The sequence below is a fragment of the Rattus norvegicus genome, chromosome 5 (assembly GCF_036323735.1).
Source record: "Rattus norvegicus strain BN/NHsdMcwi chromosome 5, GRCr8, whole genome shotgun sequence".
Lineage (NCBI taxonomy): Eukaryota > Metazoa > Chordata > Mammalia > Rodentia > Muridae > Rattus > Rattus norvegicus.
The window spans coordinates 134,554,194-134,696,477 of NC_086023.1; the positions used below are offsets into that span (position 1 = coordinate 134,554,194).

At 50.0% G+C, this 142,284-nt stretch overlaps 4 protein-coding genes across 13 annotated transcripts; 3 read left to right on the forward strand and 1 right to left on the reverse strand.

The window, feature by feature from the left end:
• The first annotated feature begins 687 nt into the window (after nucleotides 1-687).
• Mknk1 (MAPK interacting serine/threonine kinase 1) lies at nucleotides 688-40,199 on the forward strand. Of its 10 annotated transcripts, XM_006238696.5 has the most exons (15): nucleotides 713-821; nucleotides 3,541-3,588; nucleotides 9,230-9,392; nucleotides 15,341-15,447; nucleotides 17,374-17,475; nucleotides 20,299-20,396; nucleotides 24,012-24,091; nucleotides 25,577-25,650; nucleotides 27,491-27,595; nucleotides 31,480-31,535; nucleotides 34,372-34,467; nucleotides 35,878-36,072; nucleotides 36,638-36,802; nucleotides 37,807-37,850; nucleotides 38,926-40,199. In XM_006238696.5, exons 4-15 carry the CDS (start codon nucleotides 15,432-15,434, stop codon nucleotides 39,152-39,154), a joined length of 1,260 nt encoding a protein of 419 aa, XP_006238758.1. In that variant the 5' UTR covers nucleotides 713-821; nucleotides 3,541-3,588; nucleotides 9,230-9,392; nucleotides 15,341-15,431; the 3' UTR covers nucleotides 39,155-40,199. The 10 variants fall into 10 exon arrangements, with proteins under 10 accessions (XP_006238759.1, XP_063144306.1, XP_006238758.1 ...); XM_006238697.4 differs by lacking the exon at nucleotides 3,541-3,588 and having other exon boundaries at nucleotides 688-821; XM_006238698.5 differs by lacking the exon at nucleotides 15,341-15,447.
• Nucleotides 40,200-46,020: 5,821 nt separating this feature from the next.
• Nucleotides 46,021-49,464, forward strand: Kncn (kinocilin). Its single transcript, NM_001402231.1, has 4 exons — nucleotides 46,021-46,492; nucleotides 47,436-47,504; nucleotides 48,321-48,395; nucleotides 49,216-49,464. Exons 1-4 carry the CDS (start codon nucleotides 46,342-46,344, stop codon nucleotides 49,293-49,295), a joined length of 375 nt encoding a protein of 124 aa, NP_001389160.1. The 5' UTR covers nucleotides 46,021-46,341; the 3' UTR covers nucleotides 49,296-49,464.
• A 9,691-nt stretch (nucleotides 49,465-59,155) lies between these two features.
• Nucleotides 59,156-59,689, forward strand: Tmem275 (transmembrane protein 275). The gene has a single exon (NM_001401264.1). The coding sequence runs from the start codon at nucleotides 59,156-59,158 to the stop codon at nucleotides 59,687-59,689; it is 534 nt and encodes a 177-aa protein (NP_001388193.1).
• Nucleotides 59,690-76,774: 17,085 nt separating this feature from the next.
• On the reverse strand, nucleotides 76,775-85,588 carry Dmbx1 (diencephalon/mesencephalon homeobox 1). Its single transcript, NM_001107961.3, is given in 4 exon segments — nucleotides 76,775-80,176; nucleotides 81,485-81,827; nucleotides 82,038-82,216; nucleotides 85,423-85,588. Coding segments are annotated over 4 exon segments (1,131 nt in total). The 5' UTR covers nucleotides 85,577-85,588; the 3' UTR covers nucleotides 76,775-79,721.
• Nucleotides 85,589-142,284: the final 56,696 nt, after the last annotated feature.

A 142,284-nucleotide genomic window follows, 5' to 3' on the forward strand; every position in this document is an offset into this window, starting at 1 on the left:
TTCCCGTCCCAGGCACCTGCAGCCTATGGAAGTGAGGCAGGGAGGCTGGTGGTTGAGGTATTACTCTAATTAGTACACACACACACACACACACACACACACACACACACACACACACACACAGCAGCAGCAGCAGCAGCCGAAGAAATAGATCTTTAAAAACATTTGTTTTAGCTGGTGTAGTGACGCACGCCTTTAATACTAGCATCAGAAAGCAAAGGCAGGTAGATCTCTTTAAGTTTGAGCCAGGTCTACATAGTGAGTTCCAGGCCAGCCAGAGCTACATAGTGAGAATGTTTAAAAAAAAAAAAAAAGTAAAAAAATTTTAATTACCGAAAGTAATGTTTTATTCAAACCCTCATGAACTTCTGTATACACAGACCTTTATAGAAATTTTATAGTCATGCCGGGTGGTGTGCGTCTGTAATCAGAGAACTCTGGAGACTGAGTCAGGAGAAAAACGAGTTTGAGGTCAGTCCGGAGTTAGGTCTTGTCTCAAAAAATAAACTTTAATTAACAGAGTTGCCCTCGGGTTTATAAAAAGCTCCGTTCTGGCTCGCAGAAGTAATTATTTGCACCGCAGTGTCTTCCACTTTCTGCCTGGAAACTAAACCAGCAACAACCTGAGGGCGATCTGATACGCCACGCCTGCGCAGAGTCCTCTCGCCCCGTGTGGCCCTCGGGGCGCAGGCGTGACTCCTCCCCCTCACGCCCCCTTCTGCCAGGGCCCTCCCCCTGAGTTTAGCTCCACCTCTTCCGCGTTCTCGACTGAGACCTGCAGGTGGGGGTGCGCGCGGCCGTTCCCGCGGTGGTCAACTAAGGTAAAAGTGAGCCAGCGAGGAGTCCCTCCGCGGGAAACGGGGCCGGGGTCTGGAGTGCGGCGGTGCAGTCAACCGGGAGGGGCAGTCAGGGCCTTCGGAGCAGCTCGAGGTCATGACCCGATTCTTCTACGGAGGAGCAGCCAAGGGGGACATCCTTTTAGAACTGTCCTCAGAGCTGCTTCCCAACCCAGACTACAGCGTATAAAATCCTATTTCGGGCTCTCAGCCTGTGCCTGTGGACGGGCTTGGGTTGTGACAGGTCGGGACCCGATGGGTACCCGCTGTCAGAGTTCAGCCTGTATGGGGTTTGAGCCTCAGACCATACAAGGATACGCTCAAGTCTGTGGCAGGGCTCAAGGCTCGGACAGTCCACTGGCATGAGCACGTTATGAAATATGTGTGCTTCGTTGTGTTAAGTTGACTGTTTCCACTTATTTTGCAAGACAGTGTTTAAATGCTTCTGCCACATTCTTTCAACAGAGAGGTAGGGGTGTGGGTAGGATGCAGACTCTTTCCTATAGCTGAAGGACTGTGGACCATCTGATGGTAGGAAAGAGCGTGGGAGTGCCTGATTTTGGGGGTCAGCCACGCTTTCCCCTCTCCTAGGACGCATCCTAGAACAACTCATTTTTCTCAGAGCTTTTAAATGGTTATAATAATGTCACTGTGAGGGTTAAGTATGATTATATGTAAAGTGCCCACCTGCAATGGTACTGATACATACTGTTGTGATTTCCAGGAAAGAGTATTTTGGTCTGGCATATTTCAGGGAGGCCTTGGGGGATGGGGGTGGTGATGTAACCTGAACCTTGGAGGAGCCTCTGGGATTTACCCGTGGAATTGACCTTGCAGTATGAGGAGGGAGCTAAAACTTGTTGACCACAGGCCATGTGCCAAGAACCAGCTGAGTAGTTGATGTATAGTGTTTCCCTGGATCCCATCAAAGAGCTTCAGCCCACTGTCCTTAGCTTCAGCCTTCTAAAGGGGCCTGGGCTGGGAATGCTGTAAAGAATAGACACAGGGTGAGGATTGTGTAGAGAAGTGAACTAGCTGGGAAGTTTGGAGCCCCTTCCAAGCATCTGTTCCCACCTCAGTGTTCCTCTTTTCATAGTCGAGGGTCTTTGGCTTGTGTAGGAGTGTCATTGCTCTAGTGCAGACTTGGCAGTCAGAAGGCCTGGCACCAGCCAGCCCAATCATGGAGAGAGAAGTTCAGAGAACAAGCTGGCAAAATGCAGTACATGCTCAGCTAGGAAGATCATGGTCTCCTGTTATGTGGTCTGTAATAATTCTGCAGCCTCTTCATGGGCACACACACCACGTCTTGTGACCTCTTTGGTGAAGCTTTTCATCCTCCTGCTGGATTGGATGCTCCCATTCCATTCCTGTAGCAGAGACGGAACTTCCTATAGACTTCTTAGCATCTGTCTTGGGGTACATCACTCTTAAGTACCCCCACTACAGTTGGTGTCGAGGAGCCAGGTCTATGCCATACCACCCCTTCATGGTACAGGGCTGGCACATAGTAGGTCTCTGTAATGCCTGTGGTCAAATGAGTCAGTGACTTTTTTTTTTACTCGCTTTGGTCTTTGCTTTACAAGCTGTCAAGATTAGAAGGAGACGTCATGGTTTCCTTCATGGCTAAGGAGGGCCCTGGTTTAGATGGATGTTGCCCTACTTACAGGCATCGGAGGCACAAAGGTACAGGAATTCCTCATGAGCCAAGATTCTTCATTGCTGTTATTGATTTCAGGCCCTGGCCTTGCTGTTGTTGAGTTTAGTTATGAGAGAAGTTGTGCAGTGTCCAGGGACCTGTATAGTCTGTGATATAGTTCAGGTACGGGAAACCTCACAGGTGGCTGAGTAATCAATTGTTCTGCCCTTGGCCTTGGTAAACAGTAGTCCCTTCCATGTGGGACCAGCAGCTACACAGTCACATTTCTCCTTGCCAACAGCCCCAGCATATTGAATAGAAAGTTATTTGTTGATCATTTATTTGTGTGTATGTGTGTATATGTGTGTGTCTGTGCGTGTATGTGTGTGTGTGTGTGTGTGTGTGTGTGTGTGTGTGTGTGTGTGTGTGTGTCTGATCTAGTTACACTACCTTTTTCTTATGGGTGGGAAAAGACTCAAGCAAGATTATACGAGGACTCAGTTAAGGGTAGAGAGTTCTAGAAGTGACAGGTTCAGGCACTTGTTTTTTCTAATTCTACTCTAGTGAATGAATTAATTTGAGACAGCATTTAACCACGTCTCTCTGACTGGTCTGGAATTCAGTATGGGCACAAGCTGGCCTTACACTCAGAGAGATCCGCCTACCTCTGCCTCCCACATGCTGGCACTAAACGTGTGTGCCGCCACCACATCTGACCTTATTTGTATTGTTTAATTGTACGTGTGTGCACATGAGTATAGCTCCCCAGGAAGATCATAAGAGGGTGTTGGATCCTCTGAGGCTGGAGTTTCAGGTCATTTAGAGCTATTCAATATGAATGTTGAGAACTGAACTCAGAGGGGATGGGGATTTAGCTCAGTGGTAGAGCGCTTGCCTAGGAAGCGCAAGGCCCTGGGTTCGGTCCCCAGCTCCGGAAAAAAAAAAAGAGAACTGAACTCAGGTCCTTTGCAAGAGTAGCACATACCCTTAACTACTAAGCCATCCTTCTGGTTCTCTACAAAATTAAAAATAAAAAAAAACTGAATGAATTGATTTTAATTCTTTCAGATGGACTCTCTCTGGGATACCCAGGCTGGCATCAGTTGCTAAGCACAAGTGAGTACCCTGCCTACGAGGGCTCCCAAGTAGCTCTACGTGGTTGATCAAGCTGACATTTATCAAACACATTATGGACTGGACTGTTGTTTTAAGTACCTTAAGCTGTTATGGCCTTGGAGACCAAGGCAGAGAGGAACCGTTTTCACTGCTTTCTGGTCTTCTAGTTCTGGACTTTCAGTATAGTTGTCATGGCAGTCACCCTCCCAGTGGGGGGACCAATTCTCAGGAGAGCTTGTTCCGGGAGCCCTCTTCCTCTGAGTGTCAGCATCTTCATGCTGAAGAGGTATTCCAAGAGGAGTCCAAGATGTGCCAGAAGGATGGGCAGAGGAGTGATTCAGCTCCACGTGAGAACTAGCAGATCTTAGCTCAGGAATATGGATTAATCTACAAAATCATTGGGCTGGTGCTTTAGCTCAGCGGTAGACCCCTGGCCTGGTGCTTCCCAGGCTCTGACTATGATCCCCAGGAATACAAAAGCTGTCTGCTTACTGTCAGCCGATAAAGTGCACAGCTTTAAGAAAATCTCAGTCCTAGAGCTTTCGATAAAGATTCCCACTGTAAGATAGAAAGATTCCATTCAGCCACACAGGAAGCTCTTGCTGTGAAAGAGCCTCTAGTGTTGAAAAGTACACACCAATGATAACAACATGTTTTTTGCTCTCCTGTAAGTAATTGTCTCCTCAAAGCCTTCTCCCTCGTGTATAGTTAGGAAGATGGATCAGTACATAAATAACTGAAGTCAGATTGACTTGGGTAAATGAAACCAAGTGGGAGTTAGGGAGGAGGAGAAATCAATTCCTGCATGACTAGATTCCTGAAGGTGGAGACGTTGGCTGGAATATGGAGGGGGTTCTTCCCTGGGAGAAAGGGCAGCCGGAGCCATGTCTGGAGGCAGAAATGCATGGAAGGGAACATACACACTGGTGAGCACAGGCACACTGGGGAGGAGATGTGGACTGTGAGGAGAGAAGAGGGCTAACATTCGTCACGTGTCTGCTTTGTGGCCTGCAGTGAGCCACACAGTTTACACGCTATAATTTACTTAATCCTCACAACCTCTGTAATAGAGGGATATTTATCCCCAATTTAAAGACTAGGAAACCAGACCTCGGAGAGATTACAGTAGCCTTGCTAAGGCTGGGTAGCTAGTAAGTGACAGCATGGTTCACACAGGAGAGTCGAGTTCAGAGACTCATAGTCTTTCCATTATGTCGCACTGCTCTGGATGCCATAAGGCTTCTGTTGACTGTGGCTGTGGACAGAGACTGACGGGAACAAAGCTTCCAGAGTAGGGACATGAATGAAGAGGCTTCAACTGTGAAGCAGGTCTAAGTCTGCTTGTGCAGGTTACGTGAACTGCTGTCACCATGTTGTCCGTCAGCGCGTCTCTGTCCCCCGCTCCTACGATCTCAGAAAGAGGTTACAGGGGCTGTGGGCACCCTTGGGTTTCAGGTACAGGTCCTGAGATACGATTGACAGCGTCGTAATGGTTCGTTATTTTTTCACCATCAGATTCAACAAGAACCTGTGATGGACAGAGCTGGAGTCAGGAGTCTGGCCTTCAGTCCAGGCATTACTCACCCCATTGTGTTTCTTGGCCTCCTTCCCCAGGACAGGACTCGCTTGAGAGCTTTTCCTGCCGACGCCATATGTTGCTTTGCTCTCCCTACCTAAAGATACAGCAGAGAGGATGAACCTGGGGTCAGAAGGAAGGGTTTAAACCCCAGACCCTCCCTCCTGCGGGGAAGCAATAGGTAGTGCACAGACTTGTAAGTTGGACTGTCTGGGTTCGAGTGCTGCCCCTGTCACTGGCTAACTTTGCCTAGTTTCAGGTTTCTTCATCTGGAAAATGGGGTACAGATATTCCCTAGCTCATAGGGCTGCTCTGAGAACTAAAATGACATTAAGCAGTTCAGTGGCCAGCAGGTGGTAGATGCTTAGCTTAGCGAACAAAAGCAGTATCAGTAACAATATCAGTCATTACATTAGTAGCCAGTTTGGTGCTGGTTTCATAGGAAGTGGGGTGTGTGTGTGTGTGTGTGTGTGTGTGTGTGTGTGTACATACATATTATATATAATATATGTACATATATAATTATATATAACATATACATATATGTATAATTTGTACATATCACACACACACACACACACACACACACACACCATTCTCTCCCCGTCTTACTCTGCCATTGCTGTTCTCTCTTTTCATTGTCCCATCAAGAAGCTCAGAAATGCTCGGTGATTCCATCATAGGACCACAAAGCATGACACCCAGAAGTACTGGGTGGGAAACAGTCAATTAAAACGCCAATGGCTTGATAGAGAATCTCACCTGACTCGGGTTTTCCACACCTGTCTCCACAGTAAACAGGACCGGAGCAGGTGTTCATTTCCTTTTCCACAGCCTTCAGCAAAAGTTACAAGCAAGGCCCCTCCAGTTCACTTGCCAAAAAGAGCAACAGTATGGTGTCTCTAGAAAGTGGTGTCTAATTTAGCTCCTCCCAGCTTAAAACCTCCTGGCCTTAACTTAAGCGAGTTCTTATTGTTCTGCTGCCCATGAATATGGAGAAGTTCCCTTTGATTATTAAGTGTGGATGAGATCAAGATTTTCTCATGAGAACCTTTTCTGTACTTAAAGCCAGAATCCAGTTAGGCCTCATCTTCGCTTCTCCAGGATACACTGCCTGGCTGCTTTCACCTCATCCCCAAAACCTATTTTCCATCGCTCAGATCCCATTGGTTATGCTGCTTTTCTCTCTCTAAGGTTTTCCCTCTTCCTGGCAGTGACCCAGACTCTGCTCAGTCTGCTAATCAGGCTAAAAAAGTTTAAGGGGAGGATGCTTCAGAAGTCTCATCGACTCATTAAGCAATAGCTCTGTGCTAGGTGGAGGAACCCAGAGCTGACTCAGGTTAGTCCACTCTACCCCAGCTCAGCCTAAGGGGAGACTGAGGAAGCATCACAGGTAATCTGGGTAAGAAATTAACACACATGGGAAGCTGGAAATCAGGGCAGTCGGGTAGATGTAACCTTTGACTGGACTACAGGTAAACACTCCTGGAAGAGAGGGTAAGCATACTGTAGGAGGGTGAGTTGCCCCAGCAGAGGCAATGACACCTGTTAGACATCTAGCAAAGACAGCACAGGCTCTGGCTTTTAGGATCAAGGCTAGAAATGCCATAAACCTTTGCCTTTTCTGTGTCCCCCAGATGTTCTTTATCTTGAAAGTCAAGTGATGGACCCCTTGGTGTTCTGAGTCTCAAAGTTATTGATAAACAGGGAAAGTGGCCCAAAGGAATTAGGAGTAACGGCAGTACAGTCAGGCTAACTGGATATAACTAAAACAGCCGACCCCCTCTCTGCTTTTGTCCTTTGCAGACACCATGTCCTCTTTCGAGGTAGTTTCCAGAGTGTCTGTCTAGGTTGCTTTCCAGAGCTATAGTTGACATGGGGAAGCTGTGTCACAAAGTATAATAATGGGAGATATGGGGGCCTCTTAAGTTCTAGGCATTGGTGTCACATTTTGACATGCATTCTGCTATCTCACAGCATATGTTATTGTCTCTGTTTTGTAGATTGTGTCAGTGAAGAGGGGTTAAGGAGTACACCCCGTGCTGCTAGTGGATGTCAGGGCCCAAGCCGAACCTAGAACCTAGTGTTTGAAAGCCCTTCTGCTTTCTACATCCACAGCTCTAGAGTGACTCCAAACGGCTGGGAATAAAGTCTGTCATGGAATTCTGAATCTTGCTTTTGTTTGTCTTTTACAGTAGACTAGTTGTTGGCAAATTATGTTTCACCAACTGTTTTTGTAGGTACCGCAAGCTAAGAGTGCTTTCTTGCAGTTTTAAGTGTTTGGAGACGGAGAATCAAAAGGAGATGAACATTTCATGAGACACAAAAAGGATGTGATTTCAAACTGTGGTGTCCGTGACTACGGTGTGGTTGATGTGTCATCATCATTCGTTTGCATATAATCTATGGCTGTACTTTTCTCTAAAAACAGAGCAGATGGAGCAACGACCATGCGGCACAAAGTGTGAAGTATTTACTATCCAGCCTTTTACAGGAAAATAATTACTAGCCTCTAGTAACACAAAAGGCAGCAAGTTAAAGTTCACAGATGTTCAAGGCTGACCCTGGGAGGGCAGTAGTGGGACTAGGAAAATGTATGAGCCAAACTTCCTTGGCCTCTAGAAATGGTTTGGCTGAGCCTGGGAGAGCCCCTTGGGACTAAAGGGCAGAGTAGGGCTGTCCAGTGTGCTGAAGTCTCGAGCAAGCAATGGACAGCAGGATACTTTGTGAATGAAGTGATTCATTCACACTCACTGGAGCCCTTCTGTGCCAGATGCTGCATTAAATGCTAAAATCTCTGAATGGAAATGTCTGCATCCTGTCTTTAAGGAGTTCATAAGCTGGCAGGAAAATCACGGTGTGGGTTTTGTGTTGTAATGGGATGGTGGAAGCTAGGTGAGGTCCTGCAGTGAGTAGGAAAAGAAGAGGGCACACCGTTCCTAGAGTTGGAGGTATCCTCTAGGGAGTCTGCTGTGGGCCTTGAAAGATAAATTGGAATTCCTTTGTCAGACTCTCCGGAACTGGAGTTACAGATGGTTGTCAGCTACCTCGTGGGTACTGGGACTTGAACTCATGTCCTCCACATGAGCAACACGCACTGCTAACCACTGAGCCATCTCTCCAGTCTGAGATTTCCTTTGCAAGGAGCTATAGACAAGGCTGAGAGAAGGGGCTGGCAACATGAGCATTTGGAACCTACATAGAGGGGGGAGAGATGACTTAATGGTTCTGACTAGATGACTGCAGGATGATGTAATCGGATAGAGAAGAAGAGAAATCAGGAGGAAGGAAGCCATGGTAGGGGCAGGGGACAACTCCAGCTTGGAAAATGTGATTTGAGGTAATGTTGAAATGCATCCAGTTTCCAGTTAGAAACTTAGAGACTTTGGCACGGAAGCTCAGAATTCACACTTAAGCACATTTTCAGTGCTTTTCCCTGGAGAAAAGAGGAAGTGCGAGTGTGTTTCTCAGAGCAAAAGTTGAGCAACTTTGACACATGATAACTCAAGCCGGGGGGAGGGGAGGTAAAACAGCACCACCGTTCCTACAGAAAATGAAGTCAGCACTTTGGGAACGAGCAATGATTGTTTTTGGCACAAAACTGACTCCATTCTTACCACCTGCTACTCTCAGGGTCTGCTTTACCTTGCTGGCACTGTCACCTCTTGCCTGCGAGACTTGGGCCTGGCCACCAGGAGCAAGCTCTTAAGCACCTCTCCCAAGCAAGCAGCTGGGAAGCGTCTGTGTGAGACTCTCAGAGCCAAGAGAAGGGTCCATCTCTGTCTTCATGGCACGATACATCTTTTACTGCCTAGAATCTACAGTGGGAATGAATCTGATATTTTTTCTATTCGGACCCTTGATAAACTTTCTAGTGCTTATCATCGGGATTTTCAGATACCCATCGGTCAGCTTTTAAAGCCCGCGAACATCTGTGACTCCTGTGTGTACGCCTGCTTCCAAGTGTCCCTGGCAGAGATGGGGCACTTGGGTTGATCAGCGTCTCCTCTGGTCCTCTTGGAGAAGCCAGCCATCTCATACTCTCTCTCCTTCCACTTCTTGAAGATTTCCATGCTGGAGGAGATGAAGCAGAAGCAGGCGGCAGACTGAAGGGCACTGACTGGACAGAGGCCAGTGATAACTCCCTGCGGCTGGAAGACACCAACCTTGGGATTCCTCTGAGATTTCACGTTCACAAGTATCACTGCTGAGTTGAAGAACCTTGCGGGTAAGACTGGATGTATAGTTCACCCCTCCCTTTTCTTTAAAGCCTCATCTTTATTCATTTTGTGTTCGTTGGGGATGAGGGTGCCATGTTGTATGTGGCAGTCACAGGACAACTTTCAAGCGTCGGTTCTCTGCTTCTGCTGTGTGGACCTCAGGGGTCAGACTCAAGTCTTCAGGCTCCGAGAAAGGCTCCTTTATCCGAGGAGCCATCATACCAGCCCCCACTTACTTTTTTACATTACTTTGACTTGAACGTTTCCCACATTTCCAGAGAAAGGCGTGAGTTCAAGGTCACCTAAGCAGTTGATGGCTTAGCCTTCTCAGGTCCCAGTAACTCCCTGCAGCAGTTACTTCTGGAACAAAATGGCAGAGAGACAGAAGGAAAATAGAGCAGTAAGTAAAACACGTAAGATAAAGCTGCCACACCATAACAAGATGAAACTAAGTCCAGAGGCATCCAAGTGAAAATTCTTGTGCCTGTTGAGTCTCGTTCTTCCCTAGGAAACTTTGGAAATTCTGTCTGTATTTCTATCCCAGGCATGGCTCATAGACTGAGGCTGTGGCATGTTCTGTCCTTTGCTCTGGCTGGAGGCCTCATCGTGCCAGACAGGTTATCAGTCAAGCCTCAGTGATGGATTTGGGGGCACACGAGGGTTGAGTAAGGCTGCATTAGCCTGACCCGTGCTTTTTCACAGTACCAGCTGCTGGGTGTACCTGTTGTCACCTGAAGCCTTCTGCTGGCACTGCCGTCTTCCCTGCTCCCCACCTCCCGGGCTCCCACCCCAAGTTCTCCCCTCCTCTGTTGGCACTGCTGTTCTTACAGCTGCCTTTGGCTAGAAGGCAAATCTTCATGTACCTACATTGAGGCCCCACCCTGTGGCTGGACCCGTGTTGGAGAAGAAGCAGATACCCCTCCTCTGTCTCCAGTTGTTTGGAAAGACAGTTTCAGCCTCTGTGGTTTCCTCCCTCATTCTATAACATGCCCTTCCTTCCTGTCCCTGCCACCCCTGCCCCTGGTGTAAGCCTTCAGTACTCTCTCTGGCCTGCCAAGCTGCCTGGCTAGCCTGCCTCTGAGTGGCTGCTGATTGCCCTGAATATCACGACTGGCTTGAAGGCCACAGTGTTCCTGGCTCCCTTCTCATTGCCCAGCACAGAGGTTCACAAGTGTGCCACACGGAAACCTTTCCTGGGGATCTGCAAGACCGAAGGGTTTCAAAGTAGTGCTCGAGTGTTATTTGTTGCTAGCGGTGACAGTGGGAGGTTAAGGCACTCGCACAGAGCTGTGGTCACCCTCATGCTGTTCCTCACTGCCACCTACGTAACTGATTACGCAGCAGAGGTGTTAATTTTCCGGAATCTCACCTGAGGACCATCTTCTAATATTCTGTATGGCAGATAGAAGATGCACTTGCAGGGCACTTCTGTGCAGCTTAATGATGATGCACCAAGGAATGTAGTTAATAGGACCGTTTGGATTGTAGGCCGAGTAAAAAGCAGCTGTTGTCGTTCCTCCACAGAGGAGCGATTGTGGTTATTAAGGGTGGAAAGAAGACTGGGAGCAGTGTTGGAGGCCTTGTGAGCTGTTAATGAGCTCAGATGGCTCACTTAGCCTGCTTTTCTCCGCGCTCCCTACCCAAGCCCCGCCCTTACTACTGCTTCATTTAGTATTCTGTAAACACACACTTCCTGTCCCTGCTTCTCTATCCTTCTGATGTTATTCCTTCCACCAGGTATTGCAATGTGGCCGTAAAGGCTCCTTGTGATCCCAGGATGGGAGCAGAGGGAGGAGATGAGTCTGAGGGTTTGCCTCTGGTGTCTGAGTATCACGGCCCTCCTGAAGGCCTGCAAAGTTCTCATCCCATGCCACTTTCACTGCTGCCAATTTGAACCACCTGGCCCAGCCCTTCTACACACGAAGGTCTGGAGGGAAAAAACCCTCCGGCTCTGTGGAATCTCACAGACAGTCCTCTGATGGAGCTCATATCACACATGCTCCTAACATTTATTGTCTGTTAATTTGACCAGCTTCTGCTCAAACATGCCTTTTCTTTTTCCCTTTACACCTGGTGATATTACCAGAAACCACCTCTGCCAACTCCCAGGTCAGACGGGAGAACTGACACTTCATTCTGGACCGACGTGAATAATGTGCTTAGACACGGGCTTGTCGTCAGCGTCTATAAAATGACAACACACAAAATGCTAAGGTATCTCAGGGCAACAAGAGATGCCTGGAAGGTTAAAGTTAATTCACGTAGTGGTAAGGATGTGGCTGTTGGGCCTTTGTGGTTATATAATGTGTAAGAGAGCCGCTCAGCCTTTTGGACATTGGAACACAGGCAAGAACGCCTGTATAAATAGTGAACTGAGTCTCATAATACACATCTCAGAGTTTCTGCTGCTGGGATAAAGCACCACGATCGACAGCGGGTTGGGGAGGCACCCAGACACCTTGAGGCAGGGGTGGGCGCAGAGGCCATGGAGGAGTGCTGCTTACTAGCTTGCTCCCCATAGCTGGTTCACCTGCTTCTTTATAGAACCCAGGACCACTAGCCCAGGAATGGCCCCACCCACAGTGGGCCGGTCCCTCCCCTATTAAACACAAATTAAGAAAATGCCCTATAGCCAAATCTTACGGAGGCATTTTCTCAACTGAGGTTCCCTCCTGTCATTCAGGTGACTCTAGTTTGTGTCAAGTTAACATAAAAGCAGCCAGCACAGTACATCAGAAAAGAAGTCCTGTACCAGGATTTATAAACAGTAGCACTGGTGCCTGGCTGTCACCAGCTGCCACCTTTGCCTTGCGACAATGGGAGGAAACTGAGGGGCATTAGTGTTCGGGAACAGTGCCATGATAGATGGGAAGCTTACATTCTTGAGCCAGACTCAGGCTTCATTCACTCAGTCCCTAGGTTATGGTGGGCGTGTTGCTTTTGCCCGTATGTATCAGTTTCTTCAGCTGTTAAATGTGAAGATTGCAGCAGTGAGTCCGTAGAGGGTGATACCTGTGAAGGGCTTCAGACATTGCCTGGCAAAGCAAACCTCACGAGAGTGTGCACTGTGGGTACAGTAGTGTGCACCATAGCTTCTGCTGCTACAGAGGCACGGATGACCCCAGTCTCTCCAGTTCCCTCTTCCCTTGTCTCACCTGGCTTACTCAACCCCCTCCTCAAGTGTGTGTCAAGCTTCCTGCAGTTCTCTCATTTCCCTTTTGTTTATGGTTTTGTTGTGGTTGGTGATGCAGATGGGACCCGGGTCCTGCACATGGTGACCAGCATTCATACTAAGCTACTCCCAGCCCCTCGGTTTCCTCCCATTGTCTGTTCTCCTCAGCTGACCCTGAGGATGCAGCTGAGTTTGTCTGTGATTACGCCCTTTGGCCTGCTCCCCACCATTCTCCTGTTTCTAAACAGCCCTTGAAGATGAAAGAAGTACACGGACAGACTAGGATCAGACGAGCCGCAGGGGTGGAGTGGGGAGGATGAGAGCTGTTTGCAGAGCTGAGCTAACCAGGTGACCTTCCAGCATCGTATGTGAGATGTGATGGCTGGTGGTCTGTATGCGGAATACGGAAGACGAACCAAGGAATAGACGCACATCTGAGGGACAGTGGGTGGACTCGTCAGGCTCTACTGAAAATGGTAGTTATTTAGAAAAGTAGACCTTGGTGTTCTCTGCTGGGGAGAGCAGTGTCTGGTACCTCTTACTATTGTGGGTTGTGCCCCCCTGCAGGATTCCTTGGGCTCTCCCAACTGCTGCATGAGTGTGGCTACCAGGTTGAGCCTTACAGGTTGAGCCTTACAGGTTGAGCCTTACAGGTTGAGCCTTACAGGTTGAGCCTTACAGGTTGAGCCTTACACATGTATCCTTGACACCTGCTGTACTTCCAGTGCAGTCTGTCTGCGTGGGTGTATACCTATGTGTGGTATACACATGTAAGTGCAGATATGCATTTGTGCACAGAGAGTAGAGGCAGAAGGTTGACACTGACTATCTTCTTCAATTACTCTCCAGCATTTTTTAGGCAGGGTCTCATTGTATTGCCTGGCCTTGACTCTTGATTTGTAAACCAGACTGACCTTGAACTCACAGAGATCTGCCTGCCTCTGCCTCTGCCTCTGCCTTCTGAGTGCTGGGATTAAGGCCTTTGCCTCCATATCCAGCTAAATGTTGAATTTTTATACAAAAAAAATCTAAACATAATTTGAAAACTGTTATCAACCTCTAAATTGCAAAGTATATTTGATAAAAGGTTCCTTTTTCCTTCCCCAGTGTTGAAAATCAAAACCAAGGCCTTGAGCATGGGGAGCTTTGGCACTGAACTCCTTGTACACTCACAACACACACATACACACACACACACACACACACACACACACACACACCACTGAACCCTGAGCTCCATTCACATCCCCTAGCCCATTTATTCTGTGTAAGTAAAATTTGATTCAGACAATAATAGGATAAAATGATAAATTTCAGTCACACATAACTTTGAAAATCCTGAAAAGAATGAAGAAAAAAGGGTTGGGGATTTAGCTCAGTGGTAGAGCGTTTGCCTAGCAAGTGCAAGGCCCTGGGTTCGGTCCCCAGCTCCGAAAAAAAAAAATAAATAAAAGAATGAAGAAAAAAATAAAAAAAACATCCTATCACATAGACCATGTCTACAAATTAAAACTGGTACGGACTAAAAGAACATATAAACTACCCAGCATGTCACTAGATGGTCCATTGGCACACTTTGAACTGTAATGTTAACAGGTTCATGTATTGTGTCCTGGGCCGCCCACTCTGTTGTATGTTCATTTGTGAATATACATGCCTATGCACACATAATGCAGTGTTGGAAGCACATTTGTATTAACTGTGTTGTTGGGATCTTGCAGCAACCTGGCAAGTAGACAGGTTAATGTGTTTTTAACTCTACTCTGAAGATGTAGGAGCTAAGGATTATAAGAGGCAGAGTTGCTTGACTGATAAAGGCTGTCTGATAAAACTGGCACCAAACATCTCCTTTGTCCTCTGACCCAGGCCCATGTGCCTTCCCTGTCCAGTGCGCCCCTCGTCCCATGTGCACCTCTAGCAGAATACACAGACGTGCTCCCCAGGCCCCGCTGAAGGGAGAGAGAAGACTCCGGCTACTGCCATGTGTCTGGAAAGTGAAAGCAGCTGCACTCTTCCTTTCCTTGTTACCTAGTCTAAAAGAGGACCGGGCTTCCAGAAAACAAGCTAAGGACCTTGTGTGTCTCAGACCTTTCTGGAGAGGGAGTGTGAGAGAGTTGGTGGAGTTCACAGCCCAGAGCAGCCTTTCCCCACATCACCTGCAAGATACGCGCACACCTACGTGTCTTTTAGAGTGTGCACTGAGCGTTTAAGGGGCTGGGTATGGTGCACCCTATGTACCATACACTATTTCCATCTCAGCGCAGTTTGCGAGGGGTGATACTCATCTATGCTGCACTGTGACTTATAGTGGAGATGGATACGCAGGGACAGTGTAGGAACACAGGGAACGATCAAGGCCAAAGGCAATCCTAGTGTCTTAGTGGAACTTCTCTCAGACACTTGGTAGCAACCCCTAGTTCTACACAGTAATACCCCATCTGCCTCATGCCTAACTGACTTCCAGAGTGAATGACTGCATGACCATGGCTCATCTGGAGTTACTGGAGAACTGCCTGGGGTAAGGACTTTTGAGCTGGCTTTGATGGCCAGAAAGAATTCCTACACCAGGGAATCCAGCAGGCGGAGGTGCAAGACGATGGTGGGGCTTCCCTGAGGATGCATTTGTCCAGTGGCTGGGACACAGTGAATTAAGGTCTCTGCGGTAGAACTAGAGTATGGTCTGCCTCATCCCAGCAACCTCTTCCACCCCATACCTCTTGCTATGAACATGGGGAAGTTAATGCTTCTATCGTTTCACCATTTCCCTACATTTTTCCTTTCTAGTTTCAAAAACAACTCTCCCTCAACAAGTTCTGTTTGCAAGGAAAACCTTACCCATTTGTCCCTTCTGGCGCACCTCCTTCCATTGAGATCCATGCAGAATAGACCAGGTACTCTGTCTTTGTGTGGGAAGCCATAAAATATAATATTGAGTATGTGGCTCTGCCCAGGGTTATGCTGCTTGCACGGGAGGCTCCACAGCCCTGCTGTGGTAAAGAGCACGTATAAACTGCCGCTAACAGGGTTTTCTGTCTAGAGCTGTAAGTACGTCTGAGAGGCCCCTGTGAGTCGCAATGCTGCCAGCTCTCCTGCTGTTCTCCACACTGCCTGCCTGTTGGCTGTTTGGTTTGTCCACAGGCTCCTAATTGGAGTGTGGCCAGGGGAGGGTGAAGGAGCAGAAACCACATCTGTTCGCTCCACTCTGGGTTTGCAGCACTGGTGAGGAATAGTTGGGACAAGGGCTGACACTAGACTGCATGCCACGGGGAAGACAGTCCAGTCATATCCCAACCCCGTCCTGTCCCCTCCCCCAGTCCTTCAAAGACAAATGGCCTTGCACTTTGTTTCGGAAGAATTTCTCCCAGTGCCCCGTAATGCATCTGGAGGGCATTTCTCCTTGTGATTTACCTCACGGGTGTGGGTACCTCAGTAGCAGGATTTAATCCTTTGAGAGTTGTAGGGCTGTGTCATCCCCGGGTAGAACTTGAGCTTGAAGCTGTTGGTGGGAGCGATATTTTCAGATGCTCTGTGGATTCTTTGTATCCGTGTATTTTTTTTTCTGCTCTGTTCTGGGGTGTAATTGAAAACCTGCTGTGATCAGATCACTACCATGGACGGAGGGATGCATCTAAGTGGGGCTGTCAGACGCTTGGCTGCTTAGCTGTGCTTTCTGGATTGTGGTGTTGAAAGTGCCATTCTGCATGCTTCCTGCTAACAACCGCCAAGAGCCTGCCTCTGTGGGCAGCATGCATGTGGGCAGTGGCACTAAGCAACCTTCTGCCGGACCCTTGGAGAAGGGAGTGGGCCTTCTCCTCCGTGAGCGAAGAACCTGATTCCATTTTAAAATTTCTCAGGACAAACCAAGCCTCAGAGCCTATGTTTATTGAAGTTTGGGGTGGAAGGCTCTCACATCCTCCACCCGTCAGAAGGATATAGAGGCTTAATCACCCTGGTGGGGATTTAGACCCAGAGACTTCAGAGAAATCTTATTATTTCTAACTGCAGGCAAAGAGTATTAAGGCTCCACTCTGGATCCAGGGCATGACATGTTCTCTAAGTAATTTATCTTTACCAGGGGAAGGCCCCTACTAGAGTGGCCTAGAAACAAACCTGAGATGGGCTCTCATTGTTCCCCCTCTTTTCTTCCCCATCTCAGCCTCCTGCTGCTTCCTTCTGTCCTGACCCTTCCTGCCCACAATGTCCTGTGTCTGTGTCTGCCAGCATGGGCGTCGGGTGCCTGCCAGGGAGAGATAATGATATCTTTACAGTCCGTGGCCTCATCCAGCCTCGTAAACTTGTCAGTGGCTGGCCTCCCTGCACCCCTTCAGAGAAGGACCAGGGAAGGGAGAAGATGGAGTGAGGGGATTGGGGCCTTCCACAGCCCCCAGTGCAGGTCATGGAAATATTGCTCAGCTTTCTGATTTCCAGGTTCTATTCCTGCTCCCTCCTTACCCAGTTCGCAGCCCCAGGGACCGTCTTTCTGATGATCACAGGTGGGCCCTGCTTGTTCTGTTTAGGGACTCTGGTTCGGCTGGTGGCAGACTTAAATCCATGTGCTAATGAGCTTGGCAAATGCAGGCTTCTGGTTGCCTCTCCTAATCTAGCTGCCTGTCTGAGTCCCTTCCCACAGTTAATGATCTCCTATAATGGTTTTGCCTTTAGTTTTGCCTCCTGGGTCAAAACAAATCAATATCCCTCACAGATATTTAAAAACCATCAGTATAAAACTCCTGGGTCTCTCTCTTTTGTCCTTCTGGGTAAACTTACTGCTTGATTGGTATAGCACAATTTCCCTTATGTCCCCTCTTGTCTCCCAGAGATGGGCAGCAGTGAGCCCCTTCCCATCGTGGATAGTGACAAGAGGAGAAAGAAGAAGCGTAAGACCCGGGCCACCGACTCTCTGCCAGGGAAGTTTGAAGGTTGGTCCCACATTCTAATGAGTCTGTGCCAGTGCTGTAGGAGGGGAGAGGCATCTCTGACGTCCAAGACACTTCCCTTGGAGCCAGGTCATCCATGTGATTAAAAAGACAGGAGTGAGTGAGAAGCGAAAGATGGGGAAAGGATGGGTGAACCTCTCAGGTGAGCACTGAGCTCCTTGGAATGGTCTGAGCATGAGTGGCCTCACTTGCTTGTGCTAGCTCCTCTTCAGACGTGGGCCTTCTTCCTGCGATTCCTGGAAGGCTGGAATCTTGCAGAGGCTGCAGCGTATGTGCTGTGTGTGCTTGACCTTACCCCCCTTGAGAATGCAATGCAGCCAGGGGGCATAAGGTTGCATCATCAGACATTTTGGATAACCAGGGGCAAGTCACTAGGCTAGGGGCTGCCAGGGTTATCTCTGGGCATTTGATGAGAAGATATGAATCACTGAGTGTTTCTACAAAGTGGTCAAAGGATCAGCAGGCATTCTAGGAATGGCAAATCCCCTTTACGTGGTTATGTCACTGTGAGATGTGAAGCAGCTTTCCCTGTAGGCAGCAGCTCTCCCCCGTGGGCTAGCCTCACACACATTCCAGCAAATTTTGTACACTATTCTGATGACAAGCCCTGAGTCAGGAATACGTTGTCCAACACCTAGCATCCTGGTGGGTGTAAGGGCCAGTACTGAAGTGTGGCTGGGAGAGAAGCATGCCATTTAAACCACCTCCAAGTAGTAACCAGCAGGGTGCCATCTGTTCACACAGAAAGCTGCAAGCCCAGACTGTAAGGGAACCAGAGAGAACTTAGTATAGAGGTTTATGGTTTGGTTTTGGTTCTTGTTGTTTTGTTTTGTTTGAGACAGGATCTCCCTGTATAGCCCTGGCTGTCCTAGAACTCACTCTGTAGACCAGGCTGGCCTGGAATTCATGGAGATCCACCTGCCTCTGCCTCCTGAGCGCTGCAATTAAAAGCATGCATCACTGCATCTGGCTTCTTTGCTCTTCCTAAAAGAAAGACTTTTTAAATATTTTCCACTTATGTGTATGTGTGTGTTCGTGTGGTCTGTGTGAGTGAATGCCATGTAGGGAGCTGGAGTTACAGGCGGTTGTGATCCATCTCCCATGGGTGCCGGAAACTGAACTCAGTTCTTCTGGAAGAACAGCCAGTGCTCTTAATTCTGAGCCATCTCTTTAATCATTGTTTATGCTTAACTCAAACTGTGTGTGTGTGTGTGTGTGTGTGTGTGTGTGTGTGTGTGTGTGTGTGTGTTATGTGGGTGGGTGTATGTGTGATGTGTGTGTAGTATGTATGGTATGTGTATATAATGTGTGTGTGTGTTTTGTGGTGTGTTGTAATGTGTGGTGTATGTGTAGTGTGTATGGTGTGTGTGTATGTGTGTGTGTGGTGTATGTCTGTGGTATGTGTGTCTGTGGTGTGTGTGGTGTGTTTGTATGTGTTTGTGGGGTATATGTAGTGTGTGTGGTATATATGTAGTATGTGTGGTGTGGTATGTATGTGGTGTAGTGTGTGTGGTATGTGGTGTATGTGTAGTATGTGTAGCGTGTGTGGTGTATGTATGTAGTGTGTGTGTTGTGTATATGTGTGGTATATGTGTGTATGTGGTGTAGTGTGTGTGTGTTGTGTGTAGTGTGTGTGTGTGTGTTTGTGTGTGTGTGTGTGTGTTGGCCATTGGAGGAGACAAAAGTCACTGGGGTTTTAGAGGCGTTCACAAAATCAGCATGTCTTTTGTGGAACACAGAGTTTCCTGTCAGAGGCAGCTGATGCAAGCACAGATACCTTGTGACTAAGAGTGATGAAATCTCTTGACGTTGATTAAGCCTTCAGCTCAGGCAGTTGGTTGAAAGCCTAGATTGCCTCAAGAGAAAGACTGAGGAGGGTGCAAAGGAGGACGTGGTCAGCTCAGCAAGGGTTGTGGTAGAGCCACAGCTTCCTTTGGAAAGGCTCCGAGAGCTCTGTTGTTGAGAGCTTGGGCAGGTCTCTGAGCACTCTTCCAGCCTGGGTCTGTTACCACTCTGCAGCGACCACTTTGACCTGCGGGCAAGCCATTGTTTGTATCCTGCTCGGTCTCTAATTTCCTGCGAGTGACTTTCAGAAACTTGTGAGACTCCTCCACTAACCTCCACATTTGTGTATATAAAATAGTTGTGAATTATCCCTTTCATATCCCCCATGCCTGGCAAATGGGTGCTCAGCAAATGAGGAATGAATGAATGCGGTTCATTCTTCTCTGAAGATCCCTGGATTGCCTAGTGGGTTTTTCTATTCCCTCCCTGGTTGCTCCTCTCCCTACTCCTTGCCCTTACTGTGCTGACCCGCTGTGATACTCACCAGGGCCTGGGTTACCCTGGCCTGCTCTGTGTGTGTGTGTGTGTGTGTGTGTGTGTGTGTGTGTGTGTGTGTGTGTGCGCGCGCGCGCGCGCATGTGCACGCTGTGCTAACTCTCACTGGTACTCACTCTGGGCTGCTGTGTCTTTCCTACTGGACTCAACCCCTAGAGGGGAGGGACTAGATTTTGTTCCTCCTTGTGTCCCTATGGTGGTACCTGGCACAGGAGATGCCCAGAATGTAGGTGCTGAAGGATAGAAGTGAATGTGTGAAACCCCAGCTCTGACCGCATCTCTAAAGTGAGGAGCAGGTGTTGGTGGAGTCTTGTTGTGAGTCAGGTGCTGTCTGGGAAAGCTAGGATGTCCCTGTCACGGAGGCTGCAGAGTCACCATGGTCTCTTCTGCCTGAGGGAGCAGGCCTTCGAAGCTAAGTGACAGTACCCTCCCCATCCTGATTCTTCTCACCTCTTTCCTCGCTAGACGTGTACCAGCTGACCTCAGAATTGCTGGGAGAAGGAGCCTATGCCAAAGTCCAGGGTGCCGTGAGCCTGCAGAGTGGCAAAGAGTATGCAGTCAAAGTGAGTATCCCACTGGACCCCACCTCTACTGTGCAAACCGTCATTCCTAGTTTGTCCCAAATCAAATAATGTGAGTATTATGCAACACGGTGGCTCAGAAAGAAAGGTTGGAGCAGGGAGCAAAGCTGCATGCTCTGGGCTCAAACCTGAGCTTTTCTACTTATCTGCTTTGTAACCTTGACCAAGTTATTCAACCCTTCTGTCCTTCAGTCTTCTCATCTGTAAAACGGGTATAAATACTAGAACTTGCATAGGATTGTGAGGATTAAATAATTAATATGTGTAATGTACTGACATCAGCATCTGGCACAGAGTAGGCCGTTTCTGGTTACTCCAGGAAGCATCATCGGCTTCAGAAGTAGACGCTGTGCCGAAATCTGCTCTAAGAAACTTATATGACTTTGGGCAACTCACTGAGCCTCCTTAAGCTCTGGTCCCTGTATCTAAAGGCAGTGACAGCTCCTGCCCTCAGCATCTGGTGTTGTGACTATGAAGGCAGGAATGAAGATGAGCTGGTGGACGCCCTCTATAAACCACAAAGTACAAGCGGTGAACAGTGTCAGGATGGCAGGGACTGTCGGTGCCAGCACCGACAGGGTACCGAGAATTGGGCGAAAGCCTGTGGGATGAAAGAAGCACACACACACACAGGTTATTCGTGTCAAGCCAGAAGAGGAAGAGAGCTTCTGGTTTCTTTATTGACCAAACTATATATCCAAAGAACACCACTTAGCAGGTATCCGTCAAGCACAGTGGGGAACCCTGGCTGAGACTTCGGTAACAAAGGACCGACTATGTGGCCTGAATAAATTAGGGAAATAACCAGGAAGGCCAGCCTAATTCTGACTCTGGTGAGAAGTACCTGGCCAGACTGTTCCCAGTTGGGGACAAAAGGCTTCCACATGTAAGGGCAGGGCTCAGCAGGGGTCAAACCTTGTTGGAGACCCAGAAGGGTCTTGTTCAGGCTGACAACATTCTGTGAATGTAAACTTCTTGTGCCACACAGTGACAAAGCAACCAGGCCCAAATCCAATATGGCTCCCACAAGGGACTACACCTGAGGTGGCTGAGCGCTCGGCTCTGGGGCAGGGGATGTGGCTCAGCCTCAGTGCTGCCCGTCAGTAGCTGTGTGACTCTGGAGACTCGGTTTTGAATTCTGTGGCTACTAAAGGGATGGAGGCAGAGTTGTGGTCTTCAAAGTGGGGTCCCTGAGCCAGCAGCACCAGCGTCCCCTGGAGAGTGTGAGAAATACACTTGATCTGGCTCGACCACATTAAGAAGCAGTTCTGGCCCGGGTGAGTGTGGTCCTCAGGACAGTTTGAGAACTCTGGGGATGGGCAGGTTTAAACTGCAGTGGTCAGCCAGTGAGCTAACAGCACAGAGAGACACATTTCTCAGTGTCAGAGAGAGCCTGAGGCATGTCTTTCCCAAGGGACCGCAGTGACTCTGAGACCCACTGTTGAGGACCGCTGAGCTCTGTGGACGTCTTTCTGAACCAGGGGAGGCACGTGGGTTAAGCTTTTTTCGGATCAGCCATCGGGAACTATCAGGTCAACACACTGCCTCCGTCAGGGAAGCCCTGCTGAACTGGATCTAGAGAGACACCTCTTCCAGCCAACCCCAATTCCAGCAGTGGATTGTAACCACAGAAAACATCTCCACCAAGCCTTCTGGCTGGTATATTGTTCCACACAGAACAAAAGACCTACTTTCATCCCTTTTTGGAAACAAATTACTATAAATTAAAAAGAAATTTTAATATGCCTAAAAGTGATTTTAAAACACACATACATAAATGTTAAATTGGATGGAGCCCATCGTGGTGTCACTCACCTTTAATCTCAGCACTTGGGAGGCTAAGACAAGCAAACCTCTATGAGTGTCAGAGCACCCTGGTCTACAGAGTGAACTCCAAGCCAGGCTGAGCTACAGAGAGACTGTCTCAAGAAACATAGGTGGGTGAATGGATGGATGGATGGATGGATGGATGGATGGATGGATGGATGGGTGGGTGGATGGATGGATGGATGGATGGATGGATGGATGGGTGGGTGGATGGATGGATGGATGGGTGGGTGGGTGGATGGGTCGGTGGGTGGATGGATGGATGGATGGATGGATGGGTGGGTGGGTGGGTGGATGGATGGGTGGGTGGATGGATGGGTGGGTGGGTAGATGGATGGATGGATGGATGGATGGATGGGTGAATGGATGGATGGATGGGTGGATGGATGGATGATGGATGGGGGGATGGATGGATGGATGGATGGGAGGGTGGTTGGGTGGACAAACAGACGGATGAGTCACAGAAGGAATGCATGGCCCTCTGATCCATGTTTTGAATCTGGAAGCTTTGGACAACCTAGAGACAAGCTAGATCTCCCAGCACTGCTCCCCAAGACATGGTTTACTGCCGCTTCTCTCTGAGCATCCGCCCCGTGACCTGCAGAGCCGGGATGGAATGTTCTAATAATCTGATCCACACTGACTCAAACCCAAAGTAGTCATCTGTGTTTTTTGCTCTCTGGCTGGTGGTCAGAACCCACTGGTTCTCTCCTCAGAGAGAAGTCAGCTGTGGCTGGAACCCTGCCTTCTGGAAAGTTGACCTCTTAACTTCAACCATCCCTGTTTGATGACTGCAGCTGAGTAGCTCAGAGTCCAACAGTTTCTGTTCCCCAGCACTGTGCCTTGCTGATTGCTCAAAATATGGGTCCGGAGTGATTTCCTAGCAGGTGTGACTAACCTTCAAGTTACGGTTGGATACACATGTTTGTGCTACAGCATATTAGAATCTCTTGACGTGTTGTACCAAGCAGCTCGAAGGAAGGGGCAGAATGTTCCCTTCAAAGCTGTGAAGAACTTGCTATGCAAGGATTGCCTGCAGGCTCTGTTTACAGTGCTCCGGGGCTGTGGGTGGCTCGGCAGAGTCCACCAGACACCACGCAAACCTCTGCTGACTAGGCTCAGGTGTCCCTGAATCCAGCACTTGCCAAGCTGCTCCAAGTGGAGATGTAGCGATGTAGCAAGAGCTGCCCACAGCATGGGGGAAGCGAAGCCTCGTGGGGCTGAAGAAGCACGTATAGGCTGGAGAGGACTGGGAACGACAGAAGACGTGACTTCCTTATCTTTCTAATAGTGATGTCGGGGTTAACCAAGACAGAATATCTTACACAGAGCCTGCCGGAGAGTGAGGGTAACAGAAGAGGTCTTTTCTTCTGTCTGTGGGAGTGGCTGAGTAGCATCTGAGTAGAGAGTCTTCGCTTCCTCTCCACCTTGCCTTCCCTCATCCTTGCCCTTCTTCCATCTCAAGAAAGTAAAAAATAACTGCCCTTTGGGGGGAAAAAAGCCAGCAGAAATTGATTTATCTCACTGGTTGCTCTAGGATCCCATGTGCAGCCAAGAGTAGCAGCTGCATAAGCTCTCCTGATGTTGTGTGTAGACAGACACACCTACATGGAAACCCTAGGGCTGGTGTCCTGCTTCCCCATGTCACTGAGGCCAGCTCTGGATTCCCGCTGCTCTACATCTAACCTTGCCTCCTCCTCTCAGGGACTCTGGCTGGGCATCTGTGTTGAGGTCAGGTAGTACATCTGACAGGTTTCATTCTTCCCACAGATCATCGAGAAGCAAGCAGGACACAGTCGAAGCCGAGTATTCCGTGAGGTGGAGACGTTGTACCAGTGTCAAGGAAACAGGTGAGTGTTACCTAGGTGGCTGCTTCTCTGAGGAGCGCTTAGCCACTGCAAGGGTTCCTTCTTACCAACCCCAATTTGAATATGTCACTGCCTCTCCACAATTGCATGCAACTCCTTCCAGCTCTCAAGGGGAGCAGGGATAGCGGTAGCCCCAGAACACTGTCTTCTCTTGACTGAAGTACTGTAAATGGCAGCAGTTCGTGAGGTAGAAGAACGAGCACTCATCAGTGTCTGAGGAAGAAATGGGGTTTCCTTTTCTTCCAGTGCCTGTGGAAAATGGGCCAGCATTGTTGCCTGGGAGCAATCTTTAGCAATGCTTTAATGCAGACACAAGGTTGAGGGTTGCCGGACTGCTCACTACTGTTTCCTGTTCTCAGTCTAAGATGCCATTACAGTGCTGAAGGTGGGACCAGCACTCTTTGCTTGATAACTGGGCCACAGTAACCTTTAGCCCTGTGTTACACAGCTCCAAATGAGTGGTCCTCCCACAGTGGCTTTAAATCAGGGTCACCTCCAAGATTTGTCCGTCCCCCACTTCCTTGGCAGGGTCAGCAGGGAGCCAGTGGCCTGGTATTGATGGCTTTGTCATTAAGCTTGGAGGAAGGGGGCCGCTGTTGATTTAACTCCAGGCACTGCCTCTACAATCTTCTTTCAAATTAGGCCATTTTGGCCATCTTATTTGGACGCCTTCACACTAGTAAAAGCCCGGTATCTCCCCAAGTGGTCAGCATTTTTTTATGAGGGACAGATTTTTATTTTCAGCCCTGCAGCTTCTTAGTTCAGCATTAGAGACTCTACTAGGTTTATTTCGTTCTTCCAAAGGAAAAAAAAAAGCCCCCAACACCTCCAATATCCAAGCTGGTGGCTTCCCCACTGAGTTACAAGACGACCTTGTTGGCAGAGCACTGCAATACTCGGGCAGACAGAGAGTGCTCACCGGGGAAGGCCACAAGTGCTACAGTGGCCAGGAACGCTGCGGTTTCATTAAGCAGCGCTTAGCAGTTAGGGTCTAGCGGTGCCCACGTTAGGCCCCAAGTCTATTTGACAGATGTTTCCATTTTCTCCAGGCAATGTAAATACTGCCCCGTGATTTATGGGCAAGAGGGAGGGCAAGTAATTATTTGCTGCTTGCCTCCAGGACACACACCTACTATTCAGTGTTATTAGCCGCAATTGCTTCCAGTCGGCTGCAGATTTTATTCAGTTTAATGTGACCAGGACTTTTTATAACTCTACCTAGTGGGTTTTAGGGTAGGGGTTTGACAGCCCAGACTTGGTGAAAACACCAGAGACTAAACATTATGGAAAGATAAGGTGACCTGAATCTCACTAACACCGTTGGCTGCTTCTCAAACATGAGGCTTTAATACGCATTCTGATTTCTAGTTGCTTTCTGCCCACAACAGCCGCCGTTTATTTGTCCATTGGATATTTGTAAGTGGACTTTAGCATATAATGCTCCCCCCCCCCTTTTCTCTATTTAAGGAACATTTTGGAGCTGATTGAATTCTTTGAAGATGACACACGATTTTACTTGGTCTTTGAGAAATTGCAAGGAGGTATATCTTGTTGAGTATGTGTTTGGACTTTGGATTAAGACCCAGGGTGGTGATCATCCATCATGAATCCCAGAGAGTTCTAAAACGAGTCAAGCTAATAAAAAGGATGAAGGACTTAAAAACTGCCCTTGGTCTGGGAGAAGGGAGGCCGGAGGGAAGGATGGTAATTAGCATTTTGCAGTACTTAGAACGTCACCTGTGTGGATAGTCTATAAATGCCTTTTCATTATACTAGGAGTCATAGATAGATACTGTTAGCGATCAATTTATCAATCCCCTGTTTTGACACATCCACTATTTAACTAAATTAATTATGAAGTGGAAGCTTTGGCTTACATTATGAAGTCTCGAAAGGCTAAACAGAGGAGAGGAGGGCCCCATTGTTTGAAACACAGACTCGGGATACAGGGGAGAACAAGAACACGCCACCCTTCAGTTAGAAGGAAGATACCTCTCCTGCCACCACACTGCTGTCACTGGAATGACACATTCCCTCCCCTCTGGGCACCCAGGTGAAGGGCACATTTGCAAGATGGAGGCTACAAGAATGTGTGGGACTGAGGAAGGCTACATAGAAACCAACAGAGCTAAGCTAAAGTCACACTCAGTCGGCCTCCATGACCTTGGAAACAGCCCTTTGCAAACAGTATTCTCATCCGTAAAATAGAGCTCTTGGTAGCACCTGCCTCAGAGGGCTGCTGTACTGAGGGAGACAGTTCTGAGAAGAAGCACCTAGCACCAGGCTGCTAGGCACGAAGCGTTCACTAAGTGCTGCCTATTGGTTCTGTCGAAACAACTGACTGTGCCTAGGGACACCTGAGAAGTGTGTGAACTATTTTTTCCTGCCTTGCTTTTTAAATAAATGTATAAATAACAGGCAAACAGCAGGGCAAAACCATAATAAATAATCATGGGCATTCTTAGGACCCAGGAGTGACACCCCCAGCCCAGTGGAAGCCTCACACTGGCTTCCAGGAGTGAGTATAGACTGTGGACTACATGTTAAGAACCCTCTGTAGCATAAGGTGTAGCTCTAGTGAGGCCAGTCTGTGGGATGGAGGGGAAGTGGAGAGACCCAAGGCTACCCACCCGTCAGCAGTTGGACCACAGTCCTGCATGCAGAAAGGAAGTGGCACAAGCTCTGAGGCAAAAGTCATGGCTCCACCACTTGCTGTGTGTGAGCTTAGGCAAGCTGCCTAACCGTTTTTTTGACAGGAAGTTGCCCATTCATAAAATAGGATATCTGCTCTGCTCATTCTGTGCGTTCGTGTTGAGATGTATTCGAAGAGAACTGAACAGTTTAGGGCACACAGTAGACACTGGATAAATGGTAATCATCGCCAACAGAATTAATAATAACATGTGAGGGAGACTGTTCAGGAGGAAAAGCAATCCTGTCTTTTCTGTCCCCACCCCCCGAGGCTTTGCCTACACCAGGAGTGTGGGGAATTTCCACTGGAAGGCCTGCCTGTGTTCTTCTCTTTATTGGAGTTCAGAAGAGGGGGAATGTCTGTGAGCCCCACAGCTGTGTGTTTTCACCGTTGGTTCCTTTTCATTTCAGAAGCCAGATGAGCCCCAGTGGCATTAGTATCTTTTTGCCTTGTATATAATTCTTCTGCTTCTGAACTCCTCGTAGACAGGCATAGAAGGTAGCAATCTAGTTCAGCAGAAATACGCTGGTCCTGCTGTACCAGGCACTAGAGTTCATGCTTGACATTAATCAATAAGTAAGCTTGTGTATCTACTGCAAACTTGTCCTTTAAGACGTTATGCTCTTAACTTACAAAGCCTACAAAGCCATTCTTTCTTGTCCCTCTGTCCCCTGCCACCCCACCCCCAGGCTCCATCCTAGCACACATCCAGAAGCGGAAGCACTTCAATGAGCTAGAAGCCAGCAGAGTGGTGCGGGATGTCGCCACTGCCCTTGATTTCCTGCATACTAAAGGTGATTTGGGTTGGGTGGGCCCAGCCTCTGCATACCAAGGTAGAGGGAACAGTCCTGGCAGGGAACCTCTCCAAGAGGTGGCACAGCTGGCACCTCACAATTCAAACTTGTCCACCTAGTAGGGGAGAGGGAGGTGCGTGGTTCCAAAGCTTTACTGTGGAAAGTGGGGGATGGTAGAGGGTAGAATAGAGGTAAAAGCAAAAGAAGGGGCTAAAAGACTGGATTTCACAGTGCCCAAAGCAGGTGATGATTCTCTTCTTTTTTAGAATTCATTTTATTTATTTATTTATTTATTTTTTGGTTCTTTTTTTCGGAGCTGGGGACCGAACCCAGGGCCTTGCGCTTCCTAGGTAAGCGCTCTACCACTGAGCTAAATCCCCAGCCCCAATTCATTTTATTTTTAATTGCGCATGTTGGGATTGGGGATTTAGCTCAGTGGTAGAGTGAAGCGCAAGGCCCTGGGTTCAGTTCTCAGCTCTGAAAAAAAAAATTGTTCATGTATGATTGTGCGTGGTACTGTATAGTGACATTTTTGAGAATTCTGGAATTTTGGATTCCTTTGAAAAAACACGATTATTATAAGAACATGCTTTTATTTTAATCCCAGATTAAATAATGTGGGGTGTGGGGCTGCTTCAGACTGTCTGCAACAGCTGACTGTGATTTGCCTCATGCTCTAGCAGAGGCACGGTTTTACCAGCTGTAGATAGTTTCTGCGATTGAGTGATATTTGAAATTCTGCAAAATTTTCAGCGGGTTTATAAGTGCTAGACCCCTGATAAGTTGTTGGTCATTCGAGGGGGCTGGCTGTGGTTTGTTACTTACTAGTTGTGCTCAAAGAAGAAAGAAATCAGATTCAGAGATCTTCCCCCTCATCCATCTTTCTCTCCTATCTAGTGATGGGGGTGAAGGGGGAATAAAAGGTACAAAAAAGAAGAACCCACAAAGTAGCAAAGACATGTGCAAAGAGGCCAGAAACTTCAGATCCCCCTGGAGCTTGGCTTACAGGTGGTTATGAGCTGCCTGACGTGTGTGCTGGAATCCAAACTGTGACCTCTGGGAGAATGATTAGCACTCTTAACCACCAAGCCATCTCCCCGGCCCCTCCTTTTCCTTACAAACAATGTAAGACTCATAAACGGATGGCCCATTCCCACGCGAGCATTTTAGCATCACTCCGTTTTCATCCTTTAAAGCGTACCACCTGTATCCCTTTCACAGTGACCTGGTAGGATTAGGAACTCTTCCGTATCGGATAACTTAAGGACTTCTGTAGTGGATTAAGTCTTTCTGCATGTCCGTAAGTCTGTTGGAGTATTACATACGTGTTTTAATGCCACAGCAAACTGAGTTACCCTCGTGTTCCTTCAGTGGTAGCACGTATCCTGTGGCATTATGGTAAGGATTGAAAGAGATGACATGTCCTCTGTGGTAGTTAGCACATTACGCTTGCTATGTATTGGGTGAATCATTCATTTATGTAGTTGGCTGTATCTTCTGTATGTCTTGTGGGCATACGTGTGTACACATGTCAGGAACTGTATCCATGTATAGTGATGGAGTAATTCTGCACAGTTCTTGTCATGTATATGAATATATACACAGTACATACAGAAGATTCACACAGCTACATACACAAATAAAAGCTCTAAGCCTTTGTTATATATGTTTATATTTATACATATATATTTATTATATGTATCATATATATATTTACATATATATATATACATATATATATATATAGTGTGTGTGTGTGTGAGACCTTTGTTAAATGTTACTTTCTCTACCCTCTCCCTTTAGACCTAAAGAGTTTTTATTTCTAAATTACTTTCCTTGAAGTAAAGCATTCTTCCTGGTTTGGGCGGGGAAATGGAGGTGGAGCAAATAATTTGTGAGCTCTAGTTCCTGCACAGCTGTGGCTGTGAGTGCAGACCCAGCTGCAGGCACACCACACATGGATCCCACTCTGTGTCAGACATCTAGCATCTAGCATAGCCAGATGTGGCAGGTGAGCAGAGGGCCAGGTTCATTGACTCCTGGTTCCTCGGCGGCTGGAAGTGTTCTGCAAACTGCTAGCGTTCATGCTGAGGCCCTGACTTTGCACCTGAGCTGAAAATTCCTAGAAGGGGGTACCTGTGCTCTGCACAGCATGATGAATGGAAGTGGTTCTGTCTCTGAAAGCCGGGGTGCATGCAGGGAACACCCGCCTGACAAAGATTTACAACTGCTCCCCAAGCTGCCTCTGTAGATTGCAAAACTGGGTCACGCTTTTCACAGGAGCCATGCCTTGGAGGAGGGGTAAAGGCAGTTTTATTTTTTATTTATTTATTTATTTACAAAAATGCACTAAAGGGAACAGAGGCCAATGGTGTCTTAGAAGTTCTCAAGTGCTTGTTACCATCTAGCTGGCCCGCTGCCCATGTGACCAAAAGTTGGAGAGGATGAAAAATGATTTCCAGGTGAACTTGGCTGTTTTCTAAATAACTTCATGCCGGGAAGATGAATTGGGCAAGAATGGGTCAGCCTCAAAACAAGTTCCCTACTTTTAAATACTGGACACACTGCAGCTTAACCTCTGGGAAATGAACTGGAGCAGCTCAATGGCTGGCGCATTCACTCAGGCAGGCCTTTATTACAGCCCGGCTCCCCGAGTCCTCGGGCTGAGGCATAGATGGGCCATGGTCACCTATTTGGAGAGTAAGGCTCTGTGTGCGGCTTGTGATCTTCTGTGGGAGCACTTGCCATAATGGGAAATATCCTTCACTTTTAGTGCGGTGAGCAGTAGCCTGACTCAATTTGTGCAGGCCAGGCCGAGTTGCTCTGGGTTCTCATTCAATTAGGTGACTGATGAAGTTACTTAGCTTGCTGGAGCTCAGCTGTTTCTTCTCTAGTGAAGCAACTTCAGAAGGCCGGGCGTGTTAATAGAGAATCAGAGGGCTGCCTGAGACGCCGATCCAGGGAGTCTGACTGTGGCAAGTTTGCTTTCCCCATCACTCTGTATCTTCAGCTGCTTCCCAGGCCTTCGAAGCAGCGCATTCAGTCTTCCGGCCTTGTGGCAGTGCTGTGTACAGTGTGTGCTGTCGAGGGATGGAGGGTAGAATTCCGTGTTGTCTGCCAGAACACCATGGCTTCATTCATTAGCTCTATCCCTTTCTATCGTTTACAAGATGGTTTCCCTTCTTGGCCATTTCAGCAACATTGAACACCTTTGTGGGCCAGCTGCTATGTGCAGGCCTCTGTAGGAGGTCTGGCCCAGACACTGGGGTGTCTCCCCTGAAGAGCTGTGAGCTCCATCCTAGCTTTGCTGCAGGCAGGGCAGCCAAGCACAGGCATGTGGTGCAGAGCAGGTAAGAAGGAGAACTGAGAAGCCTCTGGAGAACTGCAGAGGAACGCTTGGTCCTCAGAGCATTCCAGGAGTCACACTGCAGGATTCTTTTCCTAAACTCAGTTACACAAGAAGAAATGAGGGAGAGCCGACCAGGTCCCCAAGATGCTCTCAAACAAGGCACTAATTATTTCCGCGTCGCTGTCCCAAGCCTGGTCATTTGCCGGGCCGTCTGCCTTACTTTGTGTCAGGGGGCACAGTAAGAATCCTCGGTTGTCTCTGCCGTGCTGAAAGCAGACTGCCCGGGATTTGTTTAGCGCTTCTTATCCCTGCCAGGCTTCTAAAGCCTCTACTTCAAAAGAACTTTGCAGAATCAACCGGGCTTTCGGTTTGTGTCTCTGGTTACCGCTGCCTCCCGCAGCTCGTTGATTTTTTAATGTACCATAATTGGGAATTAATCTGCGAACAACAGCATTTGGAAAAAATTAATTGTGTGTGGAATGTGCGATAATTATGTGCATATGCTAACCCCTTCTTTGCTGTGTTGTCACTCCAGGCATTGCTCACCGTGATCTGAAGCCAGAAAACATATTGTGCGAATCTCCAGAAAAGGTACTTAGGGCCCGGTTTGGGATGCTACAGTTCCCGTTGATCAGGAATACCTCCCTGCCTCACTGCAGGGGTCAGAAGTTCCCTGGCCAAGCACCAGGAGCAGCTTAGTATGAGCACATGAGAAGGTTGTACCTATTGTGTAATATCCCCACATCCCAGCCAGATGTGGCAGCCTACACCTGTAATCCCAGCACTCAGGAGGCTGAGACAGGTGGGTCACCACGAGTTCAAAGCCAACCTTGGCTACAGAGTGAAATCCTGTCTAAAATGACCCCCACCCCCCACAAACTTCCAGGTACTTTACTCCATGAATCTTTTTGATCTTATCGTATGTTCGATTGGCTTCAGCCTGCAGGCTTGTAAAATATGTGAACCCTGAACAGCATTAATATTTTCTGTCACAGTGCTTCAGAGAACTTGGCGAGAGTCAGAGACCACTGAGATATGTTCCTTTATATGACTATGTCTCTGCCTATAAATGCTAATTGTGGTACGATATTATGCCAGATGGTGTCCACTAATGATTAGGAAGCAAGCTCTTGATAAGAGTTTGTTTCTATTTCTATCTCCAAAGGCGTTCATTAACAGTAAAACACTGATGCCTCTGTTGAACATCCCATGTAAGCATTACCGTGGCCACTAGTAGACGGAAGTGTTTGCATTTCTATACAGCGTATGACATTAACAAGTCTGTGTAAGAAGACACTGATGGTACCAGTAGCCCACATTCGCAGCTCCGTGTGTGTACATGCGCAGACTACTGCAAGAACAGTTGTCTTGGTGTAGAAGCTTTAGCTCCTAGCTCAGGGACAGCCAGAAGTGAGTGTGTGAGCCAGTCCGCTACGCACAGTTCTTTGTGGGATGCTAATGTATTAGCTCAAGTAAAACTTGTGACTTCTGCTTTAATCCCAGCATTGGGGAGGCAGAGGCAGCAGGCAGATCTCTGAGTTCGAGGCCAGCCTGGCTACAGAGTGGGTTCCAGGACAGCCAAGGATACATAGAACCTGTCTCAAAACTCAAAAACAAAGATTTTGTGATTGTGACTTCCTATCAATGGTTCTGGTGTACACCTTTATAATATACCATTATTATGATCATTAGAAATAATTATAGTTAACACTTCAAATATTCACGCTGTGCCAGGCACTTATGCCTATTTAGTATGTATAAAATGTCTTGGAATAGACACTATGATTATCTTCATTTTGTGGATGCAGAAACTGACACTTAGAGAGTTTTTTTAAAAACCATACAGAAGGTCTTCCCACAGTAATGGAATATCTGGACGAACACTAAGGAGCTAGAGCAGGCCCTAGAGCCCCGTGGGCGCTCAGAGCTTCCGTTGCTGCCTCGGACTTACACGGTGTTTCAGGTCCTCTCTTTCATCTGTTCTCCATGCATGTTTATTGCCCCTTTTTTTATGGTTGAAAAAAAAAAACCTAAATTTTAAGAGAATCTAAATGTCAAAAGGCATTATCAAGAAACTGAAAAACTAACTTGAATAATGGGAGAAATTTGAAAGTTGTCTATCTGATCAGGGTTTAATATTCAAAGTATATAAAGGCCTCTTAAAACTTGGCCACAGAACAGCAACTCAATTCCGAAATGGTCAAAGGGTCTGAATAGACTTTCCTCAAAGACTTGCAGGTGGCTCGCAACCACATGGAAAGATGTTCTGCGCCATTAGTTATTAGCAAACTGCAGGTCAGAGTGGCAGCGAGACGCCACTGTACGCCCGCTAGGCCAGCTGTTCCTATTTTAGTGGAAAATGCCTCATGGTAGGGAAGATGTAGGTTGGAATCCTCACACATTGCTGGTGCTGTGAAATGTGGGAAACGGTTTGGCAGGTCCTCCAAAGGCTAAGTGTAGAAACAGCAGTTCTCCTACAGATGTGCCCCGAACTGAAAAGAGAAACCAGAACTGGTATCTGTGTGCTAATCTGTATAACAACATGATTCTTAGTAGCCACTGTGCCCATCAACAAAATGGATAAACAAAATGTGATCTCTACATACGATGGGGAATACTATTCAACCCTAAACAGAATGAAGTTCTGATACCCGCTCTACTATTCATGAACATTTATGCCAGGACTGGAGATATGGCTAGGGTACTAGCCTAGCATGCAAGGCCTGGGGTTCCACCCCCAGCACTGCCCAAAACAGCAGTGAAAACACTTTAGTTAAGCGGAAGGAGCTACCTATACAAGCGTGTTTGTCCCAATTACATGAAGTGTCTAAAGCAGGTCAATCAATCAAGGCAGAGTAGGTCAGAGTTGCCTGAGCTGGGGGTCACAAATGGGCAATATTTGCCAAGAGTTCAGTCCCCACTTGGAAGTGTGGGAACTCGTGGTGATAATGATGTATATTATTGGTGACACTAGGTCATACATTTAAGAATTGCTACAACAGGAGGTGTGGTGACATGCCTTTAATTTCAGCCCTCAGGAAACAAGCCAGTGGATCTCTGTGAGTCTAAGGTCAGCCTTCCTGGCTGTCCTGGAACTCACTCTGTAGACTAGACTGGCCTCAAACTCAGAGGTCCTCCTGTCTCTGCCTCCTGAGTACTGGGATTAAAGATGTGTGCCACCACCAGCCAGCTAGGTTACAGCAATCTTAACACCATCCAATGCAGCCCCTTATCCCTTAGGAAATCAAAGCTCGTAGGGGAGAGGATAGCTTGGAGTCTGTCGTCAGGTGTCTTGCTAACTAACCCAAGGACAGGAAATATGGTCTGGTAGAGAGAGCAGCTGCCACTGCCAACCAAGCCTCTGTTGGCCATGCTGCTGTCCCCATAACCTCTGGTTTCCTATGGCAGGTCCTGTCTTCTTTTGCAGGTGTCTCCGGTGAAAATTTGTGACTTTGACTTGGGCAGTGGAGTAAAATTGAACAACTCCTGCACTCCCATAACCACACCAGAGCTGACCACTCCAGTACGTATGGCCTAGTACCCTGTGCCCCTGCTGCTGTGTGTGTGGAGCATTTGAATCTGTGACACCCCGAACAGAAAGATAGGAAGGGAAGCCCCATGCTGCATTTCTCAGGCCTGAGTGTCCTTTGGCTCTCAAACTGACCCCCACCCAGTCACTACTGAAATTGCCATTGGAGCTCATTGGCCAAAGAGGAGCCTGTTGTCTCCAGCCCAGGCTGCATCCTGACTCGTCCCAGATGAAAACTGGGAACTGGTATGTGCCCTATTGCACATAAGATCTGAAGAGCCCCCATAAGTCCGTCATCCCCCTGTGAGGAGGATAGAACAGTCATCCCACCCAGGAAAGTACATGAGTCATGCTGTGGGAAGATCATGAGGTCCCAGACCTCTTACACAGAGGATCACTTTTCCTAATGTTTCTCCGCCTTCACATTTCACATTTCATACTGCGGTGCTGGGAGCTCCCCAGAAGACCTCTCTCACACATACTTAATACGCTGTAATTACGATGATTCTTTTGAGATTTGCATGCTTCATCAGTAAGTTTTCCTAATAGCCTTTTTTTTAACACTTGCCTTTGCATATGCTTATATCGTGTCTTATTCTAAGCAACAGTATTAGGAGTGTTTTCATATCGGCATCCAACATACAATGTTCCCTTGCTCTCAAATTCATTAACGCTAATTGCCAGTAGCAAACAAAATATCTGTTCCTGAGAGCACTCACCATCCTCTAATCAAATTAGTTAGGAGTGGTAGGGTAGAGGGCTGGGTAGGAGTAGGTGAGCCTGAAATAATAAGGGGGAAGCAAAACGCATGTCTTTTATTCTTCTCGGCAGCCTCCTGTGCTAGGACTGGGGTGGGGGGAGGGGACAATCATGGCCCAAGACTGCCTGGCTACCCTGCCGTCCATCCTGAACCTTTCTCTTTCTAAAGGGTGAGGAGATTGGACCACTCATCAGAGTTCAAGACTTGATGGCCTCTGAATTTTAAAGCCTTAGGTTTCCTTCGCTAAGCTAGTGGGGAGCTGGGCAAGAGCCACTTTAAACCCCTCCAAGAAGGAGGCAAATCTCCACAGAGCCCTCTCCAGTGCCATTCTTGGCATGTACACATACAACGTCTGCTTATAGAGAGATGGGAGAGGGAAGCGCTCCTGGGGCTCCTTTCCTGGGACCACTGGAGAAGGACCCAAAAGGGCAGGAAGGCAACTTGGAGTTGGCCATGTGAGCCATACGGGATGATGCCTCCTCTGCTGACACTTCTCTTTGTGTCTTTGGGGTGCTGGTCTGTCTGTCTGTGACTTCATCCTTCCTTCCTCTTGCTTGAAATACATTCTGCATTTTGCCGTCTGCTCACCCATGAACTCACCCTCTCTCTCCGCCATCTCCCCTTCCCATGCCCTTATCCTACAGTGCGGCTCTGCAGAGTATATGGCACCTGAGGTGGTGGAGGTCTTTAGGGACGAGGCTACTTTCTATGACAAGCGCTGTGACCTGTGGAGCCTGGGTGTGGTCCTCTACATCATGCTGAGTGGCTACCCCCCCTTTGTAGGTCACTGTGGGGCTGACTGCGGCTGGGACCGGGGAGAGGTATGCAGGATGTGCCAGGTAAGTGCTGCCCTGACCTCGCTGGGCATAGGTGAGGTCGGCGTGACCGTGGGGTACCAACAGGCTTAGGATGGGAGAGTGTCCCGAGTCTGAGGGGGAGACCAGAAGTAAAACAGAGATAGATATTCAGCCAGCTATAATATTGAGACCAGCAGACCTGAGCACACGCAAGTGGGCCCTGCCCAGGGGAAGAGACAAAATCTGTAGGTGGGATGAATACAGACCAAGAGACGGAGGCCCAGAACGCTTCTTGTGCACTGCAGGGAGGAGAGGGTAGCATGCTGACAGCGGAGGTTTCCAGGAGCCACGAACGGGCTTTGCTTTAGGCTGCTGTTCATGCATCACCTCTCCTGTCCTACAAGTGGCATAGCCATTTTTGCTTTCCACGGTCATTGAATGTCACTGAGGGACCTAGGGGACATTTAGGAAGGAGGCTGTGTCCTTGGCACTCTCAAACCATGAGCAACACTCCTACCAGACTTGGAGTCAGGGTGACCAGATCAGTAGCAGCATGTCCTGCCCATCCCTGGCCAGTGTGACCTCAGAAGGGACTCTCTTTGCCCAGAACAAGCTGTTCGAAAGCATCCAGGAAGGCAAATACGAGTTTCCCGACAAAGACTGGGCTCACATCTCCACCGAGGCCAAAGACCTCATCTCTAAGCTCCTGGTTCGAGATGCGAAGCAGAGACTCAGCGCTGCCCAAGTTCTGCAGCATCCATGGGTGCAAGGGGTGAGTGACCGCAGGATGGGTGGCACGAGACCTCTACTGGCCTACAGGAGGTGTCACCAGGAAACTCTCACCTCACAGTGCGGCTTCCCCAAGCTGGGGACAGGCGGGACAGCAGCTCCAGTCATCATATGGTAGAAGGAATGACTCCTGGCTCAGCCCCTTGTTGTGCCAAAGATTTACATCTCACCCTGGCCACCCCCTCTCACCAAACCCTAATGTCCTGTGAGGATTTGACACATGGTTCCCTCTGTTAGCAGAGGCACCCATCCCAGGAGGCAGTCTGGAGTTGCCATTCAAGGTCTATGGTATAAAACATTATTAGCTAAGGGTACCCAGAGGCAAGCAAGGTCCTACAACTTATGTGACTGCATTAGGCTCATAGGGTTCTCCTTGCAGCTGGGAGTCAGGGCCCTAAGAGGCAAGTGGTGGTGTTTTCCATGAGTTCAGAAACCAAGTCCTCGATATAAAACTTTAAATCATCCATGGTCAGTCACAGTATTTGAGCATTTCCCTCCAAGAAGTCCATGTCCTTGGTCTGCCAGGCCCTAAGCAGCCTGCTGCTGGAAGGGGGCAAGCATTGCCAGGCCAGAGAGATGTCACAGTAGCTCAGTAGCTAGTTCTCATCCTTACCATATCAGAGCCTCGTGGGAGAGAGAGAAGTAAGGCCCAGGCCTGGAGAGAGGTAGACTTGTAGAACGGTATGGTAGGTGCTGGAGAAAGTGCTAGGGGGTGCACAAAGGAGCAAGGCCTCTGCTTGAAACGGGGTGGGAGAGTGGCAGGGAAAGTAAAGACTTAAACAGGAAAGGGGAGAGAAGACTGTCTGCAGGGGCAGCTGAGACTTCAGAGTGTACGTCTCTACTCCATCTTTAGAAGGTCTGACTGCAGACCAAGTCTCCAGGCTGGGCTAAGCACCTGCAGTAATCTGCCCCCTCTGCTGGCCTGGGTGGGGGTAGCTCTTGGAAGGAGGGAGCAACATTACCCACAATCTGTCCTTCCCATTCTAGCAAGCTCCAGAAAGGGGACTCCCCACGCCGCAAGTCCTTCAGAGGTAAACGCTTCTGTCCTACCCACTGCCTTCCCACCTTGGCCTTGACTTTCCCTCAGATCTCAGCCTTGTGTGGGGAATGGGCCCATCTTCAGACTATGAGGCCCTCTCCAGAGAGTTCTCTGTGCCCCTCAATCCTGTCATTGATCTCCATAGATTCCTCTCTCTCAGCTTCATCCCAGCCCTTCTTTGCAGAAAAACCTGTTTTCTACTCACTTGAACGTGACTGTGAATCACCATTTACAAACAGAAGGTGGTCTTTATCGATGGCTCATCTTCATAGGAGGGTTCTGCTCCTAGCAAAAGGAGAGAGGAGGGGTTCAAGGCCTCTACAAGGCAGAGGGACAAGTTGCCACATACACTGTTAGGCACACAAGAATGATAATGGCCTCTGTGTCTTAAATACCTACCACATGTCCACTGTGGTACTAGAGGCATTTCATGCACAGCCATGCATTGCTCAAAGACCAGGGTCCATCCTGAAAAAATGCAGTGAGAGAAATGCTTCAGTCCCCAGCCCTGAAAACAGAGAAGAGAAAAGAAATACAATCTCATCATGTACAATCATCAACGATGATGCTGGGTGATACAATCACGTGGTCTGTGTCAGCAACTGTAATTCCATGCAGCAAATGACTGTGCTATATCCATAGTCTTCACAACAAACAAAGGTTTCCAGAATCCATTTTAGAGATGGAATAGGTAAGAGTCAGTAAGCTCAAGTTGACTTGTGCTAGGACACAGATGCCTTCACATCTTTGTCTGCCACTGCCTTCTCCCAGTTCTTTTGTGGAGAGAGGCCGTTGTAGATAAATTCCTACCAAGCTTAGAGCCCAGAGGTGGGTGCTCTGAAAAAGGACCATTTGCCCTGACTGTCCTGCCCGGGCTCACAGCCCGTTCTCATCTTAGTCAAGCAGGGTTCGAAACCAGGCAAAGCTGCTTAGGAGAGAGCAGCATGGGCCAGGAAAATCTGCTGGATTGTAGAGCCCAGCAGTGGGTAGGTAGGTACATCTGAGAGCCTGCCTGGCTGATCTCAATCCCGCCACCCTCTTCTCCATGCCTTTCCTGGCCCCTACAGAAACAGCAGCACCATGGACTTGACACTCTTCGCAGCTGAGGCCATTGCCCTCAACCGCCAGCTGTCTCAGCATGAAGAGAATGAACTGGCTGAGGAACACGAGGCCCTAGCCGAGGGCCTCTGCTCCATGAAGCTGTCCCCTCCATCCAAATCTCGCCTGGCACGAAGGCGAGCCCTGGCCCACGCTGGCCGAGAAGCAAACTCTTGTTCCACACCCGCAGGGCTCTGAACTGATATGCAGGCACACCTTGTCGGTGCCCCCTGACAACCTACGAGGTCAAAGTGTGAAGCTAGCCGAGGGACCTGCCCTGCAGCCCCAGCAGGCCTTTACCATCCACAAAGGCTCCTGGGTTCCCACCCATCCCCCATTTCCCTTGGGTCCTCAAAGGAAAAAGCTTTTTCCAAAGGGGTTGTCTTTGAAAAGGAAGGCAATCACTTGTCACTTTGCATAATAGCCTGCAGCAGGAACATCTCTCTGCCCGGCTCCAACTGCTCCCAGTGTGCAGATCCCGGATCCAGCTTTTGGTGGGGGCTGCTGGGGCTGCAGCCTTCAGGGAGCCGGCTTCCAGGAGCTGACAGAAGCTGACAGACACGCCTCTTCTCCCCTGCACTGTCACCTTCTCCCACCTTCCTCTGTCCTACAGACGTCCTCTCTGCCTGTCTTCTCCCCGGCTGAGCAAAGCCATCCCCTCAATTCAGGAAGGGCAGGGAACCAACCAGATCAGTCTTCCAGTCTGTAGCACGGAGAAGCACATAATCTTTCTTTGCCTTGACCGAGATGTCTTCCTCATTTATCATCCTCTTCCGTGTTTCGGATTGTTGCTAAAGTCAGTATTATTCCTTTTTAAAAATGCGTTTGCTTTATTTTTAACCATGTTCTTCCAGCAACCATAGAACTTCAAACTCGCACTGTGAGCCCATGGACTTCCCCAGGCAGATGCCCATGCACTTGGGTTTTAATCCTCCTCCCCACTGTCTCCAACTTTAAAGACCGGTGCCTTCGCATCTTTGTCTGCCACTGCCTTCTCCCAGGTCTTTTGTGGAGAGAGGCACAAACCCAGGGCAGTCAGACTGCTGTGTCCGAGATGAAGCCCTGCTGCCCTGCTCTGAGAAATGCTGTGCCCACTGCCCCCAGACATGAAGGCACAGCCACTGTCAGATAAGCTGTGGGGTCACATAAAACAGATTTGCACATGTGACATACGTTAGTCAACCACGACCACCCAAATTCTCTCATAACTTGTGCTTATTTTAATAAATAATTTAAAATTTTAGCTGTGTCAGCCTTGGTAGTCCTTCCTTCAACCGCAGACTTGAGGAGGAGGCAGACCTCCAAGATGGGAGCTGAGCCTAGTGAAGTTCCAGGAGGGATTCCCAAATATAATACCACATTGATATTATAGTGGTAGTTTGTAGTTAAGGAAATGAAATTCATCAAACACCACATCTGTCATAAACAACTCTGCTTCTGAGAGACTGTTTACCAAAAAGTGGTTGAGGGGGGTCAGTAGCCATCACACAGGTTTCAAGAGGAGCTATAATGGACAGCCCTGTACCACCCCCACAGAAGACCATGTTTCCCGTCTAAAGCATCGCTATGTCTTATTGCAGACCTGATGTATGCCAGGACTATATTGTCCTGTCAGAGTTGATGACAGGGGTTGGGGATTTAGCTCAGTGGTAGAGCGCTTGCCTAGCAAGCACAAGGCCCTGGGTTGGGTTCCCAGCTCGAAAAAAAAGAAAAAAATGAAAAAGAAAAAAGAAACTGAACAAACAGAGTTGACGACAAAGAGAAATGGTGCCTCCCACCCATACCCAGACTAGAGGGAGCTGGGTGGGAGGGGCCTTTATAACTTCCCAAGATGTCAAGAGGGAATCCGGTCTCAGCTCTGGTCGGGCTACCATGTCCTGTAGCATGAATGTCTGCATATTGTGCTGGCATGGTTGATGGTCTTCCCTTTGCGTCTCTTCATCCACCTGAGGTGAGGCCAGCTGGGAAAGCAGATTCGTAAAATGGCCCAAAGGCTCCCAGCCCCTGAACATCCAAAACTAGGAAATGAATTCTGTCTGTGGACTTGAGCACTGGCCTGGTCAGTCCAACAAGAAGAAGGTGTCTTCAAGCACTTCCCAAATCAAACAGCTCTCACCACTATCCCCAATCTTGCTGCAGCCCAAGAGCCCAAGCTCTCATCCTTGCGACCTTTGCTCAGGCTGTGCCCTCCCACCAACCTCACAGGGTCCCGCTCCCTTGGAAAGCTGATTAAATGATACAGTGTAGCTTTGGTTTGCTAACAGTTGTACATTTATAAAGCAGTAGGCTTGCCCTAAGTAATTACAGGCATTTGGTTTGCACAGCTGTCCTATGGGGGTGTATGCTATTATTGTATCCAACGGACAGGAGAAACAGGCAGACAAAGTCAAAGAAAGTGACCCAGAGCTGTATAGCTAGGAATGGTGGGACTGGAATTCCTTCCAGTGAGGCTTGGAATCCAGAGCCTTGCTCTGCGTTGGTTCAAGTCCCAGCACAGCCACTCATGGGTTTTGTTTCCCAGGCAAATTACATATGAGACCATTTCTTAGCAGCTCTCAATGAGGATAGCGGTGTTTAGCTCACCAAGCTGTAAAAAGTTTAAAGTGATGATGGTGAAGGGCCATGCTGTTCTAGGAGCATCCAACAGGTAGTCAATCATCTTTGGTTATCTTGCTGTACTTATCTTGTCTCCTGGGTGAAGTTAATAAAACTGTAACACCAAGCTTGGAAGTAAGCTGCCCTTTTCCTTGCCCAGGGAGTCCTCTGAGAGCCCCTGTGTGGAATGTAGATTGATCTGACTTTGAGATGTCAGGTTTCTGGGCCCAGAGAACCTTATTTTGATTGGCTGCTCTGCCCACCACTCTGTCCTGGGGTCCCTGTCAGAGGGACAGCCGTAGTGCCAGGGAACAGTCTGCTATTGGAAGCTGGACTAGGTTCTGGGTCCTAGTCCTGCCTGTGCCACCATTCACGGGGGCACCTCAATGTCCTAGCTCTGCTGGACAGAGACAAGTATAGAGGAAGCTCAGAGGGAGCTCTGCCATGTGGTGCTTTGTCCAAGCATTGAAACTTGGGATGGATGGTAAAAGCCAGTTTTCCGGCCCCAGGAGTCACACTGGGCTGTAGTCTTCAGGGAGCCGGCTTCAAGGAGCTGGCGAGCTAAAGACATTTGTGTCTCTGCTACCAACTTCCTCTGGCTGTCCTTCCTTCCATCTTGGAAGAGACTGGTTCCAGCCACCTAGAATGTCTCAGACCTCAGGCCTCACTTCTCAAATCCAACCAGAGGACATTGGTCCAGCTCCAGTACTAGTTTCAATTGGATCCTGGGAGCTCTGGCTATGGATGACCAAGTCCTTGGGCTTCCACGTGTCCACCTTAAACTCTGGGGCCTCTTCTCCCTTCTGGTCCACAGAGCCTGCCAGACCCAGTTCACAGCCAGCGTGCATTGGCCTCATGCCAACTACTCTTAGCAGCTTCAGGTCTGGAGGGACCCTATGATCAAGGTCCCCAGAAAGCTGACATTCTTGTTTCCATGGTAGCAGTTGCCTTGGAAGCTGCTTCCCTGACTTTAGCTTCTGAACCATCCAAGAAAGCTGCCTGTCCCCCAGGGGACCAGTGAATTAATCACACTGTGTTCCAGGGTTCTCACCCATCATGGAAAATAAATAGAACCAAACTAAGCTGGGGTTCATTCAACCATTCTCCCTCCACACATTCAACCCACACTGGGACTTGACATTCCTGAGAAAGAAAGGGCATAGACAGACCCCCTCCGTAGTCAGAAACCGCCATAGCATACAGTCACCAGAGGCAGACATCTCTGTAGGCAGGCACCCTCTCAGCCTTTGCCTCCCTGGGAGACAAAAGAGATTCTGTGGTGGGGCTGAGTTTGTGCCATAGCTCAGTGCTGCTCTGAGGCCTATGGCTCCAGAAGAACCCAGGCTCCCATGAGAAGGACTCTGGTACTTGGAAGGGCCAGAACTCATGGAGCCTAGGCTCCTGTAGCTCACTGTCTCCCCATCAGCCTCCTTAAACTCGTCTCTAACTGCAAGCAGATCACTGCATGTATTTCCCTAAGGGTTATCTAGCCCACACTGAAGGAAGAATGGGAGAGCAAGCAGTTGAGGGTGTATGTGTGGGCACACATGCACATATGCGTGTGCACATGTGTGTGCATGCATGGAGAGGCCAGATGTCAAGCTCAGGTGTTCAGGAGCCATTCATCCTGGGGTTTTGTTTTGTTTCTGAAAGAAAAGTTTCTCACGGGGACCTGAGATTTACTGAGTCAGATTCATTGGCCAGTGAACTTCAGGGACCTGTCTGTGCCCTCCACAGCAATGGAATTATAAGTGCATGTCACCATGTCCAGCTTTTAATGTTTGTTTTGGGAATCAAACTGAAGTCTTCACACTTGCACAACAAGCACTTTACTGATCTCCCCAGTGCCTCTACAGTGCTAAACAGAAAAAGTTGAATTTGGACTCTGGATTTTAGAGATCAGAACGTTCTTGAATCTGGCTTGAGGTACAGTACCTAGCACAGGTGCCTGAAGTAAGACAGAGCAAGTGGTGAAGACCAGCCCAGCCTCAGGGCATCTGTCTTGATGACAGTGTGGGAGAGCTCCTCTCAGCCTTGAACCTTGAGAGGAGCCAGTACTGGCTCTACTAACCCAGAGCAATGCCAACACTTAAGGGTGAGTGGGTGAGTGGGAGGCAAGGCATTGTGAAAGGTGCTGAGACTCATGAGGGAACAAGTATTCATGGCCATTTATTTTGACATCCTTCTGAAGCCAGCCTTAGAGATGCTTTACAAAGGACAGAGACATGAGCTATAAACTGGCGACAAATTAGGGGAAAACTCGGGCCTTCTGGAAACATGGAGATGGCATTGGAAGGCTTGGCTTCCGAGACTCCATCTTTTTTTTTTTCTTTTTTTTTTTTTTTGGTTCTTTTTTTCAGAGCTGGGGACCGAACCCAGGGCCTTGCGCTTCTTAGGCAAGCGCTCTACCACTGAGCTAAATCCCCAACCCTGAGACTCCATCTTTACGGGACCTGAGGAGCCATCCAAGCTCTGTGGTCCTACAGCTGAGGATTCTGTCAGGTGCCCTTGGGACCTGTTTAGCCCCTCCCCCATGCTGTAAAGCAAGAGAAGACTATTGGTAGAGATGGAGCTTACTTGACGTCCTCTTCCCTGATGACTCAAGGTGGAGATGTAGGGCCAAGCCCAGAGCTCTGTCCCATCCTTTATCCAGAAGCTTCAGCCAGGTCTCTGTAGCATAGCATTCTGCAGAGTGCGAGGCTGGAAGGCCATGCAACCAGGAAGGGACATGGGGCGGGAAACTGAGAGGTCTAGATTTGTCCAAACCTAGAAAATCTCATCCTGAGACCGGCAGGTATAGGATGGTTTCCTCTCTGCTCTGGACCAGCATGACCTGCATCTAACCTTGCAACCCCCATCTCTTCCACCCTTGAGGTAGCCTGGTGTCAAAGTTAAAGGCTAAACTTCCTCTCACCTTATAGGGACATGTCTAGAAAGCACCTGGAACCCCTCTTCATACAAATGAAGCATTCCCCAGCATCTCAGCCCCAGACAACCATGTACACTCACCCCCAAAACCTCTACCCACTCCCCAAGGTTTATACAGCCCTTATCCCTCTCCCCCCCCCCAATAAAAAGCTGTTTTGTTGAAAATTGTCTACGGAGAAGTCTATTTCTCTCTCATTCACCCCAACCAAGACCCTGCCTAACCCACCAGCTCCAGTTAAGCTTCACTCCTGTTCAGCCCAGTGCATGGATCCCACGAGGGGAGAAGCTGCCCCGGGGTCAGCCACAGAGTTCACAGACAAAAGAAGCAGAACAAAGAAGAGGGAGCCCTTACGGTGGGGCTGGGGCGGCAGAGCAGCCCAGGCACGGTTTGGGAAGGCCGCACAGCAATGGCTGTCCGTGTAGGTCTCGAGGGACAAGGAGAGGTTTGCTAGACAGCAAGCACCAGGCAGATGCTCAGCAGGGAGAAAGAAAGAGGAGCTTGAAGAGGGAGAAACGGTGGAGGGAGGGGACTGTGAGGCTGATGGTAAGAAACAAAACAGCAATGAAGGGGAGGCCTGGGGGCTCAGTGCAGGGTAATGTGACCTTGAGAAGTGTCCCCAGGTTAGAGCAGGGAACAGGCCTGTGCTGGAAGACTGGGCCCTGATCCATATAGGTCCAGGGAATGCAGTTAATGAAGGTTGGAGCTAGGCTCTAGGAGGGACAGGAATCAAGACTAGACTCGTGTTACCACTGCTCAGGCTCAGTTCAGTTGGTCCTCCAAACAGGTTTATCAGATCAGCCAGGCTGGGTAGAGGTACTCAAGCTAAAAGGTCCCTATCATGCCCCAGCTTCATGACACTTCTTGCCCAGTTCCTCTGTCCAACCCTATCCTACCCAGCTGGCTCTTTCCAGGCAGGAATTGCCAGGGCTTAGCCTTCCCTCCTACTAGAGCTAAAACGAGCTGATACCATTGCCTACCTGAGATTAATGAGGCTTCTTAAGATCAAGGCTTGGGCTAAGATCTCTCAGCCTCACCTAGGGCCAGCAGCTGACAGGGCGGTAGGAGAGGCATGGAAAGCACAGAGAAGAGAATAGACCTGGAGGACTGTTCCTCCTTCCATGTTTCCAAGCAGGGTCCCAGGTGCTCTGCTAGGCCAAGGGGCAGAGGCCAGCAGAGTCAGCTTTGAGCATGAGACTGGGGAGTCTCCTCACATCCTTACCCCCCTGAGCACCGTATGAAGCCATAAGCCCAGTCTTCCAGCCCAGGAACCAACAGTGGAACCTAGGCTGCCTGCCCACTGGACCATAGGGAAGCCAACCAAAGCTCACATTGCAGACCCATGAATAACTCATCCCCTGCTTGCTGCCTGTGCCTCTGAGAAACTTGTTTCCTAGGCCTGCCCCTGACCCCGCCCTGCAGTTCTTTAAACTTTAATAGGCCCAGGCTCCCAGACAACTGAGCAGCATCCACAGAACTAGGACAAAAGTTAAACAGGAGAACCTGGGCCCAGCTCCCTCAGGTCCCACGTGATAGTTCATAGAAGACCCCATGGGGCAGACCCACCTCTCTAGAACCCTGGCCAAAGTGGAAATGTGGCCAAGCAGGAACCCCAAGAGGGGCCTCTGGCTTCAGAGCCCTTCACAGGAGGAAGAGTAGACTGGTCAAGAGATCAAGCTAGGCCTCTTGCCCCCTGGAAAGCCGTAGGATAAGGTTGCAGATAAATCCAGACCCAGACCGGCCTAAAGACTTACAGTCCAGGAGTTTCCACCCTGGATGTGGCGCCCCAACAAGGAAGCAAGCATCCATCCAAGAAGACCAAGACTTCCAGGAGGCCTGGAAGCATCGTCCTGGGTAGACCTGCATGGACATCCCCATTAGCACCAGAGACTTCCGCTGCTTGCAGCTGGCCTGTGTGGCCCTCGGCCTGGTGGCCGGCAGCATCATCATTGGTGTCTCTGTGTCCAAGGCTGCTGCTGCCGTGGGTGGTATCTTTCTTGGTGCTGCTGGACTTGGTGAGCGGAAACTGGACTGGGACAGAGGGAGGGGATTTTTCTGAGAAGCAGTGGTCTGGTGAGGTGAATAAGAGGTGAAGGGCTGGTCTGGTCAGTGGGAGTTGGCTGGAGAGAGTGTTATAAACAGTGCAGCCTCGGAGTGCAGGAAGGAGAGCTGGCTGGGGGTTGGTTGAGTGTGCTGGGAGGACAAGGGAGGACAGACTGGTATCCCACACCTCTTGTACTACCTGGTGGGATATTGTGTTTGTGGCAGGATTCATCAGCCTGGTTGGAGTGGGGTGATAGAGGCCTGTACAACGGGACAGACAAAAGATTCTCCTCCATTGTGTCAGCAGCAGCAGCTGTGTCTCTGTCTGTCTGTCTATCTATCTGTCTGGCCAGGCCCATTGATGTAGAATGCCATCTCTCACCCCAGCCCCTGTCCCAGGAGAACCTGGAACTCCAATCTTTAAACACTCAGTGCCAGGAACATGGTCTGGGAGGACAGCATGGCAGGTTCCTACCTGTGGCTTCCTGGCCATCAGGTCTGGGAGAAGCGGCAGTGAAGCCCAGAAGGCCACACTAGAGGTCTTGGGAGAGGAGAGAGCTTGAGATGGAAGGGGAGGGGGCAGTGATATAAGTGTCACCTGGCCCAGTTCTAGCCAAAGAAGGAAAGCGGTCACTTGCTCTTCACCTGAGCAGAGTAGAGCCTGCAAACCTGTGGCTTGCAGTCCATAGCTCCTTCCCAGGTAGGTACTGAATCCCCAGCCAGGGCTGAGTGCTGGGGACACACACACACACACACACACACACACGCACACACCATTTACACCCCCACAGTCCTGATCCTTTGTTCCTGTGCCTTCCTACATCACCTTCATAAACAAACCACTCACCCACAGCCTCCTGCACCTCAAACCGTCAGGACTTCCCCCATCACAGCATCCTCTGTGTCCCTCCTCAGGGCTCCTCATCTTCGCCTACCCCTTCCTGAAGGCTCGGTTCAACCTGGACCACATCCTACCTGCCATAGGTGAGCATTTCCTCCCCCACAAACCCTTTGACAAGGAGTGTGCAAGACTGTTGTGTGCAAACCTGTGAGTGACTGTCAGGGAACATGCCCATACGTGAGACTGCTCCTGGAAAAGTGTGTGTGTGTGTGTGTGTGTGTGTGTGTGTGTGTGTGTGTGTGTGTGTGTGGTATGCCAGTGTCACCATGGCTACAGAGTAGCAGAATCCAGCAGCTGCCTGAGGAGACATGGCAAAACCTCAGGTATCTGTCTCCCGTAAGAGTCTTTTTGTTCTCCAAAGTCTCCGAGCTCTCCAGATGACACTCTCATCCCTGGCCCTGTAAAGACCTCCATTTCGCCTTGGGTCCCACAACCTCTTAATAGTTCCTACATTACTTCCACAGCCTGCACCCAAACTCCCAACACCCTCAGTCCTGTGGAGCTTCACATACACCTACTTGCCTCCTCGAAAACCTACCACCTCTGGCCACCTTTAATCTCAGCACTGAGGAGGCAGAGGCAGGCAGAGCTCTGAGTTCAAGGCCAGCCTGGTCTACAAAGCAAGTTCCAGGCCAACCTGGTCTACATAGGTAGTTCCAAGACAACCAGGACTACACAGAGAAACCCAGTCTCAAAATAAAACAAAAGCCATTACCACTACCATTTTTTCAAGGATTCATTTCTTCTGCCCCTCCATAAATCAGCCTAGATAAAGTGACCTAGAGGAGAGCAGAGATAGCCACCAACGGAGATTAGACAACAGAAAGAACTTCCTTTCTCATCTGAGCTTGATTTGGGAATGACCCAGTAGATGGGAATTGGGTGCTCTCATCCTGCAGGAAACCTGAGAATCCATCCTAACTCAGGACCAGACCATGGAGAGGGAAGATCTAGCAACAATAGCAATAAAGAAGGTAAGTGCCTAAAGTTCGGAGCTCCATCTTTTGTCTCTGCTATCTGACTGGGCAGCTCTGTATTGTAGGTCCTGAGAGGAGCCTTGAAGGCCATGGGCAGGGAGGGGTCCCCACCCCAGCAAAGCAGTGGTGTTGGGTCAGCTTCCATATGCACAAGCCCTTCTTATTTGTCAGTAGGGTTTCTCTGCCCAGCCCAACAGGACGGAGGGCCTCCTGCTTCCTCTTCCCTTACCCACTGGGCCGCATGCCCTGGTTACTGTCCACTGTCCCCAGTGCTGAAATGTGGCTCTTGACAATGATACCTGAAACTAGGCATCCTCTCCCTTCCTGACCTTGTTCTCCACACTGGGAAACCCAGAAAGGAGTGTCTCCAAGGCAACCCAACCCTGTATGCTGCTATGTCCTTCTCCTAATGTTAACTCAACAGAAGGGTCCATTCCAGATGCTGCCCCAACCACTTTACATATATTTACAGCTTGGTTCTTGCAAACCACATGCTGGGAAGTACTACAATAAACTTCTTTTTTTGTTGTTGTTCCTTTGGTTTTTTTAAGTATAGTTGGGAAACTGAGGCACAGAAAGATTGCATGGCACACCCAAGATCACATCTAGGAGGCAGTGGGACCAGGACTGGAGCAGCGGCTCCCGCTGAGTGTTCCTCAGGCTATTCTTGGTCCCTAGGACTCCCTCATCTCCCTTTCCGTCCCCGCTCTGCCCTGGGGCCCTAGAGCATCCTGTCCCCTGCTCTCTTTGGGCTTTCTGATCTGACAACTCAATAGGGATCTGTACTGAGACATCCCTGTCCTATTGTCTCCTCCAGGAGCCCGCAGTGGCCTGTCCACGGTGACCAGAACCCTGGAGAAGCTGAAGCCTGGAGGCCGGGGAACCGAGGAGGGCTGAGAACGACCTCCTGTCTCACCCTCCCCACTCCCCATACTCCAGTTTCAGGGCCATCCTTTAAGCTGGAAGATGCAGAATGAGCCTGGGAATACTGGGCCTACCTTCTCTTCCAGTGAGGCTCTCCCTAACAGATTCCTTCACTCCTGGCATTGTGGAAAGACCCACAGGACCCTCTTCTCTGGGCTCATTGTTCTGTACAACATCTCAACTCTGTTCCTTTATTGATCCCTTGTTGCCATTTGGTCCAGGGCCCTGACTAGAGTTAGAGATGGTTGTTTTATCCTGGCTATAGAAGCTAACTACAGGGACCACAGATGGGGGTCCTGGCTGAGGCTGTCATGTGTTTGTCAGGAGCAGAGGTGACTGTTGGAGGGGAACTTCCACCTAAGTCCATGCTGGCACTGTTGCTACTGAACACCTTCACTCAGGGCTGTGAAGTACCTGGCTGCACACACACCCCTCTCCCCTCATCTCCAGTTCTTCCCATTCCTCTTCAAAAGAAGGCTCCTTGTTTCCTCTACAAGGCCAGCTCAGAATCCCATAGCTACATGTCCCCCTTGTCTTAGTCTAGCAGCCTGTGTCCCTCTCACTCTTGGAACCTCCAGGAAGACTTGGCTTCTTCTTCACAAAGACAACCGTGTTTGTTTTAAGGCAGGACCTCATAGCCTAAGCTTATCTTAAATGCTCAGCGATGCTAAAGTTAGCATTTTCATTTGTTCTCTGTTCTGAGTACTGAGCCCAGGGTCTTGTACACACTAGACAATCACTCTACTCAGCTCTATGCCTAGTGCTCACAAAAAACAATTCTCGAGCCTACCTAACTATGGTGAATGATGCTCCCCCCAGGCCCTAGCACAAGGCAAAGCACACACTAGCTGCAAATGCTAGCGGCTTAAATTAAGTTGAAAAAAACTACCCACTAGGCTCTCCTGGGAGCTACCTTATGGCATCTCCACAGTAAGGTTTGAGCTAGAGAGGCTCAGGAGCACATGCCCAGGCAGAAGGCTGCCACAGCCTCCGTGTCTGCAGCTCCAGGAACAGCAACATTGTTTGATCTCCACAGACATCTGCTTTGAGAAGACAAGGTGGGAACTGTCTTATTCTCGCAAGTGACTCTTCTCAGACGCCTTCTCTGACAGTGCCCCAATAGTTCCAAGGAGAGCTGATCACCTCAGTGGCTCTGGTCTCCTTCTCCTTGTTAGGCATGAGAGCAGAGAACCAGGCACACAGAATTTATCCAGTGGCCTTGGAAAACAGGCAACACGGGAGAGCGCATGTTGGGCAGATGAGATAGGACTCATTAGGTGACCAGAAAAAGCCAGGTCTCCACAGTTCTCCTCAGAGCTCAGGTCCCTGCCAGCAGCGGGCTAACATCCATCCACCGCCCTTGTGCCTGCTCTCATCACTTGTCTCTTCCTCCTCCTCAGCACCATCACCACTCACCCTCTCCCCTGATGGATGAGGAACCCCTTCCTCCCATTCCTCCTCAGTCCTCTGTGAAAGACAGAGGGTGAGAATCACAGACATAAACCGAAGCTGAGGAGAAGGTGGATCCCCTCTATTTACCTTCCCAGACAGAGTAGCCCTAAAATAGGAGGTGGTAAACGCCTGATACCCAAGGGGCCAGGCACAGAGACATATTTGTGACCGTTGAGGAATAAATTAAAACATGAAGAAAGCAAGCGCTACATCCATTGGAGAAACTGGCAGAGCGTGAGGCGAGTGCCAGTTCTGGAGGCCTGGCCCTACCATTCCCCTCTTTCCCCTGAGGTGGGCTTCCTGAAACCTCTCTCCAGCAGTACCCACCCTCCCCAGTGGCCCCAGTGAGGCAAATCCTCTCTCCTGACCCTGCTGGAGAAGAGAGGAGGCGGGGCCAAGCTTGTAGTAGTTTATGTAGTTCTGGGTTAGTATTTGAGCAGCAACAGACCCTCCAGTGTCCTAACACATATAGGAGTGGACAGTGGGAGAGAGAGCTCTTCAAGGAGTCTACTCAGAAAGGAAATTGGATGTTTGCAGAAGTCCCAACACCTGGACCCTGGCCCATAAAGATCCAGTTCAGAGAACGCAGCGGTAAATCACAGCTGGATGATACGTGATCTGGGCAGCCCCCTGAAGTCACATCCTCACTGGATCTCTTTGGAGGAAAACTGCTCAAGCTAAGGAAGTGGAAATGAAACTCTCATCTTGGTCCAGGCCTCCAGGGGTCAAGCAAGAAGCTGGGAGCCTTGGACCTGATGGCGGACAGATCCTCATTGGCCCGTGCTCTGTGGACAGACACATCAGGTGGATTTGTGAAGGCATTTATAGATGAATGAAGGGGCAGTGGGCAGAGGAGTCTGCCAGCCACATTATTCCGTGTCTATCCAAGCCTCTCTGCAACAAAATCCAGCCTCAAGCTGCCTCTGGACCTTCCTCTCATGCCTATAGAGGCGTGTGGCCACGCCCCTCTCTGGACTCATGTCTAATTAGGGAAGGGAAAAAAAAAAAACCTCGAAGTTTCACCTCTGGGAAAACTCTGCCTGCCCCCTCCGCAGCACCAGGCCCTCCAAGACTGCAGAAATGCTAGAGAATGCAGGTAGGGGCGTCCTGAAAGGAGCTGCACTGTTTCCACACAGGGTGGGAAAAACTACAGCCTAGACAACGTGGGCGGTGGGGAATTAGTTGCTGGGGTGCTCACAACCCACGAACTCAAAGGAGCGAAGGCGAGAAGGACGTGTGCTAGGCTTCTCAGCTGGAGGCAACGGGTGGGAGCCCGACGAGATTTGCCGCCCACACTGGAAAGGGGCTCCGCCAGCAGCGCGAGGATGCTGTAGACCACAGCCAGGCTCTGCTGTCCCAGCCCGCGCCGCTGCCTCCCACTCACTGCCGATGCTGCCAAGGTCTCCACTGAAGCCGCTGAGACCCGACAAAGAGAAACTGACCGCTCATCTCAGCCTGGCGCACCCATCCTCCCGGAGCCCCTACCTAGAGGTCGTTTACTGATCCAGCTCTCCCAGGTGAGGCACGGATCCCGCGCCTTGTGCTGGACCAACCAACCCCTTGAACACTTGGACCCTGAGACTCCCCTCAGGGGTCAGCCGGGTCACAGCAGGGGAGTGTCCACACACTCTCTCAGGCAAGTGAAGTTGCAGAAATTGGGGGAAGGGAATGCTGATAAGTGGGCAAGGACTCTGGAGGGATTGCTGAAGGAAAGGGGGAGATGCTTATCCTGCATCTCCAGGTACCAGACAAGGGGCCTTGAGAAAACAAGTTTAAAAGAAAAAGAGGGATAAGAAAACAGGGGAGAGATTGGCTGGCTGCCTTGGTTCCCCTACTCTACCCTGGTCCCTGCTGCTCTTAACAGTTGAATCTACCCTATAGCTTCCCTTGACTCTCTATGCTTTCTCCAATGTCCAAAGCTGAGAGAAACCGGCAGATAGCAATTCCAAATCTGAGAAATAAGTGAAGCCCAGAAGACAGCCTTCCCTGGCTTCTCTGACCAGTGTTGCCTTTCCATTTGTGTCCCTACTAATCGCAGAGGACTGAGAAGAGACAGGTACCTCAGGTGGGGCCTGCAGTCCTAGACACAGGAAGCCCCATGACTCGGGAACCCTGAACTGAGTGGCACACCATCTACACAGGAAGGTAGAGTTGGGGGAACCAGCTGAGGACAGAGCTGACTTGGAGACCAGCTCTGGAAAGCCGGTGAGCTCAGCTCCACAGAGCAGAATCCAGAGGGTTACCTGGAGGAATCTGGGCCAGGGGAGCAGCAGATGGTCCAGGAGGGTTTTAACGATGAGAAGAAATAGAGAATGAGCAAGGTCAGTTACAGGACAAGAGAGAAAAAAGGATGGGCTGCAAAGGTCTGTGGCAAGGATTTAAAGGCCCCAAGAGGGGCTGCAGATGTGTGGAGGAGAAGCCTGAGGGTGAGAGGGACCAGGGCCAAGCTTGGGTCCTGAGTTTGTGGCTTTTGTGGGAAAGAAATATACATAAAGAGGCAGTGTTCCCAGGAAGTGTGGCTCAGGAGGCTTCAAAAGCTGAAAGTCAATCCTGAACAGCTTGTCAAGGGGTCCCCAGTGATCCTGATGAATAGAGGCAGGAACATGATGGGACAGAAACCAGACTAGAGTGGTCCTTTGTAGGCCATGTATTAAAGAAGGAAAGAGATTGCTAACTCAAACCGTGATTGACTTGGGTTGAAGATGGGACAGGCAGCAGTTCCCAGGGGGAGGTATGGTCCACTGAGAGTCTCCCTCAGGCTGGAAGGCAGGCACACAGTGGGCTGGTGATGCCCAGTGGGATTTCTTCTCATCTCCCAGGCTTAAGAGTTTGGGTAAAGACTTGAGAAGGCAGGAAGCCGGACTTAGACAGGGTTGAGCTTTGCCGGTCAGCACTTGGCAGGACAGAAAGATGAGAAAAGTCACAAAAGTAGCTAACATAAACTCAGTATGGATCACAAGTGGACAGAGAAAAAAATCAGAGACATGAGGACCATGGGGATCAGCTCTGAGGGCTTTACGCCATCAAGGAACAGCTACAGCGAGGGACAGTCCTGGAACTGCAGTGGCTTAGGTACAGACTTGGAGGCACAGCCTAGATTTTACACTGGGCCTTGCCATGTATCACCACCAGGTGTGTGAGCTCGGATAACTAATTTGACCTGACTCTGTATTGCCTTATTTGTCTAAAGGGATGGTAATATGTTTACTTCTTAGGATTGCCGTAGGATTAAATGAATTAACATATGTAAAGGGTTTATCTCATTGTCCATTTTCTTTTTCTTTCTTTCTTTTTTCTTTTTCTTTTTTCTTTTTTTTCAGAGCTGGGGACCGAACCCAGGGCCTTGTGCCTGCTAGGCAAGCACTCTACCACTGAGCTAAATCCCCAACCCCCATTGTTCATTTTCTAATACTATAGCAAAACCTAAGACTGGGGAACTTACAGTAACTTACACTATCCTAGAGACTGGGAGGTCCAAGAGAAGGGGGCTGGCCTATATTCCCTATATTTTTTGAGACAGGGTCTCACTCTACATATAAGGCTGGCTCTGCCTCCTGAATACTGGAATTAAAGGCTTGCGCACCTTGCCCAGCTCCCGATTACTTTTTAAAAGTGATTGTCCTGGCATTCAGGCCCCACCCGTAAGAGGTCTGATTTCTTGAGTTTGGGAGAGACAAGTCATACTTGAACCATAGCAGCTTGGAATATCACTGGGCACACAGTAGGTGCTATCATAGTCTGTACTTCGATGGAAGCAGGGGGTAGTGGGAAATAGGATGTTAGACTTCTCCAAGGTGGGCTGGTCTGGGGTGATGCCAAGGATGACGAAGTCCTGCAGGTCACAATGAGGTCAGGGTAGCTGAAATGTGGTGAGGGAACTGGACAACGGAGATAAGATGTCGAAGAACTGAGGGAGCAAAGGCCAGGAGGACTGCAGGCTCTGGACAAGCTAGGACAGGGAGAAGGGATAAGTGGGGCTAGACACCAAGCCTCAGAAGGAGGTGAAGGAAGGACAACCCCACTCCAGCAGTGTAAAGTCCCCACCAACCATCGCTCCTGTTGCTCCAGGTAGCTGAGTTACTGTCGTGAAGGCAAAGGTGCCCTGGCTAGGAGCCAGGAACACATCGGAGAGCCCCAGGAAGAACTGAGCAGAAATAGAAGACCCACGGCAGCAGAGCCACTGTTACCTGTATGGGTAAAAAGGTTGGTCTAACCGACACAGGACTGTGACTAATGCAGAGTCCTTTGTCCCTTGGACCAGCTGCTGTGCTAGAATGAGAGCCCGTAGAGACCATTTAAGTGGGACTCCTACCTCACAGGTAGGTGTGTGACAGGGAAATGGCCCATGAGAGGGTCTGGAGCTGCTTGCTGGCTAGAAGCATGAAGACCACTGTAAGCAGGAGGGCGTCATGGGAACACCTGAATCAGAACTCCTCACCCCATGACCTCTCCTAGGGACACTGCTCTCAGGCCCCTCACTGACCCTCCATCACCACCAAGCAGGAGGTATCTAGCGACACAGCTGCTAAGCAGAAGCTCATCTGCTTCAGATGGGAATATGTCAGCCCATGTCTGCAGTTCTCCATGCATCAGTGTCCTGGATGTCTGGTCCATGAGTGTGTATGTAGTGAGTAAGGGTGGTGGGCGGCAGCACACTGGGAGATGGGATGACAGAGTCCAGGAATCACACACACTAGAAAGCCCAGCCTTCCAAACATCCTCTTCCTCCTCAAGCATTGTTTCTAGGTTGGGGTGTGTGTGTGTGTGTGTGTGTGTGTGTGTGTGTGTGTGTGTTTGTGTGTGTGTGTGTGGTGTTTTCATATGTCAAAGGGTGGGGAAACTTCTAGCCATTGATTGGGAAGGGATGATGGTATCTCTCTAGACCCTGGAGAGGCAGAATCCATTTGGCAAGAGCTGAGAACTGTCAGTGTAATGAATAAGCCCCAGCAGGCAGTGAGTAACAGCAGTGGGGGAGGTTTCCTGAGGGTGGGAGGAGTTAAGGATAGGGTGAGCATTAGTCCAGGCTTCCAGAGGAGAGGCCTTGCCCAAACTTTAGGAACTAAGAAAAAAAGAAGAGTTCCCACTCAAGGGACAAGGACTTTAACTGAGCAAAAGACTGGTCACACATGGAGGACAAGGGAGCCAGTGGCTAATATCTTTGTCTAAGTCCTGAGGCTTTTACCCAGAGGATCTTACAGCAGGAGCCAGAGCTGGAAGCCTAGCAGTCACTACCAGCCACGCAGTTGCTCTTACTGGACACAGAAGTCTCAGAGCCATGGTCTGAGGCAGGATGGCATAGGGGTTTCAGGTAGAAACTTCCCCTCAAGGAGCTAGCTCTTAGCTCCACCTACTGATGACCACCCCAGGTACTAATGGTTACCTGGGTAATTACAATCAGTGGCTGCAGTCTTGGTTTGTTTGGTTTGTTTTTGTTTGTTTGTTTGTTTGTTTGTTTGTTTGTTTTTGAGACAGGGTTTCTCTGTGTAGCCTTGGCTGTCCTGGAACTCTGTAGACTAGGCTGGCCTTGAACTCAGAGATCTGCCTGCTTTTGCTTTCCAAGTGCTGGTATCAAAGGGTATGTATGTGCCACCACCACACGGCTCAGCTACAGGCTTAAAAACGAGAGAGAGAGAGAGAGAGAGAGAGAGAGAGAGAGAGAGAGAGAGAGAGGGGTATCTGAGGAACATGATGTTTTCTCTGACCTAAATGCTAATGCACACACGCATGTATGTAAGCACACAGAGAAAGAGAGAAACAGAGACAGAGAGACAGAGACAGAGAGACCGAGAGAGACAGAACCCAGGTACAACAGTGACTTCTAGGGAATGGCTCAATTCAACCCAAAACAAAGAATTTGCAGAAATATTTAAGTACTGGTCAGTGGGTTTCTTTTATGATTCCCTGTGATGTTTTGATAGGAATTTCTAAACAGGATCCCATTTTTACCTTCACAAACCTCAGGAAGTTAAGCATGGGGCATCAGATTGACAAGAGACCTCAGTTCAGAGATAACCATCACCCATTATGTTTTATGCTCAGACAGCTAAGGTCAAAGTCCTGAGGAGAGGTCCCAGCTGTTTCAAGTCGCCCATCAGCTCAAAGTCCAAACCTGATTACTTTCCATCCCCAAGTTCCTTCCCTGACTCTTCCCCAAACTGCTTCTACTCCAGACTTCCAGATAGAGATCACAAGGTCTTCCTGGCCAGAGGCAGGGCAGCAGAGAGAGGGAACTGCTTAGCCAGGATCATGGGTAGCAGTCATCAGTGGTCAGCACCCTGTATGCACTGGAAAAAGCTTGACAGCAGTCTCCCTCCATGACCTTTCTCATTCCACGCCTCAACTTCTATCTATAGAGGCCTTGGTAAATTAACCTCTTCAGGAGTGTGGAGCAGAAGGATCACAAGTTCAAGGACACCCTAGGCAGCTTAGCAATTTAGCATGAACCTGTTTAAACAAACAAACAAACAAAAAAAGTCTAAGGATCTAGCTCAGACATAGAGGACATGATTTCCGTGCTTGAGGCCCTGGTTTTAATGCCCAGCGTAGGCCTGGTCTAGGCTATCTCCATGGACTAGACAACTTGGAGGAGTCACTAAAGCCAAGATATTTTAGTGCACACAATTCCCTGTTCAGAGCTCTGTGCTCAAGTCCTGGGCTTGAGGACTTTAACTGGGAAGAAAACACAAAGGGCCAAGAGGATTGACTGCAGCAACGGAAGGAAGGCAAGGGGTCGGGAGGGCTCTTCTGGCCCTCACAGGTTAGGCCGTTCTCTCTCGCAGCGCCATCCACGGAGTTACCCGATTACTCCCCTCTCTACGTAGGACCTTTTTCTGACATTGTTCCACGATCTCTGGGCAGCTCACACGTCTCAATGACCTCATATTAAAAGTCAGAATTCCCAAATAAAAGGTCATAAATGCTGGAGTTCGGTGGGGGACTTTGGGGTTGTTTTTGATGATTATGAGACAGTCTAACTATGTAGGCCAGGCTGGCCTAGAAATCACAAAGAACCATCTGCCTCTGCCACTCACGTGTTGGAATCGATGTGCTGGCAGGTACCCCTGTGTCCTGCTCTTGCTTTGTTTTGTTTGAGAAGTCACCTTCTGACAGGGTGACTATGTTGTTGTTACTTCTGCATAGATCTGGTTTTACCAGACCAATGGTATTCCCAGAACTAGAGAGATCTCAAGAAAGGCGTTTCAACATCCATAGATTGGTCTTTCATTCTTAATCTGTTTTGTATGTGCATGTGTAACTGAAGGTACATATATGCTAATCACATGAGTGGAGGTCAGGGGACAATTTTTACTTGGCTCTTTCCAACCCTATTGCTTTAAGCTTTGAGGTAGAGTCTCTCTTGTTTCTGCCTTTGTACTGTGTACCCTAGGCTGGCTGTGCAATGAGCTTCCAGATGTTTCTCCTGTTCCACCTCCCATCTTGCAATAGGGGTGCTGGAATTACAGATGCTGACCCCCACATCTGGCTTTTACTTGTTTCAAGAACATTTTACTTGTGTTCCAGGAATCAGACTCAGGTTGTCAGCCATGGACAGCAAGCATTTTTACCTACTGAGCCATCTCCTCACCCCACCCCCACCCTCCAGCCCCGTAGATAAGGCTTCTGAAGCTAGGTCCAACTGCAGGATCCTAGGTGGCGAAATGGAGGGGACCTGGAATTTACTAGAATTACGGTCTAGAAAGGGGTCAGGAGTCCAGATCACAGGGAAATGGCCCCCTCAGTGAACAGCTGAACATCAGAAGCTTCATCAGGCTCACTGGCCACCCATACCAGAGCCGCATATGTGATGTTCAGGAAAGTTAATGTCATTGTCACATCTACCAGAGCGTAGTATCGGGCATACAGCAGGTCTCGTAGGTCCTGGGTCTGGCTCTTGAGTAAATTGCTAGACATCTCTGTGCTTCATTTTCTTCACATGTGCAAGAAGAAACTAGACCAGATTATCCCCAGGCCTCCACCACTTTGTTTAAAACCCCAAAGCTGCCTTTTGGTTAGGACTAAGGAATAAGAGAGAGAAACAGTTCATTTATCCAGCGACCTGCACTTTACAACTAGTCTCTTAATTCAGCCTAAGGGCTTCCTGGAGGAGAGGTGTCCGGGTAAGATTGGTGGTGGGGACTCCAGGGACTAGATAGGGGAACACTCTGCAGATTCTTTCCTTTGGATGGGTTATTTCCCTGGGCTGTTGAAGATGTCCTGGGCAACTTGCTGACTCTGAACGCAGCCAAAGAAATGAACCCAGGTTGGAGGTTAATAAGCTCCATCCCCTCTTACTCACACTCTTGCTGTGTGCCTGCAGAACCCTGACTTGTGTACTGTTCTGGGCAGGCAGAGCTTGATGCGAGCAGGACGTGGGCGGGCCGATGCCACAAGCAAAGAAGAGCACAGAGACCCTGACCCCAGCGCCCCCCGGCCGTTCCCGAAGCCTTCTGCGGGGCCTGCCGTCGCCTGCTCTATGCTGTGCCTGTGGCTTGTGCGTGCTGCTGGCAGGCCTGAACGTGACACTGGTGGGAGCTTTCTCAACCTTCCTGCCGGGACACAACGTACCGCTGGTGGTGGGGCCCGCACTGCTCGTGCTGGCGCTTGGCTTCTTTGCTGCCTGCTGCGTGTGCAGCCGCCGGGGCCCAGCTCCCCGCACGCGCTCCTCTGCCACTGCGGGTCAGGGCGGCGGGCGTCCAGGGACTGTGGCACTGGAGATGGAGAGCAGCGAGCGCACGGCGCCGGACACGACGGCGGTGCAGCTCAGTCCAGCTGCCTCGGCTGCATCCTCCAGCCGTTCCAGCCCTGGCCCAGGCCTCTTTGCCCTGGACCCTCCGGCACCTGCAACCGCAGCCCCCTACTTGCCGCGCAATGAAGGGACCCAGGTCAACTTCCCTCGGGACCTACCTGCCTCCTAGTGGGCCAGGAGAAGCGCATTGGGGTGGGGGATTTGGGGGGATGCTGTAGTGGATAGAGAAGGTCCAAAACTGAGCAGAAGTGACCTCATCTGTACCATCTGTAAACTTCCAGTTGGGAGAATGTAGTGATGGGATTGGTTCTCACACTCCAAAGAGAGAAGAGCTTTGACCTCGTGGGCGGGGTCTCTAAGCTCTACTTCATCCTCTTCTCCTCATTGATGAAACTGCACCCCGGATCCTGGAAACCTGTCCCTTCCCCGTGATGTCTGAACACTGTGAAGGAAACTTCATCCAATCTAGAGGATCTAGTTAGGCCTTCGGAGTGGAAAGAGGGATGAAGGTCGAGCTTGCTCTACCAGGCCCTGTGCACTGACAGGCATGCAGCCCTCCTGCCCTTCTTGTTTCGAGTGCAACAAGCCCTTTAGGTTTAATTGGGGGACAAAGGTTCTGACTTCAGGATAAGTTGGCTACAGCACACCCATCCTTTCTGTCTGGCAAAGGTCAAGGGAGCTGAGGCTAGGGTCCTCCGTGTTGAGGAGTCTTTTCAATCCCGAAGGTCTGTGTGTGATTTTCACTACTAGCAACACCCACCTAGCAGCACCCACCGCAATGACTGTGCCACACACCATTCCAGCTGTCGCCTCATTCAATAAAGCCCTTTCTGAGTCAGTACTCTGTGATGTGCAGGTGGGGGAGGGACTGACTGGGAGCCTCTGATGAACACCGGGATCCTGAGGTGGTGGCAGCCTATAGCTAAACACTTCAGCAGCCTGGCACCAGCCCACTTTGGAGATCTAGGAGGGGATCCCAGGGGAGAGGAGTGTGTGACTGGACAAGATGGTCTCTGAGACCCTGGGAATGTCCATGGGAGAGGCTGTCAGATGTGTGGCTGGGTGGGGATAGGAGTGACCTGTGTCAGTATTTAAGTAACTATTGACATCTCGAGTGCGAAGGAAAGGATGACTATTGACATCACGCATGCGTAGGAGAGTATGACAAGTAGCTGTTGAGTGTGCCCAACCCCCAGCACAGGCAGGGAAGAGAGGAGAGCTCCAAGGACCATGCAAAGCCCAGACCTTCTTCAGACCTAGCTAGGCTTGAAGTCTGGGCCCCGCCTGTGATTTGGGCAGGTGGATGAGGGTTCCCGATAGAAATATAAGGAGGGCTCCAGGAAGAAGGTCCAGGGAACAGAAGACTGGGAGAAGATGCTGTGACTCTGAGCCAGCCCCTCTGCGCATTTCAGATACCCAAGCAAGAGCTGACGATGGCTCATGCTGGCCCACCGTCCCTTGACAGTGATAACTCCTCGGCCAGCCACTCTGGGCTTTATCAGCTCTCTCTTCTCTGTCCACACGGGGCTCTGCTGTGGACCAGGTAGTTCCCAACAGCCCTGGGGCTCTTCCTTCATCTGCTGCCTTGTTCTCCTCTCCTGTTGTCTCCGAGGGACCTAAATGAAAGCAAATTTACCAGCAAGTAAATTTGTTCCCACAAGCCAGTAGTCTGGCCTTTGCAGCTCTCACTTAGTACCTGGAATACCTGGCCTCTTCTTGGAACGTCTTGTCACCCCTATTGGGTATGTGTTGGTGTGCATGTGTGTATGCACACGTGTGTGTTTGTGGTCATTCCCAGGTTCAAACTCCTCTGAGATAGTGCTCTGCCTTCCCACACACCAACTGCTTCCACTTCCTTGAAAGAGAGGTTCCCATTGATGCAGACTTAGGTGGGATCTGGACCTCCCTTCCCCCAACACCATATGGAGTGACACCCTTATATACCCTACCATGTTAGCCCTAACCCAAAACCCTCTTCCAGCTGACAGATGCCCTGAATTACACCCTTGGGGCTCTCTATCCCACACACAAGAAGATTCCCTGATCTTGTTCCGGAGTTAGCTACTGGAGAGGAGAAACAGACTTCAGATAAAGATTCCCGGAAGTGGAACAACGGATCAAAAATCAGTGGTGTAAGCAGACTTGTGAGAGAGAACAGGATGGGGGCATTGACTCCCTAGAGTCCCTTCTTGCCACCCTCAGCCAAAGATGGTTATTTCTTTCATCTGAACTCACTCCATCTCCTCAGTCATGCAAGTGCCTGGGGCATACTTTCCAATCAGTCCCAGCAAAGCACCTTCGGGTCTCCAGACCTGCCACACAGGGTCTCCTCCCTTTATACAGTGAGAGCTAAGGGACAGACCCACTCACTGTAGTATAGCGGGTGAGACCATGGAGCAGCCCCGTTCTCTGTGGATAGTGGTGCCAAAGAAGAGCTTTGTATGCAAACCTCTGCAGGCCCTCCCAGCAGGCCACCGGGAGGCTGTTTCTGTTAAGATGAGGATGGGGTCTGCAAGCCCCCTACCTGGAGGAGCCCTTGAGGGACTGGTAAGGCCTGCAAGGGGCAGAGCAGAGGACTAAGCCCTCTAACCTGATCCCTCGATCCCCAGAAGTGCAAGGCTACAGGAAGAACACAGAGCTGATCCTTCTGAAAGGATAGAGCTCCCCAGGATTTGCCATGAGGAACTCAGGGTAGTCCAGGATGCCCTGCGTCTCAGAACTAGGCCTGCTGGCCTGAACTAGGGAACCCATAAGGGGTCAGAAACCGGGGTGTCTTCCTTCTAGTCCTACTAGAAGAAATGAGGGTAGCCGCTGAGAGACAGTTTTTATAAATGAATCCAACAGATAATTCCTGAATCTCACCGTGTGCCAAGCACTGGGATTATACATTCTACCCAGAGAAGCAGACAGTAAACAGGACTAGAGAGACGGCCCAACAGGTAGGAGTGCTTGCTGCAGAAGCATGAGGAACTGAGACCAGATCCCAGAACCAACGGAAAGAGCTGAGCCCGGCCATGCCTCTGAGTCTATAAACTAACGGGTGTGGAGGGTCAGTGGGGCTGGCTGCCACTCACTGAGCTTCAGAATCAGCTTAAGGTGTCCCATTCCAAGAGCATGGGCAGAGAGTGACAGAGAGGGACATCTGATGTTCTCTTCTGGCCACTGCACCTGTGCACACATGCATGGGTACCCATGTCCACACACACACACACACACACACACACACACACACACTCACACAAGACCAGGAAACACCAATAAATGATCCTATGCTGGAAATCACAATAGGAAGGTGTGTCTCTGGGACGTGGGGAGTTAGGAAGGTCTTCTCTGAGAGAAGCTGAATTCTGAACAGAGTGACAAGAGACAGCCACGCTAAAGCAGAGCTAGAACACTTTAAGTTCAGAAAACAGTCATTGAAAAAGCCCAGAGGTGAGCATGGACGTGGCCCCTTTGTGTCAAAACAAGAGAGAAGGGCTATAGAAACTGGAAGTCGTGACAGAGTTGTGTGGAGGGGGTTGCTGCTCGACCCAGGACAAGCTTGGTAAGGACAGGGTGAGACATTAGGATTTTATTCTCTGTGAAATAGGACGCACTGGAGGGCTTTAAGCAGAGAAGTGGCATGTTCTGGTTTATGATTGGTAAGATTTCCCTGCCTGCTGTGCAGAAAACAGCATCGTAGGGATAGCTGGCAAACAAGGGGAAAGTTAGGGGCTGGGCCTGGGGCTGGAGCTGGAGTAGACACTGTAAGCAGCTACACTATTCTCTGAGGTAAATGGGACAAGTCATCTGCCAGGCTTCCTGAGGAAGGAAGAGAAAAGGCTCTAAAAGGAAGTGCTAAAAGTTTGCCTGGAGCATTTATGTATAGATTGCAGGACCGTGTTCCAGGAGCTGTCAGCCCAGCAGAGTCGCCATGAAGGGCCTGGGCCCACAGGCCTGGGTTCCAGAGAAGAGGTCCCTGGTATGTAGGCAGAGGAGCCTCGCCTATGGGTAGTGGCATGTGAGAACAGGGAGAGGCAGAGACTTCAAACCTAGTTTAGTCTAACCTGCCAGTCTGGTGGAGAAGGGATCCCAGCATATTCTGAGCCCCTGCGAACCTTCAGCTGGTGTCAGTGAGTTCTTCTGGGTGCTGTGGCCAGGAGTTAGTGATTAAGAAGAGGAATGAGAACCAGGAAATGGGGATCTTTATTATGTTCTCTCCGATACCTGTCACAGGTAGGTGAACGATAATACCTGTCGAACTGATGAATGAAAGATGTGACTCTCATCACACAGTTGAGACGTAGATCTCTGTAACAGGGATCATAGATGCCGACTGGACAGGAAAAGAGAAAAGCTCGTGGGTGTGTCCACTGTCTACTTGAAGATTCCTCTGTGTCTGCTCCTCTGTTTGGGTGGTGTGCAGTAACGCAAGAGCACATAGACAACCAAATGGGCTTCCATAACTGTACCAGAGGCCCAGGCTTCCTGAAAGCAAGAGGGCCAAGCCTGAGAAAATAAACACTATTAGAGGCTGCCACCAGAGGGCGCCCCGAGTACACGACAGGGAATTCCAGCCGCCTGAACAATTTTGTCTTTTTTTTTCTCTTCTGAAGACCAAAGACCCCAAGGAACTGGAAAGGAAGGGGAGCTGAGGCAGGAGGTTAGTCACCTAAACGTACTAAGTAAATTATGCATTATGGACCCTTACCCTGGTCCATACTGAGTATTGGTCCTTGGTTATAGTGTGAACTTGACCCTGATACACTCTGAGTCCTGCTCCTGCTTTGTCAGTATACTGAACCAGGTCTTTATTAGCAACATCTCTGATCCCTGCCCTTTATTATATATTGAACTAGGACTTAGCCACACATTGAATTTTGATCATGGACACACATTAGCTCTTGTTTTGGCTGTAGACTGAGCTCTGGCCCTGGGAACAAGCAGCTCTGACTGTGGTCCATTTACTGAGCCCTGGCTGACAAAATCCCAATCAACTCTGGTCATAGACCAGAACTTTTATCACAATCACACTCGTTGATCGCTAAGCCTTGCTCTCCTGATGCTCCACTGATATGAAGAGAGGCTAAGGACTCCTTTCAGGTCTAGCTTCTCTCCCCTAGGAAGTAATGCCCAGCACCACCTCTGTAGGAGATAAAAAGAATGCTAGGCCTCAGAGTTGCCCAGAAGCTTCCAGTCCTTGGGTCTCTGGCAGGGCAAGCAGAGAAAGGCTGGTTCCGGGACAGCTGGGTTTTAAAGGAAGCCGGGCACCGGGCTTCCTAAGGTATCACAGTGCTCTGGCGGGTCAAGCTGGGAGGTCAGCCTCGGAGCCTCTTCCACCTGTGCCTACCACAGCCTTGAAACCTTAACCAAGTCCCTGCTGCTTCCTGGGCTCCGCCCTGAGCTGCGAGTCACTGAAAATGTGAGACCGCAGTCCGACGCAGTCCGGCATATAAAGAAGGAATCTCCGGGCTATAATGGAGACTCCAGAACCCACCGTGTGCCCTTGCAGGAAGAGAAATCCCCTCATCTGAGAAGCTCCCTTTGGCTGGTCACTTCAGCAAGCAAGAAGGGTGAGGCTTGCCCAAATTCGCCTCGGATTGGCAGGGGCTATAGCACTTGAGCAGAGAAGTCACCCAGGTCTGTTTCAGGGTCTGATGTGTGTTGGGGGCTGTGGGCCCACAAAGGGACACTTCCCAGGGGCAACGGATAGATTTAATTTCTGCCCTTCTCGGAGACTTCCATGAGTGCTCTGCCCCTGCAGGGCCACACCAGTCTCCGCCAGGCACACAGGATTTTGGGTTTACCTAGGGAGGTACTAAGGGCAAGGGTTGGGGCTGAGCCAGGCAAGAGCTGGGGCGGGGGAGGGGGGGCAGCTTGAGTCAAAAAACGCTGACGCTGAAGACAATGAGCTCTCCAAGGCTGAGGCAACTCATTTGGTCCCGGCCACGCTTTATTAAATTCTCATAAACCTGTCAGGGGGGACAGGCTCGCTTCAGTTTACCTCATTAGCCCGACACAATGACTGTGGGGGGGTGGGGAGGGGTGGCAAGGGGAGGCCAGTGCTCAGTGCTGAGAACCGAGCCAGCCGGGAAGATAATTGAATTAAGTGGCTTTTGTTAATGGTTTTTAAGACTCCGAAGTGTAAATAACATTTAGGGGCTTTCTTTTAATGGGACTGGGGTTTTAGAGACCCAGGGAGCTTAAAGGAGGCCAAGTCTGGTCCCTGCCCTTCTCCCCCAAGCTAGGGGAGCAGCCCCTGGGTATGTTGAAGTTAGCCTGGGAAGGTGCAAGGACATATGGAGCCAGAGGTGAGACCACTTCCTGGTGGGTCTTTGAACAGAGACACAAAGAGGAGGTCATCAGTAAGAGACCGTAAGTGCAGGGGGCTGGGTGTGATGACCCACTTAGCTCTAGAATGTCACTATGGGCCAGGGCTATCTCTGGGATGTTCCTGACACATGGCCTGTGAGTGTTCAGAGGGTTGACCTCAAGGGTCAGTGTTCACTCAAGGGTCAGTGAGACTCATTGGGAGTAGAAGATGCTGGCTTCATTGCCTGGGAGGTAGTGAGTTTCCCAGTGCTAGGTGTGTAGGAAGGCTGTGGCCTTGGGTTGCCAGCCTTTGAGTAAGGCAGAGGAAGAAACTGAACTGCAGACTTCTTGAAGGAGTGTGGACTGAACTAAGCAATAAGAGGCACCTGCCAGAGCCAATGAGGCAGCATAGTTGATAAAGGGGTTTGCCACGAAGCCTGATAGCCAGAGTTTGATCCCCCAAGCCTACGTGATGGGAAGACTCTCACAAGCTGTCCTTTAGACTCCACGTGTGCAGTGTGGCATGCGTGCACACCCCCACACATGCACACTAAATAAATTAAAATGCAATAAAAGGAGGACCCCACATATGGGGTCCACAGTTTGCTAGTGGTAACAGCAATCCGAGGACGCTAGGTGCCTGAGAGCAGGGACATGGACAGAAATTGTTTTAGAATCTATTCCCTGGTCTTCTCAAGCCTTTCTTACTCAGGAAGCTTCAACCTTCCTATACACACATACAGGACCAGTTCTAGCAGTTGGCTAGACTGAGAGCAAAGAACCTTGGGCTAGGTCCCCAGGGGCTGGAAGCAAGTTGGGGCAGAACTGGCCCTGAGCCAGCCTACAAAGGGTTAAGGCGCTAATCGCCCTGCATGCGACAAAGGGAAGTGGGTTTTCTGATCCAGAAAGGATCAGTCCAGGGGATGCCCCATCAGGCCCTTCAGCGTGAAATTACACCCCAGCGGGGGGCTCTCCCCTCCCCCACACACACTGCCCTCCTGGGCCTGGCACAGGATTAAGGCCTGGAGTCATCAGTTTAATAGATCCTGTCTCCCTTCTTCACTCTTTCTGTCCCTGAAGCTTCCATCCAGCCTGCAGGCCTGGACCAGCCTTTCCCCACAGTCTGTCTACCTGACTGTAGGTCTGTCTGTTCATCTCTGACTGTGGGTCTAAGCCCTGACCCCACGCACTGTTTCGGTATCTTTATACTCCTGTGTTCCCTTTGAGACAAGGCTGAATTCAAATTCAATGCTCACACCTCCATCGCCAGAGTCCTTATAACCTTCAAGCAGCAACCCAAATGCATATACTTCATTGTCCATCTGCTTGCTGTCTGAATCCACTCTAGTACAAAAGCATATTAGTATCAGGGACTCCACCCTGCTTACTGCCGACTTTCCAGCACACGGCATGCATCTGGCCAGTGGAAGAATGGTGCCTCCCAACTATTAGTCCACTGAGCCCACTCCCATTACCTTGCAGGCTGATGTGTTGTCCCTAAACATCGAATGTTGTTTAGGACTGAAAAGAGAAAGTCTATGCTAGGATGAGGTCATGTTCTCAGAAAGAGATGGGGACTGTCATGTGACCTCTGTCCTAGGCCCCATCACTTAAGATGCCATTACTGAAGCAGGCTCGAGAAGGGACAGACAGACTCCTTTGTCCTCAGCTGCCATCCTTTGAGACTCCTTTGACCTACTTTGTCAAGTCGCTGCTGGGCCTTTGACTTGTACCTCTAAGCCCCATTTATATACACACCTGGGAGTACCTAGCACGGGCAGAGATCGTAGAAGGAATCTGGGGGTGATTCTTGTACAGGAAAAAAAAAGGATTTAGCAAGACGCTTGGAACCTAAGCCTGTCTGAGGCATGTGGAGATCACTCTGTCCAACCTACACCGAAGAACCAGAGGCCCAGAAAAAGTCAGGACCTACCCAAGGACATATTGCAAAGTCAGGACAAGGCCAGACAAGAACCAGGCTCACCAGGGGCCTGGACGTTGATTGTCCCTCACATGATATTCCAGTTTAGCTCAACAAGTTCGGGATTGGCTAGACACCAACTGTGAACCAGGACCTGTCCCGAGCCAAGTCCTGCTCATGGAGTTTCACCTGGACAGTAACCAAGAAGGGCAGGAGAACGAGGGGACACCGTCTCCCACCCACGAGCAGTATTTCCTGGAGCGGGTGATCCGGAGACTCAATATGTTTGCTTCAGCAGAACCAAAGACACGTGAGAAAGGACGCACTGAGCCGTCTGGTACAGTCTTGTGACATGTCTCAAAACAGTGCACATAGACACATTCCACACGGTCCTTGAACTGGACCAGGTCAAGCCCAATAAGAAGACTACTGTGTGTGTAGGTTTCAACTTAGTGTAAAGAACTTCCCTAAAGCAGGAAGTCCAGGAAGGCGGAAGGTGGTGATTGTTTGCTTTAGTTCTAGGCTCCGCCCAACAGTTACTTAGCAACAACCAGGTAGGAACCTGGCTTGCTGTAAAAGGACAGTTTGGCTTCCCTCTCTCTCTCTGCGCACCACCACCCCCTTCCTCCTTCTCTGTCTTCACCCCTCCTCTCCACACTTTCCCTTCTTTCTCTTCCCTCTCTGTCTTTCTCTGTCCCCTCTTTCTCTGCCTCTACTCCCTTCTCGGCCCCCCTTCTCATGCCCCAAATAAACTTCATTTTATACTAGACCTGTCGTAAAGCTGGTACCTCAGGGGGATGTCTCAGCACGGACCTGCTGAGGCACCCCCTCCCGCCGCATTACGAAACATCATTGATCCCCATCCCTTTAAGTGCGTGGTTCCGCATGGAGTATCTTGCCTGGGGCTGAGGAGAGCCCCAACGCCCCGAAGATGTGAAGATGTCTGTCTGAGGATCTGGTTTAGGATTTCCCAAGCTACCAACAGACCTGATTCTCCAGCAGGCAACCCAGCCCCATCTGTCCACCCTCTGGTGGCCGATGTGAGGGAAAATAAGATAAGGACCAAGCCAAGCCACTTCAGAGTCCCGCCTGCATAGCTTCAGTTTCCAGCCAACCCAGTCCAAGGGACTTCAGTCAGGGCCACAAAGCTGCTCAATTCCAAGCCAAACTTAAAGCAGACACGAAGCCTTTGCCGGGAGCCTCCTCTACTGGAGTCGGCTAGTCTTCGGCCGCACAGTCTTTCTCTAGATGGCTCATCGAAGGAGAGCTGTAGGTAAAGGTGAATGAGGGAAACCATTTAGTTCTCGCAGGCCCTTCTCAGTGAGTGCTGGAAAGAGACTCAGGGTTGAGGCCTCTCCTTGCAAGAATAGAATCCCTGTCATCTCTCCCTATTGTCATTTATGCACCTCTGCTAGCCTGAATTTTTTTTTCCCCTGAGGCACTGTGGCTTGCTTCCAGTACTCTCCTTTCCCTCCCGGTGGCCTAACCCATGCCGCGAGGAGGACCTGGGATGCTCAGGGTGGCCTGAGAAGGACCCAAACTTCCAGGTCTATCGGCCCATTCAGGTAGGGGCAACAACAATAAGCAGCTTTGTGCACACACGCGCGGGATCACGTGTACCCACCCACACGCCCCAAACAAGCTCTTTCCATGAACAGCTCTTCAGCTTGCTTGCCAAGATAAAGGAGCCACTGGGCGGTCAGCCCCCAGGAGGAAATGCAGCTCCTATGGCCTTTGTTGTTCCAGACTTGTCTTGGAAGGGATCCCGGGCTGAGGTGGCAGTTTCCCTGCACTGAAGGCAGGGTAGAGGACTTCCTGGCTTGGAAGGGGAGGGTGGGGGTGGGGTGGGAGCTGAGGGTGGGAGAGGAAACCCAGAGTGAGGCTTAGGGTCCTTAGTGACAGCAGGCAGCTTAATCCTTCATTTCCATGATCAGTTCCCTGGGTTCCCACAAACCAGGATGGGTGAGAGGAGAACTCCCCACTTTATAGGCGATGAAACAAATTCTCTTTTGATGGATTTTTATTTTATTTTATGGATGGGTGCTTCTCTTGTATGTATGTTTGTACACTAGGCGTGTATCTAGTTCCTGAAGAAGCCAGAAGAGGGTTTGCATCCCCTGGACCAGGAGCTACAGATGGTTGTAAACCTCCATGCTGGTGCTGGGAATCAAACCCAGGTCCTCTTAACTGCTGAGCCACCCTTCTGCTCCCCATGAAGCTTCTTCAATGGGCCCCAGACAATCTACTAGAAACAAAAAGGCCTCGACACCAGTCACATGTGGGGTTCATTGCAGCTCCAAATTGAGCTCTGGTTCTGACCTCTAATAAATAGAATTGTGACTTGTCCTAGATCACCTCTGATCCCAGCCTCAGATTGTCTCCTGTGTGTTGTAAGCCCTGCATGGTCAGAGGTGTGTGTGTGTGTGTGTGTGTGTGTGTGTGTGTGTGTGGTGTGTGTGTGTGTGTGGTGTGTGTGTGTGTGTGTGCACGCGTGCGTGCTCCTGGCTGCTTTAACATCTACCTACAGGGTGATTAGAGTGGCATTTTCTGCTCTCCCTGTGAGACTAGATGCAGGGCAGAGTCTTGTTTTGCTTACCAGCATTTATAAGAGTATAACTGCAATAAGAAACACGAGCAGTGGGGTTGGGGATTTAGCTCAGTGGTAGAGCTCTTGCCTAGCAAGCACAAGGCCCTGGGTTTGGTCCCCAGCTCCGAAAAAAAGAAAAAAGAAAAAAAAAAAAAAGAAACACGAGCAGTTATGGAATGGCAAACATGTGCGTTTAATCTCATTTAAGGATCACGAAGAACCCTAGTGTTGGATTATCACTAGCCCCATTTTACAGATGATGACCTTGAGCCCCATGTATGGTAGGCCTGTAGTGGTTCTTTTCTCATCATTCTCAGCTGTATGGTAAGGTGTGTGAGTAGGGAGGGAAACCCCAGCTACAAAGTGGAATGAATGCATTTGGGTAACAGAGAAGCCAAGGGTTTCTAAAACCTGGTGAGTCAGTTCAGAGAGACAGTGATGAGGAGCAACTCCATAATCTGTGAGGCCGTTATAAAATAAAGATGCTGGACCTTGTTTTAAAAAATAAGGATTTGGGCTGGAGAGATGGCTCAGCAGTTAAGATTGCTCTTCCAGAGGTCCTGAGTTCAATTCCCAGCAACCACATGGTGGCTCACAACCACCTGTAATGAGATCTGATGCCCTCCTCTGGTGTGTCTGAAGAGAGCGACAGTGTACTCACATACATAAAATAAATAAATAAGTCCTTTTTAAAAATAATGATGATGATGATTACAACAACGACAATAATAATAATAATAATAATAATAATAATAATAATAATAAAGGATTTTAGCCAGGCAGTAGTGGTGCACACCTTTAACCCCAGCACTTGGGAGGCAGAGGCAGGAGAATCTCTGTGAGTTCAAGACCAGCCAGGGCTACAAAGAGACACCCTGTCTCAATCAAACAAAATGAAGGAGGGGGGGGAGGAGGAGGAGATTGATTGATTGATTGATTGATTGATTGCAGTGTTGGCTACAGTGTGTGTCTGTCTTCCCAGCGCTTAGGCGGCAGAGACAGGAGGAACTCTATAAATTCAAGACTACATGGTGATTCCAGCCAGGACTACATGAGATCTTATCTAAACAGGGGTGTGTGTGTGTGTCTGTGTGTCTGTGTGTGTGTGTGTGTCTGTGTGTGTGTGTGTCTCTGTGTGTGTGTGTCTGTGTGTCTGTGTGTCTGTGTGTGTGTGTCTGTGTGTGTCTGTGTGTCTGTGTGTCTGTGTCTGTGTGTCTGTGTGTGTGTCTGTGTGTGTCTGTGTGTCTGTGTGTCTGTGTCTGTGTGTCTGTGTGTGTGTCTGTGTGTGTCTGTGTGTCTGTGTGTCTGTGTGGGTGTCTGTGTGTGTCTGTGTGTGTCTGTGTGTCTGTGTGTCTGTGTCTGTGTGTCTGTGTGTGTGTCTGTGTGTGTGTCTGTGTGTCTGTGTGTGTGTCTGTGTGTGTGTGTCTGTGTGTGTGTGTCTGTGTGTCTGTGTGTCTGTGTGTGTCTCTGTGTGTCTGTGTGTGTGTGTGTCTCTGTGTGTGTGTGTCTGTGTGTCTGTGTGTCTGTGTGTGTGTCTGTGTGTGTGTGTCTGTGTGTGTGTGTGTCTGTGTGTCTGTGTGTGTGTCTGTGTGTCTGTGTGTGTGTGTTTATGTGTCTGTGTGTGTCTGTGTGTGTGTCTGTGTGTGTGTCTGTGTGTCTGTGTGTTTGTGTGTCTGTGTGTGTGTCTGTGTGTCTGTGTGTCTGTGTGTGTGTGTCTGTGTGTGTGTGTCTGTGTGTGTGTGTCTGTGTGTGTGTGTCTGTGTGTGTGTGTCTGTGTGTCTGTGTGTGTGTGTCTGTGTGTCTGTGTGTGTGTGTCTGTGTGTGTGTCTGTGTGTCTGTGTGTTTGTGTGTCTGTGTGTGTGTCTGTGTGTCTGTGTGTGTGTGTGTCTGTGTGTGTGTCTGTGTGTCTGTGTGTCTGTGTGTGTGTCTGTGTGTGTGTGTCTGTGTGTCTGTGTGTTTGTGTGTCTGTGTGTGTGTCTGTGTGTGTGTGTCTGTGTGTCTGTGTGTTTGTGTGTCTGTGTGTGTGTCTGTGTGTGTGTGTCTGTGTGTGTGTGTCTGTGTGTGTGTGTCTGTGTCTGTGTGTCTGTGTGTCTGTGTCTGTGTGTCTGTGTGTGTGTGTGTGTGTGTGTGTGGAGTGGGGACAGAAGATGCCTCAGTGGGTAAGTCATTCAAGCTTGATGACTTTGAGTTCAGTTCCTGGATGTGGTGGGTGGCTCCTGTCTGTAATCCCAGCATTCCTCTGGCAAGATGGAAGAGAGAGACAGGGGTCAGCCAGAAGCTCACATATGTAGCAGTGGCAGAAACAAGAGACCCTGCCTCAAAAACCGGGTGGGAGAAGAGAAGCAACTCCTGAAAAGGTGCCACTGGACCTCTACATGTATGCTGTAACGTGTGTGTGTGCCCTCAGCCATATACAAACAATGGGCAAAAGAAATCTTAATAGATAATAAATAAAAGGAGTTCCAAGATGGCCACATCTGAATGTCCTGAAGCCTCTGAGCCCAGGATCCTTTTTGACGCTTCATTGGTGTCCATGAAGCTCACTGTGAGAAGGGAGGCTTCAGTGTGTAAAGGGGCAGCCCCTTGGTTGGGTGTGTGGGAGTAGCTGTAGATGTATGAATGGCAAGGGGCTGGTGTAAGACCTCACCCAGGCAGCAGGACAGCATCTTCACACACACACACACACACACACACACACACACACACGGTACAACAATTACCAAGGAACCCTTGGGGCCCAAACCCCGCTCTCAAGAGACCTGTCTAGGAAGGGGCCCTACCTCTGAGCATACGGTGGGCTGTCTGGATGTGAGTAAAGCTGGAAGAATGCATTTCTGGGGGTGAAGCAGCTATGTGAGAGTGTCTAGATGGCAGACTGCAGGCTGTGTATGATATTTGCAGGGGGTGTATTCATGCATGAATGTGAGACCCAGAGAGTGTGGCTCAATTTGGAAGTCAGGATACCACTGAGCTGGGTCTTAGGATGTATGCGTGTGACTCAAGTGTGTATGAGAATGCACACAGTCCCTGACTGCTTGCCTATGAGTTGTGAGGGGTTCTCAGGTGAAGGGCTCCACCCCACCCCCACCGCATCCCCCAGGCCTTTGTGGGGCCAAGGTCCCCTTGGAGGCACATTCCTGCTCACCACAGGGTGGGCAGAGCCACAGTGCAACCTGCTAGGCTGCTGGGGTGATCCCAGGCCAGTGGTGTCAGGTTCCCTGTGCCCCAGCCTTCGCTCTTCAGCCCTCTAAGAGCCTTTGTTGGAAGTTCAGACAAACTTGTCAGGGGGGCGGGCAGGAGGCCGCCCTCTAATCGGCTTTACCAGAAGCGAAGGAGAATGAAAGATTAGGGGTGGGGGCTCTAGCCCAGGGCAGCTCTGTGGGAAAGGGATGGAGGAGGGTTCCCTATCCCTAAAAGGGAGCATCTCCAGGCCCTGTCAGCAGGTGTTCCTTCCACCAGAGCTGAGAATGGACTCCTAATCTGAAAGAATGAACATGGGCCAAGCCTTAAGAAAAACTGAAACTCCAGATTACACTTCGAGGAAACCTATTTTGCCCATTCATTCATTAATGCTGGGGGTGGGGGCACACCACTGCTCAGCTTCTGTCTCCTCAGATGCCTTCTTACTCTTTACCTCATCTGAGTCTTCTGTGAAGCAGGCTAGACGTGATTAACAGCTCCCATTCAATAGAGGAAGCTGAGAGCTAGTTTGCTAGAAAAGCGCCCACAGTAAACAGAAAGTTGTAGTGAGTTTGCCCTGGCTCTGACACAACCAGCATGTCCTGGAGGTCCTGACCTCAAACTTCTCTATCATTTCATTCAATCACATGTCTCCCATGTTTGTCTGTCCTTGCAACCACCAAGGTTAAGAGTATAAATTTCAATGTTAGCTGGGTCCTGGTCTGGTGGTCTTGGGTACCTCAGTTTTTCCATCTATCAGATGAGGGTGATGACAATATTTACCCTACAGAGTTGCGTCAGGATTAAGTGGATTGTTTAAAGGATGCATAGCACAAAGAACATGTTGAATCAAGTCCATACCAACAGCAGAGTCCACGCTACCATAAGTTCCCTAAATATAGGGAAGTCTACACGCCAATGAGACCAAACTTAAGCTCAGGAGCCAACATTCACCCCAGGTTCAACAGAATAGGGCATCCACCTACCCTGTAGCTGAGCCATAGCCCTAGGAGCACCTAGGGCCTTCCCCGGTCTGCTGTTACCATGGTGATTTTACCTCCCAAATCATTCATTAATCAGCCCTTCTCCTCAGCTCTTGTAGGCCAGATTGATGCTACTGTCTCTCGTCAGGACATAGCAATGGACTCCTCTCTGGTCTCGCTCCATCTAGCTCCTTGTTATGATCCAACATGCACAAACCATGAGGAATATACAATTATTAAAAATACAAGACAGATCACTTCACTCACCCAATTTCTAAAGTTCCAGGCTCTAGCCCTAGGGCTTGACTCTAAACTCAGTTTCCTTTCGTTGTTTGTTTTCTAGACTTTGTTGCTGTTGTTGTTTTGTAGCCGAGGCTGGCCTCCAACTTAAGAACTCTTTGGCCTCCTCCTCCTCCTTCCATGTGCTGAGATCTCGGGAGAGAAGGGGCTGGGGGGGGGCAGCATACTTATCTTTTCAGTTTTCCCTTCTACCCTCACCTGTTGACACTGCCACACTGTCTTCCAGTCCCACCCTGCCTTTTCCAGTCCTACAACTTGGATGGACTGTGTCTTTCCCAGAATCCTTTGCTTTTGAACTCCTAAGAAGCACCTGACATATGGTGCTCAGGTCATGTCCTTCTCCTAAAGCACCTTTCTGAACCCCCCATGCTGAACTAAGGACGTTCTCTGTTGCCAGTGCCTTTTTTGTCAAACTCTGAGTCATGCCAAGCTGTGATTGCCAGGACGTGTTTTTAATCCCTGCTTCTCCGTACCTGGCATCCAGCACGGGACTAGGTATCCAGCAGGTGCTCAGTCAATGCTGAGAGAATGAGTGAGGGATTTGAACTGCGGTGTCACCAGACAAGCTCGTGCAAGGGAAGGTGTGTCCCTCAAAGCTGAGGTATGTAGGAAGTACCAGGTAAGACCTGTGGGAGATTTGGGGTGACATTTGATCAGTCAGGGAGGTGACACTCAGCCCCGCTTGGGAGAGGAATGCAGCTCCTGGGGTCACAAAAGACATGGGAAGTAGGGAGGTCAGGAGCCACCCTGGAAAATCCAGTAGATAACCCATCTGCATACTCTCCAGGCCTGCCGGGGTCTTCCTACCTGGAAGGACTGGCAGAGGGAGGTCCCAACCCTCTAAGCCCCGGCTCCACCCAGCACACCTCCTCCTGGCAATGGGTTTTCTTGGAGACACTCTGGAACTCAGAGAAGGAAGATAGGGCCAGTGTGATGAGGGCCAAAGAATGGAGATGTTTGGTTCTCTTTTGTTGTTTTACTTGAAACAGGGTCTCTCTGTGGTCCTGGCTGTCCTGGAGCTCACTACATAGAGCAGGCTAGCCTCAAACTCACAGAGATCCGGTCTCTGCCTCCAGAGCACTGGGATTAAAAGACATGCGCCTCTAAGCCTGGCTTCCTTTTTTCTTGAAATAGGAGAAACAAAGATTTCACCACACAGACTTCTGAACTGTATGCTGTTCCTGCAGTCACCACCTACATACCCTGTCTCCTGGCTTTCACTCTGTCCTGCTCATCTGGAAGAACACAAATACTGGTAGGCCCTGGAGCTCATGGCACAGGTCCTCACTCCTACACATGGGCTTCCAACAACATGTACACACATGGCCTTACCACTGCAGCGACCCACTCTCCACGTCTCGCATGCTTGCCTCTGATGATAAAGAACTCACTCCACTCAAAGGCCCCTGTTCCACCAGAGAGCAGCTGTGGAGTTTGTTTAGTAAACTTTATTATTAAAAAGAAAAAAAAGGAGGAGGAGGAGAAGAGGGGAAAAAAAAACCTCTTGCAAATAAATAAAAGCATCACACACCAAAGTCAACTTTTTGAGACCATCTCAAGTGGCCTGGGGAGCTGGCCTTCAGGATGCTCCTGCTTCCATCACTCAAGTGCTGGGGTTACAGATGTGTGTCACCATGCCTAGAGATTCAGATGTGCCTTCCTAGTATTCAGCTTTGTTTCTGGCTTGCTTGTTGCTCCACAAATTATCCTCCCCTTTCCACCCTGCAGAACCGCCCCTGGGCCACCTGCCTGGTTGCCCTGCCACCTTAGCCCCCTAAAAGCTTAGAAAGGTCTGCTCCCAGTGACTTTCCCAGTGTGCCTCACCAGCTACAGGCAAGTAAGAGTCACGGAGAGTGTTGCAAAACCAGCAGAGAGGCCAGCTGCCACCGGCAGAGCTACCTGCATTGTATCCCATCAGCCACGGTGAGACTCTGAAACACCATCGATTGAGCCCGTGGTAGGCATCTCTGAGAATGAATACGGATCAAGGGCTGTGCTGCCAGGTTCTCTTTTATTAGCCAATTAGGACAAAGAACAGGTCACAAAGTCACAGGAAGTGAGGCCAACAGACTGACAGACAGATACACGGGACAGAGCATCATGCTGTGCTATGCAGGGGGCAGGACAAGGGAAAGTGAGAGGTTTGAGTTTTGCTTCTTTAACTAACAGAATAAATAAACACAATACACGGTGGGTTTTTTGCCAAGGGCCGGTACAACCTCTAAGCACAAGTGGTCACAAAACAGCTGGTTTGGAAAGCGGTCTGTACAGCCAATCAGCCTCTGCATAGAGGCGGGGACCCAGGCCCCTGAACCATGCTCTAGGGAAGTGACGAAGCAGAGCAAAGGAGACCTCAAACGGGAAGGAGCAGAGAGGAGCAGGACTTTTCCTTGAAGGGCTCGTAAGGGTTTAGTCCTTGGGTTCTCTGTCCAAAGTGACCAGCAGGCCTGGGAGAGATTCCATCAGTAATGTCCAGCAAGTGGGTTCACCTGCCATACTCATGCCCTCTAATATCTTCAAAAAAATTACGCCATCTAATCACCCCAAGAAGACATGGTTATCTCTCTCTCCCAACCCCTTCTCTTTCAGCTGCTTTGAGTACCTGAGTCTGGTACCCTAAATTAACTTGACATCCCTGAGGATAACACCCACCTATGACTTCCCTTCCTTCTCTGGCCTTGTGGGTTTGGGTCAGCAAATGAGAGAACAAATGACAAAGATCTAAGAGCTTTTTGAAAAGCCTAGGGTAAACCAGGCTTGTGTCGTGACAGAATACAACCTCGGGTGGCCTTCCTTCTTAGAGGGTTGGGGAGACTGGGGATGGTTAGATCCCAAGTCCCAGTGACAATCGGTCATTTGCACCCAGGACTAGAAAGACAGTTTCAGCCCTGTGCCCAATTCTAGATGAGACATTTCAGAAACATAATTTCTTGAAGCTAACCACAATAGGGTAACCATGGGCCACTGAACCCTACCCAACCCTCCACAGAACCCCTCAGATCTGCTAACCTCTCATCCCCTTGGCCAAGTTTCTCCTCCTCTGATGTTCACAAGGCTTTGGACTCGCCTTCCGGATTCCAGATCCCAGGAAGATACCCCTTCTTAAGAAACCCTCAACTGCCTTTGGTGCTCACTGTGTGGAAGTGGGACTACTGGGCTGCATTCTAGGTTTTCTGCTTCACTCTCACGAGGCCAGTCACCTCGTGTTCAAAGGCTCATTCATGCTCGATTCTCCTGTTTCTGTCATGCTTCTCCTGTCTCAGGTTATTCCCCTCCCCACCTTTTACTGGCCAAAGCCCTCTCCTCCTACCCTAGTCCAGACTGTCCTTACTAAGGTGGGCATTATTGGCTCTGTAGGCCAGCCATGCCAGGCAACCCATTGTGTGGGTGTGGGGCTTGGGAATCATAACCACAAATCTATCCAAGTCATCTTACCCACCCCTCACCATGGGCATGGAAATGGAGTAGCCCCCAAGGCTCGCACTGGAATCCAAGTAAAATAGGACCAAATCCAGATTGTCTAACCCAGAAAGGAATGCATTTACTGAGAAACTGAGGCGGTACCCACAGAGAGCTTCAGGTATGCAGGACTCACTGTTCCTCAGCAAAACAACAGTAATGTTCTAACTTACTCATCGGGCCTCTCTGGGTGTTTGTAATGAAGGTCATTGTTAGACCTAACCAAAGCCTCTGCCATACAAGGTTAGAGGCTATGGGTGGTTGGAAATAAACAGAATCTTCTTAGTCATCTTATCCAGGCAAGACAATCCCAGAAAGTACTGGGCTTGCCCAATGCCACACCACCCTGAAAGGGAGTCTGCAGAGCAGGGTAGCCTGTAAGAGCACACCTTGCCGTGCTAGTGACATATAGACAGAAGCTCCTACTCCCACTGGAAGTCAACAAATCCTGAGACCGTGTGTGGCCATAAGGCTTCACTCGCACTCGCTGATAAGGGAGGCTAGAACCCTGCAAAGAGATTGCTGTTCCAGTGCCACCACATGCCCCTCTGCAATCTGAGGAGCTGGTACTCCAAGCAAGGAAAGAGAAGGAAAGGTGACTGTGAGCCCTTCCTAATATCTGGGAGATGCTGTGAGGCTAGGGGCTACCTCCTGCCTGTCGCTCCAGGGTCTTCAAGTAGGGCTTTGTTGACTCTTGGGGTATGGGATGGAAGAGTTGCCTAGAGAGGGTTCAGGTTGAGGGAGGAGATAGGCAAGCAGAGCAGAAGAGAAACAGGAAGAAACAAAGTGACTAAAACCGAACACCACAAGCCCAAAGGAAACACTGAGAATATAGGACAACAATACAGCCAGCACCAAAGGCCAAGGGACGGCATAGCAGTTAGATCCAGGTAGGTAGTGGGACAGGGATGTAGACAGAGGCAATGGGGCTGCAGGGGGGTGGGAGAAATCAAGAGGAGGAGGAAGAAAAAGAGAGGAGAGAGAGAGAGGAGAGAGAGAGAGAGAGAGAGAGAGAGAGAGAGAGAGAGAGAGAGAGAGAGAGAGAGAGAGAGAGAACAACTGCTGGAGAGAATCTCAGAGGCAAGGGTATCAGTGAGATGTGAGGAGAACAGGGAAAGGGGGCCTGGGGCAGGCAGTGCCTGAAAATATAGTTTTATATATTTATATTTATATCACATTCCACACATCAACTTACTAGTGAGGGAGCAGGGGAGGAGGCAATACCGGGGAGGGGAGGCCAGTTGCTCACCTCCTCCCCATTTGACCTCCATGGGGTCCAAGCAGGGCCATGCAGAGGGTGTGTGGGATTCACTTGGGGTTGGGACTCTGAAGAAGGGAGACAAAGTGGAAGGACTCCAGGCCCCAGCATCCCTGGGCTCTCGAAGTTAGTTCTTGGAGAACTCGGAGAGCCTTCTGGGAATAACCATGGGACCGAGATAGGGGAACACCTAAGACCATGGTTGGGTTGGAAGCCAGGCAGTCAATTGGGGAGTGTATCGAGTCCCAGGGAGGCAGCGTGCTGCTTGGCCCGCAAGCGAAGGTTTTCAATGCTCGTGGTTTTACTGTTCAGGGCAGCTGAGGCAGGTGCCAGGCCTGTGGGGGGCGCCGGCAGCAATGGGGTCCCCCACACACCCTGGTGGGCAGCAGCAGCTGCTGACAGGGATTGGTAATAGGACTGACAGTGTAGGGAGCTCAGTGGGGCCATGTTGACCCCTAGGTAGGGCACCGCGGCGGCGGCAGCTGCAGCCGCAGCAGGTGCGGGACCGCCCACTTCAAAAGATGAGTAGTGCACCAGGTTGTTGGTGGCCGCCATGTGCTGGCGGAACTGCTCCTGTAGACGGAAGAGGCTGAGTGGGGACGAGGAGTAGGAGTGGGAAGGACCAAGGAGGCTGCCCGCTGGGGCTGCAGGCGTTATGGCCAGGCTGCCTGGGGAATCTGCAAGCAGAGGACACAAAACAAGTACTCAGAATAAGAGGATTGGTCGCGGAAGAGAGGCTTCCTCCCAACCCCTTGATCAGGCAATGAACATAGTCTGGCTAGAAACATCACCACCCCTTGTCAGCCAGGGCATCCTCCGAAGTGACCCTCAGAATTTGGTTGGGAGGGACTTAGAGAAGCTGCAGGGTTCCTCCTACCTGGGCATCCATGCCTGCATTCCCTGGGGAACTCTTTAATCTTTTCAAGGAATATCCAGGGCTTTCATCTTCTCTCTCCAGCCCTCAGCTCAAAGGTCCTACACCCTTCTTGCCTAGTTTAGAGTTTGTATCTGAATATACAACATGCCAGAACTCTGTTTCTCCTAACCGTGCTAGGGGAAGGGGCTCCAGCCCAGAGCAGCTCCGTGGAACAGAGATGGATATACCTAGTCCTAAAAGAGAACCACCCTGGGCCAAGAGTGGTGGCGCACACCTTTAATCCCAGCACTTGGGACGCAGAGGCAGATAGACCTCTGTGAGTTCAAGGCCAGCCTGGTCTACATAGTTCTAGATACATAGTGAGGACTCTATTTAATAATTGTCACCGTTGTCATCATCATCATCATCATCACCATCACCATCATCATCATCACCATCACCCTGCTGCACAGGGGTGGCGTACCCTTTAATCCCAGCACTTGGGATGCAGAGGCAGAGGCAGGTGAATCTCTGTGAGGTCGAGGCCAGCCTGGTCTACAGAGTGAGTTTCAGGACAGCTCATGTGGGTTACACAGAGAAATCCTCAGAAAACCAAAGGACAAAAAAGAAGACGCATCCTCTAGACCCTGCCAGCAGATCCCCTTTCCACAAGAGCGCTTAATGGGCCAGACCTCTGGGATGAAAAGTCACGGGCCGAGTCCTTTGAATCAAGGTGAAATCTGCTGCAACGGGAATCTCAGGTTCCAGTGTGGAATCCACTCAGCGTACATTGTGCATCTGTCTGTACTGGCTGCTAAATATTGAAAGGGCTATCATAATTCATAAATGGTGAGAGGGGTTTAGCCAGTCCCTCACCTGCTCCCTCCTCAACCTCTCTGCCTCCCAGGCCCTCTCCTGGAACCATCTCTCTAGACCTTTCTATGACCCAACTACTAAGGGTGGATATGGGTCACAGGTCTGCAATAGCCAGTCATGCCTAACTGGTCATGCTCCTGAAGGCCAGGGGTTGACCATCCTGCTTTGCTCCATACTCAGACCCATCATGCCGGATTGGGCCGTTCTCTCTGTAGTCCCGCTTGGCCTGCAGCACCCCCGCGCTGAGCCTCACCTGCCTTAGGGCTGGCCCTCTTGCACCCCAGCACCTTGCTCTCAGATCCAGGACTCTTTTCAGCCTTGGGCTCCTCGGCCCGGGAGTCCTCCTCGCGGTCCAGCTGGTCTTCCGGGGCGGATTCACTGGCTGACTGCTCGGACAGGCTCAGCTGAAGTTCAGCAGGGGGGTCACCACTGGGGAGACTGGGAGGCTGCTCTGCTTCCAGCTGTGTGTTTGAGGCTGGAGTCTCCATCTTGCCTTCCCCGTGGGAGCCCTCGGCCTCCTTCTGCTTCTGGAGCTGCTCTTTCTGCAGGCTACGCTGCTTCTTTCGGAACTTGGCTCTGCGGTTCTTGAACCACACCTGGGGGCCACGGAGAGGAGCAGTCAGGGGAGGAACAACTACTCTGGGTGATGTAATAATCAGGCCCTCGCCCAACCCCATCTATTTTTCCAAATAAACATGAGAGAAGTAGGCATGTATCTCGGCACTGCTCAAGCAAACGCTGACTCCTGGACAAGTGCAACTCCTAGCACTCATCTGCAAGGCACAGTTGGGAGGGTCGGACCCTACCTGCACGCGGGCCTCGGGAAGATTGGTGCACATGGCCAGCCTCTCACGCATCACCACGTCTGGGTAATGAGTCTTCTGGAAGGTCTTCTCCAGGGCCTCAAGCTGCTGGGCTGTGAATGCCGTGCGACTACGACGTTGTTTACGGTGCTGGGAGCCATAGCGGGCCTCCAAGATGATGTCTTGAAATGTACAGCCGTTGGAGGGCAAGCAGAGAAGGCCCATTTAATTATGGGAAATAAGTTTGAATCTGACTCTGCTCTGACCCACTTTGGACACTGAAACTGCCGTCAGAGCTGACCCCTGGCCCCTGGATATTACCGATCCTCTTTCCACTGACCAGGCTTGAAAATCTCTCTAACCTGTCAACAGCCTCCACTCACAGAACTACAGAGGAATAATTCAGCTCCGAGCGTGGCTGTCAGGCATGTGAGTGTGGGGACAAGTCCTCCTGATGTGGCTGGCATTAAGGGGTGTGACGATAGGTGATACCCCAAGTTCCCTAGAGTCTCAACATACTAGGGCGGGAATGGAAACACATCCTTGCAGCCTTATCAATCAGGAGACAGAGGCCAAGACTGGACTGAGCTATGTGGTGGAATCCTATCTTAAAAAGGAAAACATTCCAAAATGCTAAAATGTTCTAAGATGACATGATGCTAATGATCTAAAAATGCATGTCTCAAGGACTCTGGTACCCTGTGGGCCTTAGATTCTGGGCACTAGGTCTTCTTAGCACCAGAAGCTGATGCTTGTCTCCAAAATGACTTAGGGGAAGGCTGACTGGGCACACCTAGTCTCTGTCTCTCACATTCAATCCCATCCTCTTCCCTGGTCTATACATCTCTGGTGGAAAGACAGATTTCTGGTCTCGTTTCCTAAGCAGAAAGCGTAGCCCTGCCAGGGCCCTCAGCCCATGGGAAAGGCTTATCACACCCAGCCTTGACTCTCCGTCTGCCTCTTCAGGGGAAGGGAACAAATCCCCACCCTGCATGGTTGGATTGGAGTGGCAAAGATGAACCATCCATCGATCCTATAGGCGTGCCTTTGTGTTTGGTAACACAGCAACCAGCCAGGATGGTATCTCTCTCAGACTAGTGTGTAGTTTTTTCTATTCTGCCTGACTGGTACTTGGGCCATAAGTTCCAATCACACAAAAATGGACTCGGTCAATGCTGGAAGAAACTCAAGTGTTTTTGCTTCTGAACAATACCAGGGTCCTCTTGTACTCCAGGGCTGGGAAACTTTCTACATCCTAAATGGGAAAGGTACAGGGAACACTAGGCTTTGAGATACTTCTCCAGTTAAGAGGGACAGACCCTTTATAACTTATCCTAATCTTAGCCCAGGCAGACCTGAAGTCACAAGTGTTACCCTTGAGCAGGAAAGGGAGCACGGACCACTTAGTCACACCCATTCTAGTGGAGAGACAGCAGCTCCACATCCTACCGCTAGCTCCAAGGAGTACACGGACTCAAGGGAGACCAGGCTTCCTAATACAGCTCCTGCCATGGAAGGTAAGATTTCCACAAGAATCCCTAGAAGGACCCTTTTCCTCCTTAAAAGTTAGCTATTTGGAAGTGGGCTAAACACCCCAATCCCTCTGTTCCTATCAGTATATATGAGCCTCTGTCCTGAACCCTCTCTATGATATAATCCTTGAGCTAAATGTCACTGTCACATGGTCAAAGGGAATTCATTCCATACAAGGGAAATAGCCACAGCTGGGGCAGGTCTACACTGACTACCACCACACTGGACACTAAGGTCTACACTGATCTAAGAAAGGTAACCAGGGGCTCAGTCGTTCAGAGGCCTGGCAAGGTCTAACAGAATAGGGCTGGCTGCTATGTCCTCTCTGCCAGGCTGATATCCCAAGGTAGGCATGGTCCTCAGACCCTCTCCCATTCCTGTGCCTGGTCTCCTGATGATGATCCTTCCCCCTTGGGGAGCTTTTAAAAGTCGCCTGCCTTCTGCCCACCATGCTGCCCACCATGCTGCCCACCATGCTGCCCACCACTGACTCAGGTCTTCATGCCCTCTCATGGATCTGTGGACACTCGGTCTTCCAAGAAGTTCTATGAAGTCCCTTACAACTATCCGGCATGGACATGGCCCATGCAACAGGACAGGCTGGACTGGGGCATCATAAACTAGGTGGTGACATCTCCCAGGAAGTCTGTAGCTCACCACCTGTCATTAACTCCTGCTCATATGCATTGTTAGTTTTGGATATAAAATGGATCGAAGGCTCACATGTTAAACACTTTCTCTCCAGCTGGTGGCAGTAGTAAAAGGTGATTTGATCATGAAGCTGCTAACCTTATCAAGGGATTGATCCGGGTTCAAGGCTGAACAGACTGCTAGGACATAAGGCTAAGGTGGAAGAAGTGAGCCTCTGTGGGTGTGGTCATTGACTGTCTTCTCCCCCCTCTGCTTTCTGCCTTCCATGAGGTCAACGGTTTTACTGTGCCATGCACTCTCTGATGTGACGCCTCAATACAATCTCACGGCAAATAATGCCAGTCAATCACGGCCCAAAACCTGTAAAACTATGATCCAAAATAAACCTCTTCTCTCTTTAAACTGTTTCTCCACATATGTCATTGCAGTCATGGGAAAGCTGGCATTGAAACCACCGAGAGGTGAGAGGAAAACAACCAGAAGTCAATGTCACCCTCAGCGCTCTTAAGTGCCTGGGACTCACTTTGGGCATTGAGCGCTGGTGACCGTAAGCATTGCTGTGATTCGCTGACCACTTCCTGCCAGTCACCCTAGAATTGCCACTGCCCTGGAGGAAACTTGGTCCCAAGAAGAGAGGTGGATGAACAGATAGGTAACTCCAAGTCTGGCCTCATACTGTCACATTCAAATCCCTAGAAAATGAAGTGATGACCCTCTTCTTGGGGTTTGAATACAGGAAGAGAAAACAGAGAGAAGTAGGAGGAGCATGGAGACCCACACGGTGGGCTGGGACTTAACCGGTATTCAAACCACGCCGAGAGCCATCATTTTTATCTCACTGTGTTTAGTCTTCTCCCAAGGCAGCCCAGCCCTCTTCCAGCTACTTCCCAGTGAAAGGTCCCTGGACCAGCCCTGGACTTGCTGCCTTAGGCTATGTATGAGACAGGGCTAGTGAACACCTCCTTTAAAGGCTTGTTATAGGACCGGAAGGCTGAGGTAGCTCGAGGACCCAGCACAGTGCTGACAAGGGAGCAGCAGTCTGCAGGCAGTGGTACAGATGTTATGTAAATGTGCTGCTGAGTGACCAAGGGCTGTCTGAGTGCCTCAAATAAGCTGCGCACACCCCTCCCCATTTGCCTTCCGTGACCTCCCCCGCCCTTCCCCCAGCATCTTGTCTCCATGGCCAGGTCCCCAGGGCCCTTACCAGCTAGGCGCTCAGCCAATGTAAGCGCATGCACTGATGGCCGGTAGTCAGGGGCATGCTGGGCCTGCTGGGCCGCCTGCTGATGCAGGTTGTACATGGCACTGAGGGAGTTCATAGCATGCAGGGAGTAGCCATTCACCCCATAGTGCTGCATAGCGGCATCCGCCTGCAGGGGAAAAAGGGAGAAGGATTATGAGGCGTGGCTGTCGAGTTCTATCCTAGGAGAGACATCAGCCCTGTCCAGAACCTCAATGTCCACTTTACCAAGGGGTTCTACGCCAGACCAGAAGGTGGCCTGGTCTTGCCCACAGGGTGGGCACTTATTCTTTCATTCACCCCGTCATCCAGGGCTTCACTCTGCAGAGTCAGATGGCTTGGGCTGGAATCCCAGCTTTGGCCTTCAGAGCTCTCTGACTTTGGACAACTCACCCCACTTCCCTGATCCTCATTCAGTTGCTGTGTCCAGAAAAGGGCCCTGACCGTGGGACTAAGCACTTGAGGTTACTGAGAACTAAGAGAAGCCTTTCCAATATGGTCTGTGCTCAAAGGTGTCAGTCTCAGCTGGGCACGGAGCCCGTTTTGCTCATCACAGCACTAGGGCATGGAGGCAGGGAGATCAGGAGCTCCAGGTTATCCTCAGATACAGAGCAAGCTGGAGGCCAGCATGGGCTACATGAGATCCTGTCCCAAAATAAAACAAACAAGTTAGTCTTTGAGACTGCCCAATCCGTTTTCTGCATTATATAACCCTCTTCATTGAATTCCCTGGGCACCCACTCGCTTGCATATCCACTGACTTACTCACACATGTAACTACTCAGCCAACACCGCTGCCTTTCCCTGGAGCCACGGCCCGAACTGGATTCCCCACTGAGGCATTTGCGCTGATGAGAGAGTAATTTAAAACCCTACTATGCTTCCCAGACACAAAACTATCGCTCTCGCTGCCATTCACAGCCATTACCGCCTTTATTCTCACAAATCTCCGAAAAGCAAGCAAGCCAAGAACCACAAACCCCATTTGCAGACTTAGAGAAAGGAGAACGCTGTGTTAATGCACGGTCAACTGAGACCTGCCCCGCTCCATGTCACCGAGGTTGCTTTCTTCTGCAGTCAATTACTTCAAGAAAGATGTGTCAAGAAACATATCTCTCCTAGTCAGATGTCTTGTGTGAGTGAGAGACCGTCCAGGCCCCCATCAGCCCTAGGTCACCTCTGGACCCTGCTGTCTCATCTGAGCCCCCTGTCTGCATCAGCCTGAAAGTGACTTTTGAAGTGACATCACTTTTGGAAAGTGACTCCATGTTTGTAGCCACCCAAAAGCACAAAGGTGTATTTATTCCCTGGGTGGGAAGGGAAACCTGAGGTAATGCAGGTTCTTTTCCCAGGGGTCCATGTCCAGGTATATCAGCTCCCCATTCTTACTGAAATAGACGTGTGTGTGTGTGTGTGTGTGTATGTGTCTGTCTATATGTGTGTGTGTGTCTGTCTGTCTGTCTATCTATCTATATGTGTGTATATATATATATACACATATATATGTGTGTGTGTCCGTATATATATATATGTGTGTGTCCATCTGTCTGTCTGTGTATATGTATATATATGTGTGTGTGTGTGTGTCTGTCTATATATATGTGTGTGTGTGTGTCTGTCTGTCTGTCTATATGTGTGTATATATATACATATATGTGTGTGTCCATCTGTGTGTGTGTCTGTTTGTATATATATATGTGTGTGTGTCCATCTGTCTGTCTGTGTGTATGTATATATGTGTATATGTGTGTCTGTCTGTCTGTCTATATGTGTGTATATATATACATATATGTGTGTGTCCATCTGTGTGTGTGTCTGTTTGTATATATATATGTGTGTGTGTCCATCTGTCTGTCTGTGTGTATGTATATATGTGTATATATCTTACATACACAAAATTCAATTCAATGTCATTATTCCAAGTTCCACATACAAACATTTTCATAGGGGTCTACCCACACAGCAGATACACCTATACACTGGCACTATACCACCAGTACATGTGTTTAACAACTACTTATTAAACGCACACCTACCAAGCACCTAACTCCATGGGCTTTACATTTCACGGAAATAAGGATAAAAATAAAGCTAAATAAATGTTCTAGGTCTGACACCACAGGTCTGTTATCTCAGCTATCTAGAGACTCAGGCCTGAGATCACAAGTTCGAGGTCATGTTAGGCAACTTAGCAAAGCTTTGTCTTAAAATAGAAAATACAAAAAGGGCTGGGCATGTAGTTCATTGGTGGGGGGCTTGCTCAGCATGAATGCCCATAATCATGCCCCACTGTGGTAGTGAGTCTGTCTGTCTGTCTGTCTGTCTGTCTGTCTCTCTCTCTCTTCCACCCACCTTTGTGCGTGTGTGTGTGTGTGTGTGTGTGTGTATGTGTGTGTGCGCGCGCACGCGCGCGCGCATAAATACATGTAACACGTCAGGTAGGAACAAATGTTCTGAATGAGTCATGGAAAGAGAATGACAAGAGAGAGAGAAGGTTATTTCAGAGATTCTCCTATGATCCAATAACAGTAATTGTAAGGTAAGCCGTGTGAAGCTCAGGGAACAGCCTTCCTGTGAAGGATCAGTATGGACAAAGCCCCTGAAGTGGGAACAAGACGGAGTCTGTGAAAACCAGGGTCTGGAACCAGAGAGGACGCTCAGCAGTCGAGAGCATTTGTTCTTGCAGAAGACCCATGTCTTCTTCACCCACATGGTGGCTGACAAGCACCCAGCTATCCCACGCCCTCTTCTGGCCTCTGAAGGCACTGGTACAACAGATGGAGCACAGACATGTGTAGGCAAAACATTCATGCATATAAATAAAATAAATCCTACAAAAGGAAAACAAAAAGAACACAAGGGTGGAGGAGGAGACAGCAAGCAGATGCACTGAGGCTGGAGAGAAAATGGCTGTGTGGGTGGGCTGCTGGGAGACCTTTTGGTCCATGGCAATGACTTTGTTTGGCTTTTTGTCTGAGGTCGGTTGATTGGTTTGGGCTTTTTGTTTGTTTTGTTGGTTGGTTGTTGTTGTTTGTTTGTTTGTTTGTTTTAAGGCAACTTTCTCTGTGTAGCCCTGGCTGTTCTAGAACTCACTTTGTAGCCCAGGTTGGCCTTGAACTTGGAGATCTGCTTGCCCGTGTCTCCGAAGTGCTGAGATTAAAGGCCTGCACCACCACCTCCTACCTAGGAGTTTAGATTTTTATCCTGAGTGTGATGGAAAGTCCCTAGAGCATCTTTTACAGAGAAGTAAGACAGTATAATTTGGGTTAGATATATGTGTGTGTGTGTGTGTGTGTGTGTGTGTGTGTGTGTGTGTGTGTAGTTCAGAGAGCCATTTTGGGGAGTTGATCTCACCAGCCCCAGGTGGTTGCTTTTTGTTTTTTGTTTGTTCATTTGTTTATTTATTTAAAGTTCCTCATAGGCCAAAGCACACCAACAGTGGTGGAGGGCTATTCAACACCAGCATTCGAAGGCAAAGACAGACATATCTCTGGCCAGATCAGGCCAGCTAGGACTAAATAGTAAAACCCTGTCTCAAAATCGAACAAAAAGCCCCTCCACCTCACTGTGTTACTGTAGGCAGAACAGATACGGGGGTGGGATAGGGAGAAAGCCAGGAGAGCAAAGGGGACAGACAGAACTGCAGTTTGTGGCCCTAGCATCTGAGTGAAGCTGAGTCTTTTGCAGAATCAGGAGCACTGAGGATGACACCCGAGTGAAATGGAAGAGGGTAAAACTAAAATCTGGAGGAGCCATGGCAACTGTGAAATGTGGATCTAACGTGCAAGCAAGAGTGTACACTGTCAGCTGCGCATAGAAGTCTGGAGCTGGTGCCTGGCGTCTTCCGGCAGTTACAGAAGCCCGCTCTGTGCACCGTAAACATGAGCAGAAGCCTAAGGAGAGAGAAGGAAAGGCACCATGATGAGCCAGAGGGAGGCCAATCTCTGTGATCTCTGTGATCTACAGACCAAGTGCCAGGGCAGCCAGGGCTACCGAGAAACCCTGTCTTGAGGAAAAAAAAAAACAAAACAGACAAGACCTAAGTATACCAGGAGAAGTCGCAAAGCACAAGGTGGACAATCAACCTAGGAAAATATTAGACACATCGATGACATAGCAAATACGAAAATTAAAGAGTATCTCCAAACTGTTCTGTTTTGTTCGAGACAGGCTAGCCTCAGATTCACTCTGCCCTTCACCCTGCTCCTCTTAGCTCCGCCTGTTCAGCACAGGTGAACTTGAACCCAGAGCCTCGGGCACGCTAGGCAGGTACACTACCAACCGGGTCGTATCTCCAGCCCGAATGTATGGAGTTTTAGTAGAGAAGCAAAAAGATAATCGCCTTGAGGAAAAGCAGGTTAAATGAAGGAAGAAAAGTCTCATAAAAGAAGAAACATGAGCAGCCAGCTGACATATAACAAAGTCCTTAGCTATAGCCACAGGGAGGAGGGGGGCAATAATCTATTTTTCACCAATTATCATCCGGGGTTACTACACAGAGGAGTGGTAAGTGTTCCTCCCCCTACCTCGGTGATGAAAAGGCTCTTTATTCTCTGCATTGAAAGCCTTCAGAGAATATATCATCTTTCATTTAACAATCCCATTTCTACAAATTTATCCCTCAAGTACGAAGGGATACGTGTACGGGAATACTTATCACATCACTGCTTATGACGGCAAACAATTGAAAAGCTAACTGTCCATCGAGAAAGGATTAGCTCAGTAGATGGAGGTCTGGTCACAGCCCGCAAGGAAATACAGCGCACAGCGTAAAACAATGCTATGAGTCTGTATGTGATGATGCTCGCAATATGTGGCTGGGTGGAAGAAATGGGTAACAGACAGAGTGCCTGATGCGATCTCATTTTTGTAATGTATGAATAAATATGCATAGGAAAAAGTCGGGAAGGTGACGCCCTGAAATGGTGACAGGGGTTATCTCCGAGAGATAGCAGATGGGATTACAAGAAATGTCCACATTTATATATTGACTGTATGTATGATCTCCTCTTATCGTTGGTATGGGCGTGAGTGGTAGGGGGTTATTCATAGGTTCCAATGGATGCAGGAATGGAATGAGGTTTCAAAGGATGTCGCAAGCTCCAGATGAGGCAGGGGAAAAAATTTGAAGAAGAAAAATCTTATCCGTCATCTCCCCCAGCCCCGTGACCACAGTGTCACTTCCCAACAAACTCGGGGCTTTATTGCTTAAAAGCATACTGTCATGTGCAGTGGCATTTTTAATTCACTTAATGATTGCTGATCTCACAGTTTTTGATGCACAAAAAGTCTTCCCCCCGGGGGCGGAGGGGGGTGTCTTTCCGTGTAGTCCTGGCTGTCCTGGAACTCCCTATGTAGTCCAGGCTGGCCTCAAACTCAGAGATCCACCTGTCTCTGCTTCTCAGTGCTGAGAGTAAAGGTGCACATTCCCACCCCAGCACAGGGCATCTTCATTACATGAGCCAAGATGTACATGACTCAGCCCCATAAATGCCTCATCGCGGTAGTCCCTGGTCCCTCAGGCTTTCCCATCTGGCTTCCCCTCTTTCCGCCTCTCCATCCAGCTTAATGCTCTGCCTCTTTCCCAGCTGCCTCACTACCTGCCTCTCCTTGTCACATTTTCCCATAAGCATCTTCCGGAAATACAGACTTTTCCTCCCCTTTAACTGAAACTCTTGCTTCTCCAGTCCTAGCTCAAGGACTCCAGCTCAGGAAGGCTCTGTTCTTGCAGCCTCATAAGAAGACACCTCTTCCTTCTCCAGGCTGCAGATAAGTATACTTGAGGCTTGAAAAGGATGACAATGGTAACTACAACAGCTCCCGTTTATAGGACATGCTTCCTGTACCAGATACAATACTGTGCACCTCATGTGGCTTTATTTTCCCCTCTGCTGGGGAAACCTTAGATTCAGTTCATGTTCATCAGCGCTATACCACTAAGCCAACACTCCCTGTATGCACTGCTTTTCTGAATTCTAGCATCTACATCAGAGCATAAAGACACTTCCGGTTCCCCCATTAGACAACTCCTTTGTAGCAGAATCTATACCTCAAGCATTTCTGGACACCCCAATTCCAGCCCAGATTGCCAGGGTCTCGCACAAAATCGGGGCTGGGGAGATTAGGGTTTGATGAATAAATTAATGACAACTATTTATTAAGTAGCTCCGAAACTCAGACATCACCATCAATCCTTCCAATGCCGTACAAGGTAGAAACTGCTAGTATTCCTATCTTATATACATGGAAATGGGAGATACGAATCATCATATAATTTGCTGAGGTCCAAGCTCCCAGAAAGTAATGGCATGTTTCCCCAGGTAAAGCTCCTCTCGGCAGTAGTGTCTCCCACACACCCCCTGGCACGCAGAACTGCACCTCAGCATATGCGACTCCTCAGTTTCTGTCACCTCTGATTGGATCCAAAGCAAGCGGAGGACAGTAAAGAAGGTGATCATTCCCCACCAGCATATATGTTTACAAGTGTGTGTATATGTCCATGTACATGCATGTGCCCTTCCAAATGATGTTTCTGTAAGCCAGTTTTCCTGGCTGAACTCCTCTCTCTCTCTCTCTCTCTCTCTCTCTCTCTCTCTCTCTCTCTCTCTCTCTAAGATTCAGTTAGTTTAATTTATTTGTGTTTTACCTGCTTGTATATATATGTGCACTAGGCCCATGCAGTACCTGTGGAGAACAGAAGAGGGCATCGGATTCCACCCCCACCCCACCCCACCCCACCCCCAGCAGGAGTTATGGATGCTGTGAGCCACTATGTAAGGTGCTGGGAACTAAATCTAGGTCCTCTGCAAGAGCAGTAAGTGCTCTTAATTGCTTCACCACCTCTCCAGCCCCCAGTCCCATATTCATTTCCTCACTCGGACTGGGCATGAGGACTCCAGCTTCCTCTCAGGTCCCAGAGGGATCCTTTTCTAGGGATGCTAGTCCCCACCCAAACTGCGTACGTGTGGTACCACATTGTCATATACTCAGAACTTATGTCAGTACCCATGCGTGTCCACACCCAGAAACGGCACTATTGGAATCTACCACAAAGGTGTGTGTATCCGTCTGCATTTTTTTTTCTTTCTTTTTTTCGGAGCTGGGGACTGAACCCAGGGCCTTGCGCTTGCTAGGCAAGCGCTCTACCACTGAGTTAAATCCCGAACCCCCCGTCTGCATTTTTTGTATGTCTCCTTTTTACCTGCCTCTGCAGCCAAGCGTATCTGTGACCCTCTGTATACAAATGGTGTGTGTGTGGGGTGTGTGTGTGTGTGTGTGTGTGTGTGTGTGTGTGTATGAGTATGTAACCAGAGAAACGCACTCAAAATGTCATTCTAGGAAGTAATGTGGACCCTGTCTCCCACTGCTTGGCCAATGTATCACAGCTCCTCCAATTTTGAACAGGGATTGAGACAGATTAGAAGGGAAAGAAAGAAATCTAAAAGAAGGACAATTCAACACAAAATACATAGATTTATTTTACCCTCTTATTTTTTTCCTTCTGCAACACCACATAATACAGAGCCTGGTAGGCATCTTGGCTTAGCAAATAATAAGTATTAAATCGATGAGAATTTTAGGTCAAGATATGGAAGAGACAAAGCCACCATAGCTCACTATGAGGCATGGGAAGGAACCCCAGCCCTACCAGCTGCTCTGTCTCCATGACTGTGGTAGACGGATAGACGTTGTCCTACCTGGGCCCTTTCCCAGGAGCACAGACAGCCTGCACCTGCCTGGGGTCTTCAGCTAAGCCCAGCATGTGGAATCCACCCACATCTGGTTGTGAGAACCACCTAGGTCAATGCTCTGCGGGGCCTGCTGGAGACTCTAAACTGGGGCCTGCGTGCTGAGCCCCAGGCTGGGCCTTGCCTGGGCTCAGCCCACTGCACACTCCAAACAGAATCAATTATATATTTAAAAGGTGCCGCCCTGCAATTCCTGGCGAGCCAGGAGAGCCATCCATCATGGTGCGGCCGCGTTTCACAAGCTGTCGAATTGTGCTTACATTGGTTAAAAGAATCTTTATATTTCATTAAGCAAGCAGATCGGCGGATCTCCCGCCACAGGCGCCATATAGATGGCTTTAATTTTCCAAATCTGCAAATGCATCCGTTATGTCCCCGCGTCGCTGCTGGCTGCGGCCTAATGCCCAGCCAATCGAAGAATCAAGCAGAATTTTATTAGGGGGCATTTTTTATAAATTAACAGCAGCACTCCCAGGAAACCACATGCGAAGCGTCTTTGATTAAAAGGAAAGTGGATCCTTCCTTCAGTCACACCCTGCTCGGACACCCCACAGGCCTTCCCTCAGTCACAGCCGGCTTGGTCACCCCACAGACCGCTTCTGTTACTCTTTGCCTCTCTTCCTCAGCACATTTAGCTCTCCCTCCATTTCTTCTCATCCCCACAGGTGATGGAAAGCAAGGCAGAGCAACTTTGTTTCACAGAAAGAAAAAAAGTATGGAAACCATCACTCTTTACGCCTCCTTTCTCTGCCAGATCCAGGCATCCTGAGGCATTGCCACCTTAGTACCAATGATGGTTATCTTACACTGGGTTTCCCTCTGAGCCAAGTTCTGTTCTATGCACTGTACTCTCACTGAAGAAACTTCAATACAGTCCTGTTCCATGGGTACTACTGTCCCTGTTAACATTGATGAGAAAGTGAAACTTGGGGAGACAAATCTACCCAATATCTCACAGCTAGCAAGCTGTAGCAGGAGGAGGGGAGCCTAAGTCAAGGAGTTTTTGAGCATTAATTTCTAGCATAAGGCCAAGAATCAGGTAGGCCCCAGTGAGAACTAGCCCTGGGCATCAAGGATGGAGTAACTACCTGAGTGGAGCCTATTGCCAGGGAATTCTTTCCCTGAGAAATACTGCTGCCCTGTTGGCCCTTGGAGGTTCAAGGCTAGCCTCTCGGGGGATAAATAAGCCTTTGCAGCTATCTTTCCTACTTAGCAGTTTGAGTTCCCAAAAGACTTTGGCACTGGGAAGTAAGAAAATATAAAAACATGAATACAGAACATGAAGCCAGAGCCCCCCTGCTTGTGTGTGTATGTGCGCATGCACACACACACACACACACACACACACACACACAGGCACACACACACAGGCTCACGCACACACAACACACACACACACAGGCTCACACACAGGCACACACAACACATACACAGGCACTCACTCACTCACAACACACACATACACACACACACAGGCACACACACACACAGGCTCACGCACACACAACACACACACAGGCTCACGCACACACAACACACACACAGGCTCACGCACACACAACACACACACAGGCTCACGCACACACAACACACACACAGGCTCACGCACACACAACACACACACACACACAGGCACACACACACAGGCTCACACACACACAGGCACACACAACACATACACAGGCACTCACTCACTCACAACACACACACATACACACACACACACAGGCACACACACACAGGCTCACGCACACCACACAACACACACACAGGCTCACGCACACACAACACACACACAGGCTCACGCACACACAACACACACACATACACACACACAGGCACACACACACAGGCTCACACACACACAGGCACACACAACACATACACAGGCACTCACTCACAACACACACACATACACACACACACACACACACACGCACATACCTACACACAGACTCTGACTTGCTATGTGATCTTGGTTTGTGTTACCTGTTCTGATAAGACATTGACTCGTTGGTTTACCCCAGCAGAGAGAGAGAAACCTTTACCATGACAAGTGCGTGACCAAGCCAGGCACGGTGGCCCATGCCTGTAAGGCTAGCACTTGGGAGACTGAAGGAGGATTGCCATGAAGGTGCTTTAATTTAGTCAGGCCAAACATCTTATGAGGGAGGCCAAAGAAGAGAGCTTCTCCCCTATGTGAGTGCCTAAGTTTATACGCACTGTGGAACAACTACATGACATAAATGACCTATGTTCCAGCTCCGAGTGGCTTGGCCCAAGAGTTTCGGTTTTGTGCCCAGCACTTGCCAGACACTTCGCTTTGGGAATCTCATTAATTTTTTTCCCAAGTTCAACTAGGTAGGTGTTTTTAATTCCTGCTACTTTGCAGATGAAGAGCTGAGGCTAAGAAAGAATTCACTGACTGCTTAGAAACAGGAACAGCTGACTGTGACCCCAGTAACTGCCCCATCCCCACATCTGTCCTTAGTTCTCAGATTTGAGGAACCAGCAATGAGCATATGATGTGCGGGATGTGGAGCCCCTGCCTTCCCAGCCTGAAGACCCTCAGGCACAACATCTGGGTAGAGGCTTGGCACTCAGACATTCCAGCTACTCCTCAGATATTGTTTGCTTTGTAGACGCTCAGTGATCCCCAGATCTGTCATGGCCAGCCTTCCCAGTGCCCCCATGGTTTAATCTAAATCAGGCACTCAAAGGTGGTGGAAGGCCTGGAACCAGCCTCATTCTTTCCTTGCCAGGACCTGGCTCTTCCCCGCCATGTTTCCCTCTGGGACCTGGGGGCAATTCATGAGTCCGTGTGGCTAAGACCACAGGGAGTAGCCAAGGAGGCATCCAAAAGGGAGAGACAAGAGCTAATGGCTAGAAACATGGTATCATTTGCTTCTGTTGTGTAAGAGCTAGGAAGTCTAGGGCACAGTCACTTCCCTCGGACCCTCACTCCCTGTGTCACCGCCTCTGCTCCACTAACCCTTCAGTGAACATTCAATCCTATTTCTATTGTCCATCTCTCAGTCTCCCTGGGGCCAAAGCCAGGTTTTCTTGAAAGGCATATTCAAATCCATCTCCTTCACTCCCCTGCTGCTCCTTGCTAACCCATTGCACCATTACCGCCCGCCAAGGAGGAATTGTTCCTCAGAGCCACTCGGCCATTGCTTCCTGCTCCTCTGGGGATTCTGTCCTCTCATCAGCATCACTTGGAGAAGTCCGCTTAGGCTTAGTCACCTCCCTTCTCCAGGAAGCCTCTCCGACCCTCTAGGTCGAATCAGGTGACCTCTAAATTTCTGTCCCTAGCTGGAGAGATGGCTCAGCGGGTTAAGAGCACTGAGGTCCTAAGCAGCAACCACGTGGTGGCTCACAACCATCTGTAATGGGATCTGATGCCCTCTTCTGGTGTGTCTGAAGACAGCGACAGTGTACTCAGATAAATAAAAAATAAATAAATCTTAAGGAATTCTGTCAAAATTTTACTTGATCAAATTGTATAGTCTCCCATTTGCCTGTCCTCTACCAAAGATTCACACAAGTTTTATCAACCATGATTGCAGATACCTGTTGATACAAGTTATATAATAGTCTCTAAAAGCAGAGGGAGTTGGGGGTTTGGGGGGGCCTAGGTCTTAGGACAACCTGGCCTGTCATCCCCTGGAGCAGCTCAGTAGCCCAAAGTTCACATACACACACTTTGAATCCTCACTACAACATTGTAATTCCCACTTAACTGATAAAGAAGCCAAGATACAGAGGGGAAATCACCTGCCGGCCCAAAGCCACATAGGTAAGCTGCTCAAGCAGTGTGGAATCCAAGAAATTTGACTCCAAAATGCGAACTCAGTATCCATCAGAGTTCTCAGTCTGCCCAGTCTGAGGTCCCTCTACTGCAAGGTCTGAATTCTCAGCTGCTACTCAGTTCCCAGAATGCAACGCACAGAGAATCTGGCATTGATTCCACCAATAAACATGGAGCCACTGTCTGGCCTACAGTGTGCACTTCAGTGTGCTGAGTTCCAGTGTGAAGGTTTAGATTATACAGGAGTTATAGCTGTGTGGATACTCTGGGTGAGAGGGAGCAGCTGAGACAGGAGCTTGGAGCTCAGAACAGTGAACGCTTGGCCTGGCTCCTCCTTGTCCCATCCCAGCAGGAAAAATCCACAGTCCCCACCAGATAGACATCAAGCCATCGCTGTTAAGGTCGCCGGGATCCCAGCCATCCTCACTGCAGAGCACCCTTCCAAACGGTCCTGGAGTTGGAGCCAAGAAAAGCACACATGTGGGTTTACCAGGGTCAGGGCAGGAGAGGTTCAGGACTCAACAGGCACTGAGCCCTGGGAAAACTGCTCAGAGAAAACCCTGACCATCCCTCTCTGCTCAGGGATGGAGGCAGGAGAAGGATGGGGATGTGTCTCAGGATGACCTAGCCTGCCGCCCCCTGAGAAGCTCAGTCTCTTAAAGTTCCCTACACACACACTGTTATCCATTAACATCCAATTACTCCTCGGTCCGAGCCATTAATTATAAATCAGCTGCTAATTGGGGTAATTAGCCCCCCACAGGCTAATGGGCCGAGACTGAGGGAGGCCCTTTTGCCTACAGTCCTCGATTTTCTGAGGTTCTTAATGTTGAGGGTGCTAAGATATCAGATGGCTGAAATTTTTTTTTTTTTTTTTGGTTCTTTTTTTCGGAGCTGGGGACCGAACCCAGGGCCTTGTGCTTCCTAGGTAAGCGCTCTACCACTGAGCTAAATCCCCAGCCCCTGAAATTTTTAAAAAGAAGAAAAACAGCGACCGTGGAGTGGGGAAAGAGGGAGGGAGGGAGGGAGGGAGGGAGGGAGGGAGAGAGAGAGAGAGAGAGAGAGAGAGAGAGAGAGAGAGAGAGAGAGAGAGAGACTGCTCTTGAGGACGGGTTGTCGAACTCGACCGCAGTCTCTGCGAGTAACTCCAGCTCTGGAGGTAACTGCTTGATTCTCGGCTTCCTGTGTCCTCTCTCAAAGAGGCAAAGAGCCCGGGAGACCAAGAGCATGGCACAGTTGTGGTGGAGCCGAGGACCGGGTCAGACATCCCAGTGTTCCAGGGCAGAAAAGACTACTGGGCTCGGCGGGTTTGCTCAGACCCGGAGCACCGCAGGCGTGAGCTGGGCGGCTCTGACGTTGTGCAGACCCAGGACCCGGAGTAATCACTGTAGAGTCTCTCTGTGGAGAAGGTTCTCCTGGGTGTAGAATACCCCTGGTGGAGAAGATATCTCAAGACATCTGGTGGGGATTCGCCTCAAGGTCCTGTGGTGCTAGCGCCCAGCACGCGATTCCCGCACTGCTCGCAGGTTTCTGTTCAGATGGACTCGTCGGTCGCCAAACCCTAACAGCTGGAGCGATGGCGCTTAGATGGGGCTAGGAGACCGAGTGAGCCCCGGCGACCTAAGGGCAAACGGCTGTGGCGCACATAGAGGCGGGAGTGACCATGACTGGAAAAAGCCAAGTGTGCGGATCGAGCGTTCAGGGCCGCCCTTCCTTTTCCATACAGAACCTGGGCTAAAGCTGGAATGAGGGTTCTGCAAGCTGGTAAACTGACCACCAGGCAGGACCGGAGCTCAACCAAATGAGGTGTCAGAAAACCAGACGGATAGCCAAACCGGGAGAGGGAGGGAGGGAGGGAGGGAGGGAGGGAGGGAGGGAGAGAGAGAGAGAGAGAGAGAGAGAGAGAGAGAGAGAGAGAGAGAGAGAGCCCAGCACCGTGCCCTTTGACAGGAGGGGAAACTGAGACTCGCTCAAGGTCAGGAACGAGGGGTACTCAAAGCAGGATGAATTTGAAGGCCAGAACACAACCCAGCCCAAAGCTCCCCATCACCCATCGCCCCTCCCATTTCGCCAGCCCGCCCGCTCGTAATGGGCTTTGGAGGGCCGCAGCGTCGCCCGCGGCCTTGATTAGATATTTATTGCTGTCATTTACATGGGCACCGCGGGGCGGCCGAGCGGGACTAGGGGAAGGGGCTGGACCAGGGAGGAGGGGTGTGGAATGGGAACTCGGGGGAGGCCGAGAGTGCCTCCTCCAGGACTGTCGCTGAGTAGAAGTGTAGAGTGCCTCCGCCTGGGAGAGACGGAAATAAGAGGATGGAGGTCGGACAAAAAGTTACCCCGTTGCCCTTGGGCTGTCAAGGTGAGGTCGCTAGTCTGGGCTGTCTCTCTGTTACCTACGAGTGAGAGCTTAACCCAGAAATGTGTAACTGTGTCTACCAGGGGATTCTGAGAATTTGTGTCCAAAAGACCTTTCTCGTTGTGTGACTTCAGTGTGCCAGGTCACTATAAGCCAGAAGTCCACCCAGTGTGAAGTTAACGTAGACCAACCCCTTTCTAACACAGGGAAGTGAAGGTCAGCTTTACGTTACTTGAGGGGTGGGATGGCTGCAGTAACTGCGTCTAGGTCTCCCCTGGCCTTCAAAGCCGGATAGGAGCTCCAGCGATCCTTCCGATCTGTGGATCTGACCCTCCCCAACATCCCAGCCACCAGAAACACCCCCAGCCAAAGCCAGGGTCCGGTACCCACTTCAGACCTAGGACCCCAGTCAGAGGTTCGGCGGGAACTCCCTTCCAGTTCAGTCTCTATGTGTTCAGACCACAAGCCTAATAACTCCTGTTACCTATTTTACGCAGAGAAACGCCTCTGAATTTTGCTCTCATGTGGAATCACCGTAATCTGAAAATAACAGAGAGGGTTGTGGAGGGGTCCCACAAACACTCGTAGCCCAGGAAACTGACCCCTGAGGCAATAGAGCCATCCTAAAACCCACACCAGCGAGCTCACTTTCGGATGGCCTTCGCCTGGGGCGGGTTTCCAATTCTTCGCACCTTTGCCCTTCAGTTCCACTTCCGACTGCGCAACCAAGTTCCTGCGTCCTTGCTAGAGTCCGTGCCCCTGAGGTCTGAAGGGATAAGGTTAGGTGACCATCTCCGTCCAAAGTTGCGGTGCTTTGCTTCTTATCCGAAGAGTCGGACAGAGGAGAGAAATTTGCTCTCACTAGGGAGCAAATTTTGCTTTTTTTTTTTTTCCTGACCGCCTACACACATACATAAGCACAGCTGGTTAGCGGAGAGGGCAATAGGAACTTTTCTTTAAGGGAGCGTGCCTTCCCCCTTCTAAAACCTAGAGACGCAAGGAAGTGAAGCGTGGATTCACTGAAAACGGAGCTCACTGCAAACCACTTAAAACGGATAGGCCATAGAATTTCCTCGGCCAGCGCCCCATAGAGCCAACCCGCCTGCGACGCACAGGATCCCCGGCACAGCACAAAAGAAGAAAAAGACACGTATCCCACTCCCACCTTCGCGACGACGGACCGGGAGCTTCTACAATTTTTGCAGCTACGCCTGCAACCTCAGTGGTGCGAACAGCCTGTTCGCCCCAAGGCCTATCCAGTAAGTAAAGACCTCCGCTCTCCGTGACGTCCTCCAACCCAAGTTGCTCACAGAACACCAGTACTAGCCCAGAGGACCCCTGGGCCCTCGTCAGTTTTTCTAAAACGAAAAAGTCCTTCTACCGCCCCGGGCAGAACCTGCGTTGAGGCTAACACTGAAGGCCCCGCGGATTCCCAGTTTTGGAATGCTCCCAACTCGGAAAGGGCGAAAGGCCCGGCCTCTAGATACAATTCTCCCCGAGTCTAGCATTCGTTTCTCCGACAAGTCACTACGCCTGAGCCCTCAGTCCCCTAGTAGGATTTGGGTCCCCAGATTGATAGGAATTTAAGGAAGCAGATGTTTTTCCCTCTAAGTGCTCTAAAGGAACCACCCGGGCCTTGGAGGCCCCTGATCAAGGTCTGGGAACTTGTGAAACTTCAGCCAAGATCCAGAACGGTCCATTAGAGGCCCTAGCTTGTCGCCGTCCAAGATGGGTTGTGGCCACCGGAATGAGAGGCCCAGAGAGGAGAGACCCTAGCAGAGCTCCTTATTTTTTGATCCCCGCCTCCCAAGCGCCGCCCCAGCCCGCATTCCCTGCTGGAGTTCGCCCGACACAGGCCAAAATAGGCCGTGAGAGGCCAAACGAATTCCTGAGAACTAAGGCCGTTGCGGACCAAACACCCACCTGAACGATCCTAACCTGAGGTCGTGTCTACGAGGACAGAGGCAGGCTGAGCGCCAAACCACCCCCAACCCAAGAATTCGTGTAAAGTCGCAATCCCAGGAGACAAGGAGCCCTCGGTAGCCATGAAGGATGAGATCTGAGCTAAATCCCAGTATTGCGGGGTACTCGGGAACGGGAAAACTGGGAGGTGTAGGTGGCCCCGGGCGATCCGGGGGCACGGAACCTGGGAGGAGGACCGCGCCCCCTCCCCAGCCCAGGCCGCGGGCTGCGTGACGCCTCGGGGCGCATCTGCTCTGCATTACCCTGACTACCCACCCCCCACCCTCCGCCCCCTTCCAAACTGAAAAGGATTTGTCTCCGCTTAATATCCAAACCTTTTTTGTATTTATTTTTTTTTCAGGGGCGAAATAATATCTTCCAAATGAGGCAAAACCGTGACGGATCCGAAGCGTTCTCTGCGGGTGCCTGCGTCTCGGCGGCCGAGGCTTCCGTCTCCGCCTCAGCGCTTTTCTACCCACCACTTGCCTTCATCTCTGCCTTGGAATTTCTAGTTCTTTCCTTCGGTCTCCCTGGGTTGCTAGCACTGGCTTCGTGTTCGGCACTCGTAGGGATCGCTCCCTCTTTCTCCCCTGCAGCTCTCTCCTCCTGCCTCAGATCTCGTCTCCCCTAAGGCTTAAGTGTCTGTCGCCTTACAAACACCCTCTACAAACTTTCCGATCCTCCCACGGGGTCCCAGACTGCAGGACCGCAAACGCAGAGGAGGTCCCGGGAGCTGACGGCCCGCGCCCTCCCATCCCCGCCCGGCCCGGGGGCCCCTCCCGGCTGCACCCCACCAGCCCCGCCCGCTCGCACCTGGTCTCCCTGGCCCGCGCTGCCGCTGCTGCTGCCATCTACGCGCGTCCCGGCTGGAGCTGGAGTTTTAAACCGCGTTTCCCGGGCGCAAGGCGCGGGGCCGCGCGCTCCCTACTGGCCCCCGTGGCTGCCAATCACACGCCACTCTCGCCCCGGCCCCGCCCAGCCCCTCTGGAGTCAGCAGCTCAAGGCCTAGGCAGCCTGGGTCAAACCTTTAGAGGAACTAGGGACCCCGCCTGCGTCCATCATTTCCCCGAGAACGTCGTTCGGTCGTTGCTGGCTCCGAGTCTCGGGATCTTGGGCGGTAAAGCCGCAGGTCAATCCTGGTGGAGTTGACGAGTACTGAGAAACCTTCACCTAGGTCTCCCTGGTCTCCCTTGACCTTGGGGTGTTCTGCGGTCTTTAAGGGGCGCTTTGTCTCCCACCCAAGCTGTCACAACAAGGTTGAGCTGGGCGACTGCGTGCGCAAGCAAGCAAGCACACACACACACACACACATACACACACACACACACACACACACCTCTGGTAACACAGCACCCACATGAACACAACTTGCGCTCAGTACCACCCAAGCTCAACCCATATAGGGTGGAACCTGTGACAGCAGGATGCTCTTAGAGAGGGTTAGGAGGCTGAGTATGTGGAACTCACTTTTTCATGCACATACAACATATGCACCTTTCTCAGTGTGAAAGGAACACACACACACACACACACACACACACACCAATGATTCACGGGGGGGTGGGGACCCCTGGATAGGGTTTGGAGTTCTTGTCAGCCTCCTTCTCCTTCCAGGTGCCACTGATTCATAAGAAGAGGTCTTTATGCAGCAAGCTATGGAACCAGACAAGGCCGTGTGTGTCTGAGGTGTGTGCCAAGGGGTCACGTGTCCCCACTAGTGTGGGAACCTCGGCTATTGTGGCTATGACTTTATGGAAGCCCTGGGAGGCTGTGTCTATATGATAGTACTGTGGTACCTGGAGAGTTCTTGGCCGAATCAATGAAAGGATGTGTGTGTTGTGTGGCCAGTGCTCTGTGCACTGTGTCTTTGGCCTCAGTGGCTGGGACTAGAGAGGGTTGTGTCTTTGTTACTGATGCTCATGTAACCCTGGTCTGTGTGTGACTGTGGGGTTTTCTCTGTGGGATTTTTGGGTCAAGTGTACTGTAATCCAGGTAGCTGGACAGGCCGGCAGCTGGATCCTGGTTCTGACATTGCTCAGGTCTACAAGCAAAGCTCTCTGGTCTGGCTCTGAGGAGCTTGGCTATTTATTTTTTTGGGGTCTGAGGCATGGAGGAGATTGCTGTACTAACTGTAGATTTTAGAATCCCAGGTTGAGTTGAGAGGGTCAGAAATTTTGGCCTTAGTGGAACAGAAGGAGCCACCAACAGATTTAAAGATGGGACCGATCTTCAACCCAGAGTTAGAGGCAGGGCGCCTGAGGGGAGGGGGAGGAGGCTCCAAAGAAAGGGAAGGGGAGGGGGCATAAGAGGATTAGGCTGCTTAGACTCTTCTCTCCCACCAGGATCCCCCACCCCCCACCTCAATGCTCCAGAAAAGATTTCTTCTGCCAAAGCAAAACCGTTTAGGCTCGATTTAAAGGGACAAAAAAAGCGGAGGCGGGGGCTTTAAATAACCTTTTAATTTCTCTTCAGGGATCTCAGTCTAGTGCAGAAGGGGAGAGGAGAGAAGGAAAGGGAGGGGAGTGAGGCTGCCTCTTTGGCTTAGGTAATCAGGACTACCACCAGAGCTCCATACTGTGCCTCCACCCAACTGTCCTTCACACACACACACACACACAGGCACACACACACACACACACACACGCACGCACGCACGCACACGCACACACGCACATGCGTGCACATGCGTGCACATGATTCATCCTGGAGAAAATCATAGAGCTTTGCGCACACACACACACACACACACACACACACACACACACTTATTCTGTCACACAACTCTGAGCACCAGTGCATACTACTGAGAGACATGCAAGCCCCCTCCAAGGTAATACAGATGTGGAGTCCTCCCTTCAAGCAATCCTTACTTGATAAGGCCAGAAATAGTACTTTGCCTCCCCCACCCAATGAGAAACCTTGTTTTAGTGAGGCAAGTATCTTCTGTCCTTATTCAGTGACCCAACTGTACTCATCCTCCCCTAGTTCCCCACCTTGGACAGAATAGAGGACCACTGGGCAAGCTGAAGGGGAATGTCCTGTGCCAAAGAGGACAGAGTGGTTGAGGACCCACAGACTCCGTGCTGCAGGCTGCAGATGATGAGGATCAGACCCAACTAGGCACCTGCTGTTGGAAGGATCTGTTTGCCACCAAGTCCCCTTTCTTCTTATCTCAGGCTGCAGAGACCCCCATCAGGACAGTCATCCGGGTCTGAAGATGGTGGCTAAGTGGCCAATATCATTCTCATTAAACAAGTCAAGTCTCATATAACTCAAAATTCCAGACACCTGGAGAAGCCCACAGTGCCAGGCTAGACTTACCTTCAAAGGGCTTTCACCTAAGAGGATACCAGGGACAGAGGGAGCTGGCTGTCACTCCGCCACATTCCTACCCTCCACCCTGGTTCCCATAGACACTGTAGCCCAGGTCCTGGCTCCTGAGTTTACTATGGATTGGGGAGAGGAGCCGCAACATTACAGATGAGCTCACCTGCTCAGATAGAAACTCCAGGAAAGAAAGAGGGCTGGGGAAAGGCCTTTGTGGGAGACCTGGAGTAGTGACAAGCTTGGCAAGCCACAATATGGGGGGTCCTACCGGTTTAACAAAGGCATTTCAAAAATGCCACTGTCTAGACTAAAACCAAGAAATAAAAATGGTTCAGGACCTTCCTCCCGGAGACCACTCCTACAGTCTCCTCACCCACCTACCTGCCCCAGGCTATGGCTGATAGACCTTCAAAGAGCTTAAGAGAAAGGCATACCCAGAAAAACTAGGACCCACCCCCAATAAATTGACCTACTTCACTTGTATGTTTGCTCAATTCATCAACCTGTTATGTATTATGAATATATACGCATTTTTACACAATGTGTTTAGATAAATACATATGCAAACATGTAGGTTCTGCTTAGGTGTGCGTGCATGTTATGGGAGACATTTCTAAATTAAACCAAGAAGGGGTGGTCAAGGGATAAGGCCATTCAGGAACTTGGGAGAAGTGAGTACCCACACGTTTCCAAGGACTTTAGGGGGTCCTGAGTGTTTTTGTTGAAGTAAGCATCTGGAAATTGAGGGGCCTAAGTCCCCCTAAACTCCATCTGTGGTCTCTGAAAATCCCGCTCCCCCCACAGGTCATCCAAACACACACACACACACACACACACACACACACACACACACTCGAAGGGGGGGAGACAGAGACACAGAGACAGAGACAGAGACAGAGAGAGACCGAGACAGAGACAGAGACAGAGAGACAAATAGAGAGAGAGCGAACTGCAGCTCACACCTCCTCCTGTCCCATCTGCTAACTACATCGGGGCTTGGGAGTAATACATGGGATGCAGCTGGTTAGCAAAGGTTACCCTATGAAAGCCCCAGCAGAGGGCTAAAACGGAGGCAGATTCGCAGAGCTGACTGGAGGTCCTTTCCCTCTCAAGGCACTCAGAGGAATCCAGGAGCAGCGGGAGGAGTCAGGATTCTGGAGGCTGGGGTCCAGGTTCAGGGTGTGCAAGCGAACACGAGCAGCCTCTCTGCATCTTGGGCTCGCTCCCGCCCCTACGGCCCCGCGCTCCCCAGGGCAGTGGCTAGGTGGTGGGCGGCTTAGAGCTAATTCGGGAGTTAATGGCGGTGGCCGGGCCCCCTGCGGCCCCCTCCACAGCCCACCCCAACCCCCGGGACGGGCCGCGGGCCGCCCGCATCTGCGCCATCCACGGCGATTCATCATCTTGATCCATGGCGCGCGCTGACGGCGGCCCTGGCCGCGCTGACAAGACTAACAAAGCAATTTGCCACGAGCCATCTCCTGGACAGGTTATTAGCGCGGCGGCCGCTTAAACAGCCCTCCCTACCCCTTCACCCCCACTTCCCAATCCCAGCGCGGGGCAGCTACCTGCTCTTTCCCCTCCCTCCAACAAACTACTGCCCCTGGTGCTAAAGAGTCTCCTGTGTCCTCCAGGCTTTTCCATCCCAAATAACCCCCTCAACACACAACACACACACACACGCACACACACAGGCACACATACAGGCACACACGAATACCCAGTGTGCCAGTGCCTACGTAGTTAAAACTGCTCCCTGCTCTACCTCTCCCATTTCCTAGAGCTCTTCAAATCCCCCTGGAGCTCCTGACCATCCCTGCCTCCCAACCTGCTCTCCCATACTACCAGACATTGCCTACCCTTCCTCTGGACTGCCTTAAACCCAGCAGTCTCCTAAATCTGTCTACTCCTTCAACCTCCATCAATAGAAACCCCTCTATTTGTCCCTGTGAGGGTACCCTGTAGTGCTTTTGAGTACCAAGTTTCTTCTGCCTACTCTGCCCCCCTCTTCCTGTGGGGATGATGGGGTGGCATCTAATCCCATCCATCTAATGCCAAGTGGGGCTATGGAACAGACACTTCTGAGTGTTTCGGGCAGAAGTCACAGAGTAGAAGGTAGGGAGATTCTTGGATTCTCTGACGTTGCCCTCATTGGGAAGACAGCAAATGGCCTTCTCTAGGAGACTTTGATGCCAGAAGATAGTGGACTTTATGAGGACAGAGGCTCATGGAAGTGCTGAGACCTGCTCTGGCATACACAGCAAAACGGAGCAAAGGGGAGACTCATGCCAAGCATGCGGCCTCCGAAGTTTAGGCTTCCTCTCTGGGGCCATCCCCTCTGAGAAGTAAGAGGAAGACAGGGGCCAGCTGTCCCACGGAGTGATTTCCCTTCATTGTAAGGAGGGCTGGGAGAGACAGGCCTATGACAGGCTCAGGTCTGGCTGAGCTTCCCACCTACTTAAAGGCAGAAGAGTGTGGTGCACATTCCAGACCCCAAACTAAAGTAACTGTTTGGTCATTTCAGACCAAAGTCTACTTCTCCAAGGAATTCAGGAGAAAGTGGACGCAGCCTGGTTCTGTAGATAAACAGCAGATCTGCATGAAGGGACTGGATGAGTCCAATATGTCTGCATGACTATACAGAGCCGGGTAGGTACATGTCCAATAGAAAGTATCAAGTGTGTCCCTCTGCACATATGCAGGGTTACCCTGCCCATGAGTGAATTGGGGGTCAACATCATCCCTTAACACAAACACAGAGACTTTGGAAAAGATCAAGCCATGCTACATATTTGAACATGATTGAGCAGACGTAAGATAATATTCTCTAACACACACACACACACACACACACACACACACACACACACACTCATGAGTGCCGCGTCCACGTTCCCAAACTATCAGCTTCTGAGACTGAGTGGTATGGAAAAACATCTCCTTGTTTGAAGAAAGCAGAGGAGCTCTTTTTGTGACCTCTAGACATAGAGGACTGATCTGTCTGCTACAAGCAGGCTGATACTGAAGGCCCTGGTAGGGGCAGGGGGCTGTTTGTGCTAAGAACCTGCCTCTTTTCTTTCTTTCCAGCCAACCAGGCTGTGTCTTCGCCCGCAGGGAGGCCCAGCTCAGTTGCTGTGGCTGCGCCACCACTGTGTCCCTGACGTGAAATATGTGGGGCTCGGGCCGCACTGGGGAGATTTGTCATCTGTGCTCAGCGGGTGACTCTATCTGCAGACTATTAGAGTATAAAATATATTTTACAAGAGTTTTAGCTACAGGTGACTTGCTCTTTATTACTAGATGTGGGCAAAATCAATACTTCTGTAACTAAAAGATCATTTATTTTGCTTTTTGAAACATTTTTCAACAGGGGCACTGGCTAAGCTTGCAAAGCTATGATTAAGAGTTATGGTGGCGCCTGTTTCCCTTAACCCTTTGAGGACCACAGCTCAAGCTCTTGAAAACGCTTGCCCATGAAAACCCAGACACACGTCCCAGAATTAGCCAGTGCAGACACATAGATAAAGTGCACAGGTTCCCACGCTGGCCCTCTGATACAGCTATCCTGCAGACATCCGTGTTCTATCCAAAATAATACAGGAATACAGCTGAACACATGTTCCTTTACATTTAAAACTTACAAATCAACCCATGCTACATGAAGACCACTAATAAACTAATACACACTACACACAAATCTCTCCTGCGAGACACACACACACACACACACACACACACACACACACACCATGAAACACAGATGCATGCAAACTTCTGGGTGGGGACTCAAAGGGAGGCTGAACGATGCTGAGGGGTCCCACAAATGAAGCTGTGGGCATTAACGACCAAGAAAATAAGACAGGACAGAAGGGGCTCGAAATGGGAGGATCCTTGGAGCCTGGGTCCTACTCAAACCTCTCAAAGAGCACGGCTCTCCTCAATGCCTTCCCCCAGGACAGCTATGGCTAAACATGGTGATGCAGGCTTGTAGTTCAGCAGTTTAGGGGATGCTGAGGTAGGAGGCTCCTCTTCTCAAGCTCCAGGTCAATCTGAGCTATTTAATAACATTTAGCCCCAAGAAAACAAAACCAAAATTGCATAGAAACCTACAACATTTACTGAATCAGTTTCTGAGAGTCGGGAGAAGCTTAGCCAGGTGGTTCTGACTCAGGGTCTTATGAGGTGGTAGTTAGGCTGTCAGCCAGGGCTCTGTTGCTCTAACCTCCACTGGGCAGTGGGGGTCCTCTTCCGGGAAGGCTCATTTGTATAGCTATGTCTGTTGGCTGCTGCTGCTGGCTGCCAAATGACTCAGTTGTCTTCCAAGGGCTCTATCCAGCAGGATGGGATATAGGGATGGAGACAGAGACAGAAAGAGAGATAGAGACAGAGATACAGATACAGATGGAGAAGGATGATATAGAGAGATTGAAAAAGAAAGAGAATGTGAAGGGGTTGGGGATTTAGCTCAGTGGTAGAGCACTTGCCTAGAAAGTGCAAGGCCCTGGGTTTGGTCCTCAGCTCTGGAAAAAAAAGAAAGAAAAAAAAAAGAAAGAGAATGTGAATCTTTAATAAATTACCTCAGAAGTGATGTATTGAGCCTGTGAGAATGTTCAGTGCAAAGGCGCTTGTTGTTAAGCCTGACCACCTGAGCTTGGTCCTGGGGCCCCATGTGGACAAGACAGAAGGAGAGAACCAAGTCCTGTTAAGTTGTCCTCTGACTTCCAGACACACCATGCCACACAAGCACAAGCACGCACACACACGCGCGCACACACGCGCGCACACACGCGCGCACACACGCACGTGGTAATTTAAAAAATGTTATAGTGACATTCTATCCCTCTGCCAAATTCTATTCATTAAAAGCAAGTAATTAAGTCTAGTCCACACATGGAGGAAAGAAATTAAGCTCTACCTCTCAAAGGAAGTTACATTACAGAATTTATGGATATGGAATGGGAGAAAGTCTATGAGACGCATCCCCAGATGAATAAATTCGGATAGTCAACAGCTGCTAAGGGAAGGAGAATCTCCAGTAACAAATCCCCTGATAAAATTACCCAATTCCAAGTGCTCTGCCCTAAACAAACATACGTATGCCAGCAAGGAATGGGCTCAGTAGAGGGGTGTGCATGTGTGTATGTGTGTGTGTGTATGTGTGTATGTGTGTGTCTGTGTGTCTGTGTGTGTGTCTGTGTGTGTGTCTGTGTGTGTGTCTGCGTGTGTGTGTCTGTGTGTGTCTGTGTGTGTATGTGTGTGTGTCTGTGTGTGTGTGTCTGTGTGTGTGTCTGTGTGTGTATGTGTGTGTGTCTCTGTGTGTGTCTCTGTGTGTGTCTATGTGTGTATGTGTGTCTGTGTGTGTCTATGTGTGTGTGTGTCTGTGTGTGTGTGTCTGTGTGTGTGTGTGTGTGTGTGTGTGTCTGTGTGTGTGTGTTTGTGTGTGTAATAAAAACAGAAGAGTAGAAGGGACCAGGATGGGAGATGGGAAGAGATGGAGGTGAGAGAGAGATAACAGGAAATGATGCAGACACCGTGTGCACACTGAATGCAATATGAAATTCACAAAAAAATCAATTACTAGAGAAGGACAGAGAAGGATTTATGGACATGATTTGTCTAAAGCTACCACTTTGAGGCCAGGGTACATTTTCATTCTGTCCAATACCTACAAGATGGTAAGCGCCTCTTGATGCTTCCTGGAAAACAGTGGAGCTGTCCTGTAGTGGTCAAACATGGCCAGGGAACAGTGGCAACTCAAGGAACCTTTGCTCTTGGTAAGGCATCCATAGTAAAAGTGCTGGACACCAGAGCCAGCCCACCTGGGTGCAAATCTGGGGTCTGCTCTTACTGGCTGTATGACCACAGACAAGTCACTTAACCTCTGTGCTTATGTTTTCTTTATAAAATGAGAGAAATAACCAAATAATCATACTTACTTCCCAGGGTTGTCATAAAGATTAACCAGGTTGAAATTCAGCACAGAGCCTGGTATGTGGTAAATGCTGCATAAGAACTGGCTAATTCAGGGTGTGTGTGTGGTGGGGGAGCTGGAGGGATGGCTCAGTGGTTAAGAGCACTGACTGCTCTTCCAGAGGTCCTGAGTTCAATTCCCAGCAACCACATGGTGGCTCACAACCATCTGTAAAGAGATCTGATGCCCTCTTCTGTGTGTCTGAAGACAGTTCTAGTGTGATCACAAACATAAAATAAATAAATCTTAAAAAAAAAAACTGACTTGGCTAATTCTATCTGCCTTTATCCCTGATGGGCAGCCCCCTCATAGGGTCACTTTCTCACGGGGGATTTATTGGGCACCTTTGATGTGTCTCCTGCTGATCTCATATAACCACCACCACCTCAACTACCCTGAGCTTCTTATCACTATCCCTGACAGGTGACCCAGCTGTGTCCTGATAAGACAGACCAAGCTCTGTGTGCTCCATTTGACTCTGCTGCCTTTTGTGGTCTCTCTGGGAATGTTGTGCAATATGTTGACCACAAACATTTTATGAGCAAGAAGACAGGAAGAAATTTCCCTCTATCGACCCAGTCAGGCCCACTCCCTCCCCCTCCTCTTAAGTCTCCTTGGCAATGAGGAAGCTAAGGCTAGGAGTGCCACCATCCAAGCAGAGCCCCCAGCCAGCAGCAGCTTCTCCCGAATTCCCAGTGCCACACCTCAAACAACCACCCCACCCACCCACCTACTGCTACAGAGAGAGGTGGGCGGAGTTTCAGTAAATGCACAAACCTAGGAGCCTCAACCCCTTGAAACAGACACCTTCTTAAAAGTCACTGTCTCGGGAAGTCCCAAGACACTACACCCGATATCAATAAACTATAAGAAAAATTGTGAGGAGTTTTTATAGAGGTGCATTTACTGAGGCATCTCTAGTCTGGGATCATTTCTTTCCTAGTTCCCACGCCAAGATGTCCCTTCCCTTATGAAATGGTGCTTACAGCAGTTGGTAGCTTTCCTGTTTGCATTTATATGGCTAAAATAATGACCATTACCCTTTCCTGCAAGCCACAGGGAAAACACTCTTGGATTGCCCTGTGAAATCCAAGTGCCACTCCTTTTTCTCCAGGGCTCCTGTTGACCTGGGCCTTAGACACCTAGTGAATAGTGAGACCCTCCACATTCTTACCTCAGCTCCCTCAGGCCCAGGACAAGCCTCTCTTACCAGGCCAGTCTCCCTGAATGCTCAGTGATCACTGGACAAAGGTTCTTTCTCCATCCATGTTCTAAACCTGCTCCAGCCTCTGCTCCCCTAGCACTCTCTGCCCTACCTCACCTCCCAGCTGCACCTGGCGATGACTATAGGTGGGTGCCTAACGCTTGAAGAGCTAAGCTGTCCTTGGAGTGCTCCTTCAAGAGGAATGGTCTTCTCTCCCTTTGGCTTAAGGACCACTCTGGATGTTCCAGGAAGGGAGAGGATTTGTCTCCAGGACTTGGCCTGCCCTGAGTTCTTGGGACCCCCTCCTCTCCCTGCCCCCAAGGCTTGGCTGGAGCACAAGGGGCCCCTTTGTGGGCCCTAATCTCAAAGCACTGCAGCTTCAGCAACCTTGGGGGATGAAAGCGCCAGGAGCTGGCAGGCTGGGAGGTGGTGTGGGGGCAGCTCTGCTAATCCTTGCACTTTTGCCAGACAAAGCTACCAGGAGGGGCTGGCTCCCAGGAGATGATCCAGAGAACCAATTCCCCCAAGCCTAACCCGCTCTGACAGCCCAACAAGGAGAGAACTGCCTGCCCCCAGTGGCCTCGGCAGACACAAGGGCTGAGGGAGGCCTGGCCTGGGGCTGCCCTGTACTCTTCATGCTCCCTGGACAGCCCTCTGCCCAAAACAATCTGTGTCTTTACTACTTTTCTTCAGGTTCAGTTGCTCTGCTACTCTAGCCCCTCATCCCCTGAACATTTCAACCTCTTCTTGTTAAGAGGCGATATCCACCTCCTAACAACTCAGTTCTTAACATCCAGCCCCTAAGTTTGCTGTTCCAAATCCTATACCTCCAATAGCTCATTTCTCCACAGTCTAGACCCAGACCCTCTTGCCTCCAATCCTTCAGCCTCCCTTTTCTTGCCCCATCCCCAGATTCCCAAGCCCTCGGATACCCCACTTCTACCTCCCCTAACTCCCAGCCCCAACTCTACCTCAATCCTTCTGGTTTTCATCACCAAGCTCCTCCACAGCCAGCTTCCTAGAACACCAATCCCTATTCTCCTGCTTCTTCCTCTCCCAGGAGAACCCGGTGGCTGGATGGGTCTGCCTCATCTGTCCATCTACTCAGGCTTCCCTTCCCTGTGCCTCTGTCCTGAACTCAGCTCAGCTGTGGAGAAGGCAGAAGTGGAAAGTGATTGGATCATCCCTGAGGAACTGTAGGTTTTCTCCAGCAAACACTCCACTGCGCATGGCCATCTTGGACTCTCACAGGTAAGCAGCACAGTGGCCAAAAGAAGCAGAGGGGCATTCTGAGGAGCTAGAGTCACCAGAGCTCCCTAGGCTGGGAAACCCAGGATATAGAAACCTCCACCATGCCCAGAGAAGGTCGGGTGCCAGGAAGTTACTCCTGGCCAACAGAGGGTGCTAAAGAGCCAGGGTGGCTTTAGGGCCACATGGGAAGGGTTGGATTCCCAGGAGAGAAAGAAGCCCAGCACAGCTTTTTCCCACCATCACCTCTGCTTCCTCTACTCACTAATCTGATTACAATATTTATTAACCACCCGTGGTCAGCTTAGGGTGGAGAGTGGGGGCTTCAACTCCAGTTCCCAGCATTCTGGGAGGCCTAGAAAGATGTTGCTGTGCCCTGAAATGACTGATGCAGGCCATCTTTCTTGCCTGCCCCAGACACAGAGCTAACTGAAATCCCTTCTCTATCAACCTAGCCCCTTCGGGAAGTCTCCCCTGCCACTTTCTGTCTCCAGATGCCTGGGTCCTCCCCCAGGCCCTTGCTGGGCCTTCCTGCTGCCCCATCACAGAGCAGTAATGATAATATCATACTTCAAAGCTTTGGAGGTTCCTGCCTTCCTTCCTGAAAACTGAGATGACCCTTCATGCCCTGGGGACCAAGACAGTGGCAGTGCAGGCCCGGAGCCTGCTTCCCATTCTTGGAATCCATGTCACCCAGTCACTTTGACCTCACCCCAAGTTTGGGTGCTTTCTCCCCCATCACCTCCCCCCAGGCACATAATGCACATACAGTTTACAAATGGACCAACTGTAAGCTGTCACAGAGATAAGTCCCTCCCCTCCCAGGCCTGTCCTTTTCCTCTATGCACCTGGAAAGAAGTCTGTAGGGACATTTTGGATAGGGTTTGCCTTAAAACTTGCTTCCTTGGTTGGGGATTTAGCTCAGTGGTAGAGCACTTGCCTAGCAAGTGCAAGGCCCTGGGTTAGGTCCCCAGCTCCGGAAAAAACAAAACAAAACAAAACTTGCTTCCTCCTTAAGCTGACATGGGTATGAGAAGTCTGTGGGCCCACGACACTGCCTGTAGATAACAGGAAGGATTCTTAGCGGTTTGTATGGCGGTCTCTACTACCTATCTCTCTCCAAATGGCGAGCATCCCTTAGGACTGAGGTAAGTGTAAATGATACTCTCCAGGGAACCAGTAACATTCGCTTGAAGAATCCAAAACCCCTGGGCTATTAATGTTTTTTCAGAATTACAGGCAAACAAATTGCATGATCTTGCATAGTAGAGCATGTCTATAATCCAGAACTCAGGAGAGATGGGAGCAGGAGGCAGAAGGATCAGGAGTTCAATGCCAGCGTGAGCTACATAAACCCTTGACTCAAAACAAACAAACAAAAGACTTAGGGAGCATATGAAGGTTTCTTAAAGCCTAACAACCTAAAGCAGCATCAAATCAGGACAAACCCACCCCTGCTGAGGACCCTCTAGGTTTCCACCTACAACACACTCCTTTGGGTTTGCTTGTGAGACTAGAGACAAACCAGAAGTACCAAGGATTCAGCGCCCCCTGCTGTCAGATTCTTAGAAATGCATTCTTCCTGAAGTGCCCAGCTAAGTTTTCCCTGCATGGTCCAAGGTACAAGGCTTTTTCCTCTGTCCCCTGGAAGTCCTAGATTGAATTAAAAAAAAAAAATCCTCTACAGCTAATGGGGAGACAAAGGTGGTCAGGCTGAGTAGAGGCCTCACAAACTAAAAGTAAGACTGGACGGCAAGACAAGGTGGCTCACAGCTTTAATCCCAGCACTTGAGAGCCAGCGGCAGGTGGATCTCTGTGAGTGTAAAGGGTATTCTGGACTACATATTAAGCTCCAGGACAGCTAGGACTACATAGAGAAACTATGTCTCAAAACAGACAAATAAATAAACACTAAGCCTGGATCAATGTGAGCTGCAGACTGTGGAATTGGGAGCAAAGAGAAGGGAATCTAATGAAAGAAGAAAAAAGAAGTGGGTCAGGAGGTCATAGAGAGAAGAGGATGCTGAACAAGACAGGTGAGGCTGACAGGTGCTGGGAAGTGGGGAAGGAAAGACGGGAGGGCACAAGTGAACTGAGGAAGAACAAATTGGACCAGGGGAGCTGCAAAGGGAACAGAGGCCACCAAGGGGGCCCACGAGCAGAAGCCAGTGCCCCCTGCTGCCCACTATCCACAGTCTACATGTATCCCTGCCCATAAGCTCTATGTCCAGTCCTGAGGACTGCCAGCCCTGTGACTGATGGCCAGGCCCCCGCTGGGGGCACCGAGGGCAGCCACTCCGCAGAAGCAAACAGCTTGACCGTCTGTGGCCTCTGGACTCTGGGGCATGGTGGAAGCAGTGGGCAGAACAGATTGAGTTCGGTGTGATACTTAGAAGCCCAGGCTTGGGGGATGGGTGAGCTGGCTGTGCCTCTTTCTTCCCCTTCCTGGATCAGCTAGTCCCAACCTCTCCTTCCTGCGGCAAAGACAAGAAGCTCAGTCTTGCCGGCCCAGGTGCTCAGGCTTCCAAGTCGTCAGACAACCTTCAGGACAGGACAGAGCCAGACAGGACAGGACTTCTAACCTCTCACCCATTTGCCTGTCACATACAGCCAGATGCAACATCACAATGTACATTTTGCTTCATTTTCTCATTTTCTTCCATCCCCTTTGTGCTGTTTTCATGGACAGAGGAAAGGTGTTAACTTGATTCTACTGTAAGTTATCGGAGCCCCAATGTATGGCTTCCCAAAGCATTGAGGGATTGAACTACTCAGTCTCCTTGTTATCTCTTCAAATCTGGGGTCTGGTTTATTCTTTGGTTTTTCTTTGTTTGTTTGTTTGACAAGGTCTCACGTAACCCGGGCTGACCTTGAACTATGCAGCTGATAATGACCTTGAACTCCTGGTGGTCCTGCCTCTATAACCCAGGTACTGGAATACGGGTGTGTACCACAACTCGTAGCTCATCAGCCTAAAAAGGACAGTTGAAGAGGGAGCAGGGCAAGCCGCAGCCGTTAGGGTGGCAGTGTGTAGCTCCCCTAGGGTCACAAAGCAATTGAACTGGGTTAGAATTCCAGTGTTCTGGTTTCATTTATCCAGGGTTCTGCCCACTGTCTCGCCTGCCTCTTCTGTACCTGTGGTTAGGGGAAGCCTTTTACTACTCTCCCACACACACAGTACACACAGGCTAAACAGGTTTGCGGCCATGAGGAACCGAGACAGCCCCAGGAGAGCAGGCTTGAGACCTAACTTCCTCTCCAAACCCAGGGAAGCTGTCTTGTGGGTAGGTGTCCTCTAGGGGTCTCAGGATGCTGATACTGAGAAAAGCCAATCAGAACTTCCAAAGAGGAAACAGAAAGCAGGTATCCCAGGGAAGAACCGAACTGCTTGTTTTCAAGCGGCAGGAAAAATGGAGATGGGGGCGGGGGGGGGGGGAGACCTCCCTCCAGACCTGAAGCCCCAAGACCCATTGTTTTGGAAACGGAAAATCACACGCTGCCTACCAGAAAGGACCCTACTCCCTCTTCCTCCCAGATCAGTGGTCAGAAGGCTGGAAGGCTGAATAGCCTCCTTTCTTGACCTCCATGGTCCCCAAGGAGGCTTGATATCTGGACTTGAAGATAACTTAGCCCAGCCCCAGCCCCACAAGCTACCCCCACAACCCCCACCAAGGCCTCCTCGGTGCGGTACCCGGCTAAGCGAGGATTGGGACGACAAGGGGCCAGAAAGGGGGCTCATCAACGTTTCCAGCAATGCTAATAGACTATCCTCGGCCACATCCTATTACTGCACACCCCCTCCCCAGCCCCCTAGCCTAGCTGGCCTGCGCCTCTCCTCGGCCCCGGGGACCAGGCATCAGATTGGAGTCAAGATTCCGAGAGTGTCATTTGCCGCCGTTGATGGTGCCGATAATAGGGATGGGCGGGCGGGTGGGGAGCTGCAGCGCAGAGGCGGATTCTCTATTAAGACTTCTGCTCAGTGCTGCAGCCAGGAAGAAGCAGGCGGGCCTGCACTGGGCAGGCAAGGCCGGCAGAGTTCCGTAATGGGATAGGTGGCTTTGTGGCATTGTCTGCACCGTCAGTGGGGGCCACGGATAGCGGATATGCTGGGTAGTTACTGGGGTTAGAGAGTGCCAAAGGCCAGGGGAAGCAGGAAGAAAACCGGCTTCGCATACTCCCCTGCAGTACTGCCTACCACCCCCCCCCCATCCTTTCACTACCTGGGACCCAAAGCTCCTGGCTGATCAATAGAATATGATGTTTGCCCCCTCCTTGATTTCAGTCTTAATAAAGGTCAGTCCTCCCAGAGGCCCAAAAAACCCGGAAGAGTGTGATCCTCTGGTCAAAAAGATGAGCACAGCCACTGCATGTTTTTCAGGGTTTCCTTCCTTCCTTCCTTCCTTCCTTCCTTCCTTCCTTCCTTCCTTCCATTCTTTCTTTCTTTCTTTCTTTCTTTCTTTCTTTCTTTCTTTCTTTCTTTCTTTCTTTCCTTCTTTCTTCTTTTAAATTATTTTTCAGAGTTTCACTAAGTAACCCAACCTGGCCTCAAACTCAAAGTGCTCCTGGCTCAGCCTCCCACGGGCTGGGATTATAGGTGACAATTACTGTTGTTCTTGTGCCCTTGAATGCCACCATCACCTTCACGTCCTCCTTTAATGCCACCCAAGCCACCCTCACGGGCATCCCTGATCCCTGCAACTCAACCCCGTTTCCGCTTGTACATAATGATTACCAGTTCTATCATCATCGTCTGATGATAAAGATCTCAACCCTGAGAGTTCCTCCGGTTCCTGGCTGTGTTATCTTCTGAGCTTGTAGCAACATCACCTTTCACATGCAGACGGTGTTAGCTACCATAAGGGGCTTAGTAATTAAGCAAGTCGCCACCTGTGAGACGCTTAGAGCAGTGCAGGGCACACAGTGCTCAGCTTTCTTTTCTGTCCTAGCATTTGTTTGTTTGTTTCTCCTTTTTCGTAGTAATTGAGATTAAACTCAGATCCTGCAACATACCTAATGCTTGTGCCTGTGTGTGTGCGCATGCATGCGTGTGTGTGTGTGTGTGCATGCATGTATGTGTGTTGTATGACTTTATGTATGTATGTATCTATCCATGTATGCTCTTATGAAAGCCAGATCTAGAGAGACATCCAATGTCCTCTTGTATCACTTTCCCACTCACCCTTTGAGGGCCTCTCACTGTACTTGGAGCTCACCGACTGACTAGGCCCCAGAAGACTCCTATGTCTACCTTCTAGCCCTAGAATTATAAGCTGGGCCACCAAGCCTGTCTGCTTTTACTTTACATGAATGCTGGGGCTCTAAACTTAAGTCCTCACACTTGTGCTGCTGCCAGTTTGTCCATTGAGCCATGCTCCCGCCCCATTTTATTTTGAAACAAAGTCTCATTAAGTTACTAACCATGGTGAGTTTTGATTTACTATGCATCCAGGCCCCAGGCAGGTCTTGAACTTGTTAACCTCTTGTCTCAACCTCCTAAGTAGCTTGAATTATTCCAATGTGAACCAGACCCAGCCTTTAAACGTTTTCTTTTTTAAGGAGGGGCAGGGGATTGAGATAACCCTAGCTGAACTGGAACTCATTATATAAACCAGGCTAGACTCAAACTCAGAGATCTTCCTGCTTCTTCCTCCCAGTGCTGGGATTAAAGGTGTATGCCACCATAGCTGGCTATGATATTATTAGTATCATCCTATTATCTCTACTCCCCCATCATTAATGTCACCCCTACCACACACCCTTCCTGTCACCCTCTCTACCTTCCTTAAGCAGCTGTAGGCCAAGAGCTATTTTAAGATTTACAGGTTAACTGACTTAATCCTCATGGTAGCTCTGTGGAATAGGAACTATTCTTATCCTTATATTATAGATGAAGAAACCAAGGAATGAAAAGCTGAAATAAATCACCCAGCGTCCCACAGCTAGCAAAGGCCATACCCTGAAGGTGAGCTCAGGTTGTGCTCTTGGCTAATACACCAATCTTGTCACCTTAGAAACGGTAGGCTTGGCCACCTTTTGACTGTTACCATATCTTGCTTCCATAACACCTCTGCAACCACTCGGTATAACGGCCTCCTCGCTGGCTACCTCAGCCTCCGTGGTTGATCATCATCACCTTCCTCCCAGCCTCCGGTACTAACTCCTCAGCACTGGTCCTCACAGCCCACCAAGAACAGTCTTTCTTCTACCCATCCCCCCCCCCCAGATCCTGTGCCCTGTGAGATGTACGTGCTCCCCATTAATGCTGGCCAGACCTAGAAGAATGGACAGGAATTTAAATTGCTACCAAGATATTTAGGTGCCAGCCGGAATTTAAGGTTGGCTGGAGCCTGTAAGATAGATGTGCTTTGTAAAGCTGACTGTGTGGCTCCCCTAGAGAGCCTGGAATGGTTTAAACACCCTTTTAGCATTCTGAGCGCTTCCGGTGTAGAACGACACGTTCCACCTTGTGAATAGTTGGGCTGCGAATAAATTTGCCATCACAGACACAAGCTCCTATTGAGCACTAAGAAGCCTCATCTTCTCCTCGGAGCCTTGGGAGTGGTGACACAGCCTCATGCTTTCTTGTCCCACTCCACCTAGTCCCCCAACTCCCGGTGGCAAATGGACACAGGGTCTGTCGTAAGAGCCGGAAAGGAGGAGGAGGTCTCTCTGAAGAGGAGGTCCTTGCTGGCCAACACACTAAGGCACCGCTTTTCTCAGGGATCCCATAGGTTCTTCTTGTCCTCAACAGGTAAGACCTTTTTTTTTTTTTCAGAGCCCATCACAACTTCCCATCCCGGTTTGCAAAGCCCATTACTGCTCACGGCCTGTTCTTATTTCAAAGGCCCATCACTGCTTACAGAACCTGACATTGTTTGTAGAGCCTGAAATCATATGCAAAGCTCATAAGTGTCTGCAGAGCCAATTGCCGTCCACAGAGCACCGCTCCTTGCTGATTCCTGCGTCTGCCAGACTCTGATAATTTGCAGAGTGTGTTACCATTTTCAGGGTCTGAGACGTTACTAAGGCTGTTCTTATTTTCAGAGCCAAGCCCCACATTTAGGTCTCATTAGCTGTGGAGCCTTTCACTCTTTCCAGAGCCAGGCTCTGTGTTGTGTGCTCAAAAACTGAACGGAGAGGGAGGCTGACCTTTTCTGAAGCCTTCCTGTTAAGAGGCCTCTGTTGGCTTTTATGCTTCATTCAGCTCACTGACTACTACTATTTACTACTACTACTACTACTACTACTACTAATACTAATACTAATACTAATACTACTATAACTACTACTACTGAGACAGGGTCTAGCCTGGAACTCACTATGTAGACCAGGATGGCATCAGACTCCCTACCTGCCTCTGCCTCCCGGTGCTGGGCTTAAAGATGTGCACCAGTACCTGGCTTCGGAGCATCTTATGACCCAGCTCCCACACTCGGGAATAGAGAGAGATAAAAGGAAGTAGAGCGGGGTTGGGGATTTAGCTCAGTGGTAGACCGCTTGCCTAGTATGCGCAAGGCCCTGAGTTCGGTCCCCAGCTGGGGGGGGGGGGGGGGAGTAGAGCCAGATAGGAAAGAAGGAAATGGAGGAGAGAAATGTGCAGTGCTCAATAGGACTCCTGTGGGGCTATGCTCGTGTTGGACTGTATAAATGAAGGCAGGCAATAAAAATGGCTTCTAGCGCTTGAGTTAAGTTCCGTGTGGTGTGCTTTACCATTCCTATCTCATTTTCTCTTCCTCTCACTCTAGGGAGATATCACCTGCTTTTACACCCTTCTTAAAGATGAAGGAAATGTCCAAGGCGGGAGAGGTCAAATAACTTGACCTTGTAGAGCCTGTGAACAGCAGATCCAGAACTTGGACTTGTGTTTGACAACCTTCAAACATCATCTCTACAGCTTCTCCATGGAGTAAGATAGAAGAAAGATAAAGAAGAAGGAAACATAAAAATGGGCTGCCCGTCTGAATAGACAGGAGGCCTGGACCTTGAAACCCAGTCTAAAGGGGGAACCTAAAGCTTCGATTTTAGAGAGGTTTGCATGTTCCCCATTGGTATTGGCCAGACCTGAGTCTAGATGGAGACTCTGGAAAGTAAAGCCCCACAGCAGGTCTCTAAGCAAGCAAGACTCAGGAAAGGTCAGCTTCCTTCTCTGTTCAGCTCTCGGCTACAGGAGCCTTAGAACCTGAGCCTAAAAATGACATAGAGCCACACAGAGGCTCGCCAACAGTAACAAGCTTCAAGAGAGCCAGAGATACAGCCTGCAAGGTACTAATGCTCAGAGGTCGAGGATAGAGTCACGGAGACAGAGAGAAAGATGAAGAGAGAGTCAGTAAGAGATAGTTCACAGGCCTACGCATAGGAGAGACAGACATGAGGAGAAACCAAAAGCAGCAAACATCAAGGGGACAGGAGCCAGGAGGGCATGAGGTAGACTCAGTGACACACATTGGAAAGAGGCCCTGGTCAGTCTATCTTTGGAGTATCCATAGCACTTGATAAAAGCCGAGAAAGCCCTTATAAAGAAGCAAAGAAGCCTTTCTCAGGCTGCTCTCAATGCAGGCTGTGAAAGAATCTTCTAGACACAATCATGTGTCTAGACATGGATGGTGCTAAACACCTGTAATCCCAGCACTCAAAAGGCTAAGGCAGAAGAATTGAGAGCTCTAGGCTACCTGCATTACATAACAAGATCACACACTCACGCACACACACACACACACACACACACACACACACACACACGGGGTGTGGTGGGGGCAGATGTGTTGTGGTGACATTTGCCTTTAATCACAGCAGGAAGATCTCTTGTGAGTTCAGGCCAGCCTCCACTACATAGTGAGTTCCAGGTCAGCCAGAGTTACTCAGTGAGACCATGCCTTAACGAAGGGAAAGAAAGCATCTGGAGTCCAGGCAGGTTCTAGGCCTGATGTCTGGTAGTCAAGGGCTTTTCCTGGTCTTAAATCCAGAGGTGGTATCAAAGGATAGTTTGGGAATGCGGGGGAAGAGCAGGTCTGTAGCGTTCATCTCAATCACCAGCAATCCTCTTCCCCCAAATAAGCCGGCAATCTTCATAAAAGAGCAAGTTTGCTCTGCAAAGCCATCATGCAGGGTCTCAAGCACCCCCCCCCCATCTGCCTCCCTTCCCCCTCTTCTTGTGACGCTCCTCTCATTTCCATTGTCAAGTTAAGCCCCCAGGCTAGATAACTGGATGGCTCTTTTGAAAAGGTCCCTGCTGGCTTCCAGCTGTGTCTAGGGTACAGAGTAAACAGAGGAAGCTTGGGGCCCCCACACACAGTAGGCACAATCAATTAGTTGGTGCTATGAGCAGGAATCCCTCTCTTGGTCTTTGCTGCACCACCTGCCCCCATTACCTAGATCAAGAGGGAGCGTTCACTGGAGCTGGAGCTGGACAGAGACTTGGCTTCTTCTGGGCACAGAAAGAGAAAGTGTAAGGGGAGGAGGCCTGAGGGCAGACCTGGATCCCACTCCAATCTGTACTCCTTACCCTTGCCCCCAGCCTCAGATGGACCATGGGCTTATCTCTCCAGGAAGATAATAGCTTCCACTGGGAACCAACTGAGCCACTCCGGATCCAGCCTCTCCTCCCCACCCACCTGCATGCACTTTGGCAGAGATAGGGCAGGGAGCTCAGTCTGACTGTCCATTCCATTGAGAAGACTGAATGGGGAAGAGTACATTGTAGCAACCTTTCTTAAGATCTGACTGGTTATCTGATTCCTTTTTTTTTTTTCTGCAGCATGCATATTCTGAACTACAAATATTAGTAGGGAAAAGAAAGTCTCACATTGGGCATGACAATGCATACCCTTAATCCCAGCACTCAGGAAGCAGAGCCAAGAGGATCTCAGTGAAATTCAAGGCCAGCATGGTCCTATGGTTCTCAATCTTCCTAAGGCTGTGACCCTTTAATACAGTTCCTCATGTTGTGGTGACCTCCCCCACCATAAAATTATTTTGTTGCTACCTCATAACTGCAATTTTGCTACTGTTATGTATCTGAATCATAATATAAATATCCAATATGCAGGATTATCTGATATGCCAACCCCAGGGGCTGCAACCCACAGGTTAAGAACCACTGGTATAGAGGGTTCTGAAACTACATAGAGAGACTCCGTCTCACAAAAAAAAAAAAAAAAAAAAATCAAAAATAAATAAAAGAAAGAGTCACAGATTAGCCACCTACTATGTACCTCTCTCGAACACATGCTGTGTGGTTCCTTCTCTACAGATCTTAGGAGGAAGGCATTATTTTATGCCAAGTATCAGCATAGAGCCAGAGGTGTGAAGAAGCTAAGGACCTGTCCTGAGAGGACACATTCATTAGATAGTGTGGCAGGATTCAGACCAGGCAAGGCTCAGAGGAGGAGGTCTACAGCTTAGACAGGAACTGTGAAATGTTGCCAAGGTTCCACAGACACTGGGTGTATAAGACAGTGCTTCTTGCTATTCTCTTTCCTCCCCCCCACACAAGCTAGAAGAACCCCTCCCTTTGGAAGCCTCTGAGATGAGGCTTCTACTTGAGTGGGCTCCTCCCCATAGCCTGGTCACTGATTGTAACCAAGCACCCTCTGAAGCTATCTTACCAGATCTGTCTCATGGGTGACCAGAGGAATCCTTCCTGGGAGTGGCATCAGCCCGATTATCCTATGGGGAGACAGTACTCTTGTTTTGTTTTGTTTTTAAGACAGGGTTTCTCTGTGCAGCCGTGGCTATCCTGGAACTCACTCTGTAGACCAGGCTGGCCTTGAACTCAGAGATCTGCCTACTGTGCCCCCTAAACGCTGGGATTAAACACTGCCACCATGCTTAGTGGAGCCAGGAAGTTTGATGGATTTGTGAACTTGTGGGCAGGACTTCCTGGCTAGTCCTGTCCAGTAGGTGAAGAGGCTGGGAAGAGAGTACTCTATGTCATTTCCCCCCTACAGCATGAATGTTCCAGCTTTGCCTACCAGGAACTCAGATTTAGAAAGCGTGAGGAAAGGGGAGAGGGCAGTATGGTTACACTGGGAAAGGAAAGTCCCACCATCACCATCACCATCATAACCAGAAATACTCAAAATACATTTCACCCCACCAGTGAGAGAGCACCATTCATCCCTATTGACCAGATCCAATAGTCAGCCAGACCTCCTCACTATAGACCCCAGATCTCTCTCTCTCTCTCTCTCTCTCTCTCTCTCTCTCTCTCTCTCTCTCTCTCACACACACACACACACACACACACACACACACACCACGACAGCAAAGGTGGCTATTATGTACACACAGCCACATGCATGAAAACACACACAGCATGGGAAATCGGAACTGCAGTCAGAACTCTGCTTGCTAAAGACTCATTGACCCTGACCTGTCCCTCTGTATCGATCTGGTCACCCAAAAGGCATTTCATTGCTGCCTGAGGCATGGAATGGAGTGTCCTCTGTGCCACAGTCATTGCTCTCTGCCACGCTGGCAGCACTTCTGTGTCCGCTGTCTGTCCATGCTGACTTTCTCAGGAGTTTGATGTGTGCACGAGGTGTCTAAGATGCGTGCCTGTATGGTCAGTGTGCGTCCACAGACTTTGCGTGTGACTGTGATGTTTGTGGAGCTGTGGTGCTGGAACTTCACATACCACTGCCCACAAACTTAAAACATACACTATCGGGGCTGGGGATTTAGCTCAGTGGTAGAGCGCTTACCTAGGAAGCGCAAGGCCCTGGGTTCGGTCCCCAGCTCCGAAAAAAAAGAACAAAAAAAAAAAAAAACAAAAAAAAAAAACAAAAAAACATACACTATCCAAGGACACGGCTACCACAGACCAAGTGTCAGCTCCTATATAAGCCACACTGACAGATTTACAGGTGAAAAGCTTTTGAAACTGCCTGGTTTCAGTGCACTTGGACCTGGGTTCTCTCTGTCCTTTTCCCAGATGGGAGAGAGAGAGAGAGAGAGAGAGAGAGAGAGAGAGAGAGAGAGAGAGAGAGAGAGAGAGAGAGAGAGAGAGACTCCTGAAATCAACAGGCCCAGGCCCAGAGAAGCTTGGCTGGTCTAGTCCTATACAGAAGACCTCCTAGCCAGAATCACCAAGGAATGCATTTCTTTCCAAGCCCACTGGACCTCTCTCTCTCTCTCTCTCTCTCTCTCTCTCTTCTCTCTCTCTCTCTCTCTCTCTCTCTCTCTCTCTCTCTCTCTCTCTCTCTCTCTCACACACACACACACACACACACACACACACACACACACCAGCAGTCCTAGGTCTCTGAAACCAACCAAGACTAGGCCCAGATGTCAGAGATGATAGAAGCCACATTAGAAAACACACAGGCTCACAGACACTATCATCCACTTGTCCTCAGGACCTTCATAATACAGGAGCTGGGAAAGATCTAGGGGAAACGAAATGTCAGGTGTAGAACTGTGTGTGTCACTGGTGGGTCTCTGCCGGGCTTTCCTTGGAGGCTCAACATCTGAATCGTATCTGTGATTGTGAGTGCTCGCCTGACCATGAGCCAGCACAGAGTGAGTGTGAGCCACGGTGGGTGGGCTTGGCTGTGCGAGATGTCAACTGTGGGCGTGTGCTCACGGGTGTTTCGGTGGCTGGGCTGGTGGCTGAGCCAAAGCGCGCGTCTGCGGGTTTGTGTGCGCGTGGAGACTGTCCGCCCGAGGGTTGCGCGTGTGCCCTGGTGTGCCCGGAAGAATGCGGCTGCGGTGGGGCTCGCTTCTCCCCAGCCAGGCTGGTCTGAGCTCACCCAGCCGGCCGGCTCGTCTCCGCCCCCTCCGCCCGAGTAAACTTTTCCCAAATCCTCTAGCCGCTTAGGGCGAGCCGCCCCCGAGGCCTAATCCGCGCCCCCTGCGGATCTGCATAATCGGGTTAGCGGCCGCGCTCCCTCCCGCTCCCGCCACCGCCGCCGCCACCGCGCGCGATTCTCTCGCTGTCACTTAGGGAAGCTCAGCGCGATTTGCGGCCTAATCCCCCGGGATCGCTCGGCCGCCGCTCCCCGAGGGGCCGCCAGATTGTTCCCTTCATAATTGATTGACTCTATTTGCCGGATTGGGACTTCAAAGCGCCGGCGGCGCGGGGGCGCCTGGGAAGGAGCCTGGCCCGCGGCGGGCGGGGCTCTGGGTTTGGCGCTGTCGCTGGGCCTCGAGGTTGAGCCTAAGACGCGCTAGTGATCGTCAGTGAGCAAGTCCTATGGCCATAGTAGTGCGGGCAAGTTTGACCAGGAGCCCTGCGGGTTCCTTCCATTAGAGACACCAGATCTCTCGCCTTCCCAGTACACGACATCTTCGAACCTGTTTTCTCCCCATTTTCTAGACAAGCAAAGCGATTTCAGAGGGGTTCCTTTATTCTCTGAAGACCATCTACCCCAGTCCTATTTCAAGTTCTGAAGACACCGCTGTGAGACAGCTGTTTCTGTCTCCGTGGAACTTGATTCTGGTGGAGGCAGGGGTACACGTAAGAAACGTGAAATAAATGGGCAGAAAAATAAAGTCCCCATGACTTGATAGTAACCGGGGTGGTGGGAGAGGGGTTAAATAAGTAGTCCTGGGCTCCTTAAAGAGTGTGTTCGTAGAATCATGATGGCTGGGAGAAGCCAATGCTGAGAGAGTCTAAGAGCAAAGGCAAGATGGGTGGGAAGACCCTAACCCAAGAAGACCTTGTGTGTATTGTATATAGTTCAACTGAAACTGAAACTCGTGGCTGCTTGACCTTCCCACCTCTCGATATAGACCAGCCTCAAAATCAACACAATCTGAACCCTTAATAGCAGTGGGCAGAATTCCTGCCCAACATCACACAACCTGCCATCTGCTGTCTTCTGTCTTCTGCTTCCTGCTGACCAGAGATTGCCTTAGTGGGTGGCCCTAAACTCAAAGCCTTCCAGGAGCTATGGTCGGCTCTTTCACCCACCCCTAAGCACACAGAACCGGACCAAAGGGAAGGCTGAAACCCTTCTCTCCCATCCTCCTTGTAGCCACAGACTGGCTGCCAGGAATACCCTACCCCGGACTTGAGAATCCCCAGAAACGCTTAATTAATTCTTGATTACCCACTGTCTCTGCAGCTGCCATTAAACCACTTCCCCAGCCTGGGCCAGTCAGGCCATGTAATTAAATTAGCACAGGGCGAACATTTCCAGGCAAGAGCCAGGTACTCCTGCTGGGCCTCTTAAAACTTCCAGAGAGCTGAGGAGGAAAACCAAGGCTCAGAGAGACACCTAAGGGAACATCCAAGGTACTCAACAGAGCTAGAACTGGGGCTCCAGTATACCATCTCCTCTGCCTTTCTCTCTCGAGACCTCTACTCTAAACATGTATTTTAAATCTTAGATATCTCTAAAACTGAAAGAGATTTACTGCTGTCCTTAAATCTCTGCCAGTCCTCTGCATTTGGGAAGGAATGCATTTGAGACAGTGGAGGAAGACTGAGATTTCTACAGGGTGGGAAGAAGACTGGAAGCTTTTGCTGCTCTTAGAATCAAAGGGACAAGGCATGTAGAGATGGGCCAGAGGTTGAGCCATCTTCCTGGCAGGGTGCCAGTGAGGATGGGCTCAGAATGTGGTATAGGAAGACAGACACGGGCCACAAAGAACGTGAGTGAAATGAGGAAGTCACTTTCCTTTCTCCAGAGAAGGCAGAGAAAATAGAATCTAGCTTGAAAGAAACATGCTAAACACGTGGGTTCTCAACCTGTGGGTCGAGACCCCATAGTGTCAACTGTCTTTTTCACAGGGGTTGTCTAAGACCGTGGGAAAATACACATGTTTCCATTATGACTCACAACGGTAGCCACATTACAGTTATGAAGTAGCAATGAGAATAATTCTATGGCTGGGGGTCCCCACCACATGGGGAACTTTAGTAAAGGGTCACAGCATCAGGAAGGTTAAGAACTGCTGTGCTAAGGGCACGCTGTAAGCATAAACAGCAGGGACAAAACCACTGAGCCACCTGTTCAGTAAGGTGGCCCTGGCTGGTTTCTGCTGCAGCAACAGTCAGCCAGACGACTGCATCCTTTTCTCCCTCAATCCTAGAAGACGCTTGCTGACAGCCCTCCTCCCCCAAACCCAGCTCCTTGTCACTTCAGAAAATCAGAAATAAGCCTCAGTGATTAGAGGAAGACTAGAGGGAGATGGGGCTTAGAGGCCCAGCTCGGGAGGTGTTAAGAGGCAGCGAGACTCAGGGTATTAGGGGTGCAGAGCTAATAGCTGCTTTGGCTGTACCCCTCCCCCCCCCCAGGCTACAGTACCTAGGGAGGAGGGGGAAGGGTTGTAGAGAGGGAAGAATGAGAAATGGAGGAGGAGGTGGATGAGAAGAAGAAGGTTAGGACGGAGAGTAACTGAAGAGGCAGTAAGGCGGGAGTGATGTAATTCCAGAACAGGGGAGCCGAGGAAGGGAAGGACAGCCAAAGAGGGAAGGAAGGCAGGTTAGGAGTGAAAGGAATAAATCAAATAAAACAGCATCGAACAGAGGCTAGAGTGGGTCATTAAGCAATATTAATAGTACGGCTCTAACATTAAAATGTTAAACTGGGGATGGTGGTTCATACTTTTAATCCCAGTACTTGGTGGTCACAGGCGGGTGGATCTCTGTGAGTCTGAGGCTACCCTGGTCTATGTAGTGAGTTCCAAGCCACCCAAAGCCTTGTCTCAAAAAAACAAGAAGGAGAAGAGGAAGAAGGGGAAGAAGAGGAGGAGGAGGAGGGAGAGGAAGGGGGAGGGGAAGATGGTGGGAAGAGGGAGGGAGAGAGCAGGCAAACCACTAAAATAAAATGTTTAAAATGGGAGCAGAGAGACAGCTCAGGTAAAGGCAATTGCTACCAAGGCTGGCGGGCCGAGTTCAACTCCTGGAACCTACATGATGGAAAGAGAACCAAGTCCTGAAAGTTGTCCTCTGACCTACACACTCGGGTCACAGCATGTGTGTGCGCACACACACAGGCACACACTCACACACACACAGGCACACAGACACACACACACAGGCACACACACACAGGCACACACACACACAGGCACACACACACACAGGCACACACACACAGGCACACACACAGGCACACACACACAGGCACACACAGGCACAGGCACACACAGGCACACACAGGCACAGGCACACACAGGCACACACACACAGGCACACACACACAGGCACACACACAGGCACACACACACACACAGGCACACACACACACAGGCACACACAGGCACACACACAGGCACACACACACAGGCATACACACACACAGGCACACACACACACAGGCACACACACACAGGCACACACACACAGGCACACACACACAGGCACACACACACAGGCACACACACAGGCACACACAGGCACAGGCACACACAGGCACAGGCACACACAGGCACATACACACAGGCACACACACACAGGCACACACAGGCACATACAGGCACACGCACACACAGGCACACACAGGCACAGGCACATACAGGCACACACACACAGGCACACACACAGGCACACACACACAGGCGCACACACACACGCACACACACACAGGCGCACACACACAGACACACACAGGCAGACACAGGCACAGGCACATACAGGCACACACACACAGGCACACAGACACACACAGGCACACACACACAGGCACACACACAGGCACACACACACAGGCGCACACACACACGCACACACACACAGGCGCACACACACAGACACACACAGGCAGACACAGGCACAGGCACATACAGGCACACACACACAGGCACACAGACACACACAGGCACACACACACAGGCACACACACACGCACACACAAGCACACACACACAGGCACACACACACAGGCACACACACACACACGCACACACACACGCACACACAAGCACACACACACACCTAAATAAAATGCAAAAGAAAACTATATAGGGCATATGCATAATAGATTCAAAGATGGGGGGGACATGAGAACCCCTAAATTACTCAAAGTAGGATTTAGGGAACAGGAAGTGACATGGTGGTTAGCTTTTCACTCTGTATATTTTATATTGTTTACTTGAGTCTTCTCAGGTCATGTTTGGTTATGTACATTTATGAAATAGATTTTTAAGGAATAATGAGAGGTTAGAGGCAGAATGCTTGCACTGGGCAGGAGGGAGAATGGGGGCTGAAGTGTGGCTAGGACACGGCCAGCAGTTAAAGGGAGCAGGTTGGCTCAGAGGACTGGAAGACTTTTACCCAAGCAGTGCCAGATACATTCCTTAGCCTTGTCCCTACCACAGAAAATCTGGCTAAGGCCTGAGTAATTGAAGGCTAATTGGGTTTTAGGCTTGTTAATGCTCTACGAATGTTTGCACGGAGGAGAGCCAGTCGATCCGGATAAATGACTCCCTGTGGGACACATTGGACACATTGGTGGAAGAAACATGAGGAGAAAGCGCATTATGAATGGTGAGCAGCAGGGAGGAGTTTTTCACCCCAGTCCAGAAGCCAGCTTGAGGGGCACTGAGATGTCCCTGGAGCTCTGTGGGGTAGCACAAATAGTAAGAAATGGCTAGTTTAAGGGAGCATTGGGGCCATCCGCTAGCATCAGGAGAGCAGGAAGGAGGCATGGGCTGGACACGAGCCCTAACATACACCAGAATCCAGCATACTGCGGGGGTGGGAGTTCCAGTCTCCACCAGGAGTGGTCTTACCAGGTCTTAGAGAGAGCTAAGCATGGTACCTGAGATAGGTAGGTACTGAGGGCTACCAAACTCCTACTCCCGCCCCACAGAGAGGGTTAAATGGCACACTAGAAGATGGATGTCTTTTAGAACCATTTCCTGGTCCAAGCTGTACAGAAACATCAGGAACATTGTTCACCTCTCAGGCTCAGGTCACAGACTTCTGTTCCAAATTCTCCTGTTCTGAATCCTTGCCCGAGACCCAGGCACTGGATGAGGAAGATCCTGAGGGTCCCAGTCTCTGACCAGTGGAGGGCGTTGGCTTCTGACTGTTCACTTTATTTATTTATTTATTTATTTATTTATTTATTTATTTATTTATTTGGTTCTTTTTTTTCGGAGCTGGGGACCGAACCCAGGGCCTTGCGCTTCCTAGGTAAGCGCTCTACCACTGAGCTAAATCCCCAGCCCCGACTGTCCACTTTATAAGAACCACTAGGGTTCCGGCATAAATATGTTCCAGTAGAGATGGGGCCATAAAAAGTAGCCCCCCAGTTTCCCTAAAGAGGTCATATGATGCCAAGAGAGGTGGCCTGGAGGGCAAGCCGGACGGGAAGACAAAGACGACGACTTAGAGGGAAAGACATCTTTTTTCTGCAGAGTTGCAGTCTCAGGGGGAGCATAGATGTGCTGTGATGCCAAAAATGGCAGCTCCCCAGGGGCCTACAGCCTCTTCATGCCCTCAGTCTTCAGAGCCAGAGATTCTGGGTGTGCTTTTAGAGGATCAGCTGCACGATGTTTTTCCTCTTCTTCCTCCTCGGGCCTGACTTGGGGACTAAGGACCCCCGTGACAGGCAAGGAAACATTTAATGAGTTTGTATTCCCCTGACAGCACGGTGACTGACAGCCGCCCCAGGGGGTCACTAGTCTTCCTGTGTCCTGAAAGAGGATACAGCAGCTGTGGGCCCGCTCTGCACATGCATGTATGAACACATAGCCGCCCCCCACCACTCCTGAATGTGTTCCTGGACAGGGCTGGACAGGGAGAGCTGTGGGTCTGGAGAGAAGGGAAGGAGTTTAGTTAACTACCTTCCTTCCTGCAGGTGGCCTGAGCCTAGCTCTCCACCTGGTTGCCTTGGGTCACTCTCTTCTCAAGACCAACCTGAGCCAGGGGGTGGGAGGGAGCCTGAGGCTGCCCACAGTGGGGTTGGAAGGAATCTGGGGGCATGGTCGATGTAGAGGCCTGAGTCTGCATGGGTAATGAGGCCAGGGACTGGGTTGTCAATAGCATTTAAGTACTTTTCTCCCATTTTCAGGCCAGACTGAATTATTTATTTGTTTCTGGTCAATTGCTGGTAATGTCATTAGCATTTGTCCATCAAAGGTAAGGAGCAGAGTATGAGTGTCCCCCTCCACTGACCCCCACATCCCAAACTGCCTCTCAGAGGTCAATCCATCCAGCTCCTTGCCCCTGACCTCCAGAATTTCTCTGATGCCCTGGCTCCAGAATGTTCTCTTCCCACAGAGCATCAAGCAACTGGAGCTAAGGAGCCAGCTAGCTGAGGTGTTTCCTAACCTCCTCAGACACACTCCCACCACCACCTCAGAAGCCCCATCCTCCTACAGGCAGGCACCACATTTGCAAAGAAGCTTCTTGGGAAATAAGCCACGCCCAGCAGGGGAAGACTTTGGTGGGCAGACAGTGACAGAGCCCAGGGAGTAGGCAGGCTGAGTCAGGCTCACCCAGGAGGTGAGCTCTCTTCACCCCATATTAAACCCTCAGGTGAGGATAGCCTTTTGTCGTCTTCAATCAGTTCCCCCAGGCCTCCTTCAAGCCAGGATCTCAGTCTGGGTCTCTATGACAGCGACAGCGCCTTGGCCCTAGCTTAGTACATGTGTCTCCCTACATTCAGTGGGGTACACTGAAAGGAGCCCAGAGGATTAGGGCCCAGTGAAGGGCTGCTAATCCACACCTACCCACCTAACATCCAGGTCAGGAGCTTCCAAAACCAGGCTTTTCACGGGCCAACCTAACCTGTGTCCATCTTCCACAGTGTAGGATTTGAAGAAGAAAGGGTGGGACTTTCTTGAGAGGGTGTGTGTGTGTGTGTGTGTGTGTGTGTGTGTGTGTGTGTGTGTGTAGGAAGCTTATGGGGAAGGCTCTAGGGAGTACTGGCAGGGGCAGCAGTGTTGAGGAAGAGTTCCAGTGTGATTCTAAGGACTCAGTCAACTCCAAAGCCCAATCTAGTGCCAGGATAGCCTTTCAGAGTTGTCCCAGATTGACTTGGGGGAGGGGCATGTTATCCTACTCTTGCACTACCCTGTGATCTATAGACTGTATCTGAGGAGGGCGTGGCCCTGGGAGAGCAGCTGAGCACAAATCCAGAGGAGAAACTCAAATGTGAGTGGTCAGCAGCAAACACTCCCAGGAGCTGCAGGAATGAATAGATCTAACAGCCCCCAAGGACACCTGCAACAGAGACTCTGGGCAGCATGGACAGATGGATGGGACACGGAGATAGCTCAGTGTATGAAGAAATAGGTGGTTGTAAAAGTCAGGGGGTGGAGGTAGAGAGAAAGCTCGGTGATTAAAAGCACTTCTACTCTTACGCTTTGATTTCCAGCTCAAGAACCTCACAGCCACCTTTGACTCCAGTGTCAGGGGAGCTGACACCCTCTTCCAGACTTCCCAGGCATGACCTGACCCCTGACCCTGTGTGTGTGTGTGTGTGTGTGTGTGTGTGTGTGTGTGTGTGTGTGTGTGAGAGAGAGAGAGAGAGAGAGAGAGAGAGAGAGAGAGTTGGGGATGTAGCTGGACAAGGCAGTGTGTGAGTGGATACAGCAGGGTGAAAAGTTTTCAGGGTGAAGAAGGGTGATGGACAGACAGGGCTGGATCTTTCTTCCTCCTTGCCTGCTGGGGGCAAGCTTCAGTGGATGAAGCACCACAGCTCTTTCTCAGTGGATAAGCAGGATTAGCCTCCTCTTCCTCAGGAGGAGGGGGCGCAGCTCTCACATCAGCCACCAGCTCTGGCCCTAATCCCCCTAGCTTTCTAATCCATCCACGACTTTCTTAGGCATTAGCTTGGGCTCTCTCGGCTCCCAAAGCACCACCCTGAAGATGGGAGCTGGGCTCTGAAGGGAATTAGGCCAGTCTCAGAGGATGGTTGGGCTGACAACTGAAGGGACTCTGGGCATTCCATTTACCTCTCTCCTGTTCCTCTTTAGTCCCCCCGCCACACACACATACACACCAAGAAAGGGTCTAGGTCCCTTCCAGACCACTGATAAAACTACATGAGGAAAGGCAGAGCAGGTCAAAGGAAGTGTTCTTCTGGGCTACTGAATACAGAGGAGTCCCAAACGAAGATATGGGGGTAACTCAAGGCTGGCAAACGAGACAGGGGAAGTCAGGAAACTGCCATAAGAAAGAAAGACGGAAGATAAACTGAGGCCAGATTGAGATGGGCCTTGAATGCTGGCTGAGGAGTCCAAACCCTCCCCTGGAGGAAGTAAGGAATCACAGAAGGAAAGTACAGAGCCATTGGTACCTGGGAAGGACTGGCAGAGACTGAGCTAAAACTGGGAAGTGACGCCTCCAATAAGACCTAGAGAGGACACTGCCCAAGGTCACCGCATACCAGCTCCAAGCTTCTTCAGGCAGCATAAGTCCCCCACGTTGCCACAGGGACAAATGTAGCCTGGGATGGAGGCTCCCTATGCCCCTGTGTGGGAGCACAGCTACAGTGCTTTGGGAGATAAGGGAGAAACTACAGACCATTAGCTGACCATAGTTGCCCTTCTGGGTCCCCTTCTCATCTGTTATATGATTTAGGAATGGTTGACAGTGGCCCAATTATAGTACAGGGCAGCAAACAGCGCCGAGTTGGCAGTTCCTGCCTCTGTTCCAGGATGCTCCTCTGAGATGGAAGACCTGTGAGCTCCGCTCCAAGCCTGGAGAACGACCATGGGCTTCTTACTGTGTTAGCCTGGGACGGAACTTAGAAGGCGGGAGGACACACGAGCCCAGGGGTCCCTTGGTTCTGGAAGTCAGGAGGGGCCCGTTCAGTTGCTGCTTCCTCAGAAAGCAGCCTTTGTCTCTTCCCATCATGCCTTCCCTTTCCAAGCCCACCCCGGGGTAAACCATCTGCAAATGCTATGGAAGTGGTGCACTAAGCCATGAACTTTATTAAATGTCTCGGCTGTTGTTCACTTCTAAAAAAAACAAAAAACAAAAAAAAAAAAAAAAACAAAAAAACCAACCAAACAAACAAACAAAAAAAAAACAGATGGGACAAATGAGGCTTAAAAAGATGCCACTTGGGGTTGGGGATTTAGCTCAGTGGTAGAGCATTTGCCTAGCGAGCGCAAGGCCCTGGGTTCGGTCCCCAGCTCCAAAAAAAAAAAAAAAAAAAAAAAAAGATGCCACTTTACCTAACCTCACATAGCAAGTGACAACACGGAAACCAGGGAGGCTGAGGAAAGGACATCCACTCACGACCAAGGCAGAGCATAGAACAGCAGTTGCAAGCCTGACTGATGGAATCTGATGCTTTTCCCAGAGACCACACTCTGCCTTCTGCTTCCGGCTCAGGCCTCCTGAGCCTCGGGTTTCTCAGTTGGAAATGAGTTGATAATTCTAATTCACAGGACAACTATAGTCCAAGTCCAGTAGCATAATACACGTACAGGATCCCAGTGAGACCTAGGAAGTGTCGGTTTGTGTGTGTGTGTGTGTGTGTGTGTGTGTGTGTGTGTGTGTGTGTGTGTGTGTGGCTGTGTGTGTGGGTGTGTGTGTGTGTGTGAGAGAGAGAGAGAGAGAGAGAGAGAGAGAGAGAGGGCAGAGATTCTCTCGTCTGTAATTACAAAGCCTTTAGATGAACCATCTCAGAGGTAGTAGCAGATAGCTGGGGCCCTCCAGACTCTTTGCAGGCAGGGAAGGCAGTAGAGCAGGCTGGTCAGGGTATCGAGTGGGTGATAAGATATTAACAGGCTGGGAGGTTCATCATGCTGGGTTCGTTAGGCCATCCAGAAGGCCCCTCTCATTGGGCCCTGATAATGAGCCTCCACTGGATTATTCGATGCCACCTCCACTCAGTTTACACTGTCAAATCGAGTTTGCATTTTAAATGGGAATTTGACAAGATGGGCAATTTGTCTACTGACGAGGTTAATGGGTGTTATCCCTGCGGACTAGGGAGAGAGAACCCACGTCCTTTCGTGGTCTGGCCTCTGCTTGGATCAATGACCCTGGTTACTGTTCTTCCCTTCCAGCCTGTACTCAGACTCCCTGTACCCAGAAGCTACCCCTATGTGTAGCTCACCACCTCCAGGCAGTCTTCCCAGAAGAACCCTGATCTGACCCACTTCTAGTAATTAGGGTAGGTGATATCCATTGCACATGGACTCAGGGTTGCTGAGGACTGACTGAATCTTGTAATCTCTCTTAGAGTAAGAGCGTACACTCTTGGAAAAAGGCTCTGAGGCCAGAGCCAGAGTTTCTCGCCGAGCTGGGTTCACTCACCCACTCCACAAGAGGCAGAGGCATTCAGGTTGTCATACCTGTTTCAGTTCTAGGACAGGATCAAGTTGGCTATAAAAGACTTTGAAGCCATCAATCACCTCTAAGCCTTGGCCTCTAAGACTTCCCGATAGGCCCAGACTTCATCTTCCCAACGCTGGGTCCATTTCTATGCCTTCCATGCAGAACTAAGCAAGAACCCAGGTTTCTAGGAGCCTAGCCAAAGCCAGGTGCTGGGCCAGGCCAGGATGGGTTGGTGTTGTATGTGAAGATGTCTCCTTCTCCCCTGTTTTGCAGATGCCCAGCGTCCTACCCTTCCCCACCCTGGCTAATGTGCCACAATTACCTCCTAAGTGCCCAAACAAATGTGGCTGCTGGGGAAAGTGACACGGGCTCCAGGTGATGGATTCGTGCCATCGGGGAGCCGGGCGGAGCGGGCCCCATGCGGGGGGGCAACACTAATATTGTATCAGCGTCGGCGCCGGCGCCACGAGCCGGTGATGAATATGTGTCACTTTACACAGCGCACACTCGGGGGCCTGGCTGCGCAGGCATGGAAAATAGAGTGTCTGGGATTAATGATATTGAAAATGATAGAGAGCAGATTGGAAATGGCTTCGCCTGCCCGACCCGCAGAGATGGAAACGTACCTCACAGCTATCTGCCCAGGCTCGGCCCCCACCTGCCCCCCCACCTTCCACCAGCTGCAGAGGCTCATGATGCGGACCCTGAGTCTTGGTCCTACCTGCAGCTGCTGCTCGAGATGATACGAATAGGGGCGGGTGGATTTGTGAACAGAGAGACAGAACGTCAAAAGAAATCAGCCCCTGAATGACTTTTGACCCGGAAGATCTTCATTCCCATCTACCTAGTGAATCTTGACCTTGTCGACAGACTAAGCTCTGATCTCAATTGCTGCTGAGACGCCTCTGGCCAGAGTAACTCCTCAGAAGCTTGAGAGTCTCACAAGAGTATAAAAGCTGGGGTGATGGAGAGGGGTGTGTGTGTGTGTGTGTGTGTGTGTGTGTGTGTGTGTGTGTGTGTGTGTGTGTGTGTGTGTGTGTGTGTACAGGCCAGAGCCGGCTGGAGCACTCAGTGTAGTGAATTCTATCTCGAGCTGGGAACCCAGACTATCACTCTATGGAATGAACTGGTAAGGAAGGAACAGGTGTCTCCTCCACTGATGTCTAAGAGTTTATATTGATTTTGATGAATGTATCAGGTATACATCTGGAAGAGTATGTGTGTGTGTATCTGATCACAAACACACCTGTGGGGTGTGTCTTTCCTGGGCAGAAACAAGAGTAACTGGATGGCTCACTCCACGTGCTTTGGTGTTTGTGTTCATGTACAATTGATTTTTGCCCTTGGTTGTGGCTCGCCTTAGACCACTTTGTGCCCATGTGACTCTGTGAAAGTATGTCTGTGAGAATGTGCACGTGTTCACCCCAAGATGAAGGAAGTCCAGGCAAGGACAAACTTTTCTGTGGTCATAGGCCTATCCCAAGCTAGACTCTCTGCCTCAGAGCTGCATGCTTTCCCCTGTAGGAGTGAGGTCTATCATGCCGACATTTCTTCAGAGGGACATCAAGCTTGAGACCATCACCCTAGCTCAAAATCTATCGGGGTCCATTTAAACCAAGGACAGAATAATACACCAATTCACTCACTGATACTAATTGTTTGTTTGTTTTGAGACAGGGTCTTACTAAGTAGTCCAGTCTGGCCTCAAATTCCACATCCCCCTGTTTCCACCCCTCAAAGGGATTACAGACATGCACCATCACTCCTGGCTTATAAATACTTCCTACAGTCTCTTGGTGTGGCAGGTACCCTCTGATGAAAGAACAAATACGGTCCCAGATGTCATAGAATATAATCCACTGAAAGGGACAGATGCAAACAAAAGGCTAAGTAAACAGACAGTGACAGAGCAGGAAAATGCTACAAAGTAACTATTCTTACGGCCATAACAAAGATTAAGGGAGCGACATGCCTCTGGTGAAACAGTCAGGTCAGCATCATTACAGTGGCTTTTGAACTGGAGATGATGTAGCCCAGGGGAGAGAGGAGAGCGGGGAGCCAAAGGCCTTGGACACAGTCTCAGCCCTGCTAGGAGGCAGAGTCAGAGGAGGAACAGAAGGAAGAACAGGGCCAGAAAATATTTCAGTTTTGCTCTGGGATGGTATGGAGCTTTGGAAGTGAGTGCCTGTGTGTGTGTGTGTGTGTGTGTGTGTGTGTGTGTGTGTGTGTGTGTGTGTGTGTGTTTAGCTGGCCAGCTGCCTGCCTGACTTTTATGTGAGTAATGGGAACCCAAACTCCAGCCCTCATGTTTGCAAAGTAAGTGCTTTTATCCCGAGCCATCTCCCTGTCCCCTGTTAGAAGATTTAAGGAAATATGTAAAATTCTTAATTTGAATTTCTTGTTATTTAAATGTGTTAACTTTTACAGTTATTACTGGAAAATGTTTACTTTCTTAAGGTTTCTTTTTTAAAAGGAAGAGAGAGAGAGAGAGAGAGAGAGAGAGTGTCCAGGTATGGTGCCATGAATTTGAAGCCAGCCTGTGCTAGTTCCAAAAGGAGACAGGAAGCAGGGGTCAGGTCAGCTTCGTTACAGTGGCTTTTGAACTGGAGATGATGTAGCCTAAGGGAGAGAGGAGAGCAGGGAGCCAAAGGTCTTGGACAGTCTAAGCCCTGCTAAGAGGCAGAGTCAGAGGAGGGACAGAAGGAAGAACAGGGCCCACACACTCATCTCAAAAGAAGAAAGAACACGGCAGGTCATATTTACATCCCCCAGCCCCACCCTGTGCTCAGTCTAGGATGGGAAGTATTGAGAGCAGTGGTCACAATGCCTTTCAGGAGATGATGTGGTCAGCTCTAGGCCCAGGGTCTGTGCATCCCAGTGTCTCAGGCAAGGTCCCCACTTGAAACAGCACCAGTAGACTGTATTTCCTGAGGGCTTTTCCAGCAGCACCTTGGGGGTCTTGGGAGCCTTGAAGAGCCTTTTTTGGGGAGCACTCTCCTCCTGGCCTCTCCCTGGGCCCTTCCTCACCTTCCCATTCCTTCTTGCTGGGTTGCTGAGAAAAGTCTTGCTCTAAGACCTCCACATTCCTCTCAATCTAGCTCTCCTCGAAAGCAGCAGCACCCTACCTCCCACCCAACCTCTGCAAGCTGGCACCCAAGAGGACCGAGGCATGAAGGGGAAGGGCCGTGCAAGGTCCACTGTGCCAGAGGACATGGTGGTAACACTGCCCCAGCTGTAAGCTCCCAGACAGCAGTGACCTCATTCAGAGGAGGGAGAAGGGACTTGGGGACTAACTGTCCCTCCCTGAGGCTATCTCTCACTCCCGTTCTACTCAGCCTGACTCTGCTCACCCACATTCTTTCATCCTCTCTCAATCTCTCTGTTCCTTCCTCTCCCTCCTTCCCTGCCTCTCTCTCTCTCTTAGTCATTTGCAGAGCGGAGATGGCCTAGCCCATCTGGGAGCGAGAGCGCTGCCTGGTGACGGAGGCGCAGGTAATAGCCGTGTGGAGGAGAGAGACGTGGAAATTTATGACATTGAAAATGACTGAGGGAGACTGTATGTGTGTGAGTGTGGGAGAACAAGACGGGGGAGCGGTGGAGAGGGAGAGGAGGGAGTGTGCACATTGCCATCTTACTTTTGCTCAAGACCTGACTCTCTCCAAGGGAGAAGAGCCTTGTTGGGGTGGGCATTAATGCCCTGCCATGCGCAAAGGCAGGCAGGCAGGCAGGCAGACAGACAGACAGACAGATGATGGCACAGAGTGGGAAAGGGAGAACAGAGAGAGGAAAGCAACTGTTAGCACAGCTAACAACAGCAAGAAAGCCACCCAGAGCCACCGGTTGGCAATGGCCTGCTTGTCCTTGCCTATCCCCAACCCACTTCAGGAGTTCTAGTCTGAGGAGGAACTGTCCCCATGGGGTAGGGAAGTATGAAGCTCAGAGTCTGAGCTAGAGATTCTCTAAGGGGTGAGGCCAAGAAAGAGTCACAGTGGGTCGGGGACAAAGTAGAAACTGAACCCAGGACTCCTTTTTCCCAGAATGGGTTCCGTGCCTGCTAAGTGTCATTGTGGGATTCAGAGTGCAAATGGATCACTACAGCTAAAGGTATAACCAGAACAACCTCCTTACTTCTGGTCAGGAGAGAATCTGTTTCTTGGGATACTAAGACTCCTAATTCCCTTTACCCCAGCCATCTCCTGACCACTCAGGACACTGTTACTGGGTATAGAAATGATTAGGGATCCTTCAGAGAGCTTAGTCTCCTCTCAACTAGGGAGCACCCCAGACCCAAGAGACTGTATACTCTTTTCCCCTCGACTCTGCCACTACCTGGCTCATGTACTGCTGATTCTTCCCAGCCACAGGTTTTAAACCAAGATTCACTTAACAGGTAGGTACCCAACTAGAAATAAAAAGAGCTAACTCCTAATTCCATGATGTGTTCTTTTCGTTTTACTGGCCCTCCACTGAGTCTGCCCCCCCCCCCCGCCTTCTTCTATTCCTTAGTAACCTCTCCAGGACTTCCCTGGGTGAGTATTGCCCATCCCAAGGCTTGTGAGGAGGATGTCTACAGACTGGAAACCCAGGGCCAGAGAAACCTTCCCCAAAGCACAGCTCTTCCAGATGAGCCAAGGCTCTTGACTGTCGCTTTCCTGCTCTCTTCTGGAAACTGGGGTTACAAAAGCCTAGCCTTGGTGTGTGAGGAGGGTTACATAGCATCCTTCATATAAAGTGACTGGCACAGAGGAGGCTCAACAAATGACAGTTGGTCCCTCTGAGCACACTGTGTCTCAGCTCACAGCAGGGAATGAGGTCAAGGGGCTGTGGATGAGGCAAACAGGCAAAGCAGCAACAGCTTGCGAGGATACCGGACACTTAAAAGGAGGTAAAGCCAGAGCCACAGTAGAAGAGACTCAAGCTAACCCTAAAAGGGACCTCCCATCCTTAGATCCTAGAGAAATCCACCTTTCAGTCACCTCCATCTCTCCTCAAGCCTGGTCCAGCCTGTCCCCATCCTAAAGGCGGCAGCAGCTGCCCTGCCTGAGGAGCAGTGGGGGAGGTGAAGAGTTCACTGGGCTCAGGGGTTGTGGGCCGCAGGCCTCCCACCCAGCCCCAGTGCCCTGGCCTGGCCCATTGTGGCTGCATAAAAGGTGACGAATGGTTAATAGGGGAGATAACAGGATTCATAAGGGAAATTTATCGGTCACTCTGGTGGTATAAATATGTTTATAGCGGGCCAAGGGGAAATGAAGAAGCCCCAATAAATCACCATGAAGCCACCAGCAACTAATAGGCAAGCGGCCTCAGGAACCCCAGCGTTGGTGCTTACAGACACCCCCTCTGGCTGCCTGGTAATGGCTTGGCGGGGCTGCAAACTTGTCAGGCTGGAGGCCTGGCCCACGCAATAGCAGGAACAGGACTCCAGGGGCCACCTCTGCTAGACCGGAACTACCTTACTTTCCTGTGACACCACCCCCAGCTGACTGGAGAGACTTAGTGGGCTTGTGGGGATATGGACTAAGGCCAGGAGGCTCTGGGACACAGGCTAAAAAATCTCTGGTGTCAGGCCAGTTCCCAAACTTGATGCTGTCAATCCCAGCCTCTTTAGGAACGTCATCCTCTGCAAACTGACCTAGAAATTTCCAGCTACTGTGACAGCCATAAGCCATTGCTGGGTGCTTGGCAACGATTCTTGCTCCTGAGCAGGGCTCACCCCATTTAGAAAGTGCAAGAACTAGAGGATGTCCCACACCTGTGCTCAATATGAAACCCAAGGCTCCCAAGTTAGAGGCCTGGCCGCAGAGCACACCCTAGAAAAGAAAGGCTGACTGCAAGTTCAAGACAAGGATTTTTTTTCTTTTTCTTTTTTTTTTCCGGAGCTGGGGACCGAACCCAGGGCCTTGCGCTTGCTAGGCAAGCGTTTTACCACTGAGCTAAATCCCCATCCCCGAAGTCTAGGATTTTAGGGCACACTCAGGGCAAAGCTGAGGGCCCCTGGCACTGACGGC

Coding starts and splice junctions, on each gene's coding strand:
- Mknk1 (XM_006238694.5), top strand. CDS start 16,953: ATGGAAATATTGCTCAGCTTTCTGATTTCCAGGTTCTATTCCTGCTCC. Junction 24,092..25,576: donor TACCAGTGTCAAGGAAACAG/GTGAGTGTTACC, acceptor TCTCTATTTAAG/GAACATTTTGGAGCTGATTG. Junction 34,468..35,877: donor CACCAGAGCTGACCACTCCA/GTACGTATGGCC, acceptor CTTATCCTACAG/TGCGGCTCTGCAGAGTATAT.
- Kncn (NM_001402231.1), top strand. CDS start 46,342: ATGGACATCCCCATTAGCACCAGAGACTTCCGCTGCTTGCAGCTGGCC. Junction 46,493..47,435: donor TCTTGGTGCTGCTGGACTTG/GTGAGCGGAAAC, acceptor GTCCCTCCTCAG/GGCTCCTCATCTTCGCCTAC. Junction 47,505..48,320: donor CCACATCCTACCTGCCATAG/GTGAGCATTTCC, acceptor CTCATCCTGCAG/GAAACCTGAGAATCCATCCT.
- Tmem275 (NM_001401264.1), top strand. CDS start 59,156: ATGCCACAAGCAAAGAAGAGCACAGAGACCCTGACCCCAGCGCCCCCC.